This window comes from Astatotilapia calliptera, chromosome 7, assembly GCF_900246225.1.
Source record: "Astatotilapia calliptera chromosome 7, fAstCal1.2, whole genome shotgun sequence".
NCBI classification, from domain to species: Eukaryota; Metazoa; Chordata; class Actinopteri; order Cichliformes; family Cichlidae; genus Astatotilapia; species Astatotilapia calliptera.
The window spans coordinates 52,306,695-52,448,068 of NC_039308.1; the positions used below are offsets into that span (position 1 = coordinate 52,306,695).

Here is a 141,374-nt window from a genome sequence, read left to right on the forward strand (position 1 = left end):
TTTTCCAGATTGTCCGGGTAGAGACCTTTAACCATATAGTCCTGAAAACCTTGATTGCAAATCTGTGGAAGACTGCCAACAGGGTGCTGACAGGGTGAGGAAACAGTCTTCTTATGTTCTTGGGAAGCCCACTTCCAGCTTGTCACATTCCCTATTATATAGAACTGGGTCATAAATTTGAAGGGCTCACTCCAAATAATGGTGCAACTTGTTTTTGTGGAACACCGGCTTGAAATTGTCCAGTGGCACGGGCGCTATGCACATCAGTCAATCATGGCGCTTTGGGAGTGAGAACGGGTTGGTACCAGAAGCTCAAAACAAGAGTCAATAGCAGAATAAGCTGTTTGGCATAGGCAGAGAAGATGTGGCAAGTTTTTCGTGGGCACAACCCACACATTCAACTCTGCTGCTCAACCCGCAAATACAAATCTGGCAATAAACAGGCTTCCCAATGATATAAGATTTATTGACAAGAAGCAGAATTGTAACAACAAAGAAATAATTGACCAAACACAAATTTCCCTACTTTTTGTGCAAAGTTTAGTTCAAAAACTCCTTTGCAAAAATTCAGCTACTCCAACACACTTGGAAACTGTAAAGTGAGAAGACTAGAAAGGCTCTTGTAAGTTAATGTAAAACTCGCTAGCGGTTCACTTAGCTTCACACTGATGGTGGAAACGAGAAAAGGGAAGCCTTTACTTTGACAAAATGAAATAAAATCCTACCAGCCCCTCAAAAGCTCATCAGTCAACATGATACAACATGTTTAACTAATCTATCAAATTAAAGTGCACACCCTTTTTTCTCAGAAGCTCAAAAAACCCTTCTCTACCACTTCTTAGTGAAATTGTCATGCAGTTTCACTCATCTTTTCATCCTGCGTTCCATGCTTCTCATGAGCAAGACTTGTGACATCTATAGAGGGATAAAGGGATTAACCATGGCATATTAAAAAAGGCTGACTTCGTAAAAGCTACTTTCAGTTGCTCCCTTATTCACAAGGGGTCACAGCAGCAGGTAGCTCTACATATTTGATTTGGCAGCATTTTAATGTCTGATGTCCTTCCTGACCCACCCCAAAGGGATTTGCGTCTCCGCCCAGGATCGAGCACTTGCCAAGTGAAACTACAAACCTCTAAACTTGATAAAGTTTCAAATGATGCCTTTTTGCGTGCGTCTACTTCAAACACACCTTGTCTTGGCCTGCCCGTCTTACCCAACAGCTGAAGACTTCATTTCCCAACTTTGACATTCTTCTCATGGCTCATACATAAACACAATGCATTAAGGGTCATTAATATGTCTGGTCACCCTTTCTAATCAGTCTCGATGTGAAAAATGTTGACTCTCAAACAAGAGCCGGTGTATTTCCCGCAAATGCTGAGATCATTTATCAGAGCATTTTAACTTTTCACACAAAGCCGCTCCCGAAAGAGCATGTACGCTGACAGATCTGCTGTTTCCAAACAAGGTTAAAACATTGTTGAATTATGCATAACGCACCCGCACAGAGCTGCAAAAGGATAGAGCATCTACCACGACAGCTGGGATCATCCTGCTATCACTTACTATGATACTTAATTATTAAGGGAGGCCACTATTGTTCAAACCATTTGGTCTGCTTAAGCATATAATTAGGGAAATATTTCAATTTTATTTTCAGGGAATTTCAGTGGACTTAAAGAGAGATGCAAGTCTGAACAGCTTACAGTGAAATGATTCAGGAAATATTTCAGGTAGTCAGTCACTCTGAGGACTCTAACAGTAATACGGGAAGCATTAAGATGAGCTGTCTCGCTAGCAATGCCACATCTTTCTTCCTAAAAGGATAATTACACCTATTGTTGAGGAATTGAAATCCCATCTAAAGTGCAAGGAGCATAAGGTCACCTTGCGTTATGTGTGTAATGTTGCGCTCAAGGATGCCGCAGATGACAAACATGCAATCTGCATACACAGAGCACATGAAGAGCACAGATAACGTAGGCGCACACCAGCACAGAGAAAGAGACAAGTTATATTAAAGTGCACACTCTTTTTTTCCTCAGATTTCATCTTTCCCATCTTTCCAAAGCAGCACTGCACCATAGAGAACATCTGCGAAGTGAGGAAGGCACAAGCTCCGCCTTCTGCTTTTAAAAGTAAAAAAAACAACAACACTTATGTGAAAAAAAAAATATGTGCAACTCGCCTGCCTGAAACCTCACAGTTTAACTGCATTTTTGTCCTACTTTTAAGACATCCTCACTGTGGAATGTATTGTAATGTTGTTATAAAGAAATCAATTACAACTACAAATCAGTCTTACCAACATGAGGTTTTCTTCTCCAGAATGTCTCCATCTTCTCCTGGGACCTCCCGAGGATTTCCCTGAAAGGCAGATGGAGGACCCAGGCTTAACAAACAATAAACCCTGCACTGGCAGAGGTGTAGGAAAGAGCAATAAATGCACCATAATGGCATTACATGTGACTGTTTATCAAGGCGCTTTTAAACTGCAGGTGCAAGCAGCAGAAGGCAAATCCTCAGTGGACTGTGTCTCCTTGGGGTTTCCAGGTGAGGTGTAACCCCTGGCTGAAGTGCACATCTAGGCTCTTTGTTTTCAAAAGAAGGGGCCTGTCTTTATGGAAGTTTTCTCTATCTGTGCGTAGAATAAAACACAAACGGTGAAGTGTGACCGCATTTATCCACTTCTTACCTTGCACAGGTTTCTCACAGGCGCAGACTTGTGTTATCTCCATGTATCCTGTTATTTACCCGCGACCATTTATTTCAAGTAGCGCCTTCCGCTGATTTTTTCGAAGCAGACCCTATCGCCTCTTCCTGAACAGAAATCATCAGAGATAAAAACACACACAAAAAAAAGCAGTTCAGCTGTGGTGATGGTGCTGATGTCGCTGTTGCGGTTAGAAGCTTGCTAATAATAATAAAGAAAACAGGACGTGGGCTGTGAGGATGGTGCAGGCAGGCAACCATCAGCAGCCCCGCTCTTCTGAAACAAATGAGCGGAGAAATAACGAGGCAGCAGGAATCAGCCGACGATCACTCACCAAGAACCGCGACATGGTGATGAAGCTGCAGCCCTCTTCTTCTGGGAGAAGTAGAAGTGAGTGAGTGTGCGCTGCAATGAACACCTCTTTCTCTCCCCCTCTCTCTTACTCAGCCCAGTCTCTTGGCAAATAGAAAAAAAGAAGTATGTTTACTGTGTGGCGCAGGTACGCTTTTCAGACGTGCCACCTTGGCAACCAAGTGAAAAAGAGCTAAACAGGAAGGTAACAACCTTTTTCCAAACTTAGCCAACAATAATAAGTGCTATTGTTGTTTAACACTAGCCTCGTTTTAATTATCTAAATCTAATCTAAGATGCTTTTATTGCCTTTACCACCTTTGCATTTTTTCCAGTAGTTAGTAGTACGAAGGAAAGCACTTACACAGAGCACTTAAAAGAAACAACATAGTTGACAAAAGTGCTTTCCAGTTAAAGGACAGTAATAACACACAGAAAATACACGTTAAACGAGAAGAAATACCAGTTTTTAAAAGGTCAGTAAAATACATAAAAAAGATGAATACAATGGACAATAAATAAACCTAGCAATAAAGAAATGAAAAAAGATTAAAAGTGACTGTTTAAAAAAAATCTCAAGTCATACTTTGCATTATATTTTTAGTTTATTGTCCAACTTCATCTCATTGTTTTTAATACCTAATTATTTTTAAGACCTAACATTACAGTTGCATTTAAAAAAAAATCAGTTTCTTTCTTCTTTTTATTGTAATAATAAAATTTAGCAGGTTTTAGTAAACAGGCTTTGTGTCAAGTTTATTTCCTGTTTTGTAAGTATCTTTCTGACTCTGTGTTATTGTATCTTCTCTGGGATCTAAAGTACCGTTTTTCTCAATCACTTTGATGCAATCCTCACAGCAGAAATGTCATTCTCACCACTCTTTATGCAGTTCTCAGCACAGAAGTCCCCCACCTACGTTAGCCGTTCTCATTGTTTTTAAAAACACGCTGTTTTCAATAAAAATACCTCAAACATTTTTCATATATGTAAGAACAATACACTTTAATGCTCTGTCAGAGGCACCAGTGAAACTGTCCTTCAGCTGAAATATAGCAAATATAGATACGTTCTCAGATGAGGGTTAGTTGCAACAAACAGAGTTCAGTACTACCAGTCTTATGTCACAGGTGCGTGTCATGGCATGTCATGCTAGTACAAGGTTGAATCCCCTATTTCCTTCAGAGTTGCCTTAGATTCAACAAGATGCTGGAAACATTCCCCAGACATCACACGGTTGCTGCAGATTTGTCAGCTCTGCTGAGATCTGTTGACTGTGGAAGCCATTGAAGCTCTTCTGCATACCTTGTTTGTAACGAGCGCTTGACTGAATTACTTTTGCCTTCCTATCATCAGCTTAAAGTAGGTTGGCCATTATCATCTGACCTCTGACATTAAGAGGCAGAGATAATTGTGCTGGATACTTCCCCCAAAGGTCAACAGTTTGTAAAATACTCAAACCAGTCTGTCTGGCATCAAAACGATGCCACGTTGAGTCACCTTTCTTTCTTCTGACGCTCTGTCTTTACCGTATTATATGAAGCGCCTTGAGGCGACTTTTGTTGTGATTTGGCACTATATAAATGAAATTGAATTGAATACCGTATCCGTGTGCCTAAACCCCAACCTAACCTTTTGAGTTGCTGACATATGTGCATAACTGAGCAGTTGAACAGGTGTACCTAATAAAGTGGCCACTGAATGTTTGTCGTTGGATTTTACTGGACTATGTCCTCAGATTGTATGTATATTTTCTTTGTCAGTTTTCTGATGCGTATACATTCATATACACATTTTTGCTTTTCTTAATTTCAACAGTTCTGTAAAGTTTCAATAAATCCTTCACATTTTAATTTTTAGTGTCTGAACACTTTTTACTCCAACAGGGAGAAAGTCAGTAATGTTGTGATAAAAGTGAAATGGTTGTGAGCTTTATTCATTGCTCACAGAGATGAAGTGACTGACTTGTGTTCTGACAAATGTCAGAAGCTCTGTATCCTGATAGAACTGTTATCTTATATTTGTCTCAATATCCGTTGCTGTCTTAGCCAGATCTCAGTTGGAAAAAGACTTAATCTCAGAGAGACTTTTTAACTGGTAAAATAAAAGACATGTAAAAGTGAATTTGCCAAAACTGATTTCAGCTTCTACCTCATGACAGGAATGTTCTTTCTAACTCACAATGACTTCATTTCTTCTACATGAACTCGAGTCATTAAATATGAAATGTTGTGTGCAGCAAGACAAAGAAATTTGTAACCAGAATCACAAATCAATAGTTTAAAAGTTGTGACTTTAAGACAGTTATTCAATTATTCATTCATGGGTGAATGAACTATACAGATAAAAACACACACACACACACACACAATAGAAAATATGGAGGACTAAGTGAAATTGATGCTTTAGTTAAGCTTTTAGTCATACGAGTTCATATATTAGGCAGCACGGTGGCACGGTGGTTAGCACTGCTGATGCACAGCAAAAAGGTCCTGAGTTCAATTCCACCATCAGGCCGGGGTCTTTCTGTGTGGAGTTTGCATGTTCTCCCCGTGTTTGCGTGGGTTCTCTCCGGGTACTCTGGCTTCCTCCCACCGTCCAAAGACATGCAGCTTGTGGGGATAGATTAATTGGATAATCTAGGTGTGAATGTGCGAGTGAATGTGAGTGTGAATGGTTGTCTGTCCCTGTGTGTTGGCCCTGCGACGGACTGGCAGCCTGTCCAGGGTGTACCCTGCCTCTCGCCCTATGACAGCTGGGATAGGCTCCAGCGCCCCCCGCGACCCTGAAAAGGAGAAGCGGAAGCGAATGGATGGAATTCATATATTATAATAATTAAATCAGTTTAATTCAGACTTTAGTTTGCTGGAGAGGTTGCAGTTGTTTACAGAGTGTATTCTTTGTTGGAGTGCCCCTCTCTGGTGCGTTGGTAAAAGCTCCTGCACTAAGCTGATGTCATTTCTTATTGTCAGGGTTTCTGTGAGTCAGCTTTGATACTGGTTGGTGCTGTTGGGCTGATTGTGCTGCGGCTGCCATCTGGAGCAAAGAAAGCGAAATTCAAGCTCAAAACAAACAAGCCATAAAAAATAAATTATACAGAGAGGTGGCACTATTGCACCTGCTTCATCCTCTAAATGGCATCTAGTAGTCCAGTATGTTTGCCATACTGACGGTTATCTTACCTGAAAGATAAAATAACTGTTAGCCATCTTTCAATTTGTCTGCTAATGTAGCACATACATGTTATGTTTACACTGTTACCATAAATCTCTAAAATTACTGTAAAAGACATAATTACATACAAAGCTCAAAGGACATTGTCACAGTCTGGGGTTGCAGACCGTGGGGATATGGGAAAGTAGAACCCAAAATGCAGGACTAGTGCGATGCAAAGGTGTCTTTATTTACAGTTAAGTAAAAAATAAAAGGCAAACAAAAAATCCCCTTGTGCTCCCGACTCCCGTTTCGTGTCTTCTCCCTGCGCCCGTGCTCCGTGTCTCTGTTCCCTGTGTACAATCTGTTCGCTGCTTCCTCCTTTCCGATAATCCTCCTGGGAAACGCACACAAAGGCACCCGTGAGTACTGGTGTTCTGGGAATCCATTCTACCTGACAAACCATCCTACCCCTTGTTTCTACACATACAACACGAAATTCAGTGGCGAACCGACCTTTGTAAATATAAGCTACAAACATACTCTGACGGGTAAAATTAAGTGCCAAACCATCCTACCTTTGTAAATGTGACCTACAAGCATACTTTAACGGGTAAAATGAAGTGGCAAACCGTCCTGGCTTTATGAATGTGAGCTACAAGCATACTCACTCTGATGGGCAAAGTTACGTGGCAAACCGTCATACCTAGTTACATTTGTGCTGGAATTACTCTGTGACAGCAGAAATGTGCATAAACTACTTACGATAGGACGTTTTGTCAGAACACCGTTACACAGCAGCAGAGTAGAATAGAATAGAATAGAATAGAATAGAATAGAATAGAATAGAATAGAATGCCTTTATTGTCACTATACAGTTGTACAATGAGATACAGAGCATCTCCTACTCAGTGTAAACATGCTGGGGGGGGGGTACAGTTCTGCAGCGCTATGTACATATGGACAGTATTAACATAGGGAAAAACATATATATATATATATATATATATAATGTACAATATACAAGACGTAAGTAACATGTAATAAATAGTGTTATGTATATACAGTTGAGTTATTGCACATAGAATTGGTATTGCACAGTGGTGGTCCATAGAGGAAGTGGGAAGTGGGGGGCTGTGTTATCTGTGCATGTGTGAGTTCAGGGTGGTTATCGCTTTGGGGAAGAAACTGTTTTTGAGTCTGTGGGTTTTTGTGTTGATGCACCTGTAGCGCTTCCCTGAGGGAAGCAGGCTGAACATGTTGAAGCCAGGGTGGGAGCTGTCCTTGATAATGTTTGCTGCTCTGCTGAGGCAGCGGGAGGAATAAATGTCCATCAGGGAGGGGAGAGGGCAGCCAATGATCTTTTGTGCTGTCTTGACCACACTCTGAAGCCTCACTCTATCTGCTTTGGTGCAGCTGCCATACCATACCGTGATGCAGTAGGTTAGCAGGCTCTCAATGGACGAGCGGTAGAAGGTCAGCAGCAGGTTGGAGTTCAGCTTGTACTTCCTGAGGACTCTCAGGAAGTGCAGCCGCTGTTGGGCCTTCTTGATGACCGCTGAGATGTTTCCTGTCCAGGAGATGTCAGCAGAGATGAGGACACCAAGGAACCGGAAAGTGTGGACCCTCTCCACACACTCCCCATTGATGTAGAGGGGGGCCAAGTCGGTGTTGTGTCTCCTGAAGTCAACAATGAGCTCTTTGGTTTTCTTAGTGTTCAGTGCCAGGTTGTTTTCTGAACACCATGCTGCCAGCTTGAGGACTTCCTCTCTGTACTCTGCCTCGTCTCCCTTCGAGATGAGTCCGACTACCGTGGTGTCATCAGCAAACTTGATGATGAGAGTGTTGTTGTGGGTCGAACTGCAGTCGTGGGTGTAGAGAGAATACAAGAGGGGGCTCAGCACACAGCCCTGTGGGGAGCCGGTGCTCAGTGTGCGAGTGGAGGAGAGATGAGGGCCGAGTCTTACAGTCTGGGGCCGGTTTGTGAGGAAATCCTTTATCCAGGCACATGTGAGAGGAGGGAGGCCAAGAGTGACCAGTTTGGTGATGAGGATGTCCGGGATGATTGTATTAAAGGCTGAGCTGTAGTCCACAAAGAGCATTCGGACGTAGCTTTGCCGCTGCTCTAGGTGACTCAGCACAGCGTGGAGAGCTGTGGCGATGGCGTCTTCTGTGGATCTGTTTGCACGGTATGCAAACTGGTGGGGGTCGAATTCTGGGGGGAGGTAATCCTTGATGTGCTGAAGGACTAGTCTCTCAAAGCATTTCATGACTAACGGTGTGAGGGCCACAGGTAGTACTTACTTCACACAGTAGCTGAGAAACTGACGGGAAGTCACGCAACAATCCACCATCGAGCGCTCAGCCACACTGCTATGTAGTGCCCCCGACGATCCAGATCAGCTGCAGGTGTGTCATCCTCCTCCTTGGGTGTGGCCAGCCTTCCAACAGGAACAACCCTCCAGGCCTGGTGTGCCAGGAAAACCAGGACACCCCCAACACACACACACACACACACACACACACACACACACACACCAGTACACAGGGAAACAAGGGACAGCAGCACCAAACACACACCGTCAAACATTAACAAGTCCATAGACTGCTCACGAACCCTGGGTCTGACAGGTATAAATTCATGAAAACACAATAATAATAATAGAAAATTTATAAATTTGAGCTTTTCACCTTTCGGTTTCAAAATAAAATATTAGCTGACAAAATAATTATGTCTAAATACTGATTGTTTTTAAGTATTTGGTATAGGCCATGAAAATACCATATGCACTTGGCACTCAGCTAAAGTAATTATTTTGATCATCATGAAAACAAATAGGGTGGCCAAAATATTAGGAAAACCTCTCAACATTACGGACTGCAGCCATTTCAAAACAATTAAACATGGCAAATTTGTAATACTGTATTAATTTAGCAATGCCTACATGTGAGCAGTGAGTGACTACTGATAAACTACCGAGTGTCTGATGTCTGTGAGCAACACTTTTAAAACAGAATAACAGCCAAATCCACCAATAAACACTAAAAAAAATGTGTCTTCATAATGAAATGCCAAGGTAACTGTATGGGAAAGTATGTTTTTATAGGATAAAGTTCCAGCGGCAGGAAACATTATACAATGCATTCAAAGGACTTTTAAAAAGTAATGTTAATGCAACTGTAATCCTTTTTTTTCTTCACACATTACACAGAAAGATTTTAAATTGGGCATGCGTGCTGTTGTGGATATAAACTTTGTAAACTGATCCCCCACAACCACGTAGTTAATCCCATATTAAGATGGAGGGGAAGAGGACGAAGGTCAGAACGACTTTTTTAAGAGCACAGTCCAGATGAATTGCAGGAAATAAAAAAATAAATGTCCTTTACAGTTAACACAGACAACTGGGAGGACAGTAGTGTTTTCTAATCATGTGGGTTAATGCTGAGTTGTGTAGGTCAGGTGACTATTTATCTGTTGGATTGTTAGTTTAGGCAGACCAACTATAACCACTCTAGATTAGATTTAAACATTTGTGACATTGCTGATTAGTAGGGATGGGTAATGGACATAAACGGTAGTAACCAGACCGAAAAGCAGCGCACATTTCGGTGCTTTTTTTTCCTAAAACGTCATACACTTTGGATTCTAGCCAATCATTTCACCTTTGCAAGCGCAGGCGGGCCCAAGTAGGTACGTACGTTCTTTTAGAGCAGAGCTACAGATTAAAAATGCCCAAGGTAAAGCGGTCAAAGTCTGGCTGTACTTCACAGCAAAAGATGCAAACTCAGCAGCCTGCAACAAGTGCTTTAAGGTGATACTGTGCAAAGGAGGTAACTCCTCGAAACTGATGAAACACCTGGCGACGTATAGCATTTTGTTAAAAGTCGCTTGCTGCGAGACCTCACACCGAGCACATCTACTGCGGGTGTGGTGCCTGTTATCGGACCCGGAGTTAGCAGCATCCCCCAAAAACCCGAAGAGGAGAGTCCTGGCCCCTAGCCCTGCCAGTGTAGCAGGGCTAGGGGCGTAGTTACATGGCTGTCTTCTTGTTTGATGGCAGATACTTCCTTCACCCTGGCCAAAAAGGCTAAAATGACGAAAGAAAATCATCCCTACTGATTAGGAAATAATGGGTTTTTTTGTCATTTAGAGAACAGGGTTGGGCAGTTTAAGAGTCACACCATTATCACAACATTAGACTTTCTACACTAACGCAAGCCGTGAGCTTCCAGACACCACTCCTGTTTTAATCAAGCAATATTTCTAAAGGTGTAAACTGAAGTGCCACTTGGCACCTCGCCCAAATGCTGTCTCGTTTACTGAGGACTTCTTTATTAGAACATGAATGCATGGCAAACTACAGCACAATGAGTGCAACACAGAGGTGCACCCTCTGTTGCATCAACCTTTCAAATAAAGCAAAACAGACTAAATGCTAGAAAGCACAAGCTCCGGTTAAATAATACTCTACGTAAGTAATGTGAAACTGTTTTAACAGTCATTGTCTTCACCGCTGAACATCTTTAGTTTTTAAAACGATATCACACCATATGTGCACTGCTTAAAACACAGTGTTCCTGTACTGCATAACACAAAACAGGTGTGCAGAAGGCGAGGTCGACCCTACAGGAACTAAAAGCACCTGATGCTCTCATTAGAAAGGGATCAAGGAGCTCGGAGAGACATAACCAAGGTTATTACAGTGGCAAATTTTGCGTAGTGTAGGTTGAATGTATGTCAGTCATGTAAATTTCCTTTATCCAGATTCCATTAAATGTATGTTTCTTTTATATTGTACTTATTTAACAAAATTACTTGTAATAAAATTACTTACAGTCAGCATTCGGGTCATAAATATTTGTTTGAGTGAAGGGTGACACAGTGGTGTGGTGTTTAGCACTCACAGCAAGATGTTCCTGGGTTAGAATCCAGGCTGGGGCCTTTCTGTGTTTAGTTTGCATGTTCTCCCCGTGTCTGCGTGGGTTCAAGTTCTCTGGCTTCCTACCACAGTTCAAAGGGAGTGCATGGGAGTTAGGTTAATTGGGGATTCTAAAAACTGACTGTAGGTATGAACGCTAGCGCGAATGGTTGTCTGTCTATGTGTTGGCACTGCACCAGACAAGCGACCTGTCCAGGGTGTACTCTGTCTCTCACAATATAACAGTCGGGATAGGCTCCAGCCTGCGAGGTGACTGTGTGGTGATAAAAACTCAACTAAAGCGAAACATTTTCAGACAACTAAAGCATTTTAGTCAAGTAGAATACAAATGAAAACTAAAGTTTGGAAAAAATATATTATATTATGTAATATACAGTATGTTTCAAACTAAGCAGCTCAATCTCTTCCGCTTGATAACGTTTTCTTTAAAGATTTAACAATTTGGGATCAACTTTAAAGAAAGGCAGGTGTGAAACATAAAAGTGAGGTCAGAGGTCAAATGTTACGTGATATTTAGAATCTCCATATATATCATTTCTTATATGCTTGTTGTCAATACAAACAATGGCAGTAAGAAAATTTAATTGAAGTTGCTCTATAGCATTATTATCACTTTGACCTTCAGACCAGTCGACTGACCTTGAAGGAGAGGTCAGAGGTAAAATGTGACATGATCATTTAGATCTTTATATGGTACTCTCTAGGTTACACTCATTGTTGATTCCAAAAACTGACTATAGGTGTGAATGTCAGCGTGTCTCTCTGTTTGTGCTGGCCCTGTACCAGACTGGTCACCTGTCCAGGGTGTACTCTGTCTCTTGCCCCATGACAGCTGAGATTGGCTCCAGCCCCATACCCCATCCTGAATTGGAGAATGGATGGATGGATGAAAAACCTTAGTTATAGCATTTGTTAAATGTGTAAAAATCTATTATTCTTGCTTGAAGAGGCTTTGATGGATGTGTTTACTGAGACTCTGGATGTCTGCTAAGACTATGTGTCAACTGCTTTCAAAAAGTTTGTTTTTATTGCAATATCTGTACTGACACGTCTAAATCCCACCTGTAGCATATGAACTCCATACAACACTCCTTAAAAGAGTGCAGCGAACGCTGAAAATTACAAGTGAACTTTCATCATTTAAACTTTGGACTGGTTTATAGACACATGGTCCAAAAGCAGATGGTACATGGGGGTGACATCTGAAGCAGTAAAACCAGTTTGATGAATACAAAACAAGCACAGTCATGATGATAATGCTGAAAACTTTTCGTTGTAGGCTTTTTGCACCAAATTTAACCTTTATATAAACATAACCCTCCAGCGTATACGTTTTATCTGCTGAGCAGTTTACGTGATAAGAATCTGCGGGCGTGCACACAGGAAAATGACCAGCCATAAACAACAAACCTACAGCATGTTGATGGTTTAAAGGGCAAACTCGTATAGTACTACTAGAAGCCTACAGTAACAGAGATGTCACAGATGACTTTATTAATAATAAAAGCATTCTCGCACATCACGTAACAAATACATTGCTGGTCCATCACCGGCTCAACGGGTAGCACGTACAAGTCACAGTTTGTACCGTAAATAGTGCTTTCCCGGCCGACTACGTGCAGGCGGGGCGGGCATGTCCCCAACCCGCCCACACTGAGGTGCTTTCAGGCCAAAGTTAGTAAAGTAGAGTGTCAGATTTCGACAGCACAGGAAAACAATGTAACACTTAAAAAAAGTCTAAACTTTTGGGATATACGTTACCCCGTTTGCCAAAATACCCACAATAATCTATTCTGATGCATTTAGTTTAATTAGGCTACAGTGGCTGTAGAAGCTAACACTAGAGTTTTAAACTGACGGTTAAAAAAAGTCGATTGTGATTGGTGACTCGCCTGGAGTGGGCGGGACCGGAGGTGCCAACTGCAATTGGGCAGCGGGTAGGGCTTGAAAGCGGCACTGGTACCTTCTTCACTGAGAGGAAATTAGAAATTAGGTCAGACGGACTTGTTCCCAGCCTAAGAGCATTCCGCCTAAACGGACATTAACACGGGAGGTTGACAGCGCTCCTGCTGAGGTAGGCCTGTGCTTATTGACGTACTTGTGTACCTGAGCACCACGTTATCAGCTCTCTGTCTGTGTTGGTATGATTGTGCGGGTGCCAGCTTGTTACGCAGCATGCAACAGCAGCATGCAACAGCAGCAGCAGCACTGCCTTGAGTTCAGACTGTGCTTGGACCCGGATAGATGAGACCTGTGTTCACGTTTGTTTTGGCGTAACAGCTCTGAGGTGGTGGTGCAGTGTACAGCTTCTTTGGACCTGTTACTTTAAAGCACCGTTAAATGTTATGGTATCGCACACTGTGTGGGGTTTTTTGTTTGTTTGTTTGTTTATGTTTGTTTGTGTGGCCTGGTGGGCGCCTGTGTTACAATACTTGTGGGTAGAACCACAGATAAAACCCACAAAATCAAAATCATGACCTCACACTAGATATTTGGGCTGATTAGCAAATAACAAATAATGATCAGACATGTGATGAGAGTTTGAAATCCTGCTTGTTTTATTTCCACCAGCCATTCCTGTATCCGGCTAAGCTCTTTACTTTCTAGCTAATGGGAAACAGCAAAGCAGAAAGTAGAGATTGTCATGTTTTTGCACTAACCCCAGACAGTGTAGCTGAGGCTGATCTAAAACGACCTGTCAGACACAGGATGGCTGCACTGCGTCATCTCAAGCAGTGCCACCCGAGGGGCATTGCTATCTCTCAGTTTCACACAAGCAGCCCTGCCTCTGCCAAACAGCATTACAAAATGCTTGTGCTGGGAGGAGGAACTGGCGGTATCGCAATGAGCTCCCGGATGAAGAGGCTGGTGGGAGCAGAGAATGTAGCTTTGGTGGAGCCCAGCGAGGTAAGGACACACTAGAGGATCACAGTAACCCAGCACCCACTGCAGATTTAGGCTTTCATTCATTTCATCCGTGACTTCCTGTTTACATTTCTGTGCTTCAAACCTTGAAAGGAAACTTGCACGCAAGCTTGTGTCAACAAAGTTTTTTTCATTAAAAAAAAAAAGTGTTTTTCAGATCCACTACTATCAGCCAATATGGACCCTGGTTGGTGCTGGTGCAAAGACTGTAGCGTCCTCAAGCCGTCCCACTGCGAGTCTTATGCCATCTGGAGTGAAATGGGTGAAATCTAAGGTTCAGGAAATTAACCCAGAGACAAATACTGTACGCACAGCTGACGGGACTGAAGTAAGTTTGCAACAGGAAACTGTAAAGTTATAAAATGGCTTAAAAACACGTGATCTGTCTCTGTGTGTGTAAGAGAGAGAGAAGCTGAATATTATTTTAAAGACCTGACATAAACTCGTTTTCTCCCTACAGATCTCGTATGAATATTTGATTGTGGCGCTTGGTTTAGAGCTCCATTATGAGAAGGTGAAATCACAGGGTTTTTTTTCCCATTTGTTTAATCAGCCTCTGCCAATTTACATCTTAAGAGATTTATACTCATACTTTTTTGCTGTTGTTTTTACTTGTAGATCAAAGGACTCCCAGAGGGGTTTGAGCACCCAAAAATTGGCTCTAACTACTCTGTCCAAACTGTGGAGAAAACGTGGAAAGCATTGCAGGATTTCAAAGAGGGCAATGCTGTGTTCACTTTCCCAAATACTCCTGTGAAATGTGCTGGAGCGCCACAAAAGATCATGTACCTGTCAGACGCCTACCTCAGGAAGGTACTTGAATCTTTGAGATCTATTCAAGAGACAGAAAATCAAATGTGATTTTTTTTTTTTTTTTTTTTTTTTTTTTTTCCAAATTTGATGAGTGGTTTTTGTTTTGTTTTTTCTGCTTCAACTGAAGACGGGCAAAAGGGCAAAAGCCAATGTGATCTATAACACATCATTGCCTGTGATCTTTGGGGTAAAGAAATACGCTGACTCACTGTGGGAGATTGTGAAAAAGCGTGACCTACAGATTAACCTGAGGCACAACCTGATTGAAGTGCGCGCAGATAAGCAAGAAGCTGTGTTTGAAAATCTTGACAAACCAGGGGAAACCAAAGTTATCGAGGTAACTGTAACAGCAACTTTCACTTTTGTTTCATGTATAAATGTTCTTTTTAAGTACTGATAAAAAGGGTGTTTGTTTGGGGGGGTTACAACCTTTTAGGCTACACATTTTCTCTTTTTGCATCTTAATATATAAAATATTTGGAAAAAGAAACCCCAGAATAACCAGAATTTTTTTTAATTAATTTTTTTTTAAGTATGAAATGCTTCATGTTACACCACCAATGGGACCCAGCTCGGTGATTAAAGGCAGTCCGCTGGCCGACGAGATCGGCTGGTTGGATCTGAACAAAGAAACTCTCCAACATACCAAGTATCCAAACGTGTTTGGGATCGGAGACTGCACCAACCTTCCCACATCTAAAACCGGAGCGGCTGTCGGTAAGTGTGTTGTGCACTTAGGTTGATCGTTGCGCCGAGTGAAGTCTGGAAAACTCTGCTCATTCATTCCACAGCTTCCTCTTGTGTGACCTGCTTGGACTTTTGGTTGGGTTTTTGCATTTTTTTTTTTTTTTTTAAAGCTACTATCTGCTGTATTACACAATCATTTGTTGGAACAAGACTATAAAACACCACCACACCCAGTGAATTTGTTTCTGTGGGGACATTGCTTGTTTTAGTAGGTTGGTCAGTGTGTCAGGTATCGTTTTGTGAGTTTGATTGGATCCTTACATTTCACAAAGAAGGTTTTCTTTTTTGTTTTGTTTTTTGGTTGTATTTGGCATGAACAGATAGTACAAGCTTTAATCCTGCACACTTGGCTAATTTTGGATTTCCTGTGTCGTTGCAGCCAGTGCAATCATTGTTAATAATAAACTACATTTCAAGCAATTCAGCGCAGACTTTAGATTTAACATATCGTGTCTCATCACTTAAGGAAAATACCCACACTTTGTGGTGCAGTAGTTTCATTTTTCAGTGTGGAGACAGATTTCCAGGTTAGCTATTCTTCCTGGATCATCCTGCCACGGTCACACGCGATAAAAGGATTACGTGAACAGATGTTCTCGGGTGTTTTAAGCCCACGTTTGGACTGGACTAATCAGGCAGAGTCGGACATGTCCTGAAGCCACTCCAGATTTGTCTTGTTTGTATCATTCAGGGCATTGTCGTGCAGAAACTTGACTCTTCATCTTAGTGTTCGGTTGCTGTGCTCTGGAACTGGTTTTGGCTGCTTTCCTTCCTTCAGCTCCAACCAGGCTGAGACGTGCTGGCATTAAGGCTGATATGAGTCGGTGATGAGCAGCGGCCGAGTGTTAAATACATGGTCTGTTCACTTCTGACTGGATAGTTCAGTTTGGAGTTCTTTAAAAGCTCTATGGCATACTTTACAAAGCTGTCTAATGGCTTTTTACTGAGAGTCACTTCTGTGTAGCTGGGGTACTATACTGTTGTCCTTCTGGAAGGTTTTCCTGTGAAGAGCATTTCTGTTAAAGTGATGTTTGAATCCATAACAGAGGAGTGTCCTGCTTTGTTGCTCAGCCAACTTTACCAATAGAGTTCTACAAAGAGTTCCTCTGTTTTTGTCCTGAATTTGTGTGTGTGTGTGTGTGTGTGTGTGTGTGTGTGTGTGTGTGTGTGTGTGTGTGTAAAACATGTTTTTGCTTAGTCATGGTGGGGTATGCAGCCTGAAGCGAGTGTATACCTTTGTAAATGTATCGCTCACTGCTTTTCTTTTTTCAGTCTAGAGGATGTGGCTGTTTTTAGCCCCTCTAACAGTTGTAGTGTTGACATTATCTGCCGGTCAGTCCATCTGTCTGTCCTTGGGTGAAGTTTGATCTGGAGGGAAGTGTGTCGGTAAAATGCTACACAAGGTGAACAAGTTTCATATTTATAGTTAAATCTTAGGTTCAGAGCCACTGCGTTTCTGGGAACGTGATCTAGTGAATATGAATCTACTCTATGCTGTCTTCTGGGTGTACAGGTCGAAGGCATACACAATGGACGCACTTGAACAACAGATCACTAACTATAAATGCTTCAGATTTTGCTGTAGTCTTCTTTAGGATAAGAGCTCAAAACTTTCATCGCTGTTTGCTTAATTTGGAACAGTAACTGCTGTAAGCATCTCTGGCTTCTGATTGGTTCAGATGTTTTAACAAGCTGCCTGAACTTGTTAAATTTAGTTGAGGCTAATGAAGTCAGAGAGCACAGTAGCCTTACATGCTGCTTGCTATGTTTGAAGTCTTTTATTCTTCTGCCACATTTCTTATTTTGTAACAAAGACCTCCGAACGCCTCAGAGTTGAGACTTTGACTCGTGGCCTGCCCACTTTGCATCGCCACAGGTCATTATGCCTTGATGTCAACTAAATGTTCTTGACTCTCTGATGTAATCACTTCCTGTGTGTACTTCACTTCAGGCTTTAATTCCCATTTAAGAAATGGACCCACCCTCAAGTTGCTTAATAGCTGAATAGTCCCCGTATATCGTTCCCTATAAGCTTCTATGGCAGTAAGAAACATAGTTTTAAATGGTTCTTTGTAGTATTATCACTTTGACTTTCAGATCAAACTATTAAGGAGAGGTCAAAAGTGACATATTTTAAGTCTTTATACAGTAGGGTTCTATATATCAATAATGCACACCAAATTGTAAGAATCATAGATTCTAGATTTTAAGGCATTTTATCAATTTTCAACCAATAAATCACTGAGAACCTTCACAGACAATAAATCATTAAGTTGACCTTAGTGGATGGAAGCAAAATTTTAATGGTTTGTTAACATGACCCCACTCTACACCCCTACAAAGTTTTATCAGAATACATTCAAAACCTTTCTGAGCTAATGTGTTTACAGACAGACTGATAACACGCAAAGGTTCTACCGAGAAAAATAACCTCATTGATGAAGGTAAAAACCAAGAGTAAAACTCACAGCTATGTTTAACAGTCAGGGTAAAAGCATTTCCACACACAAAGTGTAACGCAAAATCAAGCGATTCTGACTAAATGGCTGTGTAGCTTTAAGAAAACCACGTATGACTGGGGGACCTTCAGTTTGCAAATCAGAATAGAGGTTGGACTCTAGAGCAATGGGCAAGGCCCAGGTGGTCTGAACTGGATTTGCCCTGATCCAGAGCAACAGGTATGACAGGGTAAGAAGATCGGTGGATGAAGTGATTCACTTATCTTGTTTGGTGCCTGCTGTAAAAGTCCGTGGGGGCAGTGTGGTGATCTGGGGTTGCTTCAGTTGGTCAGTTTCAGCAACATTGTGTGTCCAAAAGTAAAGACTGAATGACCAGGCTTTTCCATCAATGGCATATTTTCTTCTACATACTTAAAAATGGAAACAATTTATTTGGCTCAAATTGTAGAACAGTGGTTGAGGGAGCATGAGACATTGTTTGCCCTGGATTGGCCACAACAAAGTCTAGATGTTCAGGATGTGCTGGAGAACAGTTTAATCCCATCATCAATGGAAGCTCTTTACAAAAAAAGGAATGTAACTCTGGATGGAAATGAATGTTGTGGTGTTGCACAAGCTTATCAGAGCTAAAGATAGTCCAACAAAATGTGACTTTTGTTTTTGGTTGAGCTTTGTATTTGTCAGTATGTGCAGGTCACCTCAATGATGGTGTGCATTTTAGGACCTACAACAGCTTCCAGCAAACTTGACCAAGATAAACATGCTGGTGTAATTCAGTTTATCGAATAAGGACCTGTTGGATATAAGCAGAATTTAAACTCTTTTTGTTTGTTTGTTTTTAGCGGCACAGTCTGCCGTCTTGAGCCGAACTATCAGCAAAATATTGAAAAAAGAAAAACCAGATAAGAAGGTAAGTGTGACAGCTATGATTCATGTGTTTAATTTTCTATATGGTAAAGCTGCTTCTTAGGAAATACGTCTACTGAAAAACACACAAACTGATAATCTGTCCTTTTCTTGTTTATTTAGTATGATGGGTATACTTCATGTCCCTTGGTCACAAGCTACAACACAGTAATCCTGGCAGAGTTCGACTACAACGGACAACCGCTGGAAACGTTCCCCTTCAACCAAGCCAAGGAGAGGCGATTAATGTACCACATGAAAACAGATGTGATGCCTCACCTCTATTGGCATGGGCTTCTTAGGTATGTTTACAGTTAATTAACAGCAGTTAATTAGCAGCAGTTAAGCCGCTACAACAACAGCTTTGTCTTTATTTGTCTCACGACAGGGGGCTGTGGGGCGGACCGGGACCTTACAGGAAAATCATGCATCTTGGGATGAAATGAAACCTCATCTTCAGTTTGAATCTGAAAGGAAATTCATTGTGTAATCATCTACCCAAGGGTGCACACGCATATGGATAAAGGAGTAATGTGAATGTTTTGAACATCATGATTAATCGGTCTCACAGAAAAGCTCATTTAAGTAGCGTTTTTGATATTACTGTGGAATTAAACGACTGGAATGATGGAGTGGGTCTAAACTGCTCATAGATCAGCTGTTTTTTTTTTTTTTTTTGTGGGTTTTTTTTGTTTGTTTTTTGGGTTTTTTTTGTTTTGGGGTTTGTTTGTTTTTTTTGTTTATTGGTACTTTTGACAGCCCAATGAATGGCCGGTCGAGATGCTTTCATAAGCCAGAGATGGGGCTTTTATAGGGACCGAGAACAAAAGTTTGTAGAACACTCTTACTCCACACCTCTGGTGTTTTGTTTTGTTGTTGTTTTGTTTTTTTCAGTTATAGTTGGTCGGCATTGGCAAATTTTATATAGTGACATTAAAAAACCAACTCTAAATTCAGATTATTTCAGGGTAGCCTTTAAGCACAGCATATAAATATTACTCTTTCCTAGATTGCTACATTTAAAACCGTGCACATGTGTACAGTTTAGTCATTGTGCGTGAGATGTGTTCAAGTCTTTGGCTTTATTTAGAGTTTTAAACTAATCAAGCTACCACACATTGTGTAGGATTTGCCATTTGGGGTGTTTGAACATTAACATGCAGGCTACAACAAGTGCTTTTTCTTGCATTTAGACGTCAGTGTCTGAAGTAGAGTTTTGTACATGATGATGATTTTTTTTTTTTTTTTTTTTTTTTTTAATTAGTTCTCAACTGAGGCGAAAACATCTTGGTGGCTGTACAGTCAACGCTAGCTTCATTGTATTAAAACAAACAAAAAAAAAATAATCATTAAAATGACTGAAGCTTATGAAACCTCATGTCAGACTGTTATTGCAGGATAATATGAAACAAATGAATTGTTTTGTTATTGCATTAATTATTACTTTATAAAATTACAGTATTGGACTTTAATGAGCAGCTTTGATTTGAAATGGTTAAATCTGAAAAGCGGTTTTCAGACACGGGAGGGAGGCCAAAATTTAATTGCACACTTGTGTAAAATTGCCCGTATGTCCTCTGAAATAAGAATATGATAGGCTCTCAGAGGAAGACACTTTCGATAGCACTTTTGCATAATCTGAATCATCTGTTTTACCTGATCACTATCAATAGACTTTGATGTGTACTTGTATAAAAGTTGGATTTAATTTGCAAAATCCAGAGACCTGGGTCACTGGATTCAAACAGACTACTCTTTATTCTTCTCTCTGCATATTAAAGGTCATCAGCAGGACTACACTTCTTATTGCAAACGGGCAGAATATGTCTTCAGTTCGTGATCACCTTTCCAGCAGCAGTTTAATGTCAACGTTAAAAACATCAATAAATGTCGGAAACCTGCAGGGATATTTAAATGACTGTCTCGGATTTGGTTAAATGCTAAGTTTAATTCACTTTCATCCCCCCCCCAACAAGAGATGATCTAAATTTGACTAAAAGCTGAGCCTGCTTTTAGTCCAATTATACAGTATAATGTGGAGAAGCTGCTTTTGTTTTGGGATTTTGTTTTTTGCTTGCAAGATTTTTGAAAGTCTTAAAACGTCTGAACCATCCTGGCCACTGTCCTACAAAAAATGCCAATTTGCAGTCCAAACGTTCAGATTCGGCTTAATTAATACAGGATTCTTGCAGTCGCACAACAGCACCAGCAGGGATAAAATGTGACGGAGAGCCCGGGTCCAGCTGCGCACATACTAAAGCCATTTTCCTGTTGACTGCGCTCGCCACGTTGGTTCACCTACGTGTGTGTCACATTCTTCTGCGCACCGCAACGTTATGTTTGTGATGAGGCGGGAAATGGCGTCCGCAGACATGGTCGATCTGTGACTAGCTACTGAGCGACGGACACAGCTGGCGGCAACAACCACGGCCCGATCTTTGTCCGTGGCCGCCACGGTCGTGGCCGAGAGCTGACAACGCTGCGGGACGTTTTGAAGAGCTTCCTAGATCATCGGTAAGCATCGAACAACGTCAACATGTAAACAAAAAGGCTTGTCCCCCCCCGTGAAAGCCCGACTCCTGCTAGCTAGCAGCTAACGTTGGCTACCGAAGGGGGCGTAGTCTCAATTGCTAAAGATGGTTACGGGAGCGAACAAAATGACGCGTTAGCCACAGCGAAGTTTGCTTTAATTACCTTTATTTCACTGAAGGATTAAAGAGTAATTTCCATATTACCTATAGATATGCTGTCGGAAGACACACTAGAGGAGTTTTTTGAAGCGGAGGGAGTAATGTCACGAAATGGCTTTTGCTGCCTTTGGCGTTTTGTTAGCTTGCAAGCTAACTATAGTTTGGTTAACGTTAGCCACAGAACCCACTGACAGACAGCGCCTGTTTTATGCTAGCATTAACAACAGTTCTGTTAAGCCTACAGGTGTCAGTTCTGACTACGTAAAGTCGGCGGTGGGCCAAATAATGCGGGGCATCAGCGTCAGAGCGGTGTTGTCTGTGTAGTATTGATGCTAAATGTCAGCGGTTGGCTAACGTTAGCGGTAGCTGACGTCGTTGGCGTTAAGGCAGCCCGTCTGATGTTACATAACGTTAGACAGCGGTGCTGTTTGCTGTCAGATCTCATTCAGCAACAACTTAGCAAACATATATAAACACAAAGCCTATCCTCTAAGCAGCAGCTAACCTCGGATAACTCGAAAGCTTCATATTTTTGCTAACTTCTGCTGTTTACCACCCACTCCGCTGACCGGTCCGGCTTACACGAATTTTTTGTTTTCATAACTTTTCTTTCATTATACCGGAGTCGAGTGGCCGTGACAGCTAAAAAAAAGGCAAAGGTATGCGTTTCATCTGAACTAATTTGATGAGCTTCCTTAAGTTACTCAATTGTCTGCACACATTTTGACTAGATTGGTGGTGAAGTGTCCATAAATCGTGGGTTTTCGTTGCACAGCTTTAGCACGCCAATAAAAATGCATTTGACTGTATCTGCGAAGGGAGACAGAATGAGGATGTGAAAACTGTAAACATAAATAAATACAACTTTAGGAACTTGCTTCTTTGCTATAGTAAACTAGAACCACACACAGTCATGTCAACGTATGTGACCTGTATTTACACGTATTTCATAAAACAAGAATTTGCGTTGGAAACTGAGGGGAATTTAGAAGCTGCATCAGTGTTTTTCGTGCATTTAAAAAAAAAAACCAAAAAAAAAAACTGAAACACATTAAAGAGGTTTTTGGGTAGAGCTTAAAGATGGTTAGCTTTGTGGTGTATTTTTATTTTTTTAGTATTATTTTGTTTAGAAAATAAGCAAGAAAGAACATAGATGAAGTAACTCAGTCTTAGCCCTTGCTGTACTTGCATAGTAACGCCCAAAGGCCAATTTTTTTTTTTTTTTTTTTTTTAATTTTTAAGCCAGGAAAAACCCTGACACAGTTTGTCTGCCGAAGAGAGAAGTTGCTATATCCTGCTCAGCACAAGTCCTTGTCAGGATAAGAAATGTTTGCTTTGTGTTTATGTAAAAAGTCTTGTCTTGTATGATATTGGCTGGGCAGCAGATCTGAAAACCTATCAGGATTTTTAGGCACATGGTTGGAGAGGAACTTGTGCAATTTCCTGCTGTTTCTGACCTTTTGGTAAACAAAAGCCCTTTTGATACTCAAGTAAATTAAAACACCTTTTTTACAAATTAAAAAAACAATTTAAAATAGTGATAATTTTTATGTTTTTATCACAGTCTAGGTTTTTTGAGGGGGTTTTCTTGGGGGGGTAGAGTTTCATGTACTTGAGTGTAACTTGCATTTTTGGTCATAAGTAATGGGGACATGCACGATTCCTGTCAGAGCGGCAAAGCACACTTTTTTTTTTTCTTTTTTTTTTTTTACCATTTATGGATGGATTGTGTTTACTGTTATAACACAAAGGATTGAGTGTCTACCCTTTGTGTTTGAAGTGCAGTGTCAAAACCGCTCAGTCGACTTAACTCCATCTTTTCCTTCCTTGTCAGATTTTTCTATGTGACGTTGGTACATGATGAAGCTGAGAGTGCGTAAAGCTCCTCAGCAGCCGAGCGTAGGCCATCAAACCCACCCGTCCCAGGCCAAAAGGAAACACTGTGAAGTGGAGCCATCGCCGGTGAGAGGTCGAGGCAAAATGCAGAAGAATGAGACAGGCCTGTTCTCCACTATCAAGAAATTCATTCGTGGAAATGCAGTCAAGGTAAGCACAGCTTTTCTTTTTTTTTTGTTTTATGTGCTTCATTCTGTGCTTCATAGTACGGCGCAAGAACACACACAGCTACTTAAAAAAACAAACCAAAAAGCTGATAAAGGGAAGCTGTGTCACGCATGTAACTGTTAGTAGTGTTTTTAGCCATCGAAACAGCAGGTTTACAATTATTTTAAGTCTGACTCAAATTACTGATGTCCACACAAAAGTTAGATATTTTTGTCTTAGACTGCCGAAACCTCCTATAGGCTTCAGTGGGTTCGTTAATTTTTTTCCACGTTGTTTAGTTTTACAGTTTCCACATAGTGCTAGTTTGCTTGGTTTTTATTTGTTTTTTTTAGTTTTCATTGTAAATTTTTGTTAATATAACACAGGTGATGAATGTCAGGGGCAAGATCTAAAAAGTTCAGAATAGGGATTATAATACAAGCACAGCGTTCATGCTATGCAGGCATGTCAGCCTTAATAAACACATACACTAATGCATCCTAAGGTGTATATTAGTTCTACACAGCCAGGTTTTCTTTGTGTCTGCTGGCTTAACAATACCTTAAACCCCAATCAGAGATAAACTTAAGCTTTCTGCTTGCACGCTCACGTAAAAGGGGCGGCGTTTGCCCACATCGTTTGACTCTTCTGCACAAAAATGGTTCGATTTAGCACCACTCATTCCAATCAGAGACATTTTACTCTGTAAAAAAACATGACAATATCACAGTAAAATGCAACACTGCTGCTTACAGGAATACAAGAAAATGCAATGCTGCAGAAAATCCCCAGATCTACTGAGTTCATGATCATTATTAGCATACTGTGGAGTAAAGTAAACATGTTAATATCTTTGCTGTTTTTTTTATTTCCGACCAAGCAGCCACACATTAGAGCTTGAAACCTTTAAAATGCATCTATTAAAGCATCAGAGGTTACTCTGTGTGTTTGACTCTGACTCTGTCTCACAACCTAATAAATTAGACTTGGAAATCAGTTTAGTTTGCCACCAGATTAAAGTGAAATCAATTTTATTGATTGAATAGATATCCTGTTTGATAAACGGCCTAATAATGTAACCATAATCAGTTTTCTGGTCTGTGTTCTAGTAACTGAAGTTCCAGCAGTGTAAAACAGGTAGAACAGAATGTAAAAAAAAAAACATGTAGACATTTTCTGCATCACCAGCTGCATGCAAATGCAGTGACAATGTCACACATTCATTTCAAAGGAGGGCTTCATTTAGTGGTGTTGGGACAGTTTGACTTAACAAGTTGCATTGAGTTGAGTGTTCTCCTTTTTCCTGTCAGTCAAAGCACTTTGCACACTCTGTTTTTACCCCTCAGCCATAAAAAGGTCCATGGGGTTTTGTTGTCTCCCTACTTGGCAGACAAAACTCTGTGTGTGGCATGTGCTCACGCAGGTTTGCGAAAGTGATAACTTGATAATGTGCCATTCATACCATAGGTGCATCTACTATGTTTGAATTTCAGTGATCTCAACCTCAAGGTCAGAGGTCACTGGGAGTTTGATTTATAAGTGCATCTACTAGGAAGCTGAGGGGTAGCACTGGCAGCTGCCAGTATTGTTATCATTGTTATGTCCTTAGAGGGGTACTACAAAGCAAGTTTAGTGGGTTAGTGAGGTATGTCAGTGCACTGACTTTTAACAGATCATCCTTCAGTTTTCTTCCATTTATTTGATTCATAGTGGTGAGGCAGACTTGAGGCTATCGTAGAGGTCATGGGGTAGAGATGGAGTGTACTCTCGACAGGTTGCCTGTCTATTGCAGGGTTGACCCACACAACCATTGACAGTCACACTCAAACCTGCAGCCAATTTGGAATCACCATTTAACCTAACATGAATGTTTTTGGATTGTGGGGGGAGGCTAGAGTACCCCGAGAGAGCCCACGCAGACACAGAAAAGGCCCCGGGCGGCCAGTGGATTCAAATCTAGAACCTTCTTGTTACGAGGTGGCAGTGCTAACCACTGAGCACCGTTCCGCCCCAGAACAGAAGTCACATTTTTAATCAAATGTCATCACATGCTTGTAAAACATCCACATTGAGAAATTAAAGATGCGCTTTCTGTGGTAATGTCATGGCAACTGCTTTCAGTGCTGCTAAATATATTTTGCATTGCAACATGTTAGCGATTTGCACACTGAAGAAGTTAAAGCTGTGGAAAAATGTCAATTATGTACATTTGTAACTGTGTGTGTCGTTTCTTTTTAGGTGGAGCAGGATATTCCTGCCAAGCGGAGTCGTATTGATTGTAATCCCGACGGTGATCTCATTACTTCAACACCACAGACTAGAGGCCTCTCTAATAAATCCGTATCCAGAGTTTGCCGGAAAAGTCCAAATAAAGGTATGACAGACCAGTCTATAGAAGCTGACCATAACAATTCGCATATCTTTCATGTATATTCTGCAGTTTTATAGCTCTGTCTTAAGAACCCTAAAAATTTTACAATAGTGTCAACAAACTAAAACCATGTCCTTTTTCCCCCTCCTTTTTTTCTTCTTCTTTTCTTCAAAAGACACCATGACCTGCCATAGTAAACCAATTAAACCAAACGGTAAACTGGAGGCCCCCGTCGACTCAACGAGCAGCCCACCACGCACCACCCTCCTTGGAACCATCTTCTCCCCAGTCTTCAACTTTTTCTCACCAGCAACTAAAACTGGTAAGAAAGTCCACAAGTATTCTGTAGCCGATCCACAGGTAATTTAGGCTGAATTAATAAATAATAAATAAATGATAACAAACAATCATGCTGAAATATCATAAACTGAATGGTTTTAGGGGTTTTTTCTGAAGAACCAGCGATATATGACTGAAAGCCACATCTTATTTGTATTCCCTCTGTTAAGCCACTCCTGGCTCTGATTCTCCCGGCCAAGCCATGGAGGCAGAGGAAATCATGAAACAGCTGGACATCGAGCAGGCTGAAGAGATGCCGAGCAGCACTCTCACATCCACCCTCACATCCACCGAGGGCATCGCTCCGTGTCACACTGCTCCGATTTTACCACAGAGGCTCCACATTACCTCCGATACAACCATAGAAGAAGGAGAGATCGTCACTGAAACTGACATGCCCCCGTTAACAGGTACGACCACGCACGTTAGGCCTAATCCTCCTTGAATTTAAAACTTAATTCACATAAACAAGGACAACTTCACAGTAGAGGCTTGTTATTTCTCAGAATCATTGCATTTGAATTTCTCTTAAATCTTATGTGTCTCTGTCAGCTCCTGGGTGTATGCCAGATGGCAGCTATCCACACTCATTACCTGCAGTTCCAGCAGAACCCTCATACGATGAGGACTGGGAAGTTTTCGACCCGTAAGTTAATCAATTTTTTTTTTCTTTTTTTAAAACAAACTCTAAATTTAATATAAATCCTTTCAGTGTTAATTAAGTAAACATTAATAGACTTGGTGCTAATAGAATAAGTGCTGCATTGTTGTTGAATTTGAGCTTGCACTTTGCGCAGCAAACCCTGTCTTTGTTGAGTTTTGTGGTGTGATTCCACTTGAAATCACATTCAAGGTGACTTTGTATGCTGGTGTTGAGCTTGTTGTGAAACTTTCAGCCACCAGGTGGCAGCAAAACCACACTTTTAAGTCTGTGCATCGCTCTGCGTTTACTTCACTGGAGGATACTGTTTGCTCATCCCCGATTCCCCCAGTGAAGATTAAATATTCTCTTTGTTTTCCTTTATTTTTTTTATCCAACATCTATAAAAGAAACAGTAAATAAGTTATATTACTATCAAAGGTTCAACTGGGACATTTAAATACTTGTGATTTTTGACTGTTGATATATTTCCTTTTGGTTTCTTTAAATTCGAGGTACTTCTTCATCAAGCACGTGCCTCCGCTGACAGAAGAGCAGTTAACACGCAAACCGGCGCTGCCTTTAAAAACACGCAGCACACCAGAGTTTTCTCTTGTCCTTGATCTGGTAAGCAGCAAAATGTCCCTTATGCTTTCATCTCAAAATAAAATAAAAAAAAAGACTCAAATTAAAGACAACAATAAAATAAAAATAATTTGTTTTTTTCTTCTCTTGCTTCCAGGATGAAACTCTGGTTCATTGTAGTTTGAATGAGCTCGAAGATGCAGCTCTGACATTCCCCGTGCTTTTTCAAGATGTAATATACCAGGTACAGGTTCAGCATCATTCCCCAGTTTAAGAGACTCACTTTTTATGGCTGTTCCTAAACCTTCTGTCTCTTGATCTATTTTTTCTTTTTTTCTTTTTTTTTAAACCTGCAGGTGTATGTTCGGTTGAGGCCCTTTTTCAGAGAGTTTCTCGAGCGCATGTCTCAGTTGTACGAGGTAAGAGGCATCTTTTGTTAGAGTGCATACGTTTGTTTAGTCTGGCCTCCTCTCAGATTCAGTATTAGTCATTTATTGCTGTCCATTAAAATTTCAGATTATTCTCTTCACTGCTTCAAAGAAGGTCTATGCTGACAAGTTGCTCAACATCCTGGATCCGAAAAAACAGTTAGTAAGGTCAGTGGGAACGTGCATCCAAAGATGAACTCTGCCTGCTTTGTAAGATGTCTGGTAGCTGTAGAGTAAGAGAGGAAATGAACAGGATACAAACCTGTATTCATTCCATCAGAGTTCACCAGCTTTATTCTGTAGTCATCCTTAGGAGAAGATCCAAGATGAACATTTAAAATATCGCTCTTGACACAGGAAAAAAAAAAGGAACTTCCTTGATTTTTATACCAGGTGTACTATCCAGTATTCAAGTTCTTCGTGTTTCCTTTTCCAGTAAAACTAACAGCAGGTTTTCTTTACTGGAAAAGCCATAAAGCTCCTCCCCCTTCCTGATTGTGTTGATTTTGTAAACAAATCCTTTGAAGATTTGTGTTTGGACTTCTCAGCAAGCTCCGTTGTTGTTTAGAAGAGGTTCAGTTTATCAGGCAACCAGCTTGGTTGTGTGTCGCTCCTAAGCAGAGCCTATGCACAGCTCTGGAGAGTCATGAGGGGGAAAAAATCAGTATTCCCCAACTAGTAAGGCTTCTGGCTGTTTCGTGTATCTGAACGGCAGCAAAACTTTGAGCTCCGATCTTTACATCCTCTAATTGCACCTACACCGCAGCTAAAGCCACTCTTTTATTAGCACTTGCTCCGACCCAGCCAGTCAGGATGCTGATTAAACAAGGACCTAAACCTAAAAAAGCCAGAAAGGATGTATCAGATGACGATGTTAGCAACGAACTCCAAACCGAGAAGATGGAAGAAGCTAGCGCCCAACAGACCAAGACTAGTGTTCTGACTGCAATTGAGTTGCAAGTGATTATTGGGGTTGCTGGTAGTCGCTGGAAAAACAGTTGCTTAAGGTCCAGTCACACAGGTTTGCAGAGTGGTTAGTAACTCCCTGGCAACAACCTGTTGCTAGCATAAATGTGCATTCCCCAACTGATTGGCAAAACCCTCTTTGTGATTGCTTTGGCAGCTGCAGTTGTAGTTTGCATGGAAGTTATGGACCTCTCTACAAATGCTGTTCAGCAGCTCTGCTGGCTGTAGTGAAGCTGTGAAAAGTGTAACACAAACCAGAAATTGAGATCATGTTGCCTTCAAAATAAAAGTTTGAAGGCAATGTTGCCTGTAGCACTGAGCCACAAATCATATTTTAAAGACTTTCTCCAATTCTAGTTAGTGTTGCACTTTTCACCATTTTGCTATTGCTGGACTTGCTTGGACTAAATCTCTTCTTTGCAAATATTATGTATCAAAATAGTGTCTTGTCAATCACAAGTTGTTAGCCAGTAAGCATGCAGTTTCCCAGTCATACCCACCTTGCATTGGTATTTTGGCAAACTGATGGTGGGTGTCATTCATTTATTTATTTATGATTAATATTTGAAGGTCATCACTTGCACATAAACATGCAGCTTATATCATTTTTCTCACTCATTCAAGCACAACCAGCATTACTGATCTGGTCCTCTCAGCGTGTCCAGTGTTTCATGAATATATTATTCTGAAAGCACCATTCACTCCCTTTTCATTGTTTCAAACAAACCAATCTGAAATGCCTGTCGGGACGCTTGCATTTGTTTTTGGGGTTTTTTGGGGGTTTTTTTTTTTTTCATGAAACATTTATTAATTTCTTTTCCTTCTGTCACCTTACCGCCAACCTCGGGACAAATGCACAGTGTAAATCATTTGACCCTTTGAATTTTTCTGTAAGCATCATTAACTTCACCAGAGCTCTTCTTCCTTTGGTGTTATTTTCTCGGAATAAATCTGTCATGCTGCATTTTTCTTTTTTGCTTTCTTTCTTTTAGACATAGACTATTTCGTGAGCACTGTGTGTGCGTTCAAGGAAATTACATTAAAGACCTAAACATTCTCGGGCGGGATCTTTCCAAAACTGTAATAATCGACAACTCACCCCAAGCCTTTGCTTATCAGGTAAAGTTCTTACACCAGAAATTATTTTATTATTAGTTGTTTATTTGTTTTTTGTTTTTTTTAAATGAATGAATTCATTTTAAACTGCACTTTTATCCATGATTTTGTGTCACATTGATCTAAACACGCGTTTTTGTTTCTTTCAGCTTTCCAATGGAATCCCCATTGAGAGCTGGTTTGTGGATAGAAATGATAACGAGCTTCTAAAGCTTATTCCTTTCCTCGAGAAACTTGTGGAGCTGGTATGTACTTGGACTTGTAAATATTTGCATCTGTGCATTCACACCAGTGGAAAATAACCACAGCTGGCAGTCTGCTGTCACTGTTCCACCCACTCTTCACCACACGCAGAGTTAGCTGTGTAATAAACTTACCAGTTTTATATTTAGTGTTGCTAATAGAGAACATATAAACAAATATGTGTAAATTATTTAAACAAACCAGTTAAGTTTCTTACTTTGCTACTGATTCATTTAACTGAGTTTCAGTCTGTATATCTGCATTGGTTCATGGTTTGAAAACCACTGCACTGTACCAACAAAATGCTGCGTATGGCTGCTGAAATCGCAAATTTTGATTGGCTAGAAAGCTGTAGTCTAACTCTTGGTTAGATAACAGCTGTCAGTCAGCTGTCAATGGCTTAATTTGGTGCCAGGTTTAGTTTTGTGACCAATGCATTTAACCACAAAAAAGGGAAGTGTCAACTCAGTCAACAACGCTCACATTTTAATATTAGATTTTTTTTTTCAAAGCTTTGTAAGTGTATAAACCCAGTCAGCAAAGAGAAGGTGGTCTGAGAGGAAGTGCAACCAAAAAAGAGCAGAAAGTAAAATGGTGCAGAGAAGTTTTAGGTAATGTGAGTAAAGCAGAGGAAGACGGACGTGAGAGGCAAACATTGCTATTAACACAGCACTGTGTAACATTAACTCTGCTGGATTGACATGCTCAGTAATATCATGATTAGAGCTGGGCAATAAAACGATAACATTATCATGCAAAAGGTTTACTCAATAGTGATATCAAACATGGTCGGTATAAAATCGATAGAGCTCACTCCATCCATGTTTTGACGGACAACACAAAAGGCCATTGACAATAAGTAGTGCCAAGACAGTCATGTGGGTAGAATAACATCAAAGCCACACAGGTTGGGTTGACGTACACGGGGTAGGAGAGACAGCCGGCAGCAGCACATGAGCTTATATTTGGGCTGCTACACGCATTGCGCTAAAAGCTCGGGCAAGGTAAAAGACGACATGGCAACAGAAAATGAAAACTCAGAACAGAGTAGTGTACGCTCCAACACTGCAAACTGTGTTGAAAGCAGGTTTCCACAAAGGCCAGGTGACAAGGCATGATGCCAGTAAGCAGAGTCGAAAATGTCAGATTTAAGAAGCTGATTAGAGAAACTGAGCCTGTTACCAACTTCGTGGCTATAAACGTTTCTCTCAGACGACTTTATCCTGCTACATGTGGAGAGAAGAGGGAGAGATGAACAGCTTTTTACTACCACAGCGGATTAGTGGTGGAACGAGTCACACATCTGATCCATGACTGAGGTCTAAGGAGCTTGGAAAGAAAAAAGTGTCTGGACTTCTTTAAGTTGCTTGAAGACGTTTCACCTAGCCCCACCTTATCCTGTAATTTACTGAGGTCAGATGGCCCAGGCTGTGAGTGGGCATTAAAGCGTCTGGCGTCTCATTAGGGGGTCCATTGTCCCTCTTCAGGGGGACACTCCCACAGGGCTTAAATCTGGGACTCTCCACCATTTGACCCTAGAACTGAAGAAGCTTCTTGGATGAGAGGTGAAACGTCTTCAAGCAACTTAAAGAACTCCAGACGCTTTTTTCTTTCCAAGCTCCTTAGACTACAATGACCTGGATGACTGAGAAGCTTCACAGACATCCATGACTGAGACTCCCATTGATACAAAAGTAGAACACAATTGAGTGTTAGTTTTGCTTATGTTCTCCTTTTATGTATATTTGAAAGTTTTTAAAAATTTGTACTGATATGTTTAGTATTTTCTGTTTGTGGAGTTAAAATGCTTTACCTCTATACTGTATTTATTAAATTTTTTGTTGTAATAGCTGCTTTATTTTTTTGGACCTGACCAAAGAATTTAGTGTTGCAGTTCGTTTTTGTTCTTCTGTAACACTTGAAGGTTTTTCCTTGTCAGAAAACCCATGTCACATATTTAAAATACAATTGCACAATGTAGCAGCGCATTTATCATGTTCAACGGCTCAACCGTAAATTTTAACATCTCATTTTGGTGTAAAAGGGAACCTTTGAACTTTACGGAAGTAGGGATTTTAATTTTAACGTGATATCAGTATCAACTGAAAATATTAGCAGCCCAGCTCTAAACACATTGCATTTAGTGAAAGTTTGTCTTTACTTGTTTCTCGTGCAGAGAAGAAGACATCCTGAATGTGTGATCAAAATGAAATTTTAATAATTTACAGTTTTTAAATCAGTCTCACCTTGTCTGTCTCGTCCCAGAATGAAGACGTCAGACCGCACATCCGAGAGCGGTTTCGTTTGCACGACCTCCTCCCTCCAGACTGAGGTGCTAATGTTCATTTACAAGATCGCAGTGGAAGAAGGAAAAAAAACAAACGGACTCATAGAAGGATGTCTTCAGTGGATTCAGCTCTGAATGGCAGTGTTACATACACAACATTGCCATTATTATAATTTTTTTAAGTCGTACAAAAAAAAAAGAAAAAATGAAAATTATGCTCGAGTCCACAAAAAAAGTCCTGGATGTTTCTCCACACACACGCGCACACACACACACACACACACACACGCACACACAGTGAAGGCAGACTCAGAGCAGAGGTTTCTTAGCTCACTTGTTTTCAGTGCGACCTTGCAGACGGCCTCCTGGAAGGTATTTTGTCATTTGACAAAACTGAATGTCACAGTGTTGGATTACAAGGACATTGTTGGTTTCCTCCTGACCTCCAGTGGCCAGTCAAACCTGTAAAATATTCACTCTATTTGCCTGTAAATATATGTACATAATTGTTTTGTTTTTTTGTTTGTTTGTTTTTCTCTGAGGTTTTTAAGTCCTTTTAGTTTCACTTCAGATTTTAGTATGTACTCTGACTCGGTTGCTTTTTTCTTTTTTAACTGATAAAATGTTGTTTTGTTTGAACTTGTTGATAAGCAGCTGCTTTTCTGTTGTATGCCTGCATAATTCCTGTGATGCTTTACTCCATTACATGCAGTCGTCTCTTATAAGGTGCAGTTTAAAAAAAAAAAAGAAGAAGAAGAAAAGAAATGAGTGTCTTTGGGAGGAAAAATTTTTCTGAAATAATATTTTAAAGCTATGAAATGTAAGATAGACTAGGGTCTCAAATGAATACCAACCCATAATGGCAGAATCTTAATTTTGGAGATTTTTATTTAAGAGTCCGCTTCTGGTTGCGACATTTTGATCGTCCTCTTTGACAGGAGGGGTGGGTGGGAGGGTGGGGTTCAGGCATCTTGCACTTTGACATCCAGCCCTTTGTAAGTTGATGTAAACTCTTGTCACTTTTCTACACAGATGTGTATCGCCTAAATTTGTTATGTGGGGGAAAAATGAAATTGTAGCACCAGCAAATTGCCAACATGTTTGCTTTGAATCTTCTTTTCCAAGACGTCTTGTATGTGGGATCTTTGATGTAGGAGTCACGAGTTTTATTGACTTATTGAATGATCACTCCTGGTGTATTCAGTGTTACTCAATGGTTTCCTTGAAAATAAATACATTTTTATACGACACAAGGCTTCCTAGCAGTAACTGAGATTTTTTTTTTAAAGATTTATTTTTAAAGTGAAGACAGCTTGCAGGATTATGCAAATTGATACAGAGGTGGACGAGTGAATGTGGAGATGCTCCTCTGGGATCAGTGCAACAGGAAAGAGGAGCAGGAGTTCTTTGGTTTGCTTTTTCTGATCAAAGCATCATTTTGATACTTAAAACGTTTTTCTTTTTTTAATTTAAACTTTATTTTGTTTCCTAGACCTCATCAGATGACATAACCTTCAATGTTTTTGAAGGTTATGGGGACTAGACGGGGCATATTTATCCTATATGGGCTTCTCTCCTTTGGCTATGTCAACGACTAAGCAGTAGGACATGAGGACTAATGTGTAAAAAGATTTAATTGAATAATTAAAATTAAGTGAGAGAATAGCAGCTAACGTTAGCTAGCTGGCGTATTATTTAAAGAGGAAGAATAAAATTATTAGTATTATTAAAAATAATAAACCTGTGGCTCTCTTTCACTTTTGTCCTGTCTTCCTCCCCTCGTCCCCAACTGGTCTCTCAGATGGCCACCCCTCCCCGATCCTGGTTCTGGCAGAGGTTTCTTATTGTTAGAAGGGATTTTTTTTTTTCCTTCCCACTGTCTCCAAATGCTTGCTCATAGGGGGGTCATCTGATTGCTGGGGTTTTATCTGCATTACTGTAGGGTCTTTACCTTCCTTTTGTAATGCACCTTGTGTGCATTATGTCTAGCCTCTTCATATTTTTTTTTAATTGTAGTTTTATCTTCCTTTATTAAATTGTTTCTCTGCACTCAGTAAACCTGGACGTGTTTCCAATTCGCTATGTTTCTCGTTTGTGGACCATCATACTAACAGTTCGTATGGATCCAAATGAACATAGAGCATATTAAGAGCCAAAGCTAAAGAAATCCTTTTCTGTCCTCCAGGATTTTACACAGAACATTTCCTCAAAGTAAAGTCATTAAATATCTCTTGTGGCTGGGGTTATTGTGGGCCTTTTTTTCATTCAAAAATTGAATAAAAAGTAATGCAAAACGGGTTTAATATCCAAAGCGGCTAATTTTAATATGTTAACTGCAGCATAAACTACAATAACACAAAACAATTTACCTTTTTGTGACTTGCCGAGGACTAAGTATGTTTCTGCAGCAGTTTGTCCTACTTTTAAGCAGATGTTTCCCTCTTCAAAAGGAAAGAAATGACATACAGCAGCTGCAATGTCAACTGACAGACACCCAGTGAGTGCGGCCATATTTTACTGGCATGCACACAACCTGCGAGATTTTTCATTCAGCCAAGAACCTTGTGAGGCGTCCGGATGAGATAACCTGCTGATTTGTTAAACCTTTTGTTCTTTTGGGAAATGGGACATTATCTGATTACAGGTGCACACCGAATTGCCCCTTTCAGAGGTCATGTGACTCCGAATTCACCTTCATCCGAGTTTATCTAACAATGTTCGGACGGAAGACTTGTTTCAAAACAAAATCGCACTGTTGATAGCGTGGAGATAAGACGTGGGGATAATTAACCGTATATTTTAGACTAAATCCATCCATCTATTGGCTGGTGGTGGTGGGAGGAGGTTGTGGCTCATAAACTACGAAGCATGTGGTGTGACAATGCCGGGGTGCCCGGGGATATAAAAGGTGCAGACAGGCGCTCTCCCCTCAGGATAACGTCAGGTCTATCAACGATGCGGATGCTGCTATTTCTCAGTGCGCTGTTGGGGGTGTTCGGGTTGGAGAAAGCGTCCCCCGTGGACACCCAGCAGCTTCGGGCCCTTCAGTGCCCGCCCTGCGAGCGGATACACTGCTCTTCCCGGCGGGCGCTGAAGCTCCAGTGTAAAGGGGGCGTGACGACGGGTGTCTGCGGATGCTGCCCCGTGTGCGCCAAGACGGAGGGGGAGACCTGCGGGGGCACGTGGGACTACCTGGGGAAGTGCGACGAGGGGCTGGTGTGCGTTTTTCAGGACTCGGCAGCTGCCAAACCAGACGCAGAACGCAAAGGGATCTGCAAAGCAGGTGAGATTGTAACCATTACTCTAAAATGATGACAAGCAGCCACTGCGCATCAGATCCACGGGTGATGCTTTAATCACTCGTGAAATGCAATAGTGGGGAAATGAAAAGTTTTACAGCAGCACAAAAAAGTTATCGAGTTGTTCTGATTTATTCACATGTACAGAAACCATCATGCTAATTAAAAGAAGGCTCTGTAAGCAAGAATGCAATATTTAACTCTTCCTTCTGGAAATAAAGTTGGCGGGAACTACAAAGGCGCTAAAATCTTCTCTAAACGCGTAAAATGCACTTGGTGAGATTCTTTGACTGTAAGTCTGTGTAGTGGGAATGGTGCTGGTGCGGTAAAATCTGGTTTATGAGCTGTGAAGACTGATAGTGTGGTCAAGGCTTCCTTTGAATCAAAGGTTCCTCAGCCATAATTACTCATCTTATCTGTCCCCGATGAAAAGAAGTGTCACCGTTATCAATACGATATCAGACCTTTTACAGTTTTCCTGTCTTTTTTTAAAGTCTGACTCCACAATGCGGGACTCTCATTCGTAATTTCTTTAAATCTGTGCAGTGATTGAACAGCTGGATGCAGAGAGCTGCCAACCAGAGTGCACCAAGGAGTACTGCCAGGCCAACCCCTCTGCAATCTGCTCTGCCAGGTGAGCCCCCTCTCCATCCTCTTAATGCCACGTTGTTTTTGTTGTTTTTAGCAATAATCAGAATTTCCTCGTCTGTAGGTCTACATCTCTGCAGAATAAAGAGTGCCAGGGCTCCTGCCAGCACACGTCCTGCTCCAGCTGTCTGCTGCTGAAGCGTCCATCGTGCTCTCAGACCTGCGCCCCGTCCGATTCCACCTGTCTGCAACACTTTGGGAAGTGTGTGCACAATCACCTGACTGCACCTCACAGTCCCATATGCCACAACAACCTCCAGGTAAGGAAAAACAATAATAATAAAAACCAAACTTTTCCCTGTTTTTTCTTTTTTTTTCTTCATTGCGCTCTGAATCCAACACGGTCTTTTTTCCCTTTGCAGAGTAACTGCGAGGGGCATTTTGTGTGCTTGATCCCGGACTGTCCGAGCTCATCCAGCTAAGAAGAAACCAAGAGGAACACTTGTAGCAAAATGTGAAGAAAGGCAGCTATGTTTAAACCCTGTGAATATCTCAAAACTACTTAATCAACAATTACTTTTCGCCCCCTGCAATTTAAATCAAGATTAAAACCTTCTACTTTTTTAAATTCTATACCATCATGTATTGACTTTGCTCTATTTATTTATGGGGATTACCAGGCTGGATCTGCACTACTCTAGCTGTTAATTAATGCTGTCCAGTGATGTGCATTGCTTTATATTACGTTAGACAGTTGGCATAATCACTGTTTGTTTTTACGTGTTTTCTTGTATCTTATATGAACTTGTGTGTCACCATAAGTGTTTAATTCATGTACCACAACATGAAAACCTACCTGCTAAGTAAACATATGTCAGATTCTCTCTGTCACCTGTGTGTCAATTATTTAATTAGATCTCAAATTACTGGATATCATTACCAGTGATTGAATATTCTAATCCATATTCTTACAGTTTCAGCTATAAAATACAAATGCAGTAAACACATTATTTATAAAACACAAACTAACACAATACTTTACAAACAACCTGCAGTTTTTGGCCAGACCAGTAAATCCACTGCATAAAAAGAGCCCACAAACATGTGATAGATCTGTATCAGTCAGTCTACTGCCATAAAATATACTGACCAGCCACTTTATTAGGTACACTATACTAATACTGCTTTGGACCCACTTTTAGTTAATACCAATTTAATTCTTTATAGCACAGATTTGACAAGATGCTGCAATTATTCCTGAACTCATTGTCATGCTCTTAAGCAGTTTGAGATGATGTGAGGTTTCTGAAATGGAGCTTTATTATGTTGGAAAGAGCCATCAGGAGATTGGTGCACTGTGATTATAAAGGGATGGACATGAGCAGCAGGAGTACCTGGTACGCTATGGCATTTAAAAATGCTCAAAGTGTGCTGAGAAAACATCAAATCACCACCAGCTTCAACTGTTGATCCAACTCAGGATGGATTCATGATTCATTTGTGCAGTTTATGCCAAATTTTGACCCCACCATATGAGCGCTGAGATACTCAGAGCAAATTCACTTCCTCCTTCTAACGCTTGATTTGAACTTTAGCAGGTCATCTTGACCAAGCAGGGTAAAGACAACCTGCTCCATGTGGTTGGTGTCATGTGATTGGCTGATTAGATATTGGTGTTAACGAGCAGCCGAACAAGTATACCTAATGAAGTAGGCAATGAATGTACATTGCAATCAACAGATAAAAGCAAAAATAACAACAAAAAGAGATTTTACTTCTTTATCAAACAAGTTTCTGAGGTGTTTGAATGCTTTCCACACCTTTTCACTTGTGTGTAGCAATGCTTGCAGCAAGGCATCATGTATAGCAAAACATTTTATATAAGACATCATTATTTTCCTGCTTTGCAAAACCATCCAGTGGACTGTGTTGAACGTTTAAATCACGCTTAAAAACTCGCCTGTTCCATCTAGCTTTTGAAGCAAATTAGTTTGGACTTCCACCTGGTCTGCATTTGTGCTATGTAACTGTAACTGTCACTGTAACTATAATTGTTTTAACTGTTTTTGTTGCCTTTTGTTGTAATCTGCTTGGCTACCTTGTAGGAAGCACTTTGATGGACACTGACCTTTTTAAATGTGCTATAGAAATATAATATTGATTGATTGATTGTACTCTCTGACAGGTCTGCTCTGGCCTCGATCTGTAAGTGAGGGTTTTGGAGTTTTGGAGCAAATGTTGGCAAAGATAACAAACATCATACCTGACTGCAGACCTGCCTCAAGTTCAGTCCTGCACAATACACGTCTTTTACAGGGAAATATTAAATTGTTAATGCATGAATTTTTTTTATGAAGAAAACAAAGTGTGAGGCATAAACATTTAGTGGAATAATACAGATTCCCTTTCTTCTGATTGCTTCTCATTTTGGGAGTTTTTTCCTGATAAACAAGTTGAGCTCCCTCTACGGCTGCCGCCCCCCTCACAGTTGATGGTTATTGAATAACAGACAGTTTATGAGGCAGCAATAATGAAGCCTGTACATAAAGGGAATAAAGTGTGGACCAACAATGGGCAGTTTGTTCTGTGGCCTTCAAATGTGAGCCATTTCTGATGAACAGAAGCAGTTTATCTGAAGGATTTCGCAAGACGGGAATGGTTTTTAAACCAAAACAATGGCCTGCAATGTCTTTCATCTTCTTTCAAACTTGTTAGTAAGCTGCATCCGTGACGTAACGAGACATCGGAATAATATCTGATGTTTAATTAAAGTACAGAGATTTGTGCAGCATAACAAGTACACCTGAGGAAACGAAAACTAAGACTGAAAGCACTGTGCCATCGGTTATTTATGAGTAAATGAAATTATTTATTGACACAAAGTGTTCTCCTGGTTGTCTTCATTTCTTAATGAGAACCCTGATTTAAGCTAAAGTCTTGCTTTACATCGTTGCTCCACAAAACCAAACAAAAAAATTCTCTTTTGCGCGTTTCTCGGGCTGTTAATACACACACATCAGCACATCGGGTATCTATTAGGAAAACAGGATCGGTCACCAAAGCAGGCCGCCTGTGTTATCAAACCCATATATCACTCTCACTTTTTTCTTACTGATAAAGTACCACAGTTAAAAGAGGACTGTCTGTGTGCCAGCAGTAATAAATTTGCCCCTGTTAGAGGTAACCCATGTTTGAATGCAACACGAAAAGCTGAGAACAATAGAAACGACGCACTGTTCGAAAGAGGTGCCTCGCACTGTAAACACTGTTTACATTAGAGATGTTAGTATTTCAAATTCATTTTAACCTGATGCTTTAACACTTTTTTTATGCTGTATGGAAAAAAAAGCATGTGCACTGTGAAAGATTTTGAGCCACCCCTCACTTTTTTATATTTTGTTATCAATATGGGACATAAGTGCAATCATTTATCAAAATGTGCAAAAATACATAGATGTACAGCACCAAGACACAGGGAATAAAAGTCATTATTTCCTGGGCCACCTTTATAGTTAGCTCAGTCCATGACTGATAGTGCTTTATTGTACGTTTTTCTATCCAGGTGCGCTGTTACTGCAGTGGCACTGCGTTTGTGATCGATGTCATGCTGAAGAAATGAGACACACTCCAGATGGTGGATCAAATCTGGTTTCAATTTAGAAATTTTAACAAGACCTCCAACAACACTGGCTGAAATGCAGCCGTGACAGAGCCGCTGCCGTGTCTTACAGATAGCTGAAACTCACGGTTGTACCTTTCTACTGACCTCCATACATACTGACAATGATTTGAACCAAGCCGCTGATTTTCAGTCCACCTCTTGTGTAATTTAACGTCCCCATTTTCCTTCCTTCAGAATGGCCTCATGACAGCCAACCTTCCACTGAGAGTATTTCTGATCAGGCTTCAATGAACAGTAGATGGATCAGCTGAAGGGCCAGTTGCATCTCTCAGATCCTGTGTCTGGTCTTTGCTGGAATTGTTTCATATTTCTTAAGGACATGACTCTCAGATACTGTTCATCTGCATTAGAGGGTTTGTTTGTTTGTTTTTTAGGTCTGCCACTTCTTCTTTTGTCATCCACATCTCCAGTTTCCTCAAATTTTTAAGAACATATATCGAAAGATTCCAAGTTTTTAGCTACTGTAGACATGAAACTGTCATTCCACGAGTTAGGTACCTTTTTTTTTATGTTTTGATGATTCAGAGATCAGTGGTTTTAGATGACAACCCTGAATATCTACTGATCCATACTACAACGCCGCAGTCCCCAAAACCGAATGTATACATTAAAATAAAAACCACTATATTTGATCTACACTTAAAAACAAAAGATTTAAAAACATCCCAATTTATTAATTTCCAAAATACAGACAATGACAATCTTAAGAATTTAAAAGTGGAATTTGAGTTTATCATTAAGGCCAGAAAAACTGATTAGTGATAATAATGGCTCAGTTAACGAGGAGTTCGCTGCACATCAAACCAGAGAGAGAAAATCAAAACACACTGATTATTTAAACAGGATGATCTCCATCGTTGTGTCCTCGGAGGACTGAAACAACACAGTAACAGAGATTAACTATAAAACTGATTATTTACTGAATCATTCAAACTCAAGGAGCAACACTGCAATTGTCTTAAAATCAACAAAGATCTTCATACAGATTTCATTAAAATCAATATATAACAAGATTCCCATCTGAAACGATATGTTATCTTGCACTTACAGTAATGATGACTATATTACATTACATATTGCAAACAAAGCAAAGAACTATAAGAGAAAACAGTAGAAAGGTGCATAAAACTCTTCTTCTCATGCCTTCAGCCAACATCTTGGCAGGAAGGCACTGTGGATTAGAAACATCCATGCCATGTGTCCTGTTGTCGTTTCACCTGAATAGTCTGTTCCAAAAGGATACAAAGGTGTTGGAGTTTAAGGCACCGATGAATACAAGCAGCAGAAGGTAGAGACTCATCATGATGGCAAAATGGTGTCTGAGGAGCCACGAGCGGCTGCGGGAATGTCTGAGGAAGAAAAACAGAAAAGCACGGTGACCATCAGCACAGAAGAGCGAGCTATCAAACCTCGGGATGAAAACAAGTAAACATTTTCATTTTCTTTCATGCTATTGATTATTTATCTGTCAGTTCTCTTAACCACTCATTAAATGAGGGTCACAGCGGAGCTGGAGCCAATCTGACATTGGGCAAGAGGTAAAGTACACCTTGGATCTGGACCCTGTTTTATTTTATTTTATTTTATTTCAAGTGGCTACTCGCGTCCATCCAGCTCTGGGTTTAAGAAGAGATGCCTACACCACTCCTGGTCCAGCCACCTCCTCTAGCTCTGTGGCATTCCCAAGACAGCCAATAGAAAAAATACTGCCAGAATGTCCTGGGTCCATCCTGGGATCGCCTCCTGGGTAGACATGCCTGAAACACCTCACATAGGAGGCACCCAGGAAGCATCCACCACATCAACTGGAGGAGTAGCAGCTCTACACTGAAGTTCACTCTAAGGCCAAGCCCAGATACTCTTCAAAGGAAAGTTATCTCTACTCAACACTATACTCTCTTTTATTTAATCTGAATTAGTAAATGAATGAGTAAAATAGATAAAAACAAGTTTAAAAAATTGTATTCTGCTTCTCTTCTTTGCTCTTAGTGGGCTGTAATCAGATTACTGAGACTGCGTGCTGGAGGACATTCAAATAAATGTGACCTTTCCACAACTTTCACATTGAATTTCTGATTTGTCAGCCAATCCTGTTCTGTATGAAAGCATTTTTAGGTCTAATGTTGCCTATTCACCAGTACACAAAAGCAAACTGCATCATTTGTCCCAGAAAAGTCTTACCTGGACAGGTGCCTCTGCTGAGAGTAAACAAGCAGGTACTTGACTCGTAAAAGCTGATTATTGGTGACTACAAAGTATTTATGTGGTACATCCCCTCCTTCACTGTTCTTTGCCCTCGAGCGCTGGCGGTCTACAACTTCAGAATCTGAAATGAAAAATGAGCGGAAGGCTTTAATAGGTTCTGATTTAAAGAGCAATAAGCAGGTAGAACATTCCTGGAAAGATTTATGCAGTTACTGAGTGTTTTGAGAGGCATAAAGGTCCGAAATAAATTCAAGACAAAGTGTAGGCCACTTTGTTTTTACCCACAACGTGTCATATTACATCATATAAGAGCATTATCGCTGCCACGAGTACTCTCTGCAGTACTTTGTGACTCCCTGAATTGGTATTTTTGGCAACAGTGAATTTTTCTGTTTCCCTAACTCTAGCCTGTCTGGACATTAAGTCCTCACTCTTCCTGATAAGTGGAGGTCAGCTGTGAATCAGGAGAGCAGATTGCATGCATACTCCAGTGGGCTGGTCCAAGTGTCCCTGTCCAAGATATTGGACAAAGTGCATCCACGTGAGTGTTTGTAAGAGGTAAAAAGTGCTTAAAAGACAAGAGAATAAAGCAGTGCATTAATGTGTGTGTGAATGAATGAAAGTGACTTGTGAGTGTTTTGAGGGCTAAGTTAGAGTAAATGGAAAAAGTGTACTCCGGGTCAGGGACAGGTTCCTGCCCCAAGTTGGAGGAGTTTGGTCTTGTTCATGAGTGACGGGAGAAGGAAGCGGTAGATCGACAGACGGATTGGTGCAGTGTACTGGTCTGTTGTGGTGAAGAGAGAGCTGAGTGTAAAAGCGAAGCTCTCAATTTACCAGTTGATCTACGTCCCTACCCTCACCTATGGTCACGAGCTGTGGGTAGTGACCGAAAGAACGAGATCGCGAATACAAGAGGTGGATATGGGCTTCCTCTGAAGGGTGGCTGGCCTCTCCCTTAGACATAGGTTGATAAGTTCAGCCATTCGGGAGGGGCTTAGAGTAGAGCCGCTGCTCCTCCACATTGAAAGGAGCCAGTTGAGGTGGTTCGGGCATCTGACAAGGATGCCTCCTGGGCGCCTCCTAGGTGAGGTGTCCTGGGCATGTCCCACTGGGAAGAGGCCCCAGGGCAGACCCAGGACACACTGGAGAGATTATATCCCTCGGCTGGCCTGGGAACGCCTTGGTGTTCCTCTGGACAAGCTGGAGGAGGTGGCTGGGGAGAGGGAGGTCTGGGCTTCTCTGCTTGGGCTGCCGCCTCCACGACCCGACCCCAGATAAGCGGAAGAAAATGGATGGATGGATGGATGGATGGAAGTGTATATAGGTATTTAAGCAATAAAAGTACCTTGTTTTAACCAAGTTAGCACAGGAGCCTTGGTGGATCTTATGCAAGCAAAGAGACTTAAAAACATCACTGTGCATCGTCTACATGATCATTAGTGCAGGCTTGGTACCCACAGCTGTTTTGGTCCCATCAGCACCACCCAGATCCCCATCACCTTTCTCTTTCTCCATCTTATGCTGGCTGATCGTTAGGTATTATTATCTGCTATGTGAAGTATCACGACTCAAGTATCAAACAACAAATACTAATTCTGTTACAGCCTTGTTACATGACGTGTCATTCGAAGTTATCCCTATCTAACATCACTCACCCATCAAGTCCCTCGCCCATTTCTGCTCTGGTTCTGCTCACTCCACCGAATTATGTCTCCCATTATTTGCTCTGTTCCTTTTCTCTTCCCAGTCTCTCTGATTCACTCTTATTTAAAAACTGTGACCCGTCATATATGTACAAATGCACACATTTTTGACCTCTTTACTCCATATGTCTTATTGCTAATTGTTGACAGCTCAGGTGTTTTCATAAACTGTCACTTTTTTGTTGCCTCCTCATAGCTTTGGAATCCATGTTGAAGACATACTGCTTTTACCCGACTGTTAAACATACCTTTTTTCTTCACCTGGCATTTAACATCTGGATGATCAATGACTTCACACAAGGCGACACAGCTCAGCAGTGGACCTAGAATGCTTTCTCTCCAGCCGCTGCTGTGGGGACTGTAGAGGACAGCCATACTGAGGTCACTAGTGAGGTAGGTCCCCTCTCCAAACACCGAGTTCTGCAATGAAAAATGTCCATGTAAGCCCAATGTATCACTCTGATTTACACTCCAGCCCTTCAGCATCCTCTTAAACTTGCCTTGCTCCTCATGATCTGTAAAAAAACAATTTTTTAAATAAGGTTTCGGTACACTGACCTTGTTGAGGTGACAGTGTAGGCCGTTGTGAATAATCGAATGAAAGTTCTCCAAGCGGCTCCCGTGGAAAGCATAGAAAACATCTCGTCCTTCCCTCGTCCTCTCAAACCTCGCGTTCATCTGATCAGAGTACTCCAGCTCAAAGAGGAAGTCTGGCACGGGTGCAGACATCCCTTCATTTTCCGTCAGGCTGCAGAGTTTGGCGTACTAGTGAAGATCGGAGAAACACGCTTGAGCAAAGAAGAAAGCTGTGCAAGTTTGTGGTTTATCTCTCTATGCCTGTAACATACCTCTTCCTTCTGTAGTGTCTTTACAGCAAAGCTCTTTGAAGACAGAATCCAGTGTGCGAGGGCCAAATGATGATCTGCTTCTCCAGGTCGTAGTCTCACCAGCTCTCTCACACCAGGCAACGAGTTCACATCTGCCAGCTGGAGAAGGAAAAACTCCTTTCTTTTATCATATTACCACAAACAGATTCAAATGTCTCTTTTACACACGTCTCTCAAAGTGAGAAGACACCAAAGACATGAAATGATCACAAATTCATCTATGAGTAATAATTGGCATGAAGCTACCATTAACAGCACATCACTGCCACCGAGTGGATATATATCATGTTACATTTGATCAGTTCTCTCAATTATCTTAGCAGACCATATCGCAACTGAAAATAAACAATTCTTGTTTCTTCCCACTCATTCAACACAGGATCATAGGTCAGCCTATATGGGTGGTAGTGGATTTGAGAGTTGATACCGATTACTTGCTGGGAATTTTTCTGAAGTAGCTACATTTTATGTTCTACTGTTGAGTCTGCCATCCCTCTGTCTTCCCCTTTTGTGTAGATGTGTGCATGTATGTTATTTTTTCTAGTTGCCATGTAAAGCTCTGTATCACTTTTCATGTTAATGAGTGTCCTTGTGCTAGGATACCTCTGTCCATAGGCTTGGTGATCATTCTGATCAGTCACCTGAGTGAATGAATATATGGCTGAACTACAGAGGCGCTGCTGCTGTTGGTTTGGTGATCTTGACCCTACCCCTGAGGCTGGTTAAAGCTTGTATGATTAAACTGAGGAGCACTTAGGCAAGCATAGGCTACCAGTGACTATAATCTAGGATCTTCAAGAGGTTTTGACAATCACTTTAGCACTCACCAACTCCTCAAACTCCTTATTGTCACCACTTAAGTAACGAGGAGGGAATGGTCTAAGCAAAGAGTCTCTCTTGTAGTTCTGAGTGGCAGCAACGAAGAGGCTGCATCGCAGGTCTGCTGCTACGGGGTCTCTTTGCAGGCAAGAGCACACCAGCTCTCTGACTGCTTCAGGTGGCAGCGGTGGCTGCATTCCCAGCACTGTGTACAAAGAGATAAGATAGCACACGGCCAAGGTCTAGGTTTCCGCTTTATGCAAGTCTGCAGTCAATAATGACTAAGTTTTTAATCCTCACACATTGAAATATTTCAACTATCAAGGCTCTTGTAGTTTATTTCACTCAAATCCTCACATCAAAGAGGATGCTATAATTTAACATTTAGCTTTTTGGTGAGTATTGTGGCAGTGTGGCATCTCGCTGCCTTTTTTCTTTTACTTTGAAAGATGTTCTGCTTGGGATGCAAACGCTGACATTACACCTCACCCTTGGTTTGCTAAACTAGGACACTAGCTAAATTCAGCTCATCTACTGGAACAATTACATACTTTAGCTTTTGCTAAGTTAGATTGTTTTGGTTTAATACAATCTTTATAAAGTTAATATTAGGACAAAAATGACAGTTCAATTATAGTTACTAATGCTGATTTGTAATGTTAGTCTTACCTTTCTGTATTTGGTTACTAATATTATGCAAAGAAAGCGACGTCTGAGTAGCTAACATTAGCTGAGCCACTACAAGAGAGCATAACTGCCGCTCTTCACTAAATAAAGCCTTGTCGGACTACTGCAGGTCCCCGTATGTATTGGGAATACATCACTGTGGCACTCGTATGAGTTAAATTTGACAGACCTTGTTTAGAAATATAATTTTTGCCCTTACCTTCAGTCTTGCTTAACTCATAGCACTGAATGGAAAGCTAGCGTTAGCTTCAGGCACTGCTGCGTTCAAGCACAGTTCTGCCTTTTGGAAACCGTATACGAAACACATCAGACAGATGTGCAGCTGAGAAAGCGTGTGAGCCGTGCTATCGAGGCAGTCTGAGACAAAGACGGAGCACAAAATTAATTTCCGCATAAACGCCAATGTGTATTCGGTCTGCTGTTTTAAAACGTTTATTCTACCTGGAGTCTAACATTGCACAGGGCACGCGAAGGCAGGATTCATGAGACCAACTGTACCGATGTTTCAGAGAGCCATCTAATGTTTGACAGTAGCAACTAAACAGTGCTTCAGCTGCTGGGGTGGCACGATAGACAGTCTTAGGCCATTCATATCTTTGTATTTTATTAGGCACACCGATTTAGTGAGATATATGCAAACATACAGTACATTGAAGTACAGAAAAAAAAAGATTTTGGACCATTCTAATACGTTTGAAAGTCAATATTTGATATAAACATATCAGTTTTTCACCACACCCTGAACGCTCTTTGATAAGCTTTCTTATCATTTCTTTAAGCAGACTTCAGAAATAGTTCTCCAGGTTTCTTGAAGGGCATTCAGAGGTCTTTTTTGAATGTTCGCTGCCTTTTGTTCCACTCTTTCTCAAGATCTTCCCACACTGCTTCAGTAATGATGAGGTCCAGGCGCTGGGAAGGCCAGTCTATGACTAATAGTGATCCACTGTTTGATTTGAATCACATGTTTTCCAGATGGTAATATGTGGTGGATCAAAATCTGATGGTATTTTTTGTGTTCATTATTCCATCAATTTGCGAAGATCCCAAACACCACTGTGTTTTCCAGGTGGCTGTCTGCTATACCTCTCTCTCCTGACCTGTTGCCACTGTTCTACAGTCCAGTTCTTGTGTAGTTGGGCATACCTCAGCCTTTTCTTTCTGTTTCCCTTCCTTCAAATCTGTTTTCAAAGACATGTTATATCCATCAATTACTCTTAAATAGAATTAAATAATCTACCAGACCAATTCCTTCAAGAAAACCAAACATTTCCTGTGGAATAGACTACTGTCTTTTGGTCTTTCCGTAGATTTTTATACAACAAACACTAAACTCAGAAATATTTGTGGGTGTTTTCTTGTTTGTTTGTTTTTTGTACTACTTGAACACTAAAATGGTCCTCACATGAGATGACAGTGCCAGCAGTGGCCCACAGCGCATTTAAGTTTGAAACCCCTGTTCAAGTTAGCAGAATATGTACTTTGAATAAAAGAAATCCCTTGGTTGCTTATGGTTTCCCAGTTTCTAATAATACTAATCAAGTCACATGAGGGAATTGTTTCGCAGCCTGGTATAAAAGTGATCAATAAGTCATTTATAAATAATTTACTACTCCTTAGTATCTTTTCAGCTTGATAAGTATTTTAATTGCACACAGCAATTTCAGCCATGCTGATTATGTGGTTTCTTTGGAATAAACTTAACTTACTGTGAAGCAAATTTGTAGTCAAGCATAGGAGAAAAGCACAAGAGAATTGATCCAGTCCATATTAACTTGTTGTACCTCAGGTAAAGGTACTATAATACTATTGTTTTTGGATGAAAATATTTTGCAGCTGGTGCCCGAAGTCTAGAATTTATAACCAAATGCTGCACTTCCTCCCTTGAGAGGATTTGCCAGCTGTTTAATGAGTGTCTCCTTTGCTTGCAGCGACATCTTTTTAGACTTCGTATTGAGCATGTCAGTGCACTGCTACTAAATGCACGGAATAACGAGGGAACAGACCTCATCTAATCATCAAATAACTTGTTGTATAATTGTACATGTTTCGACCCTCTGAAAATAGGGGGTACATATAAAAAGTTCCTGAATCAATTGAATTGAAATCCATTATCTTGGTGTACAGATGCAAAATTACAAAAAAAGTAATTCTACTTATCAAGTGTGTTTTTATTTATTTTGTTTTGTTTTATTTTGTTTTATTTTATTGCACTTGTATATATATTAAAAACTACTACTACTACTACTACCACTACTGGGAAAAGAGTTGTACATTGAAATGTATTTATACTACTAGTAAAGCGGTATCTTTATTATGGAAGTAGCTGATAACAGGCAGCCAATCAGGTCAGGTTGTGTAATGCCTCCTCTGATTTTTAACACTGTCAACCTATTGGTTAAGAGCTAAAATATTTCTCCTTTGTGATTGGTCAGGTCAGGTCAGCAACAAATCCATTGTTTTTCCAGGGCCCTGGTCCTACCCGGCCGGGCACAACCCAGCGTCGAGGAGGGGGCCGGTATGTACGTAATGAAAAGACCATACGTCACGTGCCCGCCTCTTACTCCCAACCCCATCATTTAAGGAAATACGCGACATTTTCGTGTGATTAGCGCCAGATCTAGCTGTTTCGGCCACTGTATTTTAATACAGATGAAATCGTAGGATGCAATTTAAACGGACGGAGGTATTCTAGCGACATTCACGGACTGAACCGGAGGTAGGACATCGCATTTTCATTCATTGGTCTCCAGCTAGAGAGGGAGGGAAAATATTGGATTTTTTTATTTTATTTTATTTTATTTTAGCGGATTCTAGCTTCGGTAAAACCTCGAAATTTGTAGGCCGGGCTGTTTACTGCGAGGAGTTTGTGCTCGACTTGCTCGACGTCCGGATGATGAACAAGAGCCCCGATGCAGCAGCCTGTCGCGCAGGCTGAAGGACGCTTCTCCATCGCCTGTAATCTCAATGCACTACCCCACTGCAGCATCACTGCCGCCAGCCGAACGAAATACACGTCTAAGACAGCCGGCGATTCACAATGAATAAAAGCAACTTCAGCCAGACAGCATTTTCGTGGCATAGATTGGTTTATCTGTGCCAGAAAGATGCCCTTCAATACACCATGCGTCCACCATGACGTGCGCTACAAATATGATTTTCTAACACAGTTAAATATGGAAGGTAGTTGATTATGGCCTGCTTAGCAAGGAGAACGCGATAAACAGAGAGTAACGTCTATATAATCCAGCCTTTAAGCTCAATAGGCCTTTCAAACGCCTATTTTGAATCCCAAAGGATATGCATTCGAGATCACGACAAGGCCACACTGTGTCCTGGAGCGCGCATTACACCGCTAAAATATGTGACCAAGAAAACTGGTTCATCTCAGTCTATCTGATGCTCCTCTGGAGGCTGGGTACCAGCATGGGTACCTCCTCTCTCCAAATCGTGTCAGGATGTCAAAGACTCCTATTGCAGTGATTGTGGCCTGTTGCTTACAAGCAGGGCCGGGATAGTAAGTGATGTTGCACTTAATCATGCACTTCTCTCCTTTTCTGCAGTTTGCTTTTCAAGGGAGCTGAGATTGAAGAACTCTGTGTGCCTGGTTTACAAGTGGCGGAAAGCAGTGAATCATGGCAGGTGAGCTTCCCCCTTTTATAAAGGTTGAATAAAAGCTCATGCACCTCTTTTGACTTGATTTCTTCTTGATGTGAAGCACTGAATCATGTCTCTGTGTCCTAGAAAACAACTTCCCTCCCCTTCCTCGCTTCATCCCCCTTAAGCCATGTTTTTACCAAGACTTCAACGAGATCCCAGACCAACACCGCACTATGTGCAAGAGGCTCTACTACCTCTGGATCTGTGAGTGTACCTGCAGGAAATGCTTTTTATTTTCTTTGCATTTGGAAGCAGTCGGTATTTGCATGCATCTAGCTGTAACCCGCTAACCTGTCTACTTCTCTTCCTCCTCATGCCGGGCTGCTTTGTTTTACCCAAAATATTATGAGAACTAAAGAGTGCAAACACTCCGTGCAGCTGGGAAACTAGATTGGCCGGTCTCACATTATGTCACAGAGCCAGATAACCACCGTTTTCATTTTACCGTGGTTTTTATTTTGAGGGGTAAAGTTCGAAAATGATTTAGCTCACAGATTTACTTTGTGGTTTGTGATTTGACTGACAAACTGTTTACAAATCTGAAGCCCAATTGAGGTCCCACGGGCAGAAAATGAGGACTTCAGCTATATTTTTTTAATTTCCCAAGAAAATAATTTATTTACACAAATCAGTGGGGTACAAAATGAAAAATGGTACATCGTGAAACAAAGTTACAATCCAATACCAATATTTGATAGTATTGATACTTGGATTGTTCCATTCACCTCTAATGTATGCTATAACTCTTAGAATATAATACAGAAGTATGTGTGTGCAATCTTAGGCTTGACAGGTGTCACCTGTCACAGAAAGAGGAGTTATTGTACAGTTTTATAGTGAACGATAGGAATAATTTCCAAAAACATTTATGCTCTTTGTTTATTCCCCACTATTATCTGAGATCCACTAACTCTTAACTCATTAATGAAGAACATAATTTGTACATAATTACAGTCACATGAGTATTATGGTATGTTTTTCATTATCACATAGGTGCTGCTATTTAAAGCAAAAATGTAAGTCTGGTGAAAAGAGTTTAGAGTATATGTTATGTTGGGTGGAAATGGTGTGCTGAATAAAATGCCCCTCTATATCATATTTTATTATTGTAGTTTAAGTCTTGAATGTAGAACTGGAAATATGGCAGTGTGTAGTTGTTGGTCTTCATAGTGATTAAATCCTGCTGAGTTATGAGTAATGATGGAGCCTGCGGGGTGTTTGCTGTAGCGTTTTTTTTTGTTTGTTTGTTTGTTTCCTCACTCTTTTATGTTTTTGTCATTCTTCCTCTCTGTGACGCTGATAGTGCATAGTGCCACGCTAGCTGTTAATCTGATTGGTTGCCTGGCATGGATGTGTGGAGGCGGTGGAGCTACCAACTTTGGCATGGCTATCCTGTGGCTCATCCTCTTCACCCCTTGTTCCTACGTGTGCTGGTTCAGGCCCATCTACAAGGCCTTGAAGTAAGCGTGTTTCCCTCTGAGTTACACTTCTTCCTGCTGTTCCGCTGAATCAGATCGTTTCTGACGATTAGTCTCTCCACGCAGGACAGACAGCTCATTCAACTTCATGGCTTTCTTCTTCGTCTTCATGGCCCAGGTGGTGATCAGTATTATCCAGACTGTTGGCATTCCAGGCTGGGGAGTGTGGTAAGAGTTTGTACTGGTTTATTAAAAGTAATGTGTACAGATGAAATGGAAATTAACTGGCATGTATAGAGTTTATTTCTTGTCTTATATTGTTGTTAAAGATGATTCTAGAAGCACCTGAATCAAGGGGTATACTTTGTAATCTAATCTAAAGCATACACTTTCATTCAAAAAATAATTTTTTTCTAAACCAATGAGGCTTTAAAGAGGTTCATTATCCTTCTGAGGTCTAAGCCATCAAACTTTAACTCCTAATTCTTAAATAATTTTTTTGGTGATAAAATATGATTAACTTTGATGCATGGTTGTTTTCTTTGTTCCCTGATTGCCAAGATATGGGAAAATAATTTAATAAATGAAATAACTATATTCCCATCACCTAGGTTTAGAGTTAGTGTTTGGATTTTCCACCACCACATAAGTATACTGTAATATACTCAACCTCTCTTTAACGTTAATGTACTGAAGAGAAATGGGAAATATTAAAAAGCAGGTATACAAGCAGTTTTTTACCCCTTGTAAATCCTTTTTGTTCGAACCACCATTAGCAGACGGCCTGCTATACCTCCTGAGCTACAGCAACCCCAGGAGACACCCTTTAGGAAAACACAGAGTTTGTCCAGCACAAGGCTCTCTACAACTTCCATTTTGATCAGGCTGTTTTGAACTCCACAAACACAACAACCAGCTGATCCGAACAGAATCATGCCTGAATTATTCTTCGGCAGGAAATCTATGCTGTAGCTTTCGTTGTAACTGAAAACTCTTTTTAACTCTACACTGTAACCTGACATTCAGCTTTTAAGAAATGTATCTATATGCTGGCTCAATGGCATGGAGGGTTGCGATGTAGGGTTAAGAGGGGTTTCTGGTTGTAAAGTTAGGATGTAGATTTTCTGCAGAAGTCTACATCAGGCTTTAGGCACAGCATAGATTAGTAATTCACAGCTTCTAACAATAGTCTCTAAATATTTTGGTATCAATCTTAAAAATCCAATATCAGAATTATCTAGAATTATCAAGCTTAATGTATTATTTAAATATGGCGTATTGTGAGCATATGATGATTCTTCTGTGCTTCTTCTTCAGCGGTTGGCTGGCCACCATCACCTTCTTCAGCACCAACATTGGCTCAGCTGTGGTCATGCTGATTCCCACCATCATGTTCACTGCAGTGGCTGTTTTATCCTTCATCGCCCTCTCAAAGGTGAGTGACAGATTTCTACCTGGTCACAGAAATTATTAGATCAATCAGTGCTGGTATTATCAAGTGAAAGATAGCAATCCAGTCCAAGTAGCATTGAATAATTAGCTTGTATTATAATGCCAGCGCCGTTTCCCACTTAAAGGGAAGCAGTGATAACATGACATTTGATCCATTTGCACTAGCAACAGAAATTTTTGGAGGTGATATTTATTTATTTCAGGCTGTTTTTAAATCCCTTTTTGGTGAATGCAAGGAATCCATGAGGGGCCCAAGTACTTATTAGAACTTGGTGATCAGAGGTTATTGTGGCTGTTTTTTTTGTTTTTGTTTTGTTTGGGGGGGGGTTTCTATAACTCTGTATTTGACAACATATTACAGTAAGGTTTAATAGGATAACATTATGACGTTTTCTATACAAAATGTCGAAGGTTGACTTCACTATGACATCAGAGTGTTCTGCAAAAACATTTGAAGCCACAACTCTTGAAAAGAAGAGGGGATTGTGACCATATTTCATGATTGGTGGCATCTAAGTTGATGATGCTAATCCCGAGTTCTAACGTTAAAGCTTTGGTCAAGGTGTGACTGTTTTGTGCTGCAGGATTAAAGATGTGTGTGAAGCATCCACCTTTTAGAATCTGTTGTTTCTTTAAGGCTATTATTCTAGTGTTTTAACTATACCTGCTAAGTCATTGTGGCAATTTCTTACCATGGGAATGCTGTCCATCTATCACCACACCCTCATATATCAATCAGCGGTATTCTTTGCTCTCATTGGTAGTTGCTTCACTTTGTGGATCCCAAGTTAACGGGTCCCAAAATAGCAACACCAGGAGTTATTTTGTCTTGATGTCACTTATTGTCATTGAGGGTCCGATGCCCCTTTGGCTGTGCCTGCCCACATGGACATTACATAAATCAATCGGTAGTCATGACTAGATGGCATAAACACACAGCTCTGGATCTGCACTCAGCTCTTTTGTCCAATAAACTGTGACAAAAAACTAGATGATTGTGAAAACTATCTTTTTGATTTTAGTAAAGCACAGCAAAGCAAAGATATTACAAGAGGGGCCTCAGGAACGACAGAAATTCAGTTTGAAATTACTTGCAAGTATGTACCATTACATATTTATATAAATTTATTATTCATATAAAAAGTGAAGTAAAAACGGTAATAACAGTTGGTTATGTTGTGATAGTGCTCATTACTCTGACCTGAATTTACCGCTCCTGTATTAAAGTTTGTGTCCCAGGCAGGCGGGTCACAGATTGGCCTTAACACTTTGCTTAAGACTGGGTAGGATTAGCAATGAATAGCCAACAGCCTGTGTTTATGTTTTTAATACATTTTTCAGAGAAATACATCAGTTTGCCTTGTGTTTCGATCAGAAGATCTAAGATCGGGTGGGCTTCATGGGATTTTCTGGTTTTTAAGTGGGCCGCAGCATAGTGATGATTTTTCATCCACTTCATTATTGTTTTTTCATATTGGTATAAATTCAACAAAAACAAGATATTAGTGTATTTAAAATGCAACATTAAAGTAGTAAATAATCATAAATATCCCACTGCAGAATTGTCACATACTTAACAAGGTGCGTCAACTTCATTAAGAACGTCATTAAGATATAGGATGATATCATTTAGTATTATAAGCTGGGAATTTCTTGCGTTACAGCAGGTATAACATTATTTAAACATGACAAGCATTGGGAGTGTAAGTCTCAAATATATCTTTTTCGGTCTAGAATTGCTTAGGAACAGCTCTTTGGAAAGTAAATGTTGCCAATAATGTGGTCATGACACAAAAAAATGAGGTGCCACTACAGACAAATAATAAAATTCACCTTTTCTTTATGGTAATTTGGTCAATTTTACAAATTTAAAAAAGTAAAAGTCATACTTGATAGAGAGTAAAATTCATGTTGAATCCCATTTCTCCTTTCTGTCTTTTTTTAGGTGCATAACTTCTACCGCGGCAGTGGTGGCAGCCTGGGTAAAGCCCAGGAGGAGTGGGCTACGGGTGCCTGGAAGAACCCCCATGTCCAGCAGGCAGCCCAGCAGGCCGCCATGGGGGCTGCTCAAGGCGCCATGCAGCAGAATCAGTACTCAGCAGCTCCCACCTACAACTACGACGAACCCATGTAGGACAGAGGAGTAGGCCAGGCGGCTGAGTGGGAGAACTAAAAAGGGATCAATTAAGAACACAATTCAGAATTAGGTGTCCGTCATTATAACACTGTAATGCTGAACTCAAACAGAACAATGTAAAAGTCATGTTTTTGGTGCAAATGTACTGGGATTTCATTATTTTACTCGGTTCACATTTAAATCAACAGTTATTTTAAAAAGCAAAAAATGTTGCTGTTGTTTTATGCTGCTCAGTTGTAGCTGGTCGGTGTTGTTTTCCAACAGAGACACATAGCCTAAAATAGGTAGACCCAGTCCCCTGAGCATCTTCAGTTTATTTGAGTAGGTGGTCTCCAATGTCACTCTGTAAATTTTCTAATGATCTTTAATGTGATATTTAAGGGACTGAAACAGCTATATTGTTAAGGGTCTTTACTTTTATTAGCCTTGAAGATCACCAATGCTGAAACAGTTATTTCTCAGCTGATGTAATGGACTAGCTGTTTGGCTAAATTCTTATATACAAATGTCAAGAATTTTTTATTTCCCATTAAAGGAATAGTTTGACCATCTTGGGAAACACCTTAATTCACTCTCTTGCTTCAGGGTTATATATAGGGTATTATAAAATTAATCTTTGCTAGCAGCCAGTTAGCTTGAATTAGCAAAAAGACCAGAAACTAAAGCTGAAACAGATAGTTTGGCTTTATCCAAGGATATTAAAATCTTCTTAGCAATTATAGCTAGCAGTATAGCTCTAATAATCTGACTAGCTCGTTATATGTCACTTAAGAGCTCTTAGAGGCAGATTTTATTTCATTTTGACAAAGTCATGCAAGCTGTTTCTCACAGATGTGAAAGATCCACAGATCGCAAGGGGAAAATATGTACTCTCCAACGGGCTAGCAAGTGGTTCCTGGATATTGCCAATAGTCACCAGGTGAAATCACTCAAAAAAAAAAGGGTGCAACACCAAAAACCTCCCTTGTGGTTGCTTTGGTTGCTAGCAGGTCAAATTTAGTTTGCATTGAAGATGCTGACTTGTATGCAAATGCTCGCTAACTATTGACCTAGCAGCAGTAAAACTTGAAAAAGTGCAACTTAACCAGGAACGTTCTGCCTTTTGAAACATGTTGGCTGCACCGCTGAGGCACAACTTTTATTTTAAAGGCTAACGTTTTCCGTTTCACCACAGCTCAGATAGCAGTTAGACAGTTTTTGTAGACAAGTTAGCATCTTCCTTGCAAACTACTAGCAACCGCAGCAATCTGTTAGCGACCAAAGCTATTTCATATTTACATACAGATGTGACAGGGGTTGCTTTTTAACTTACAGCAAGAAATTAACTGGATCAAACTACCTATTTCTTAAAGGTTATGGTACATTTTAAGTAACCTTTTGAGTTGTTGTTTTTTTTTTTTAAATTATGCTTAAATACCAGTAAAGAAACTCATCATCTTTCTCTGCTTTTTTTCTTTCCTTTTTTTTGATTGAAAAAGAAAGTTAAACCGACTAAAATGAATATTCTAAAAAACAGAAATATGGAGTTTTTGTTTTGGTGATCTTTTTGACAGTATAAGTCGATTTATTTACATTCTCAGGAAAAGTCTAATAGCTGTTTTTAAATTCTACCTGTAAAGCCTGTAGAGCTTCAACATGTCGGGCTTTTGTCTCCTTATATCGCCCCTATTGACCATGTTTGGTTTTGTCGTTACATACTAGTTTTATGTTGAGCAGGCTGAGTTTAGTTCAAGTATTTCATTTTTTTTTTCATGTTAAAGTGAAGCACACGCAGTATTTAAAGATTGGAGTTTATTGGTCAGACATTCCAAATCGATGTTAGTATAAAGGTCAAAGTGAAAGAAAACCAAAACACTTGCAGGTTATGGTAAGTAATAGTAATAATTGTTGTAAGGTGGTCATAACATTGTATGGAGTGATGGATGTTTACTCTCCCTTTGACAAACTCTCCCGCTTACCCCTACGTGTAAATGCTTCAGTGACTCCTTGTTTCTGAAATTCGGGATTTCAGGCCTTAGTGTGTTATTTCGTGGATGTTGGTGTTATTCCATGAGTTGGTGTAATAAGAAATCTACATAAAAGAAAAAAAAAGAATATTAAATTCAATCCAGCTATTTCTTTATGGAGTAAAATATCACAAAAAGACATTCGTGCGTAGCCCCGGTGAGGCCTGATGTGTTCAGTCAGAGACGGTGTCGTTCTGGTTTCTTCGAGTCTTTGAAAGCTTCAGCATACAGTAGATGGTTCGTACAGTCGAACACTATTAGATTTAAAACAGTGAAGTTATCTGAATCCTCGTTACTTTAAAATCTGTGAGTCGTCTTGTCTGATTGTGATGACGTGGTTTCCAGTAGGCTGTTTGTTGTGCTACCTTTTAGTTGTTTTGTTTATCTCTCTTTTTTCCTGTGTATTTGAATGACGTGTGGATGCTTGTGAAGCACATGATTTGTTGTGTCTTTCTGTTTTTTGTTTTTTTACTATACTTTTTGTTTTTGGAAAAAAAAGTAAGTAATATTTGCGCTGGTTTTCCTCTTGGCATCGGTGCAAACTTCATTCAGAGTGGAGCAATACTAACAGTAGAGTTATTACAATCAGCTGGGGTCCTGTTGTGCAGCCTTTAAATACAGGAAGAAAAATGTTACCAACCCCAACCTAAAGTGTCATAAAATGAATAGCTAGCCTGTTTTTGAGTTGGACACCACTTGTATGATTTTACAGTTTCATAGCATTTTCACCAGCACATGCACACACAGAAGTAAGGAGGTGTAACCCTGTAAAAAGTACCATACATCCGCTCATCTGTTAGTAAATGCACAGCTGGCCATTTCTATAACATAAATGTGAATTTTTTTGCACAAAGTTGAACAAATAAGCTACTTTCCCTGTGTATGTAGTAAGTTGGTGAACTTTGGATCAGTCCAAACTTTCCGCCATATGTACATACGGCACAATTCATGTGTTTATGGAAATTGCAGCTGTGTAGTTATTGTGTAGCAGGAGCCGCTTATACACTTAATGCCACTGTATCAAAGCTTCTGAAAGCCATTTTCCATCTTATTCCCACATGTACTGTATGTTGTGTAAAATGTATTAACATGTACTATATCATAAGTATATATGAATATATAATTACTTGAGGTGCAGTAAATATTTGCCATGGATCAAACAAATTGAGTAGGCCCTAAATAGTCGAATAAGTCGTTTGAGGGGGCTGCGTCTCCACGAGTGAACGAGGAAAACATTTTGTGTATTACTTTTGTATTATTTGGTCTTACCCTAATAGATATTAAATAGTTCTTGTTGCATCCTGTTTTGTTATGTGATGAGTTTGCATACGGGTACTATACAGTTGTAGATATGGAAAATGTAACTTTTTTTTAAATGAACTATTGACTTTTAGGTGTAAATAGCTGTGTCGAGTAGCTGACCTTCAATTTCTTCTGTCCAAATACAAACCTTAAATATTCTAATATTCATCTCACCTCCGACATAATTGAATTTTGATTCTTTTCTAGGTTAAAACTCGCTAAAAAAAAAAAAAAAATCCAATTTAGCCTAAACATGGTGATGAACAGTGATGTGGTTTCTTTTTACATCATAAATTACAATTCATAAACACTTTTATGGATGCTTCATTTTTAAGGAAGGTTGATGATTTGAATACTCCAAATGAATCAGGGGCATTTGTATATATCATTAATTTCATACCTCAGCACACTGTATCCGATTATTACAACTGGAAATGATGTGGTAGTGGAGTAGTAACTAAGTAACCTATAATAAATTACAGAGTTATAAAATATAACAAAATGGTTCTAATAGATACAAATAGCTCTAATTATAAATATTCCAGATGCTGATCACTATGCTAGACAATCTCCCAGTTTATATTTGTTATATTTGTTCAACCTGCCATCAGCAGCCAATCAGCAACTAAGTTTAAATCAGAGAGGGAATAGAGCAGGTTAATGAGGGTGGCAATAAAAGAAAAACACAAGAGGAAGCCCATTGCTTTCTCCATATCCCCCCTGACTCGTATTTCTGTAGCTTTGCTCTTTGCTAGTGCCATCGTCCCTGCTGGTAGCATGAGATGGTACTTGCAGCCTATTCAGGTTGCATATCCATGCATGCTGTCACAAGAAAATTTACTGGGTCTTCCTGCACAGTCCAGCACAGAAATGGAGAAGGGCATCAACCAGGCAGCAGGACCAGCCCCTTTGTGCGAGGAGGAACAGGAGGAGCTCTCCAAAGTGACCTGCAGCAGGCTACTCGTGTAAATGTTTTGTCAGAAACAATGAGATCTGCCAGTGAAGCGCCATGTGAGCCCTGAGCACATGTGACAGATGTGAAAGGGTCTGGACACAGCGTGTTCAAAATTACGCTACCAGCAACATCATCCAGCATGATCCTTCAAGGCATATTCTTGAAGGATACCATAAACCTCCATGTTCCAGCCAGCAGTACCAGGCTAAAACCCTCGGATCTGATGGTGGCCTCACCCATCATGTTCCCCAGGCACATCCATGACTTTATCCAAGTCTGGGGGAAGATTCCCAGCACACCATCCACCATCACTTCACGAGTGTTCCCAGATGTTGGGAGTGCACATGCAAGTGGGGGCTGTAAACAGTAATGAGTACTAAATGAGCTGCATCAGCCTGTAATTTGAATTTTTAACTCTGCTTTTTGTGGTTTTGAATCCAGCCCTCAACAAGCTGCTGAAAGGGTTTACACTGACCGTTATATCATTTCATTCTCAACAATTTATACTGCATCCATGCTTACCAGTAAAGATTTTCATCTTGAATATTTCATTCATCAAGAGCCAATGTATATTTTAAGTGTTTCCTTAATTTCCTGGAGGTGTAAAAAGAATTTATGGATTCCTAAACACAGCTCTAAGAGATTAAGTATTTACCCAATTATTCCAATAAACTACAGACTTAAAGGATATCAATCGTTTGTAGTAATGTTTGTAAACTCACTTGAGTACAAATATTTGCTAAATAAGCAACAGAAACAATTTCCCAAAGGTTTTGTATTTATGTAGTTATTTACACCTTTGCCAAATTTTGAGTCAAATATTCAATTTGTACAATTTTAGTTATATTTAAGTATTTGAATACATTTTCCACGCTTGGCAATAAGAATAATGTAAAACCAGGGAACTCTGAAACTAAACTTTAACATCACCACTAATTATTGCACTTGAGATAAAACCAGATAAGAGTTACCTTACTCTGAATGTGCCGGTAGATTTTACCTCATTTTAACTATTTTTCTTTTAAGTACATAAATTATTACACTACATTGTAAATATGCAACTACATAATAAAATTGTGTAAATTACTTAATACACATTACAACTGCCACCTAATCATCAACTTTAAATTATGGAGAAATATATTTGATATTCAAGAGAAACAAAAACTAAAAAATTTGCTACTGAATAAAATGTAAATTAAAACAATTGAAAAACTTTACAACTCCAATGCTACACACGAATACCAGTGATAATCTTAAAATTCTTTATTCATAAACTTGATGCAAGTTTACAAATTACTGTACATGGTCAAAATTTCTTCAAATGGAAAAAAAACCAAAAACAAGAAACCCAAAATGAGCCAAGAGTGTCAGACTTGTTGGTGCCAGAAAATGAATTGAGATAAATGATACACAGTCCAGTTAGAGAAGCGCCCAATTACCATTGCATGACCGTCAAACTTGAATCGTCTCAGTATCTGCTGTGACCCAAGCTTTTGCATTTTGAAGGGAGGCAGTCACACATGTGGATAAAGGGTCTGTAACAGAGGGTTTAATGTGCACCTCCTCTCTACACCTGACCACACGGGTCCCCATCATTGGTGAAAGTGTCTTGATAAAAGATATTAATAACCTCCACCCTCAGATACATCCTGTTGTCACAGGTCTGATGTAAGCAGTGTGCTGAGAACAAAAGAAATTCTGATCAGAAATTATTCACGATATGACACCTCTCTGGGGATAAGGGGGGTGGGGGTGAAAAAAAAAAAAAAAAAAAAAAAAAAATCAGTGAGAGCAATTACACAGACTGGTCAACATGCTCCTTGCAATCCAGCACTCGCTATGTAAATTGCTTTATTACAAAGTCATGCGACCTGTGTTTTAAAGTTCAGTTCATCAGTGGGCAAGTATGTCAAAACATTACTGAAACTGTGCACTAATTAAACCCAGAAAGTCACCCGCAGCTCAACATGGACATGTACCGATCCCCCTCCTAAGTATTGTTTGTTACCTGAGTTGCCATTCAAATGTACTTTTGCAGACAGTGTTAGCAAATAAACTGCAAAAGAGCCAACAGATTGATAGATACAACGTGTGTCCTGTAATTTGGGGAACAGCAGCACTCTGTGTGTACTACAGGATATTTCAAGGTCAAAGTTCGAATGTACAGTTTTATAATCACACTACTAAATCATCCTTTTCCACAAGCAACACTGAGACACACCTGTGCTATATTGTAATGGCAGAGGAAGCCCTACAGATAATGGACATTTAGCTCCAAGTCATGTCGAGTGACAGGGCGGCAAACTTTAAATGGGCAGGGAGGGGAACGAAAAACAAAACAAAAACAAACAAACAAAACACTACAACAAATTTATGCGAGGATGATATGACAAGTTTGCTTTAAAATTAAATTAAAAAAAAAAAAAAAAAAAATGAACAGAGGAACATCCAAAAAAAACCTTAATTTATTTCCTCAATAAAGTCCACTCCAGCAGATATGCTGGATGAAATGACTGCAATCAAATCAAACCCAGCTTTTTAGATCAGCGGCTGAATAGGGGGCTTCTGTACAACGTGCTGTTAACTTTACACACAGATGGCTTCATTGTCAGCATCCAACTAGCCATCAACCTCTACAGCTATTTAAAAAAAAAAAAAAAAAAAAAAAAAAAAAAAAAAAGCACTTGCAGCCTTTGACATAAATAAGGCAAGAGGACCCAAGAGGGGTTAGAACTTCCAATCTTATGTATCCTCTCACTATAAGATATACAATATGAAAATTCAGATTTATTTCATACCTATCGGCCTTATTTTCTAATTAACTGCAAGTTGACTTGTTCACAACACTGCAGCATTTTGTTTCTGCTTGACCCGATGTTCTTCACACATTATAAAAAGCAAGTGCCAAAAAAAAACAAAAAAAACAAACAAAACAAAAAACAGTGAGTAGGTAATCTCAAATTTAAGATAAGCTTACAAAATATGGAATCGTATCATTTGTTGTCTAGGATACCCAAATAATTTAAAAAAAAAAAAAAGCCAAATAATATTTCTAGAACAATGTTTGCATCTATGTACCAGTTAATTTCCAAAAAAGAGAAAAAAAGAAAGAAAGAAAGAAAAAAAAAAAAAAAGCAGTTGTGAGGAGGTTCTGCTTCTGTATCAATCTTCCTTTAAAATTCCCACTAAATGAGGGGTAATGGACTGTGAAGCCCGCTTTGTCAAAGCAGCTGAAGAAAAAGCATTTCCCCAAATTTCAAGGGAGAAAAATTTTTTTTTGTTTGTTTTTTTTTGTTTGTTTTCAAAAGACAAATGAGCATATTTAGAAAACAGAACTAGTGATAACCTCACATAATCCTCCTCACTAAAACACTGAGGGGGAAAAGCAAAGTGAGACCGGAATAAAGTCTTTCCTGGAGCGAGGTGACGGGAATACTTGTCAAATGAGCCACGAGATGGTTTCTGTGAGAACGATGATATATTCCCAGTAAGTCAGAGAGGGAAAATATTCCAAAGAAAGCAAGACGACTCAAAGACATGTTCCCGGTGCATAGTGGTAGAAGCTCCTTATCCATCCTCTTTAGGTGGTGTGTACCAACCTGAAGGAACAGAAAGACAAACGCAGTTATTTAAAGAAGCCTTGTTAAAGTGGAATTCATTGACAGTGCATATTGTACACGAACACACAAAAGCCTGATATAAATGCAGTTTCAAACAACTAGAACTGTAACACAGATGTGGTGAAAGAAGAGTGCACAGTTCATCCTGCATGTGGGTCATTGATGTGACCCATTTCTGTGCACCAGCGCATCATTTCTGTTAAATGAATTCGTTTATTTTATAAAACTTAGTTTGAATACATTTGTAGTGCCTTCAAATATGAATTTTTAAAAGTTATCTAAAACCTGTAAATGTCACATGGTCCAACTGTTCGTTTAAATGAACAGAAGACCATCTCTTTAAATGGTAAAATATTTAAAATAAAATATATCTAGGCTGGTACACTTTTCATGGCAGGTGGTATGACCAGTGTATGTCATAAAAAAGTGATATGTTTATACTATTGCTACCAAAAACAAAGGTCAACATTGGTGTCCAAGTAAAACCCTATTTAAACTGGTAATAGTTGTGAAAGTAAGGAGTGCAATCTCAGATCTTTCTTATCTAATAGCTTTTATTATTTAATAGTTTTACTTAAAATATTTGAGAGACTCAGCTTTTGTCATGAACTGAATAAATTGTTTTATACAGAAATTTAGGCACAAAATATGATTCAGAGACACAAATTTATAAAACATTCATACATAAATGCGTTCATGCATGAATACCAAATACTACGTCACATCGATGACCCACAAATGACTGCAGTACCCAAAAAAAGGCCATTTTAAACCAAGAGAAACAGGGTGTGTGTATATACATGCAAATGAAACGTGCACTTATAACCTTTAAGGAAGTACAGTACAAAAATGCAGTGGTATTTTACATATGTGGAAGTATGCTTAAAGCTAATGGAAATGCCATTAGTAAAAACATAATACTCAAATTGTAATTTGTGTGAAAAAAACAGTGGGACTAGTATGGATTTTGTTTGTAAAAAGGTTAATTTTTTTTTTTTTTTTTAAACACTTGCCTATAAATTTTAATTTCCCAGTAAGAAAAGCTTGCTCATGTTTACATTTATATGAAAGTAGACTGTATACATGCATCAGTGAATGGGGACCATTAGCTAAGGATCATGATGTTCCCATTGTGTGTTTATTGAGTGTCAGTAATTCATAACTCTTTCCTTACCATTCTTTTCATGAATCTGAACCAGGGATTTGTATGACTGTTGTGCTCTGGCAAGATTGTACTGGTTCTGAAAGACAAAAGGCAACATGTCAATACGCAGAAGCAGGATGATCCATTTATTTTACTTGTTTTCATTACTGAAACAAAGTTCATTTGAAAACAAAAGCAAACATCACACCAGTTCATGATATGTGTTACCTTATTGGCTCCAAACTGCACCCTGGCTTTTCCTTTAACCAGAGTTGCATTTATCTGCATAATGACAGATTCTATGGAATAGGCACTGCTCCAGCCCTAACAAACGCAAATAGAAATGAATCAGTTCCTGTTGTTAGTCCTAATTATTATTTTATTTATCCCATTTGCATACCTGTTTTGTGAGAAGTTCCATGCACAATGCTCCTCCCCCTAAAACATAACTGAAAAAAAAAAAAAAAAAGATTCACAAATGTGTCATTGAGTGAGAGTATTAATCTTTTCAAAAAAAAAAAAAAAAAAAAAGTATTTTTCTTGCTCTCCAGAATTTTCTTTCTTAAATTTGCTAAAATTATCAGAAGCCTTGAAAGTATGTATAGCACAGTGATGTATGGCAATGGCGTGTGCTTTATAATTCCTTTTAAATTAAATTTTAACTGCTTCACCTCTACTGCCATAAGCATAGATACAGTGAATCTTCACAAGTCATACCATATTTATTTACAACAGGACTTCTCTAGCAGAGGATCTCCTGTTATTTCTACCCTGTACCGAGCACAATGCAACATAAGCCACTGTATCTTTTAAAAAATAAATAAATGAAAAAAAAATCCTAAGCCACTTAATTTCATGTAACATTTGCTTTATTGAACCACTTGACACACACTTTTTTTATTTTTACTTAACTCTTTAGAGTATTATATATATATTATATCATCAAACTCCTTATTAAGCACCTGTAATTCAACTTTTGTTTTAAATTTTTTTATTTCCGACTTCCTTTGTTTTATCCTGTTTAAGTTCGGTCTTCCCATTTTCATCTTCGTAATATTAACTGCCTTCACTCACTCCACGCCATACTTGTCAATGCTCTTGTCACATCTCGTTTAGATTTTTGTAATTCTCTTCTCTGTGGTCCACCTCAAATCTCTCCATAAATTGCAGTTAGTTCAAAACAAAGCCGCTCGTATTATATTCTGAATTAGATCTACTGAACATAGAACACCTGTTCTTAAACCGCTCCGTTGGTTTCCAGTTCACCTCCGTGTCCATTTCAAGATCCTGCTTCTTACTTTCAAAGCGCTTCTTAACCTTGCTCCCCCATATTTATTTGATCCTTTCCATACGTACTCACCCCCTAGTACACCTTGCTTTTCTTCAGTTTCCCTTCTGTCTGTTCCACCTGCTCGCCTGACTTTCATGGGACTCAGACCCTTTAGTTGTTTTGCCCAGAGACTTCACAGTTCGGAGATGTGGTAGAAGTGCATTCCAAACTCTCTCCACTTTTAAATCGCGTCTTAAAACCCATCTATTCAAAATTTCATACCCTTCATCATGATTCCGTCATAGTCCATTTGTACCTTGTTTAGCTTTTATACTTTATTTTTCATTTACCTTATGTTTTATGGGTTTTTTGTACTAATGTAAAGTGACCTTGAGCGTCTTTAAAGGCACGATAAATAAAATGTATTATTATTATTAGTTTTTTTTAAGTTATTTCTTTAAACACCACCTATAAAATGGCTTAAACAATCTTAAGGCTGCAATACAGCAGGAATTTACATATTTGTTTAGTCTAAACAGTGGGGTGTTATTTTTTAATAACAGAAGAAACCATTTGAAGTTGTCAAGCAAATCATAAAGCATATTCTGGGCAGTAACATTCATAAGATGCATATGATGTATGTAATTTGGGCTGGGAACACTACTGCACACTCACCCTCCAGAGAGCACAGGCGAGACAACCCGTACAAAAGGTGGGTCAAAGGGAAAATTATCCTGTTGTAGAGAAGAAGAAAAACTGCCTTAAGACAGCCCTATACTACAAAAAAAATAAAATAAATCTGTTGACAATTACTTCCATAGGACTCACTTTATAAGAGAAATTGAGCAAAATGTAATCCACTCCTTCCTTTTCTTTTAAGACCTGCAAGTCACTATGTAATGGACTATCTGGGTCTACCCTGTAACAAACAGCAACAGAAAAGGTCAAATAAAAGCATAATTTTCAAAGTTGGAAATATAAATAGAATAAAAATACACTCAGAATAAGAACTTACGTCCTTAACTTCACATGCCATTCATAAAGGCTGTCATTGACTAGTTCGACTGAATAAATACCTGTGAAATGAGTCACAAACGCACAAAGAGCTTCACTTAAAGCTTCTGGAAAAAAAACATTAAATACAATGCAAGCCACAAGCATTGAGTAATGGTTCCTTGTATTCACCTGTCTTGTAACTCTGTGACCTGTAGATCTCCCTGAGTTCCTTCATTAGGCGGTCTGAGGCTTGCACTGAGCCAGAGACTGCACCCTGCAACATAAAACAACTGACGGTTAAACAACTGGACAAACAGGAAGCATACCAGAGGTTTTCAGATTTTGCACAATTTTCTTGGACTGCTGCATTTTTGCACTGAGTGTTGGAGGTTGCTGTTAAACTGGTAGGTTGCATGAGAATGTACAACTTCTTCCCTTTATAATTGACAGACTCATTGAGTCTGTCAATTATACCGCGCCGAAAAAAATAAACAAATCATAATTAAAATTATTTTCTAGTAGAAATTCATACAAAAGACTAATTATCTCATCGTGATTGTGCATTCATAATCTCCAAAAGCCAAAAATATTAACTGAGATTAAGGTTTGATTAAAAATGTGACAGATGGAAATCTTACATTCAAGTGATCTTGTCTCTGATTTTTACGGATTTTCTCCAAGATAGCCAGATTTTCTTTTTCTATCCCTTCATCTTCTGACTTTTTTCCATCCACCGGCTCCTCTTCTTTCATTTCGTAATGGTCCAGGTCTTGGTCCAGATCAATATCCTGCTGGCAGAACACATACATTTGTTCAGAAAAGAGAAAAAAAACCCCCAAAGATATTAAACAAATTGACGATCAATCAATGGATCATATTTGAATACCTCTCCCATTTCGTCTTCTTCTTCCTCTTCAGATGTCACGTCACCTGATAACCCGTGCTGTGAAAGGTTGGAAATTGAAAAACAGTGAGTAGCTAAGGTCAACGAAAGACTCTTGAGCTTTACTCTTATTTACTGAGCTTACTTTTCTGTCTTGGGTGATCGGGCCAGCTGGTAGAGGCTGGTCCAGCATTTCTACATCTGGATGTTGTGGCAGGTTGTAAAGACGACAGAGATCACAAATAAGGCGCTTCAACTGCTGTAGAAGCTATAAGAAACATCGAGAAGATCAACTGTCAATAATAATATTAAATTACATTTTCCTAATGTAGCAAAGCATCCTATGTGGAGCAAGAGCCATATTAACCATCTTACCAATGTGCTGCCTTTCCTCACATCCTCTAGGCGCTCCAACACTTCAGCCAGACTGGGATCATCAGAGTCGACAAACCATATTGGTGGCGTTGAGGGATAGGATTCCTGCAACAGCAGCAATAAGAATCATGCTCAAGTGCTGATGGCTTTACAGTCAACAGAATGCACTTGAATTGTACAGAGAAAACCACTGCTTTTAAGAAACAAAAATGTCACCCTGGGTTAGAAATCTGATTAACATAAAGGGTAATAAAGTTCGTTTCAGAGTTACAAGTGACTTCAAACCAAAAGCCTTAGCCCACACAGCCACCCACTGCACAAAATTAGCCTCCTACAAGCTGAAGAGCGAAAGCAACTCGAGCACGAGAGAGAAGTGGTTAAGTGCTCCTTTGACATTTCAATTAGGTCTTAATACAGCTTTTGAAGTCATGAGTAAAAATCCAGTTTTCAACTGCTGTGCCTAGCAGCAAACGTATTCAAACAAGCATTTAGACACATATGGTAGTACTATGTAAAGTTTGTAAAGCCCAAGAGAAGAAAATACTGCACACAGAAGAAGAGAGAACCGTGTATATATTAATAAGAGATGTTTTATTTTTGATTAGGTTTTTCAGAAAGTTAAGAAAGATGTTGAGAGAAAACATGCTGTATAAAATATGCAGTAATGACTGTGCAGTATTCATGTTAAAATGACTGCACTGAAGTCTGAGAAAACTTCCCTACTTTTCAACTGATTCAAGATCCCAATTTAAAAAAAAAAAAGAAAAAAAAAAAAAAAGAAGTTTGTCTCGATTGGTAGTTTTAGTTAAAGTTCAAGACCAATTTTTCTTCTCGTTTTAAAGGTTAATAAATCTGCTGGTTTTCCAGAGTCTGAGTAATCATGCTGATTAACTGAGTCAGAAACATCCCTCAATCATAATGCCTGCTTTCAAACAATAAAGATGGTGATGACCAAAAAGCCAAACTCGTGTTTAAAATAGGATCTGACTGAGTGCCTGATACATGCATGCGCCACAGATGAAAAATATTATAGTATTTACAACCTCCAATCAAACCTGGCATAAGATCTCTCATCCACTGTGGGGAGGAGTTAAACACACGGTGCCACAATGTAAACTACACTGTGTAAACTGGGCATCTAATTGTAACCATGACTTGGATGCTGACGTGAATGCTCTTTACAAGTCAGAAACTGGTGAACTGGTAATTACGATGCCTTTATTATCAGCACAGTGCAGTGTTAGTGTAACTCAATAATATGTGCCTTTCAACTTCTTACTAATCTCCATACTAGAGTTCAGCTGATAAACTGATCTTTTACACAAAATGTCATCAATTTCCGAGTTCCTGCTTCTATTTTACGCCTTCGATAACTAAGTGTCATGAGATTTGGGCTGTTGTTACACATTTTAACATTTATTCTTCTGTCTAACTGAACTCCGACTCTCATTCAAGAAAAATGCTGTAAAGTTTATTTTATACTTGCACACAGTGGCCCCCTTTTTGAAAGCTGGAGTGTGTGGTACATAATGGGCGAGCTAGAGGGTCAGTCTCTGCAGGTATTTAAACAATTTATCAAGGACAGAGTACAATGGCAAGGAATTTTTGGAAAAAGACTGCTGAAACAAGTGGAAAATAAAATACTTTTTGCAGAGAAGTCTAGAAAAAACACCTTTGTGTTTGTAAGACACTTCCTACTTCCTATAAATCATTGCCTACAACTCCAACAGTCAAGTGTACCCGTATGTGTGACTGTCTAGGATAAAGCCATCTATAATTTCATCCATCTAATTTCAAGCTTATCTAAGGTCAGGTCACAGAAGCTGTAACCCTTAACATTATATTTCAAACATCTTTTTACTCCAGTTACTCCTTGAGGACACCCACTCCATCCCAGTACCCAGGGATAAATAACCTGAGTGTTCTGGTTTTGACCCAGGGTCTCCTCCTAGTTGCCAGTGCCCAGAAAACCTCCAAAGGTAGGTGTTAAGGAGGTATTCTGGCCAGATAACAGAACCATCTCAGTTAGCTCCTTTAAAAGTGAAGCAAGAGGGACTCTACTCTGTGCTCCCACTGGATATCTGACTGTCTTACCCAGTCTATAACACTGAGCTCAGCCACCATATGATGGAAACCGATCAACCCCTTTTATTTGTGACCTTGTTCTCCCAGTCGCAACCCAAAACTCATGACAACAGGAGAGGGCTGGAACTACAGACAGTACAAAAGATGATCCAGGCATCTGATTTGGGTCTGAAAAGTGAAGTCTATTTGTCTAAATCTGTTACGTTCACATGACGGCTCTACGTGTACATGGTAAATAATGTGCACTTGTCTTTAAATAATACCAGCGAGAATAACAGCATCAGTGGGTGCTCTCCTATGTTTCACGAGACAGAACATTTGGTTTATGCTTTGACCCGTCTTCCTCCCTTCATACCAACCATTTGTGGAAGATGGCCACCCCTCCCTGAACCTGGTTCAGCTGGAGGTTTCTTCCTGTTAAAACAAACTTTTTCGTTCCCACTGTCGCCAAACACTTTCTCATAGGAAGTCATACGTTGGGTTTCTCGGTGTATGTATTATTGTAGGGTCTACCTTAAAATATACAGTCCCTTGAGGTGACTGTTGTCGTGATTTGAATTAAATGTCTCTTTGCTTTTCTAATCCTTGGAAGACTTGGTTTAAATATCTTTTAAGTATCAGCCGTGCCAGTTTTTCCAACTATTTTAATCAGATATTTTGTGGCTGTCTGCCAACTTAGATGCTAGCATAACACTGTGAATGTGCTGCTTACGTAGCCTTAAGCTTTATTTGTGCTCACCACATTGGTAGCCGTGTGCACCTACTGTGATGTCATTGCAGTACATCAGACTAGAAATCTTCTCCTGATTGATGGAGGTCACCACTCAGACAAAACCTCTGCATCAATGCTTGCATAGAAGGAGGATGCAAAGGAAACAGTTTTATGTTATTTTCCTTCAAAGTCTCATCTTTCTGAAGCAAACTTAAGTGGTGAAAACTGGGCCCTAGACTGCAGTCTAAAGGGGCAATTATAATTTGTATTGTCACCGTTGCAAACAGTGGTGCCTCAAGCCATGCTTGGTCATTTAGGCTGCTTGTACATCTACATTGGTGGCAAAGCTGGTAGACATGAATGTATGGCTGTGACAACTTGCACCACCTTTTCAATGATATAGCAGTATAGGAGCTCAGTGATTCACAAATTATAGAGAGGGAGATGCCTCCAGTTTTGATTTCTTCTACTCCTAAACCAGCACTAATGTGGAGGTTTCTGTCTGAGCAGAGAAGAATGCAGTTCAGGAGAAGAATGAAGCACTGGTATAAATGCTGACCAGTTTGTAGTGACATTACTGTTTGTGCACAACATGATCAATGCAGTAAACCTAATGGGCTTTGGCATAATCCTAGCTATGTAAAAATAAATAAATTTAAAAAAAAAAAAAAAAAATCACTCTGTAGCTCTGATGTCTTCGTGGCAATCTGCTTCAAATCATACCCAATGATATCCAACATGACCATGTTCACAGCATGGGGCCACATTTAACTCACAGCTACCCCTCTGAACAGGAAGAATGCAATATACCTGAGTGTAATCTAGTTTTCCTTTAGCATGAGCTGACTCAAAAGGACACAGACAGTGAGGTTTAATCTCAATATGGCAGGGTATTCGGAACGTTTCAACAAGCACTCGCGCGTCCTCAAAATGCGCATAAGTGTAACTCTGTGTGTGCATGCTTTTGCTGAGAGGAGGAGGATGTGGTCAGGTTGTCAGGAAGATTCATCATCTGCTTACCTGAACCAAGCAAAACAAGTGCCAAGCGAAAAGAAAGAACCTCAGTTGTTAATAGATTACACCTACCTTCATCCACATTTTGTGATGGCTGGGAATGTCTGCTTTGCGCAAGTTTGAATTTGATTTTAATCGCTAATGTATTGGAGCGGGCTGTGAAACGCGTATAAATACTAGGCCCCTGTTTCGTTTCTTTTTGGTGGTGGGGGGGGGCTGCGTTACTAAAAAATATACAGTTCCGCTGACGTTAACAGCTGGTCAAAAAAGCAATATTGTCACGTACATTTCACATGTACATTGCGTCGCTTTCGTCAGGTTTTAGTGTCGAGATAAAGAAGACACTAACGTAACCGCTTTAATGTATGCCAGTAAGTTCGTCAGAGGGATCAGTCTACTTACTGAAAAAGGCAGAAAGGACGACCGAACAGCATTCCATTAAACCGCTTCTATTTCACGTCAATTAAAGCCGTGTACGGGACCTCGACGCTATGTCTGTTTAAAAAACACACGTACACAGTAATATACTGCTTGAAAGCAGCTGGGGTGTAGTGAAAGCCCTCGTATGACCGAACTAAATTAAGTTTAAATTGAACTAGATATAGGCCATAAGTGATAAAGTTAGCCGTTGTACTACTTTCAACAGTAACGCAGTTAATTTGGCAAACAAAAACAAGCTAGCATTAATGTTAGTTTCAGTTAACAAGCTAGCAAAAGCAACCGCAGCGTCGTTACTAATCGACGTTTTATTGTATAATTTTTCAAAGTGAACATAACACTGTTCGTGTGTCGTCCACTTTAATCCACGGGGTTACTCGGATTTTAATGGCCTGACACAGTTTATAAATGAAAGCGAAGACTTTATTCGTAGTTAATTTGTAAACACGGTGCCTTCCGCGGACCGATTTGGTTTCAGTCGATAGTCAGACGCTGGGTTAGCTTGTGCGCAGAGCTGGCCTGGACTCACCGTGATGTTGCAGTGAATGATCAGCAGCTTCTCCCCTGTTACGTTGAATTGGCAACTGAGTTCATCGGGTTTCCAGTCTATTATTCTGAATCGTTCGTGGTTTGGGTCAAAGATTGACTCCAAAAACTTCAGTTCGGCCTTCAGCCCCGAAACCGACATCTTCTACTCATCTCAAACCACCAGGCCGCTGGCAGAGGGGAAGTCGGGGCGGAATGCGACCGCGCAGTCGAATCGGCTGTACGGATCTCGCATATTAGCGTGAGAACAACAACAAAGGGCTGGAGAGTTAGCTTTATATAAACCTGTGTAGCGCACATAGACTCTTAGCAGCGTTTTGACAGCTGTGACACCACATACGTACATAAATATATTTACATTATTTTATATTTATTTTCGCACCACTACAGATGGAGTCATAGTTGTGACTTTTGCTTAAACGAACCATTTAACAGCATGAAAAGGTTCAGTGTTATACAAGATAATTAGTGCCCCCCATCCCCTTGTTTTTTTTTTTTTTTTTTTTTTTTTGTTGTTGTTGTTTTTGTTTTTAAAAAAAGAGTATTTCCTATATGCTGTTAAACAAAGCAAAGAATCTTAAACACGGACAACCTAGTTTTATTTTGGATGGTTACTACTTCACACATAGAAATAAAATTATTTAGGAAAAAACGAAACTACCATGGTCAAAATTATTAGCTTCCCTATTGCCAACAGTCAGTTGTGTATCCTTTTTGCTGGATAACAGCCTAGAGTCAGTTGTTGTAGTTTTCACCAAGTCCCACAAGCAAATCTTGAGCAATCAATTCTTTTTTGGCAAATCTCTCAAGCTCCTTCAGATGTGATGGTCTTCTGTCTGGCAGGGACTCTGGTCTTCAGTTCACCCCACAGATTTTCAGTGGGATACAATTCAGGGCTTTGTGTGGGCCAGTCAGCAACGTTCACTTTGGTCTTCTGTAGGTAGTTCTTCACCAGGAGCGACCTATGCTCAAGGTCGTTGTTGTGTTGGAAGGTAAAGTGATGACACAGACACAATTTTCCTGTTTGAGGTTTTTTAAAATAAAAATCTTCACACACCATTCTTTCTTAATTATTGCTTCTGCTTTGATAAGATTTCCAGTTCTTGATGCACTGAAGTCTCCCCATAGTATAATACTCCCACCACCGTGTTTACCCTGGGGATGATGTTCTTTGGGTTGTATGCCTCTCACTTTATTCTGTAAACATAAGCAACATCTCTTTGGCCAAAGAGCTCTAGTTTTAGGCACACTGCCAGTATAATCTTTCTCCAGGTTGTCCTGGGAATACTCCAGTCTAGCATGAAGGTGTCTGTTTTGCAAAAGCAGAGTTTTTCTTGGTCTGAAACCTTGGGGTCTATTCCTGAGCATTGATTTAGTTATTTTCTTCTTTAAGACTACAATTGTCTTCCTTCTCATATCCCAACTAGTGGCAGCAGATGGCTGCCCCTCCCTGAGCCTGGTACTGCTGGAGGTTTCTTCCTGTTAAAAGGGAGTTTTTCCTTCCCACTATCGCCAAAGTGCTTGCTCACAGGGGATCGTTTGACTGTTGGGTTTTTTTGTGTATGTATTATTGTAGGGTCTACTTTACAATATAAAGCACCTTGAGGTGACTGATGTTCTGATTTGGTGCTGTATAAATAAAATTGAATTGAACTGAATTACAATTGCAGGCTCAGCTAAAGTATTTACTAGAATCTTAGCAGTTGGTTTGGGGCCTTTAGACACATGTTTCACCAGTTTTACTTTCGTTTATCTAAATTTATCTAAATCTTTCAAGTTTTGAGCATCACAAAGTTAAAACACATCATCGTACAGCAGTGGTTTGTACCATGGCTAAATAAAACGGTCAGTTTCTCAGGAGAATAATAATATTGACCCTGGTCAATTTTGTTTTTCTGAATTAATACTGTTATTGTGTTCAAACAGAAATAATTTGTGCAGTCTAATGAAAAATAGTATGTTCAGGAAGTGCTATGTTGACAGTCTCTTGCGCTATTAAAAAAAGCACAGGCCAATTTCGACAAAAACTTTAAATTTCATGGGGGGTAATAATTTTGTCCTGATATGCATATACATGTATTGATACTATTTATCAATCAGATGTATAATTAGTCAGTGTATAATACCAGTCAGACATGTAGCTACATCAGCTGTTTGGGAATTGTGAATGTTTGTGGCACAACAGCACATATTAACTGTCACGCAAAGCAAAACTGTGAATCATGAAAAGACCACAAACTAATTGACATACTCAAGCCTGTGGTCTTATGAGTGTTGCCTGGCTTCTACAAGATAAGATAATATAAGAGAAAAGACGACTACATAGTTTAATGTAGAATAGTTAAATAAAATAACAACAATATGACAAAACAAAGTATAGAAATGCACAAAAGCCAATACTTAAAACGTATTGTCAAATGAAGTGGTAAAGATTTTCTGTATCTGTCCTGTGTCAAACAGAGTAAAAGAACCGATTAACAAATTTTGAGCCTATAGTCACTGTGTCAACAGTTTGGCCCATATATTTTTATTTCTTTTGTTTTTGTCGTTATTTATTCCCTCCTTTATTTCCTAAAAAACATGTAAATCTTCAGTGAAAGTAAATATATTTTAGTAAAGTCTTCTAGGTCTTGAATATCATCACACTGTCTTTAAACATGTAGCTAGTGTAACTTATGTGACACCGTTGATAAACCACTACTTATTGTAAATGTTATCTCATTGGCTGATAAGCTGATATCATTTAATATAGCCAATGCTGGATGATAACAATGTTTGGTGTTAATGAAAATAACAATGGTGCACTAGAGGGGCATCAGTGAGACAAATGACAAGACGTGAATGGTTTTACAGGTGGAGGCCAGTGACATTTTTTCCTCCTCATATTTCTAGACTGTTTTTTCACTACTTTTGCATTTAACTATAGGGTCAAGGTCACTACTGGTAGCACAAGGCGATACCTGGACCCTACAGAGGTTTCACAGGTAGTCCCACTCCTCCAGTATGGCATATGTGCCACTGGAGTTTGTTCTGTCTTCCAGCAAAGTCTCAAGAGCATGGAGGAGATTCCGGGAGACAAGCAGTTACACTTGGAGAGCTGGGCACAGCTGTGGAAGGTCCGTAACCCATCAGCCACCAAGGACAGGATAAGGACTGCCAGAGCCCTACAAAATGACTTCCAGCAGCAGGACACTGGTGTGAGTGTCTCTGACCAAGCAATCAGACAGTGACTTCACAAGGGCCTGGCATCCTCAAGTGGGACTGTGCTCACGGCTCAGCACTGTGGAACCAGATTGGAATTTGTCATAGAATTACAGGTCCAGCATTGGCACCCTGTGCTTTTCACAGATGAGAGCAAGTTCACCCTGTGCATATGTGACAGACGCATGTGAAAAAGAATGTTTTGCTGCCTTTAACATTGTTACATTGAAGGCATATAATAACGTAGGGAGGGACAGACCTCTACAGGCTAGCCAACTGTGCTATGGCTGCCATTCACTACTATGCTGGTGGAGTGGGTGCTGGGTTCCTCCTGATGCACAACAATGCTTGGCCTCATGTGGTGAGAGTCTGCAGGCATTTCCTGGAGGAATAAGAAACTGAACCATAGACCGGACCCTACGTTAAAACCTATAGAGCACCTCTGGGACCTTACATTTTGGTCCACCGAGTTGCACGTCAGCCTGTGCAGGATCTAAGTGCTTCCCTGGTCTAGATATGGAAAGAGATCACCCAGGACATCATGTCTTCTCATTAGGAGTGTGCACCAATGATGTCAGACATTCATAGTCAGAATCTATACAAACTACTGATTATCGTTCTGAGTGACATGTTAGCATTTCCAGTGAGATGCTCTGCAGCCACTTACAGTTGCTGCTTGTTTATGGGTGTTTCTGCATTCAGTCTTGTATTTAGTAGTGGAAAAACACCCGATTTAAGCTCAAGAGCTTTGATCGGGTGACTGACGTGGTCACTGGAGAATATCCCATTTCTTTGCCTTTGGGAAACTCTTGCAGTTTGCTTTGGGTCATCACCATTATCACTACGAAGCACTGTCCAGTTTGGAGCATTTGGCTATTTTCATTCTGTCATAATGCCGTGTGTGAGCCAGGAAGGATCAGGACCTAAAATACAGAACTCAGAAGTAGGACTAAGTTATAAGTGCATATAAACCAAGTTATTCCATTGATATGAGTTACAGCTGCTTTTTAAACATTCAGAACTTTTACTTCTATACATCTATAAACCATCTCAACATAATATGACTGCATTAATAAGCACATTTCTAACTGATCTCATAGAGATAATCGTTTCTGGTAATTTTAGGCTGTGGAAACACTTTTTTGCATGCACCCATGCAGTTTAATGCTCTGGCCTAGGTAAACAATCAAGCAGTACAGAGTAATGCACTGATTGGACACTAGATGGCAGAAAACATGCATCTGTTCTGTTTACAAGCTAACATGAACTCTGGCAGTAGTAGTTCAAAGCCCAGTACACACACCTTGTATAACACAAATCAGTACACCGTGTAAAAGGTGGATTTAACACAGCACCAAACATTGCATAACCGTGATAGCGAACTTGAACCTGGGGTTCACGGCTCGAAGCATTTGGGTAAGTATTACTATAGCTTAAAACGTAAATATGTTTGGAGAAACATCCCGCACTTTGTGATAAAACACTTTATGATAAAAATGTGAGTCTAACTATTTTAATTTTGGATGATTAAACGTCTATAATTAGATATTATGGAGTGGTACGCCTAGATTGTGATCTTAAAGGCAGATTTAGCTAGCTTTGTTGGATTTGATTTTATTAAACAGTGTGGTCTTTCGCAAGCAAACTGCAGTTGGAGTTGTATTATATATAGGCTGTGGACCAAAATGACGCAGAGCCGGTTTTTCATTAGAACTTAATTCAATTATTACAGTTTAAATTTCTAGAATGTTTTCAATTTTTCCCTCGTGTGGCTATGAAGAGTGAGGCTGGTGCAAGATTTTATTTGTGAAATTGAGCGTGGGTGTGGATAATTACAATTATACTGTTTGATTTGAGTTTTGTGTCTGGATCCCTTTCTTTATTTTTTTAAATATCTGAGAATTATGAAGACCCGGGCTGGTATAAAAGTTTTTTTTTATTTTTCACTGTAAGGGAGTGGGAATGTGGACTAGCAGTCCAGCGCTGGTTGTGTGGCACATCCCCGCATGGAAGCTGTGGGTCCAGCTGTGGGGAATGACCAGTTAATGCCCAGCTGCACGTGTGAGCTGCACATCCCCAAAGCACAGAGTTTCCCAAACCCTGGCTTGGTCCATAACATGGACATATGTGTCCAGCTTCTCACAGAACACAAAGACTATCAGCAAATATATTCAAAGTATCCAAAGTTAAAATGCCTACATAAAAATTCTTTTAATGTCTAATGTTATAATACTGTTAGTACTGATGCAGTGAAGTATAAGAAGCCCTGTTTTATGAGTTTAAACTGAGCTGCTTTTTAAAAACTGCTTTAAATACAACAAAATATCTTAATCCATAGATTTCTAAGGTTTGGGTGCTCCAACAATAAATAAAAAAGCAAAAACAAAAAAAGACAATACACATATGTTTATTTTTGCCATATTTGCCATGTTTTTTTAGTCTTTTAGAGGACGTTTGAGTTTTATGAAGTACTAAATAATTTGAACTCTTCTGATCTACATAAATTATTTCAGTGAATCCCTGTGAGAAGATTAGTAGAGGAATCCCCACACAGCTCTTAAACATGAGAAACACGACAGGGAGCCCCAATAGGGCACAGCATGCTTCTATAATCTCTGATAGGTAAAAAGAAACTTTGGGTTTCAAATATTGCAATGAAGTAAACACTATTTGTCTCTTTATTGCAGTGGAGTAGACATATATAGTCAAGATATCAAGTGGAAATATCAAATTATACAAAAATGATCAGGCAGTACTGTGTTACCGACTTGTTTTTGTGTATTTTTAAGGTATCTGAGGGACGTCATGAAGATGCTTTATTTACCTTTGATCCTCTTTACGCTACTCTCATTCCAACCACCCGGTTCATTTGGGGGCAAAATTCTGGTGTTCCCACTGGATGGAAGCCATTGGATAAACATGAAAGTGCTCATAGAGGAACTGCATGCCAAAGGTCATGAGATCACTGTCATTCGGCCATCTGATAGCTGGTACATCAGTGAGAAATCTCCACTCTATACCTCTGTCACACTTCCCTACTCTAGTGGATTTGAGGAAAACTTTGAAACATATTTGTTTCAACAGCTGGAAATCCGGCTTCAGGGAAAACCTACGTCCTCTTGGTCCCACATCTGGACTCAAATTCAGATCCGGAATGTGGTTGTAGAACAGTTCACTCAGTTTCACAAAGGGATGAGAGAAACAATCGTTCAGATGTTTGAAGACAAAGAGCTGATGCAGTCTTTACATGCTGCTAAATACGATGTGCTTTTGACTGACCCTGGCATCGGTTGCGGGGCCATGCTGGCACGCCGACTTCAGCTTCCTCTGGTTTTCAATGTAAGATGGACCATTCAAGGCGAGGCTCACTTCCTTATTGCTCCCTCACCTCTGGCATACATTCCTTTTACTGGAACAGAGTTAACAGATAAGATGACCTTCTCTGAGAGAATAAAGAATATGTTGAGTTACATTATTGGCATGTACACATTGTTTCACATGGCAGAAACAAACTACAAACCGGTTGTTATGAAGTACTTTGGGCCTGATGTGGATTACTCAACGTTTTTCCTGGACGCTGATATATGGCTTATGAGAAATGATTTTGTCTTTGAATTCCCACGTCCAACATTGCCAAATATTGTCTACATGGGTGGATTTCAATGTAAACCCTCAAAAGCGCTTCCTGATGACCTGGAGACATTTGTCCAGAGCTCTGGAGACCACGGAGTCATTGTGATGACCCTCGGGACTTTAGTTGCAAAGCTTCCTCAACATGTTACTGAGGAAATTGCTGCAGCCTTTGCCCGACTTCCTCAGAAGGTTATATGGAGGTATATTGGACAAAGGCCAACCAACCTGGGAAACAACACGTTACTAGTTAACTGGCTGCCACAAAATGATCTCTTAGGACATCCCAAAACTAGAGTGTTTGTGACCCATGGAGGCACCAATGGAGTTCAGGAAGCAATTTACCACGGGGTGCCTATAGTTGGACTGCCCTTATTCTTTGATCAGCCCGATAATCTCTTCAGGATCAAAGCAAAAGGAGGAGCTGTGATTGTGGATATCGCTATGCTCAAAAGAGATAGCTTTGCAGAGGCACTGATGACAGCTCTTTACAATTCCACTTACAGGGAAAACATGCAGATGCTCTCCAGGCTGCACAGAGATCAGCCTATGAAACCTCTGGATCAGGCAGTGTTTTGGATAGAATATGTTATAAGACATAAAGGGACCCGTCATCTGCAGACACAGTCGTACAAAATGTCGTGGTTTGTGTACAAGTCTCTTGATGTCATTGCTTTTTTGTTGACCGTCGTTTTGCTTATGATGCTCATTTGTGTGTCATGTCTAAGGCTAGTGTGGAGAATGATCTTTTCTGGAAAAAAAGTTAAACGTGAATGATCAGAAAAACAAAAGCGATCCAATCTGAAAAACGTTCTCTGCACCAGCCATGTGCTAATTACCTGAAAGCATTTTACTTTGCCATATTTATCTTGAGAAAATCAAGAGCATAACCCTGAATGTTTCTGATTTCAGTCGAGGTTTTTATTTGTGAAGCTATGATATCTGGTGGTGAAGAATCATTAAAAAAAAAAAAAAAATCAACCAATCCACACATGGATCAACTCTAGAAGCGAATCACTTTAAAGCTGGGCAAGCCCCACCTTGTTTTTCACCAAATTGTTTTTTGAAAAGTGCTTTGTGAATAAAGATGATTCTAGTATTTTCTATTTCATAATTTCTCTTGTATTTTCATTGTTTCCTGCTTACATTTTTAAAGAATTATGTCAGTGATGTGTACTGCTCTTAAGCCATTTACTGACCAGGCACTAGATGGCAATACAAGACACGCTGCACCTATCTGTCCCGTACTGTTTTCCTGACAGTGAAGTTAAGCTGATTTTTATTTATAATGGCTCAGTCCAGTCCTGCATTAGTAGACGTGCCATTCTGTAACAATTTGTAAGAAATTCAATTTATGTCCTTTTGTGTTTGAAAAATGAAGAAAATGGATTCTGCAGGATTTTAATGAAAGCCCCTGGGCTCAGGAAGTAGAGCAGGTCATCTGCTACAGAAGGTTGGTTGCTCAATCCCTGGCTGCTCCAGTCTGCATGCCAAAGTATCCTTAGGCAAGATACTGAACTCAGAGTTTCACCTGATGCGTTTTTTCAGACAGTGAATATGTGAAGGTTAGACAAAAAGCATTTACACATTCAAAAACAAAAACAGTTTTTAGGACTATGTGTGTGAATGAGGCTTATATAAACTGCTTTGAGTGTTCAAATAGAGTAGAAAAGCACTCTACCAGTTCATTTACTATTTATTTACTCTGTTTGTCAGATCTGTGGGCTTTATGAAGACATAAATGATTTAAAAACGCTCACAGTCAGCAAACAGATGTAATTGCTTGTCCTGTGTGCATGCTACTGCACATTGGCAACAGACGTCATGTCTTACTTTTTTTGTTTGTGGCTCTCATAGTCAGTGAATTTCCAGGTGGACTCGGGATGAGGGACAGATTCAGTAGCAGTGGGTTAATTACAGTGAAGCAAATTTCAAAGTGACCACTAAAGGAATTGTGAATAGCGTGTCCAGAGGTCTAATATATACAAATCCACAGGGTCTCTTCCTCACAGGGAAAAACACTCTGTCTTGGAAAATCACTCAGAGAAGAGAAAATGGTGAGACATTTATTTTATCCTAGTCTACACTTAAATGAAAGCAGATGTCCTCTTAGCACTGTGAGGTGCAAACTACATCATCAGTTTATCCATCCGTTCTCTTCCGCTTTCTCCCGATCAGGGTCGCAGGGAGGCTGGAGCCTATGCTACCTTGGGGCGAGAGGCAGGGTACACCCTGGAGAGATTGCCAGTCTGACACAGGACTCAAACTACATTATGTATTTGCTTAACTATTACTCACCTCTCATTGAAAGTTAACAACCACTAAGATTATTGTACATTCACAGATGCCTGCTAATTACTGCAGCTGAAATTTCATTCACAAAAACTGGAGCACATTTGTACGGTCTGTTAGTACAATTAACTGCACATGAGTCACATTGTTTGACAAATAACTGAAGAAAAAGGAACTGACAAAGACCAGTGATTGTATAACAGGGTCCAGTTCAGTGACCCCATACTGCGTTGTTACAAAAGGGAGGAAATGAGCTTCGAGCCATTCCTAAATGCAACGGAAGGTTTTCTTGCAATTCAGCTAGTGCTTTATTTTTCAGCCTTTCGGGTTGTTTTTTGCAAATCATCCCTTCACAGAAAGCCACAGGGAAACTTAATTAAATGTCATATATGTGTGCCCATTTGTTTACCTCTTTTGCTGTGATGCACCTGCGTGTAGTACTCCTAAACACCAATGATGTGTTGATGTGGATATTTTCTCTTTTTTTGACCGTTCTCTATAACTCTGGGAAAATCCAGTTCAGCAGTTTCTGAAATACTCAGACCAGCTAATCTGGTATCAACAATCACGCCACATTCAAAGTCACTTAAATCACCTTTTATCCCCATTCTGTTGCTCGGTTTCAGCCCATTGATAAACAACAACAAATCCTGGTCTGAGTGTGGGGGATTGTCACATTTTCTCTATCTAGTTTCCAGCTCCACAAAAAAGTGGTTTTTTTCTTAAAAATATAAATAAAAATTTTCAATCAGTTAAGCATATTAGAAAATTGACAAGACATGCCCTAATGTAAAAAGAATGGTGATAATTATTGTATCAAGAAACAATAAACCTTTCATCTAATTAGAAATCCCAGTCTTCAATTAATTCAATACAAAATATTACATAGAGTGCACTATACAGGTCATCGGATGTTCAAGATGGGCTTTACGTCTACCAACAACTGCTCACACTGCCAAACCAATTCACCGGACAATTATATCCACGCTCTTTGGTTCTGTCCACCAGTTCAGAAGTTTTGGCGCGAGATATGTGAAGACTTATCGAAGTGTCTGAAATGTAACATTCCAACTTCCCCCTTAGTGTGTTTGTTGGGCAGCTTAGATAATGTCACTTCAGAAAAGAATATCGCCCATATGGTTTTCACTGCCCTATGCATAGCCAAGAAAACAGTCCTCATGAACTGGAAAAATAAAAATAATCTTAATTCTAACCAATATAGAAATTATCTATTAGATTACATTAGTCTTGATACAGCCTCGGCCACCACATCAGATCAATTGCTCTGGGCTCCTTTGATCAGCTCCATCACCTAGTGGGGGTGGGGGGTCATAGTTTGGTCCCGCCTTCACTGTTGTGATTGGTGTGGGGGTAGGGACAGGCTTAGGGCGTCGGGGGGGTTCCCCGGAGGCATCTTCCTTGGGGGGCTCAACCCGGGGTAGCGGTCATGTCCGGTTAGGGGCTCTGTTGGCTCTCCGGTGACTGTTTCCTCGCGGCTGCGTGCAGCGGGGCTAGGGGAGGGTCTGTGCTGACGGACGTGGGTTACTGACCTGGTAGCCTGGCTGCCCCAGGGTGGGTCCGGGATGGGCGTGAGGTTCTGGGGGCGCTGGGACCCGGACCGGGCCTCGGGGGCTTGGGTCCTGGTTGGTGTGTTGCCGGGGTTGTGGGCGGGTGGGTGCATGGGGGCCCAGCCCTGGAGCAGGGTGCCGCCGGTGCGTCGAGCCACCTGGGGGGCTCTTCAACTGGTGGGGGAGATTGTCACATCTTGCAGGAGCTTTCCTCTCCTCAGGAGCTGCCTCTGCAGGAGGGGGAGATACAGGAGAGGTGGAGGAAGATCTCAGCCTGGGTGTTTATTGTCTTATGTAGTTTGGAAGATGAGTGGATGGTGGGGTGGGTGCAGTTTTCTCTGTGGTGGGGTTGGGTGGACTGTCCCGGGCTCTGTGGGGCCGGGCGGCGCTGCTGCACTGGCCCGGTCTGGATGGGCCTGGGCCCCCTTTCCCTGGCGGGTCGCGGAGTATGGGGGTGCCTACTGGGGTCAGCGGGGGAGCTGGCCCCAGGGAGGGGTCACCTGCCCCTCCCTTCCTTCCCTCCCCATCTCCAGCTGCCTCCCTCTTCCCGCTCCACCACAACCACCCACACATGCAGGGCCTTGGAGTAGGGGTATGTCACCAGGGTGCAGAGGAGGCTACCCCCCCTGTCCCCTTCTGGCTGCCTCTGCCTCAATTTTATCCCACAACTTAGACATTCACATTACTCACACTCTCATTACACATACATATAGGATCTTGGGGGTGGGCACGATACACGGAGTCCAAAGTACCATCAGGGTGTACACCCCACCCCTGGCATCGTTGCCCACCTCTCAATTTTAAATACACGTAGACATTGAGGGCTAGCAGGAGGGACCATGCGCTTACCTGCTGCTCTCTGGCAGGTAGCTCCAAGCCCTCCTGGGTTTTAAATGCACCTTAGAACACACATGCATCAACATTACAATGAGCGGGTGGAGGGAGGTTCGGAGTCTTCTCTCACCCCCGTTCTCTGCGACCTGCTGGAGCAGGGGGGCTAGGACTAGGAGGAGGAGTTGGCCGTCCGACTGCGGTCTGGAGTGTGGAGCCTTCCTGCTGCTGCGGAGTCGGGGCGGTCTGCCTCCCCCCACCGCAGGGAAAAGGGAAACACCACCTGGGTCTGGGTGCAGTTCCCCCCTCCAGGGGCGGGGGCACCTAGACCCGGTTTGTAGAGTACGCTTGGGGAGTGTGATCGTGTGTACAACGTCTCTTTATGTCTGTCTCCACGTTGGTTGAGTGTGGAGTAAGTGCATATGAAAGCATGAGGGTGGGAATGGATGTTTGTATCTGTGTGTGCCTGTATGTCTGTGTCTATATGTCAGGTTGGGTGTCAGGCGCCACCTCTCTGGGGACATCTCAGGCCCTCCAAGGTTTGGAGGCCTATCTCCCCCTACCACCACTTCCCCTGCCAGTGGCGGACCCCCTCAGACATCGGTGCGTTGGTGGTTCTTTGTGTCCGGGGATGGGCGTCCAGGTACACACCGGCTCACTCCTTGGCGGCCGCTTATCGGGGCCTGGAGCCTGGGGCTCGCTCGGGCCACTTCGGAGGTGGGGTGCCCCCGGCCTCTCGGCCTGGGGCTCGGTCACTCAGGCGCAGCTGGCTGCCGGCGGAGCTCACGGGCGCGTCACTGCAACTCCCCCTGGCTTCTGCTCCGCGGCTGCTGAGTGAGCCCTCATCTGGGACTCTCCTCAGCTCTTTCCGGGACAGTGGCGCAGCTGCCCCTCTGTTGGTCTTCCTTGGTCTCTTGTGTTCTGGGGGCCTCTGGATGTCTGGAGTTTTGATCTCCTCCACACCTGCTTCACGCCCTGGAGGACGGGGCTGTGGCCCCCCCACACCCTCTAGCAGATTATTACATGAAGGAACCTTTTAAAAAACAAAAAACAAGCGCGTCCATGCTCACAGGTGTACACACGGGTGATCACACCCACAAACTACACCCTTTTTGGCTCCTACCTCAAAGCACACTGTGTTCTGTTGATCTTATGTGCTGCACAATAATGTTTAACATTTAGTATTTACTGTCATATTCCCATATATCATTGTGATGTTGTTTATTCTATTACTCTTGTTCTCTTCTGCTTGCTTTCTTTTTTCTTTCTCAGCAGGTGATCCAGGTGATTGATATATGCATTTTTTTTTCTCTGCCCGTTCTGTTGGTTTTTGTCTTTTGCCCTTCTCCCCTGTCCCTCTTCTCAGCTGTTTCTCTTTCCCTCTTTCTTTCTCCCCTTCTTTCCCCCAGTCAAGTCTGTCCCGTATTCAGTAAGTGAAAATAAAATAAACAATAAAAGGTGAATCAAATGGACCATTACGGCAAGGCTGGGATGGTCAGTTTGGTAAAGTAAATCCGTTGGGCATCTTTCTTTGCCTTTAGACAACAATTCTGATGGCAAAAGAGCCAAACGGGACAGGCCAAAAAAAAAAAAAAAAAAAAAAAAAAAGGGTTGTCTGGTTCTGTGGCGTATGAGCCAACATAACTCTGTGATGATTAAATGACAACAAATAACCGCAAAGTTGTTTTTATAAATACTTTTAATTACATTATACATGTTTGGACAGCTATTTTCAAGGGGTAACTATCTGCAGTACAGACTTTGATGGAGTGGAAATATTCTCACACTTTCAGTCCAAGCTTCTTCTCTTTTTTTTTACATGCTTGTATTTATTAGCCTCTTTAGTTGACACAGAGACATATGCAGTTTTCACCTTCACTTTTTCCATCCAAACTTCAGCTGAAAACGTGCTGTAATTGGTTTGCCTCAATGCTATGTTGTTCACTTGCACACAGATTTTCCATACGCATGCCTAGTTATTCGTGAATATCTGACCTATAACAAACAGCTGTTGGCTGGCTGCTTAGTTCTGCCTCAGATGAGAGCAACCTCTTTGCCACAGTCGACATACAAATAAATAAACCGTTTATTTATCAGGCTTTTAAACAACATCGAGCTCGTTATACAGTCGTTAGGATGACTTGCGTCATGCATCAGTTTGAAATGTCATCTTGTGACCTTATTATCCCCCGTTGTTGTGATTAAACCTGTATTTGTGACTCTCTTTGCTTGTGTGTGCGCTTGTCTGCAACAGGTGTTGATACATATATATAAAAAAAAAAAAAAAAAAAAAAAAAAAGGTATCGCACACCACAGCCGCTCTATCACGTGACCACACTGATCCAACGTGCTACGGTTATAAGCCGAGTTATGCAATGTCGCAAGTTTTGTGAGGTGCTTTTTTGATATTTAATGGATCGATTACATTTTTTATTTCTCTCCGATATCCGATCCAGTAATTTAGGTCAGTATCGGACCGATACCGATACGTAATATCGGATCGGTCCATCTCTAGTGTGTAGTGAGGGGTTTCATAGCCTTAAAACATCTATAATAAAAAAAAAAAAAAAAAAAAAAAAAAAAAAGAAACAGTGGATCATCTTTTTTACTGCATACTTCTTATCTTCTGCGGCTTCCCCAAAAAATACTGACATTGTCAGCGCCACCCCCGCATTCACCGTGAATGAAAGCGGACTTTTATAATGCATAACAAAAATAGTGGTTAAATACACCCATAAGCGTGTCGGGCACTGAATGTGGGAATACCGGTAGTTATGATGATGAACGAGCACAAATTTGCCTTTTTTAATAAAAAGAAAAGAGAAGAATCACTCGAGGCAAGTAGTAACTTTCTTTTGCAAAAGAGTAATTTCTGAAAATACAGTTTCAACTCAAAATGACATTATACTGATTAACATTAGATTTTCCTGCTAGTCTTGGCTGATAGGAAGTGTTCTTATTGCATAGTAAATAATAACAAGAGTCCAAACAACTGATTACATCATGTTATAAGGATGAAAGAAAATGAGAAACAGTATCGTGTTTAGTGTATTATACTAACGTCTGATGGGGTAAGGTAACACTCCAGATGTCCTGTCCAATATATATTACAATTATTACATTCTCACATGCACCTCTGTTTAGGGATGTCTATTAATATTCAGCGTTTCAGTGCATGCTTGAAAACAGCTTAAGCAAAGTGTTGGACCACCAGAACAGCATCACTGTCTCTCTGCAGTGATTCTCCAGACGTCTGAAACTTTACTGGAGGAATGGAACATTATTATTTTAACAGATGTCTTCTGTTTTGGTATTTTGATGGTGATGGTGGAGAGTGCTGTGTATTCAGCTCAGTTGACTGACAAATTGTACTGTTGCAGTCTTACAGGTTCCAGGGTTGCATAAGTTTTGGTTCTTGTTTTGAATTTATAGTTGTTTTTTAGGTGTTCGCGTTAATCAGTGTAGTCTAAGGATAGTTGTCCGTGCCTATGTGTTTATGTAAACACCTGCCTTTGCCCTCACTTTTGTCTGTTTACTTTCCCTCCTGTATATTTGCTGCTGTTCCTGTGAACTTTCTGTTATCTGGGTTTTGTATTTTGCCTACCTTTGCATGCTGCTTTTGGGTCATCTCTTCACTTACTGGCCAAAATGAGTCACACTATTTTCATACTCAGGCTTTCTGACTGATGATCCTGCCACTTATGCCCCAACAACGAACCCTGTTTTAAAGTCACTGTGAGAAATCGTCCATTTTTTAAAAGTCAGAACCAACTGAACCAGCTCAGCAGTTTTATACAGCAGGCTGAGAAAACCTGGATATAAACTGATTATTGTGCTAGTGCATTCCTTGTATTTCTTGACCTATATATTCAGGTTTTTAAATCTGTTATCCATCTGTGATATCTGGGAGTCCAGATGACCCACTTTATGTGGGACTGTGCACCGTTTTTCCTGTCCCCTCATCCCACACTGAAATGCCGATGAAGGCAAAATGACAGATATGAATTCAAAAAGAAATGTACTGATCTAAACAGGCATACCTCATGAATACCAAAGGTGATTATCACAAAGAAAAGCTGCTGAAATAACTCTAAGGTTTTACTTTTCTCTTTTATTAATACAGGAATTTAATTACTGACTGAAGAAGTGGTGAAACAAATCTTTAATTTACAATATAGAGTGTTGGCAACAGTTGTTGTCATTGGTTGCGATATAAATAAAGCTGAATTGAATTGTTTCTTTTTATTTGATATGTAGATGCTTTTTTTCACTTACATATAATTATGCAAACGATGCAAGTATGGTGATATGAGTACAAACTCTTGGTTAATACGTTGTTCAATACACTGGTTCAATCTCACATTAATGCAAATATGTGATCAGCCAATCAAATGGCAGCATCTCAGTGCATCTAGGCACGATCAGGACAACCTGCTGGAGTTCAAACTGAGCATCAGAACGGAGAAGGAAGATGGACTACAACAGCAGAGGACCACACCAAATGCCACTCCTCTCAGCTGAAAACAGGAAACTGATACTACAATAATGCCTGGTCTGGTAGAGACAGAATTGAGTGTTAACAACATAAATGCATTCATTCTTCTTGACTTGTATCAGTTGTTCAGGCGGTTGCTGGTGGTAAAGTGACGTATTTGCATCCCTTTGTCCATCCCTTTAAAACCACAGAATACTCATTTTCTAATGGATGCTTCCAGTAGGATAACACACCATGTCACGAAGCTCAGATCCCCTTGAACTGGTTTCTTGAACGTGAAAATGAGTTAACTGTACTCACATGGCGTCCACAGTCACAAGATCTCAATCCAACAGAGCACCTTTGAGGTGTAGTGCTACGGAACATTGGCATCATGGATGTACAGGTGATAAATCTGCAGCAACTGTGTGATGCTGTCATGTCAGCGTGGATCAAAAATAATGTTTCCAGCACCTCATTGAACCCATAGCACAATTAACGCAGTTCTGCAGGCAAAAGACACCATACTCTTTGCCCCACATTCATGATGTAGAAGACCAAGTGACTTGTGCTTCTGTGCTGTAGGTGTCAGCCTGCCATTAACCTATATTTGCTCAAAGAGAAATTGGATTAAAAGTTTGCGTAAAGCCACAGGTGCTGTTGGGTTCAAGGCTTAGTCAGCCCGAGTGAGAACCTGCTTGACACAGGACACGGCTGCTCAGCGAGTAGCTACTGAAGGATGAAGTGTCAAAGAAACACTCGCTTCTGATTGGTTTGCAGACACTGTAGGCGACAACGGCTTAATTTGACTACAAGAAAGAAACAATCGCAACTATATTCTAATTCTTAAGGGGCTTCGTACAAAACAGGTCTAGCAGTATACATATAAAGACCATGGTTATTATCTTATTTCAACAAAAATCGATTTGTGCTTCACTTTTGCCATTGGACGCACCGTCTTGTCTCTGCGCTCCTCCAAGATCTCGCGGGATTAAAGATGTAACGGGTGGTTAAGAAAAAAAAAAAAAGGAAAAAAAGGTGGTTCGGTATCTGCACCGGGTTGTCAGCAGAGCGGCACAGGTAGCCAGCTGCACCTCTGTGGGCTCACGCTCGTCTACCTAGCGACGCTTGACTCAGTACGTGACACGACTGGGGAGTATCTGGAGGTGCGAGCCTCGGCGAACCAGCCCGCTCCATCATAACCGGCGCAGGTCACCTTAGCGCTCTCCTACCGGCATTTTCCGTCCACCGTCTCCGAAGATGATACCTGGCAAACGCAGAGCTGCAGTCATGATCTTCTCGGTGGCGATATTTGGAGCTCTGATGCTGCAGTCCGTCTCATCTCAGAACGGTAGGAAAGCTCTCCCTATAGAAAAACGCAGCGTGTTACACATCATGGTGAGAATGCGGTTTTAAGGGAGGCACTGGCATTGGCTGACTTTGATGCATTAAAAAAAATGTTACTTTAAATGAATTACTGCAAGATTCCTCCAGCCTCATTAGATAATCCTCTGTTTCTGACAGAAACACACACCAGAGCGGATCGATTGGCGTCTTGTTGGCCCAGCGTTAGAAAAGAAGGGTTAATAAATCATTAATGGGCTACAATCTGTACTGCTGTAGTGAGCCATAAGGAGGCCTGTGCAGTGTCCCTAAAATGTCCTTTGAAGTGTGGAGCTGAATACTGAGCCGATACATGAGCGGTTCAGGCAGCAAGGACAAGTTCTGTCCACGGGTAGGATCGTGCCACACTGAAGTTTAAAACCTGTGATGCCAGCACACAAACACTCTCTCACATGTCCAGTCAACATGCTGTCACGCGTGGGTCTGCTCAGAAATGGCAGGATAGGGATCAGGAATTCAGAAAAATAAAATCCTCTGCTACAGAGTGAAATAATTGTATGCATCAGTGCAGGTCCTTGTAACATAGGCCCATGTAATTATGTAGGACCTTAGAAGCGCAGCTCTGTAAATAGCATCAGTCCATTTTGCTGCATGTTCCTATTTTTAGAGCAGAGATGCTGCACTGGGAACTATGGCTTTAATGTCCTCTTGCAACAGTGAATCTGTTAACTCTTTGCTGAGACGTGCTGCACTGCAGAATGGCATTGATTTCCCAGCGCAGCTCCACTTGCCCAATTCACCCTCAGCTCGTAAACCTCATCCCCCCCCCAAACTGATTAGGGCTGTGTAACCCCCCTCTCAGTCCACTATCTGTTTGTGTATACTGTAAGCGTGCAGTGCTTCTTGCATTCCTTTGCGAGCTCTGTGTGCGGACGAGTGAGAATGGATTGAGCTCCGGCCTTCCCCGGAGTGGTCCATGTGTAGGATTGCATTACACATCTCCTCCTATACTGTGCGCCCACTCACAACATCTCTTCTCCAATCAGAGCTGACAAAGCTCAGACTTCTGATTAGAAATACTGGCTTTACATCCGACAGGAGGAGGTAGAGATCAATCTTCTTTATTGCCTTTCAAATATTGTAGTTTTCTCTCTTCTTCTTTTTTCTTCTTCCTTTCTTCAGAATATTAGCAAACACTGCTGCCAGTCACGTCCCAGAATCCATTTGGCTGCTTATATGTGAAGCTATATCTCAAAAGATTAATACAACAGTATATCATGTTGCTTCCTGTCGAGATGCGTTATCCCCCCTCTGACACCAAATATCAATGTTTTTTCACAACATACAGATGCTCTAAATCACAGGTGTCGAACTCCAGGCCTCGAGGGTCGGTGTCCTGCAGGTTTTAGATGTGTCCTTGATCCAACAAAGCTGATTTAAATGGCTAAATGACCTCCTCAACATGTCCTAAAGTTCTCCAGAAGCCTGGTAATGAACTGATCATTTGATTCAGATGTGTTGACCCAGGGTGTTATCTAAACCCTGCAGGACACCGAGGCCTGGAGTTCGACACCCCTGCTCTAAATAGATATCAATCCAGTTTGATTTACCAGACTCACTTCTTCATTTCTCTTTGAGCTAATGTTTTAAATGAAGTGAAGAAGGAGAAGAAACTGACTCACATGGGGGAAAAATCAGACTGCCAGTTAATTGAATTGGTATTTAATGCAATAGTAATCTGTAACACAACAGTGCACAGATGAAATAAATGATTCTTTTCCCAATGTATCAAGATCGTATCTTGTGATTCCCAGCCCTACTCTCTGTGGACGTATGAGTCTAAAGTGAAGTTAACATAACAGACTGTTTAAACAGTCTGAAAAACAAAGTAATGTTTTATTTTCAGAAGCTAAAAAATGATATTTTGTGAGCTATTTCAGTTTGAGTTGTAGATTTTATTGTTTCAGTACCTGATGAATTGGCCAAATTACAAATAATTTGCATTACATTTGTAGATGTTTCCAGAGACTGAAAATGATTGTGTTTAAGGAAAAGATTTAAACATGTAAAACTAAAAGATGTAACAATGTATTGTATTATAATAGAGCAAATTAACAAAAGCATATAAAGCACGATAATTGCCGGGGATATTAAATATCAGTTGTTTTCATTGCCCAGCAATCCATTGATTATTACTCTCACTTGGCTAAAAGATTATTTGGTCAACATATGGACGAAGAAGGGAAAAAGCGGGGAACAAATCTCATCACAGTTTTCCGAAACATAAGACGATGCTGACATGTTTCTCATGAAAATTTAAACCCCGAGCAGCTGAGGAGCACACAGGAGAGAGAAAAAAGCTAAATCCTGCAATTAAAAGGTTGGAACCAGTGAACGGTTTGTATTTTTGACTGGTAAATGACAGAAACCATTACTGATCACGACTAACCACAATTGCCCACATTTATTCTTTTTTTCTGATAATTATTGGATGGATGCATTGTTTCATCTCTAATGTGCATTTCTGCTATATCTAACATCAAAGGCAATCCCTACAGGGAAATGTAAGAGAAGTAGTGCCGTTTTCTGAAGCCCCACGATGCATATAAAACATTAACATGCTTGAACAACACAGTTGTCAAATTCAGTTTAATCTGATTGCATGTAAGTATAATTATTGTTACTATAACACATCAGCTCCCTTATGTTGCATTTCAGTGCTTCGAAATGTTTATTAAACTATATCAAAACATTTAAGACATATATATTAGAACCATTTTCACTGTGCAGTTAATGCCGTCCAGCATGTGAATGTATGTAATTGCTGTTTTCTTCAGTATGTGTTGGAACATAAACTGGGACTGTGGCCAGAATTTCTTCATTTTAGATACATTTAAATTGGATTCGTCAGACGATTCGAGGTCGTCTGCTGTCAGTTTGTGCTCTTGGATTTGCAGTTTGAATAATAAAACTGAAATTGGCACACAGTGTCATAGTGTGGATCTGGACAGGAACAAACACTCTGATAAAGGACAAAAGAAAGTTAGGACTATTTATATACTGGACTGATGGGCAGGTGGAAACAGGTGAGGAACGAGACACAGCTTAACCTAATCAACACAGTTTATTGCAAGCTGAAAGTAAAACTAGAGTGAGGAACGGCAGAAAGGTAACCTTCAAAGCAAAAGAGGGAACAGTTCAGAAGACAAAGGGTAAATGCAGCGGCTAACAAGAATAACAAACAGTGGAACAGACGCTAGTAGAAAGACAAGAAAGAGGAACAGATGGGGAAAAACAGAGGAAACTAAAACTGCTGCAAAGAATAAAAATAAACACCTGAACTTGAACTGAAACCAAACTGAAAGGCTAAAGGTTTTAAAAATAACAGCAACAACAACAAAAAAAACACGAGTCAAAAAGTGAAAAAGTGCAAAAATATAAAAAATACAAGGACCAATAATGCACAGATCTTACCAGAAAAAGCATATAAACACAACATCTAAAGACCAAACAATTATTTCATTGAGAGAACAAAAGACACACACACACAGGTGCTTTATGCACATTAAAATTCAGAAAGAATTTAGAAGCAAATTGGGAACACAGACAATGAAAACGTTAGATGGCAATAACAGATTTTTGGACTGTCACGCTGATATAGCGTATATGAATAGATCTCTTGATAATAAATGTGATGTGATTTGCTACAACAAGTACAATTTTACAATGTTGCATTGGGTTTTTATACGTTTAAGTGTGAAATAGGCAAATTATTTCCTTTAACATGTCAATATGAACTAAATGTTCTTTGCACAATGTTATGGCTGTTGAGTTTAGCACCATTTGTTTTTAGATTGGTTGCCTCCCATCATCAAAGGTTTATGATGTAATTCTGTCTTGCACCAGATACAAAATCTCTCAGGAAAATCACTAAAAAATGAGAAGACGATAGCAATTTTATTTTCCCTGGCATTCATCGGTGGCGTTCCCTAAGCGATGGAAATAGCGCAGCAGCAACAAGCGCAGTAACTGTGGAAAGTAACAAATTAAAGAAAAAATTAATTGGAGGGGATAAAGGAGGTGAAAAAATAAAAGTGAACCTCAGTCTTTGTGACAGCAGTACAGGAAACACATCTCACTGTGAGTAAAAACAGATTCATTGCTAACAGAAGGAGCTTTGATTTGTGGCTCAAATAGGGACTGTGTAGTTAATTTAGGCCTTAATGAAAAGGACAAACATTACAATTCTCCACAGTTTGGTGAGCTGTCCTCGCCCAGCTCATGTGAAAAGAAGCACATTTTGAAATCCAGCTGGAGTAGCATAGTTTTCCACCCCTCGAAATCCCGGGCCCGCGTCAGTCATGAACGTTCTCGCTGAGTTGCACCAGGAATGTGACCTTAAGTTGCATTCAAACTTTGAAGTGCTGTGTGAGAACTTTATCTGTGGACATCATGTTTAATTTAAGATATTAAGCTAGCTTATTATTCACTAATGGAAAAAAAACATCCCACACATTAGACGCACACAAAACTAAACCGAAATCCTCTTGACGCGAGTGGCGTCATTCGGACATGTGCTGTACAGTGGTGTGCGAAGACGTGGCTACTGGCTCAGCACTTTTAACATGTCTACTCTGTCGGAGTTGACAGGGTCTGTCTCTCAGCATTTCTGCGATAAGAGCTGAGGGGCTGGCTTTAGGTTTCAGTCATGTTATTTGCTGGTTTGCATGTATGAAGGAATCTTTATGTGCACACTGTATATGGTCTGGTCTTCAGGAGCCCGTTGCAGGCTGTGCAGCAGAGTCTTGTGATGTCAGCAGCTTGACACAGAAACCAGGTGATGGTCTGTCTCATCTGGTTGGCTGTCTCTTCTTCCTACTTTGTTGCCGTAGAGTGCTTCTATGGAAACGCAGGGGGTCTATCACCATGTGCCCACACACTCCCCAGAGACCCAGAGCTGAGGCTTCTATAAATCTCTTGTCTCTCTGCAGAGCCTATAGAGCGTGCATATAACTTCCACCTCCATGATTAAAAGCATTTACATTTAAAAGGGAGACATTTCAATCCAGTCAAATTATAAGCAGCTTGTTGTATCAGTGTCCTTGTTATTCAGTAATTACATAAACACGATTTTCTGAGCACTGAGATATTTTTATTATACAGCCAAGAAAATGACAAGGTCGTGTGGAGGACTTCTTGATGTGAGCGCTGTGCGAGCCAGGCGCAGTTTTATATGATGCCATTAATTGCACAGAACCAAGTGAGAGCAGCCTCGCAGGGCCGTCCCAGAAGAACTGAATTAAAGCTTCCCAGGAATAGCAGCAATAATAGTTTAGACAGATCTGGGGTTGTCTCTTTTTCCCAGAGCAAAAATTGTCAGTGTGATGACTGATGGCTCATCAGAGGTGAAACTGTTTGTCAATGAACTGATTTGTGACTTTGCATCAGACGCCATCACATTGCGCTGGGCTCTGGTTGAGAGCGAATGGTCGCATCTGATTTGTTTTTTCATATTTTGTGTAATATATACTGTATATATACAGTGGGTGCTTGTTGTGAACATGGTGAAGTTGGCTTAAGGTGAGAGGATTTAAAACGTCTTGAGCTGACAGACCCAAGATGAGATGTATAAAAGGATTATTTTAAATTTGGTGTAAGATTTGTGCAAAAATGTTTTTTGTAGCGGTTCACACCAACCGCTAAATTTTGCAGGAGAAATTTTCAGCATTTATTTTTTGGACTAAAAACTCGATTTTTCACCGATTTGTTGAAATATGTGCAAAAGAGACGGTAATACAGATTCAACTTCTTGATCAAACCAACTTCCTGATGTTGTTTCCTAGTTAGAATAGGATGAACCCAAAATCTCAATCTCTTTCTTCTTTGATTTAGATTCAGAACGCACTGTGGATAAAAAATAATGCTTAACTGAAATCTGTGGGGTGATTGTGTAACAGCAAAGTTGGTAGTAGAAGAATTACTTACAAACCAGGAACCTTTCTTTAGTCAGATTTGACTGGTGTCCTTATTCATCCCTGGGACTACTGAAATTAAAGTTGTGCCTTGAGGTGGCTACAAGTGGTGAGACTAGCTTCAAGGATCCTCTGATAACAAGTCCCTTTTCAATTGGGAAAAACTAATGAGTGCCAGATTAATTAATGAAGGGAAATGATGATATTTGCAACTTTAATCTGAATTTATCAACATGGCTAGACATTTTATAAACCAGGAAATGATTAGATTAATTGGGGAGTTAAGCAGCTGTCATTTATTCATTTATTTATTTCTAATTTTAACATAATTTGTCTGTTCTGTTCATTATTTTGCATTTGTTGCTGTTCTTTTCATTTGGTCATGTCCTTTGTCTGGCTCCTGTTTTAATTTAACCTGTTACTTTCTCACCTGCACCTGTTTCTCCTCTTTTGTTTTGCCTCTGGACACGCTGCCCCCGTAAACGACCACCACCAGCACCGGCGGGCTTTGTGAAATCACCTCTTTCTGAGACTAAGCTCACAGGTGACACCTTTGAGCTGTACTGTGACGTGGTAGGTAACCCCACCCCCGAAATCCAGTGGTGGTACTCTGAGATCAACCGAGCCGACTCTTTCAGGCAGCTGTGGGATGGTGCCCGGAAGCGGCGGGTGTCCATCAGCACCGCCTACGGCATCAATGCTGTGAGCGTGTTGGGGGTATCGCATCTCACACTAGACGATTCTGGGACATACGAGTGCAGAGCCAGCAATGACCCACGGCGTAATGACCTCCACCAAAATCCAGCCACCACCTGGATCCGTGCTCAGGCCACTATAACAGTGCTGCAGAGTGAGTGGTCAGTGTAGAGCAATCCTCCCCCAGTTCCTGTGTGATTCAGCCTCCATCATACCTCTCCAGAGGAGCAGTAGCTTCCTAAGTAGGTGCCACCCTCCCCCACAGACCTGAGAAATGAGGAAAAAACACCATCCTCTCATCTTCTTGTTATCTTTAGTAAGCAGAGCTGAGTAGTATTCTTTTAATGCTCATCGCACATTTCAACTCTTACTTTAAATAGAGCTCACAGAGCCCAGTTTTTTCCTTCTTTTCCTCCCTTTTCTCCTCTTTTCTTCTAATTTCCCAGAATTATTCATTATAATTGTGGTTTTTCTCTCATTGTTGTAACCTGCTTGGTATTTGGCATTTGGTATCACCTTCATCACAGCCATGTTTTATTTGGAGAGTGATAGCACGTCTCATTTCTGACTCATATTAGCGCTAACAGTAGTTTCTTGTTTGCTCACCAGAATCACAGTGCTTTTTCTAGAGACGTGTATCTTCTTCAGCCTTATAAAAGGACAAAATGGGGGCCAAATCTCCATACAGTTTTTTTTTCTTTTTTTTTTGGGAGGGGGGCTGAGTACCTGCCAGCACAAACCTGCAGGTGCTTTGTTGCAGACGGTGTTTTAGGCCATGACTAAAGATTAAGAGCTTCACTGGTGTCTAACTGTGCAAACAAGACATAGATGATCAGGATTAAGCAGAATACTAACTCTCCAATTAAGATCTTCATTGTTTAAAAGCCAACTGAAGCGAGCAGCTTCGGCAGGTTACATTTCTACGGGATGCAAACGAGGAGGCAGATTTTAATTGTTGTAAGAGGTTCATTTTAAGGTAATAAATCTAATCTCTAAATTAAGTGGAGGGATATTTTCATGAAGCTAAATAAGTTGTGGTAAGTCCAAAGAATTGGTATAAATAACATTAGTGTGCTTCATAAAAAATGTTCTGGAGTCACTGTAATGTGAAACCTGTTTTTATCCACCTGCATTGTAACAGATGTATACTTATCATCATGCCTCACACAAAACACATCCAGCTGCTATAATTAAACCAAGTGCTTCTCCAAAGCTAGCCTGTAATCCAAAAGCTACATTTTGTTCTGTAAAGTTATATTTGGTAATGTAGTTGCTCGAATGGGTGTATTTCATGTCCAGCTACCCAGAAAGTGAATGGACCTTTACTTCAGCAGGCTGGGATGCCCAGAATAATTCCTCCCACTTTAAACTATTCCTGAGCATTATTGAAAAACGACTAGTCGTCTGTAGTGTCTGAACTCTACATCTTCCAGCGCGCCTTCACCCACTACTTCTGCTGTGGCTGAGCTACGCTTCTCTTGCAGAGCCGTCCATTGCTGCCTCTGAACACGTCACGCTTCCAGTGGAAGGAGAAAGCCTCACACTGCAGTGCAACCTGACCAGCCCCCACAGCACCGTCCAGGAAAGCTTCTGGATGAAGAACGGCGAGGAGATCCCAGAAACGCGTGACTCAAGCAAGAACACTGAGTACAGGTCAGCTTTTTTCACGAGTCTGAGAGGAAGAGGTGTTTAGCAGCCTGGCGTGCGTTCACGTGAGATGTATTTCTGCTCCGCAGGCTGAAAAGACCAAGAGCAGATGACGCTGGAGTGTACATGTGTGTCTACAACTTCAGCACGACTCCTTCGGCCAACGCCACCATCGAAGTTAAATGTAGGTGTTGACTGGCGAGCTAAAGCCGTCTTTGCAATTTTGAGGCCACATTAGAGATGCCACCAATAAAAATGGCCTTGAGCACTTGTATCGCTGTCATGTGAGGACCTGTGATCTCAAACGGCTCTGCTGGCTGCTCAGGGGCAGCCGGTGCCCTTGACACCTCCATCAAGCCAGTGCCCGGCTCAGTGGCAGCAGATGGTGTCTTGTTTGTCTGATGGAAAGGGATTATGTAAAATCTGGTCAGCCTTTTCTGCTGTTGCATTGCAATGGAGGTAAATTGGATTTCAGGGGCAGTTTTCTTGATATTATATGGGGCATTTCTATTATTGCAGTCCGTTTTATAATATACTGAGTAATGCACACAGTTTATGGTTACATTGGCTCAAATACTCTTGCTAGATTAAATGTAATGCTTTATGTTTGAAGTTCACTTTCATACACACAAGTGTTCGTCTCTGCAGTGTAAAAAGACTATTGGAATGACTCCTGCTTTGCGCTTCAGTGCTTTATTCTTAAAAAAGAAAAACAAACTGCTGTGCGTGATTTACCTCATGTGACTGTTTTTTAGCTTTTACTCAGATTACTTCATAAATGTGCAATGTGGTTAAATGCAATACAGCGATCAGTGAGAGCATTACTATCAGTTTCAACTTGGAAAAATAACAAAAATTATATTATTATTGTTATTTTTAAAAAATTAATTTCTCAAATGTGTTTTGTGTTTTAGCTGCTCCTGAGATTGTAGGCCACAAACGTAGTGAGAATAAGAACGAGGGCGATCACGCTATACTCCACTGTAAGTCTGTGGGTTATCCTCACCCTGTGTGGTCCTGGCGCAGGAACGACAAGGTATGTCATATGAATTTAAATGATACTGCTTAGATATCATTTGTGATGTTTAGATTTTATGATTTTAAAAAGATTCTAAGTCTCATATGTACAGCAACTGGTTTCAGTGGTAAAGTAAATCTCCTGTTAGTAATTGAGACTAGCTACCTAAGCAGAAGGTCACCATTAAGAACACTTAAGGTTAAGAGGTCCCCAAATCCCACAGCTGCAGTCTAAGGATTTTATGTGTTTGACTTACTCTAAATATTAAAGCTCAACAAGAACATTTACGATTAACAGAAACAACAAATGGAAAATATTGTAGATCGATTCTTTAATTGATCTACAATAAATGGAAAAATGAAAACGTATCCAGAATAAATATAAACCCACCGGTATAACAGTTTCACCTGAAAAGTATCACACTCAGGCACGACTGTTGTTTTTCAGTCTGATTTTATGTTTTTTTTAAAAAGCCCATGGTCATAGAAAGTTGATTAAAAAACAATAGCTAACCTTTCAAAATAAAAGTGAAAATACTCTTTTCAGTTTATTTTTACTTTAGTATAACTACATTCATATACAGGGTGGGGCATTTATATGGATACACCGTAATAACATGGGAATGCTACAGTTAGCAAACTGTTTGCCCCCTCACATATACTAATGTGCCACAAACAGGACTTTAATATCACCAACCATTCCCATGTTATTACGGTGTATCCATATAAATAGCCCACCCTGTAGTTAAAGCTAAGTTTTATTGGTAAAAATCTATTTAAAAGATGCTATTGAACTCCAAAATGAAGTAGAAAAATGGATGTTTTTACTCTCCAGCTCCTTGGTTTAACTAGTGTTGATCTGGAGGTAGTTCTGCTGGCACCAGTCTACAAAGCCTTGGGTCAGTTCTCTGTACTCCTTGTCGTCCCCATCAGTGATAGCATAGATAAAACCAGGTGCTTGAAATAATCCTCATCTCAAAGGTGCTCCATTGGATTGAGATCTGGTGAATGTGTAGGTCATTTTAGAAACAGTGTACTCATTGACATGTTTAAGAAACCAGTTTGAAAATATCTTAGCTTTATAACATGGTATATTATCCTGCTGTAAGGAGCCATCAGAAGACGCATACACTGTGTGGATCGGCAACAATACTCACGTAGGTGGGTGGTGAGTCAGTGATGCTCTGGGCCAAGAAAATATCCCCCACACCATAGACCACCACAACAGCCTGAAATGTTGATAAAGGGCAGCATGGACTCAAGCCTTAATGTTGTTTATGCCAAATCCTACCATCCAAATATTCAGGTAGAAATTTAGTCTCATCACACCAAGCAACATTTTTTCAACCCTCTATCATCCAATTTTGGTGAGCCCATGCGAACTGGAGCCTCCGTTTCCTGTTCTTAGATGACAAAAAGCAGCACGTGATCTTCTGCTGCTGTCGTCCATCTGCTTCAAGGTTGGACATGCTGTGCGTTCAGAGATGCTCTTTTGCATACCTTGATTGTAATAAGTGGTTATCTGAGTTACTTTTTATCAACTCTAAGCAGTCTGGGCATTCTTCTCTGACCTCTGACATCAACACTGCATTGTCACCCAGACAACTGCAGCTCATCCTTTTCAGATGATTCAGAGATGGTTGTGTGGGAAAACCCAGTAAATCAGCAGGTTCTGAAATGCAAGTGGCTTAAATCACCTTTCTTTTCTGTTCTGATACTCAATTTGAACTTCAGCAGGTCGTTTTGACCATGTCTACAAGCCTAAATGCACTGAGTTGCTGCAATGTGATTGGCTTATTAGACTTTTGTGTTAATAAGCAGCTGAACAGGTGTACCTAATAACATGTCTGGTGAATTTATAATACTCCATGATCTAAACTAAGGCACAAAAAACTGTCCATGTAAAAAAAAAAAAAACTCTCACTGCCAAATCACCAGGATGATTCTCTTCATTCCCTCTTCGTAGGACTTTGAAAACTCAACACGCATCTACATCGTCAGCAAAGACAACTACACAGAGCTCCACATTCTGAATCTGGACATTGATGAAGATCCAGGGGTGTACGTCTGCAACGCCACCAACATGATTGGCCACACTACTGAGAAATCTGTGCTGAGGGTTCGCAGCCACTTGGCCCCCTTATGGCCTCTCCTGGGGGTTTTGGCTGAGATCATCATCCTGGTCGTCATCATCGTTGTTTATGAGAAGCGCAAGAAGCCAGAAGATTTACAAGACGGTGAGTCACCGCTGATAATGCTTAGGAATGTTTTATTAGTCCATCGTTTAAATATAACTGGGGATAGATTAGCTGCCTTCAGCATACAAATGAAATACCTAATGGGTCTGTCATGTGAAAAGGCTCTGGTGTGAGCTTGAAGGCATTTCTTCCCCAGGTGCACCGGCAGAGTTGCCTGACACTGTGCCCATCGCTGTGCCCGCATTCAATAATTCAGGCAGCGAGGCTGACCCAGAACGCAGACACTGTTGCACCTTGTCAGGACAATATCATGCCTTTAATATTCATGAGAAATATGATACTGCAGTGTTGAGGAGGTGGGCGGTTTCAATTATTAATACCTTTCCAGGGACCTTGTAGTGTCCTCAATGCAATGTCCCTAATGCAAACTTAACAATGATGCTCGTAATTTAGCTGTGAAACCTGGGTATGCCATCCTGCAATTTTCTGATAGCGCTGAGCACTTCATTTGAGAGTCTAGCTACGTCATATATTATGCATTAATGGTATTTGGGCAACCTTTTCCTCTCAAACAGAATTTTGATGTTGTCACCTGCTGATTAGCTGTAGCACCGAGGGAATGACTGACACCTAAGAGCTGTCGGTGGTATTCACTAACGCCTACAGTCATTGCACTTGAACGTTTTCTCAGTACGGTTTATTATTTTATCAGAATAGATTGCAGAATATGGGAGCGATATAGTCCCCTCGAGAATCCGTACAGCCTTTAAGCAGCAAATCAAGACGGATGCAGATTGCTTGCTTTCGTGAATTGTTTTACTTGAAACTCTCGGACCTGGTTTCTCTTCTCTCCGCTTGTTGCATATATTTTAAAAGATTGTTTTAATATCTCCCATCCTCCCCTTTTTCCAAATTGCCTAACGTAAACTGTGTTTGTGGTAAGTGAGAGACTTTGCATGCCTCGTGAATTTCAATAAGCATTCAGCCTCGTCATCCTCCCGTCTGCGGCACATTATAATCAGCACTTTTAAACGTTTCAGTTCCAAATTTTAGGTTTTTATTTGTTTTGATGAAATGATTATGCCATGTCTTTGCATCACACTCATAAACATAATCACCGCAGCAGAGAAATGGCATGTAGCACTCTAAGGAATTTGAAGTGTTTCGTCACTGTTTGAAAATGCTGCGCTGAGTTATCACCGCAGGGCTGATAATCATGGACCTGCTTCTCGCTAATCTCCTTGAGTGAGCAGATGTTCTTTGTGAGCGCTGCTTGTCTGTGCATGACTACAGTATTTTTTTTCCCCAGTTTGAATTCTGCCTGTTGTTCTCAGTTGCTCGTGCATTTTATTGTGATGTTTAATTACACTCTGTGTTTTGTGAGTGTTCTCATGAGCTACTTTTCATTCTGCATCGCAGCCATTTTTATATATATATATATATATATATATATATATATATATATATATATATATATATATATATATATATATATATATATATATATATATATATATATATATATATATATATACATATATATATATATATATATATATACACACACATACACACACAGTTTGCTCCTGTGTTACTTCACCTAGGCTATGTTTTTATTTGGTAACAGTCTGTACTTGGAAACCACAGACGTAGAGATTTTTAGGGCACTAAATGTCAGCTTTAAGCAAAACACCTCATCAGCGTGTGCAGCTTCTTTGCGATTATTTTATTTTTTTTGGTGTTCATTTCTCCATATTTTCCTCTTGCTGCCACAGATGATGATCTAGCTGGACCAATGTAAGTATAAACATTTCACCTCTTACCACCTTATCTCTGTTTAGCTTGGTAAAGTAATGTGTGTTTTGTTGTAGATTATCATGATGTATCTACTCCAGACAGTCTGTAGAGCTCACTGTGAAGTAGTTCCTAAAACTGGGTCACAAATAACGGTGAGCATCATGTCCTAGTATTTCAGATAAATCACCGGATGGTATTTTAAGGTCAAGTTTGGCCACTGTTGCTGTGACTGACAAGTTGTCTGGATTAGGAAAGTCCTGCTTAATCCGCCCATGTTTGGCAGTGAGAAGCAGTATGCATTGTTTATTAAATGTTTTTTTTAACACGCTACAACGTAGTTTTAGGCAGATGTGTGATTTAAGGCATAGTTTTGTTCTTCCTGTTTCCCCTCCTGGCTTCAGTAATCTATTGATAGGTGTCCTGGTAACCTAAATTTTAGTTACCTAGTATCTTTTTTAAGAGGAAAAAACTTAGCTCACTGAAATGCACACAAAAAAAGAACAGAAAAAACTCTCAGCAGGTAAAAAATTATGTTTAAAAATGTTTTAAAAATATTTACATAACTGGTCCTGGGTCTGGTTTTGTCCTTGCTGCAGTCAAAGACTGAATGTAAAAGATGGAGGTAGCCTCAGATCTAAAAACTAATCTAATGCGAGAGTGCTATATACCTGCATTCTCTTTAATGGCCAGCAGGGGGAAACAAAATGTCTATAGAAGAAAAAACTAATATGCTTCTTACATGACTTAATACCTCAGTAAACATTTTCCTTGTGTGTTTATGGTCTCATTCACTAGTTTTAAGTCGTGTTAAAGAAAATGTGATGTTAATTTTATAACTTATTGTCCCATTTAGTATAAAATACATTATAGCATGGGCGTCAAACATAAGGCTAGGGGGCCAGAAGTGACCCAGCAAAATATATATAGGAAAGGCTAAGAAGTGATCTGCAAGACTTTTCTGTACTTTTACATTTCTAATGTAAAAAACTGACATGTGCTGTTGAAATTGTACTTCTTTATATTATATTAAGATATCTCAGGGATTAAATGTGTAGTTAAATGTCTTTAGACTGACAGAAATTGGAGTTTCACTCATTTGGCCCACATAACTGGGCCAGACTCGGCCCTCGGTGTAGAATTAGTTTGACATCCCAGCATTATATAGACTTAAAGGTTTAGAGACTAGACATGACAAAAGGACTAAATGACAATCCTCTGGCTATGTCCATCTTTGATATACAGTTTATGGCTGCAAACAGTAGTAGTAGATGTTTTCATCAGTGGTTGCATTAATAACCCTGAGCCATCATCAAGGCATCAGTCAACTGTCAACATCAGTCAGTTTCATCTATAAATAAAATGATGGTAAATTTCTACCACAAGCTTGCAGATGTTAAAATTGGTTAATTAGCAGCCTGCAGCGTTTATTTTATGTCATGAAACAGAAAGCGGAGCATTAGCTATTTTTATTTCATACACGACAACAATCATTTTACAGTTGTTAGGACTGAGATCACTAGTTTCTGTGTATGACATGTGTTCAAAAGTTTATTTAAATTAGGCTCATCTCTGTTCAAGATCAGCTTCTTGATCATGTCCAAAAATTTTTTGCCAAGAGACCAAATATCAAGCGAGCTGATTTATATTTTTCCCCCTATGAAGGATTTGTGCCAGAGTGCCATCTTGTGTCATTGTGAGCGTAGGTAGCTTCATGAAAAATGATGGGTCACCACCCAGACCGGTTGATATTTGATATTTGAAGTGTCCAATCATGTGTTTTAAGACAAAAAGCAGCAGCCTTGCTGAATAAACTGTAAAGGTGCATGAGAAGATAACCTTGAATTTGAGATTTGCCATTTACACCACAAGGCGGTTTTTTTGGAGGTTTTTTTAGGGATTTGATCACAGAACTGCTTGATAACACCTCATATACGCTTTGTTTGAGATGAGAGCTGATTGTGTGTTTTACTTCTTTGTAAAGGAAAACTAACTCGACCAACAACCACAAAGACAAGAATCTCCGCCAGAGGAATACAAACTGAGCAGCCTGTCTGCTGAGTAAGTATTAAATTATTAAGAGAAGCCCTGATAATAAAGACCTGTGGCCACAAACCCAAGATGACTGATTTGATTTAATTTAATTTAATTAAGTGTAATTACATAAAACCAAATGAGAACAACAGTTGCCTCAAGGTGCTTTATATTAAAAGGTAAAGACCCTCCAAGAATACAAGTTGACTATACGAAACAATAACTGAATGCTTTTGTCACGCAGGATAACTCATATATACTAATAGATCGCATTTACACTGGGCTAACAAGCTGAATCTTCTCTTTTCTGCAGGTCTCATTACACATGTATTGACCATATGAAGGTAAACAAGAATGGACTCCATACCCGTTGTTTATAGGACACATCTGCCATTAAAAGTATGGTTGTGGAGGAATTAAATGAGGCATGCCTTATGATTTTATTGTGTGAGGGTGTGAGGTCAGGAGGTACCCAAACCATTATAGAATTGTTAACATTATAACCATTGTGACTGCATGCGGTTGTTGACGTTTATTATTTTTCCCCATGCTCTTAACCACTAATTTAACATTTTTACTACTTCTAAAAATAATGCATGCAAGACGTTGACCTTCTGTTTGCTACAGAAATGGCTTTTTTTTGGTTTTATTTTGTTTTTTCTCTGAGAGTGGCTTCATTTTAATAATCTGTACTGTGTGTTTTAGAGGAAAAACGACACTCAGCAAAAGAAAATACCACCGTAATCTGGTATGACAGATGTGTACAGTTTTATCATCCTGCTGCATACCATTGGTTCATTTTATCCGACAGTATCTATTACATTTAAGGGCTTTGCAATGTCCCTCTAAATTTGATTAAGATCTACTGTATGTATGTACTGTATGTATTAAATCATAATAACTATGTATCAGATCACCGTTAATATAAAGACTATCCATATTATATGATGCACTTAAATGTTGAAAAGTATGAAAAAAACCTGTATAAAAGCCTACTTTAGGAAATCTGTACTAATCATTCTAACGTATTATTTTATAATTATGTGTATTGTACAGCATGGCTATTATCCTATGCAATTATCATCCATATCAGTATATGGCAAATCATTGCAGCTTTTGATTTCTCTGTGACAAAGCTTTAATCTAGTAGGATCACCGTAGAGCGTCGATGGCACACAACACAGCTGCATGAATTCTCGACAGCTTACGTGGGGCAGAAAGGAAAGCCCGCGTCCGAGCTGACACATGTGAAGCAATTCCAAGATCCCGAGTCATTTTTAAAAATAAATATCTTTAAAAAATCAGACATGTCTGGCAAATCAGTTTCTTTGCAAAACACAGAGTTGTACTCTTAGTCACATGGACTCTCAAAAGTGGAGAACAGCTCCATCTAGTGAGATTTCAGGAGGTCGAAATGGGGAATGTAGTGATGAACATCAGAGCAATAAAGACCTGCAAACCGTGAGGAAAGTGTTCGGGGGTACGTTTAAGTCTTACGCTGTGAAAATCAAGGATCAGATTAGATATGAAAAGACAGAAAGTAGTACACGGTGAAAGGACTTTGAGTGACAGCCGAGGGATGAAGCTGCCTTTCTTTTTAGGATTAATGGAGGATGCCACTGAGGTCACGTCTTGAAATGAAGGAAGGGAAATGAGTTTTAAACAGCAGATTCAAATATTCAGAGGGCTCGATGTTTAGAGTTCTGTTTTATGGTGCAATGTCAAATACTTTGACTTTGTAGTTCTGCCACTGTTGAGGGAGCTTTTTATAAGTTGTCAGGTAGTGAAACAGGCAAACCTACATGTCAAGTCAGCCATTAAAAGCTTTGCATTCATGATTTTAGTGCACATCATTGGAATATGCATGCATACATACATCTCAGTTCACTTACTGAGACTGATCTGTGTTCTTGTTGTACATTAGATACCAGTTCTTTTTGCTTAGTATAAAAAATCAATGTGCAAATTTAACCTGAGTCACATGAGACATCCTTAGTCTTTGAAGCCTTTTCTTTTTGTTAAACTTTATTCAACACTTTGCATAGTACAAAACTGCAAACATAACAGATAACAGAGCAGTCACAGACATTTATGTAATCCCAAAAAAGATTACTTTCACATCAGTCCATATCTGGACTTGAAACTGTTCCTCTTAAACACTGTCCTCTGCTGCTCCGTCTTCTTCTTTTTCTTCTTTAAAAAAACAGACATCAATTTATCTTGTAAAGCTTTAAAAAAAAAAAAAGAAGTATGATATCTCACTAGATTTAAAATAAATACAGCATATATTCTTTCTCCTGTGTTATCCTCGAGCTGTAGTGGGAAGCACTTTCATCACAAAATGTGGGAAACTGCTGCAGCCCAACAAAGGCGGGCACTATTTTGTCATTCCTTCTGGAAGGTAGCATCGGTTTCTTCCCTGATGGACTTTCAGGAATATTTTAAAAAACTATTACCAGCCAGAGAATAATAAACTATTGTTCTTTGACCTTTTTTTTTTTGTGTCTTTTTTAACTGTTTTATTAATTGTTTGGGTCTAATTCCTGTGATGTAATGCTGCACCCTGGATTAATATGTCAGCAGGATTCAAACAGTAATAAAATCAGTCCATTTCTAGAGCAGAGAGACATCTGTGACTTTGTGAACCCGGAAAAAAAAGGAGGGAACACAACTCCTGACAAAAATGATTTGTTGTTCTCTCGGGGCGGATTAATCTCTCGGATGTCAGGTGAACTTTAAACCGGTGTGATGGACTACTTCTTAAACAAGCCAGCGGATTGTTTTAATAGCAAATCTAAAGAGTTCTCCAAACTTAATGGAGAGATTAATGTTTTATTTATTTATTTATGGGACTTTATTTACATCTGCTGCCACAGTTGTCAACATCATGTGTCACAAATGGCATATAATTAGTTGTCTTAAATAAAGACTTTTTGTGGTAAGTGAAACAAAGCAGTGATTAGTGCAAAATAGCATCATACAGTGTGACGTACCATTTAAATGGAAGTTTTGGGTAATACATGATTTTATTAATTGTTTGACACCTAAATGAAATGGTATTTTGTCAAAATGAATCTTTTTTTTTTAACTTAAACAAAAAATGTTTCCAATGTGAAAAGATACTCGATGTTACTCAAATGTGGAAGCGTTAACTCACAGCGGTAACTTTCAGTATTTCAGGGGTTGTTTAAATCTCTCTATTCTTATTGCAAACTAGTCAAGCTTTGTATGAGTCTCAGCACCCTAGACTTATGTAACGGCACTGATACAAGCTACTTTGGCTTCTGTCTCTTTAAAACCCCTCTCCCATTTTCTTCTGATTATGTCCATCTTGCCTGGCTTTTGCAAAAAGAACCTCGAGTTTGTGAGCCTCACGTCCTCTGCTTGCCAGTTCAGAGGTTCAGAAAAACAAACAAAAAAAAACGCAGTAAACCTATCATTTCTTGTTCTTGATCGGAAATGGCAGCTCCGCACCTCCATCTGCATGTGTTAGCACCAGAATCCATGGCCAGCACAAACATCTTAAGCAACAACGATTACAACAGAGCATGTCTATTCTGTGAATTTTGAGCTCATTGCGTGCTAACTGCGTATATAATCTATATAAAAAGTATCTGTTCTTGGCTGACAGGAGCGGCACCTGACCGTCTTCTGCTGCTGTAGCCCATCTGATGGGGTGCTCAGGAGGTAGAGCAGGTCTACTAATGGGAAGGCTGGTGGTTTGATCTCCGGCTGCCCAAGTCTCCAGTTTACATGCCTAAGTACACCTTGGCAAGATACTGAACCCCAAGTTGCTCTTGAATGTGTTCATCGGAGTATAAATGTATGTTAATATTAGATAGAGAGCACTTAGGTGTAGAAAAAGTAGGAATGTATGAATGAGTGAAAGAGGCATGGGGTATAAAGCGCCCTGAGTGTTCAAGTAGTGTAGAAAAGTGCTATGCAAGAACCAGTCCATTTACCATCTGCTTCAAGCCTGGACACGTTGCATGCTCATAGATGCTTTTCTGCATACCTTGGGTGGTTATTTGAGTTACTTCTCCATCAGCTCACAGTAGTCTAGCAATTCTCTTCTGACCTCTGCTATCAACAAATCATTTTCACCTAGAGATCTGCCACTGAGTGGATATTTTCTCTCTTTTGGACCATTCTCTCTAAACCCTGAAGATGCTTGTGTGGGAAAATCCCAGCGGATGAGCAGTTTCGGAAACACTCCGACCAGTCTGTCTGGCACCAACAACCACACCATCTTCAAATTCACCTAAATCACCTTTCCTCCTCATTCTAGTGCTCGGTTTAAACTTCAGCAGGTCATCTTGATCATGTCTTCATGCCTAAATACACTGAATTGCTGCCAGGTGATTGGCTGAGTAGATATTTATTAGATTGTTTATATTTATTGATATATTGATATAACGATTTGATATATTGATTTGATATTAACACATTAATGCGCAATTAAAGAAAACATGTACCTAAGAAAATGGCTGGTGAGGAGTATGACTCTATTGTTTTCTCTAACATGTTTTCTCATTTTGACTTGGGTGTAAAATTATTATTATTATTTTTAACATTTGATGAGCTTCTTGTATTTTGGGATAAGATGGGATCTATTGTGATGTCACAGGTCAGAAAATTAAGCAAGTAGTCAAATGTAAATCAGCCAAAGCCACCTATACAGTGCACTAGGGGTACGAATAAGGATGACACTGCATGGAAATTCAGATTTGCAGCCCAGTGAAGACACACCGACCTGATTTCCAGCAGGCTGGGATGTTTACATTTGCAGGTACCAGAAAGGGCTGGAAATAAAACTCTGACAATTTAGCTTTACTGCCTACCAAACATCACTAAGCTTGATGATTGTGGTGTAAAACAAAAAGTGTTAAGTCCTTATCTGGGCATCCCTTTAGGAGACTAACAAGCAGCAAATAAATAAAAGAGAATAACCTGTTTCCCTGTGTGCTACTTTATATCCGCGTATTATGTGGCCGCTGATGGCGGGGAATTAAAATAAATAATTTAAGTGGAGGAAGAGTTCTCTTAGTTGTGCAAGCGGCACACAAATGATGATTTTAATTAGTTTACCACTGTGTCGTGGGGAAACATTTCGAGGGAAACAAACTGTTCAGCCCTTCTTGTTGGTTGGCAGTGAGCCAGATGAGATTGCTGTATGGTTTAAATCACTTTAGTGACATTTGGATTGAATCATACAACCTTAATGCAGCCAGCTGTCAACAACCTTTCATCAAATTAATTTGCCACATTGGCCAGAAGTATTTCATCGCTTCTCCCTTTAACTAAAATTGTCTTGTTGAGCTAATAAAACTGAAACACTGATGCCAAAAACACAGGTGATATGTGACCAAACAGCTTTGTGCACTATTTTAGTTTTAATTAACCCCCAACTGATGATTTTCAATGAAGCATTCAGCGTTATTTATACAGTGGGGATCATGCCAGTGTTTATGGGACAAAATAAAATTCAATACTATCATTACCCGGTGGTCAATTTGAGATATTTTAACCCTGGGTGAGAAATCTGGGCAGTTAAGAGAATAATTTGGGTTGGTTTATGGATTACAGGTGCCATTCCTTAGATTTTTCCACGTGGACTGTTTTTATTTTTATTTTTTTCATAGCCAGGTGAACCTGCGAAACCCAGATAATGCAGTAGAGCCATACACATCATATAGACGCACATTCTGCCTGCCGTACATGTGCTGCCAAGGACGTACTATCCACGTTGCCCACCAGAAATGACCAAGATGGGCACAAGATTTGCGCATCCTGAGCATCACAAACAACCACGCATGCTTAAACACAGGATGCAGCTCGTGTAAAACTCGTGTCAATCAGACTTAAGTGTCAGTTTTGTGCCCAACATCATTCACCGGGTTGGGCAAATATCAGAATTGTTTGTTGCAGTGTAAGGCCCGATGCCACAAACACCAAACCTTAAGATTACATTCTCTCAACTATTTAACTACCAACTCCAATGCTAGATCGCATCCTTGAATCATCCTCTCCAGTTTGTCCTGCCTGGGCGGGGTGAGCGCGTGTGCCATCCTGGCTCCTATGGCAACCCGATAGATTAGCTCCATCAATATTCACGTTATTAGAAAGCGCGAGGCTTATGGATTAGTGATGTCAGCGCTCAGTGAAAGCCAGGGGCAGCTGCGTGCATGTGTGTATTCACCTTGCGCCGTGAGAGGGCTCAGATAGGCTTTCGGGGGAGGTGGGGATCATGCTTTGTCATTGAGGAGCTCAGCAGCAGCAGCAGCATTCTCCCACTCCGGCACGTCCGACGCTCAGCATGCTGCATCCTGATGCGCTCCCGTCTGCACTCAACGAGCTTACCTGGATTTACATGCATTTGTCGTTTGGCGCTTTTACATGAGCGTCTGATCGCAGCCGCCGCGTATTCGTTGACGCATCTCAATGTTTGAACCGGAGGAGAGCGGCACGTCCCAAGAGTCAGATAAGATACGACCCGTCCTGCGGACCTCCCCCGTCACTGTTTTTGCCTCCAGCGGCACCCCGAGTGTGTGAGATTCATGATTCATCCCCCCGCTTTCACGGGCTGTCCTTAGAGCGCAACCTCTTCTGGTTCTTCCAAATGGAGAGATTCCAGTCCTCCATGCGCAAACGGCTCTACAGCTTGCCGCAAAACATTGGGCAAAAGCCCTTTGTGACTGACGAAGGGGAGAACGGCGACAAGGACACTAAAAGGAAAAGTATCGGGCTCAAACATTTGTCCTCTCTGTCTCCCGCGAGCAGTTGTAAGAGCATTGGGGAGGCCGGGGTCGAAGACTTTGAAAGGGACGTCACCGTGAAGACCAACTTGAATGGGGACTGCCGCTTTTTTAGGGGCAGCATCTCTTCCATCTCCGGACGGCATCCCCCCGGGTCAGATTTGGCGGAGCAGAGGCGCCTCATTCCCGAGGCTGATGCTGGAGTCAACGAGAGTTTCCCCGGTGAGCACGGCCCCGGGGCCCTACAGCGGGCAACGGGTGGGCTGACCGGCATAGTCGGGCAACCGTCACTGTTTGACCAGTCAACTTTCATCAAGTTGGAGGGCTCTGAGCAAATAATACCCGAAGATGAGCGTCTCTACCAGGCTGGCTTCATGCACCGGCAGTTTGGGGCGATGCTCCAGCCGGGAGTCAACAAGTTCTCCCTGCGGATGTTGGGCAGTGAGAGGGCCGTGGAACACGAAAGGGAACGCGTGAAGTCTGCAGGCTTCTGGATAATCCATCCCTACAGTGATTTTAGGTAATTTCTGTGCAGAAATCCTTTTTCTTTTTTTAAAATCGCAAATAGTTGTGTCCTACAAAGAAGTGCTGCAGTGATCCTATCACACATTAAAGGCTCATTTGGCCTGCGCATGCGTTAAAACTAATAATTTAAAAACTGCCTGGAATGAATGAGCCATAAAATGTGTTAAGGGTATAAACTATAATCCCCGTGCATGCCTTTCTGTAACTACAGTGGCCATATTAGCAGCACGATAATCAGGAGTGTAAGCCTCTGCAGAACAGGTAGATCATTAGCTAAATGTGCCTCAGTAGCCCACCTTGAGCAGATAAATGGCTTAACGTGTGCAAATGGACATTTTTAAAAGCGTTGTCTACATTTTTTTTGCAGGGAAACGTGGTTATGTCATGCATATCCAGGATATAAGTCCTTTTGCTTTGGTTGGCCCAGTTTGTGCATTTGTGTGTCCATGGTGTCATCAGGTTATGTAGAACTTAATTAACTCTTTGCAGCTCTTTGCATGTATGTGCAACAAACTAAGCCAACCACAGTTAACAAATTTCCCAGCCATGCTGCACTATTTCATTGCACACCAGTATTCTGGATACGTCCACCACCAAAAGATTTTCCCGGCATTTAACCTTAATGCTCACTGTCATCATATTTTTCATCAGTCAGCTGTATGCCGATGTGTGCCACTGCAGTTTTTTCCACTCATCTGAATTACACTTTTTTTGTCATCATTTAGCCAGGGCAATGGATTACAGAGTGCAGCAGGGGCTTGGAAATGGGGTAATCAAAATAGGGTAACATGACCATTCAAGATATTAGAAGCACACATCAGTGGGAGATTATTACAGCACAATTAGTCTAATGGAGCAGAGATGGTGTGGACGGGGAGGGGACATGCCACAAAAACGCAGAGAGAGAGCGCACGACACACACACACACACACACACACACACACACACACACACACACACACACACACACACACACACACACACACACACACACACACACACACAGAAAGAGAGATTGAAATGAAAATGGTGTGTTGTGAGGAATCAGGACGGCCAGCTGTTAACTCCGTGTGTGAGGTACGAGGTGTTGTTACTTTATGCTCACTTTGGGTCGCAGTGCGAGCAGGAGGGGCATTTTTAGTGCTTGCCATGGGTCTCATAAGGTGAATGCTTTATCCCGCAGATCCCATTTTAAGTTACAGATGCCTTTTGCAGCACCAGAGATTATTCTGAGATTTTGTGGCAATCCAGCAAAGAGGCAGCTCCGTGCCCTGCTTGTGAGCTGACATACCGTGCGCATCCATGACAGTCAGCAAGGCATTGTATAACCGATGTACGGTTTCCTGTTATCTTCCTATAGACACACACAATCTGATGTTTTTATCAAGTAACTGCTGTTTTTTTTTTTTTTCATTCTAAAGCTTTCTAAGGATACAGCAGCAGACACACTGAACTGGCACACTGCGTAAATATGGTTAATATGATTGCTGGTGGGCCTGAGCCACAGTACAGGTGTGTGTTAAGCCACTGAGCTGCATGCAGGCTGTTGTGTTTCAGCTGCACTCTGGCAGCAAGAGATAAGTATCTCTAGTACAAATGTGATCCCTTTTTCAGCTGTCCTGATTGATCTAAGCTCCTTTCACCATTTTAAGCCTTTTTGTGTTCACTTTGCTTGTAACTCCCCTCTCTTTTTTGCTCTCATGCTCTTTAACGTAGTTGCACTCTGACCTCAATAGTGCAAGATTTTGTCTCTGGACCAGTCGAGGTCCACAGACCGTACAAGCAGCAGCTTTGTTTCGATGGTAACATCAGATTACACCAGCCAGTTGTCTGTTTTGTGGTCTGAATTCTGCGCGCACAGGCAGCCGATGTTCCAGCAGGGTGGTCAGCAATGTACCGTCCTCTGCAGACCTTTTTTTAAAAAAATAAATAAATAAATGAATAAAATTATCCAGCTGTTCCAGCGCTCTGCAGCACAGTGACGTTTGCAGAGCAGTAATGCTAACTACTCAACATCTGGCTGATGGGTGCTGACTTCTGGAGATGACATGGATTCACAGGAGATAACGGTGGATTTAGCCAGAGAGAGGAAGCGCAATTAGGACCAGTGTGTCACTGCAGAGACAACGGGCAGATGTCGAGAGAAATGCAAATTCTTTGTTTGGCAAAGAACAACAGAAAGCTGATTAGAACAAATGGCCACCGTGCCCTCACTGGTTTCTACATTTTGTCACATGTGACTGTGAACGTTTTGGGTGTAAGTAAACTAGAAGAGGTAGAAGTGCATTCACCAGATTCCTCTGCCTCTTTCCACCGTGTTGTCCTCATTCGACTCTAGAATGTTTTCCATCACCAGTAACACAATGCAGCACCTGTAACTCATCACAACAGCAACCCACTGGGAGGTATCACCTGAAAAAGCAAATATTACATCTAATATTGTGGTGAACCTGGCATGGATCAAACAGTGACACTCTGAATGACTGCTGCATCCTTTGCACACAAAAAAATGTATAAAGAAAAAGCATAATTAAGTCTTAAGAAAATGCAATTCAGTTTACCTTTGAAAACAAATGTATCGCTTAAAAGAAAAAATTAACTAAGAAAATAAATAAATACATAAGCTAATTAAAAGCTCAGATCCTGTATATTTTAATATTTATGAATGTATACCAATAACTTTACACTTTTTAAAAGAAAGAAATATTTTGGCACGCTTGAGCCTCCATATAGTTTTCTTCCCCCCCATTCATGGAGAAAACGCTAAAGTTTTAAATATACCTGCTGATGAGATGATGAGATATTTGGTTTCTTAACCTCCAGCTGGCGTGCAGTTTTTGCTGACCCTGCATGTTTGTCCTGTTGAGATCATTTGTTTTTGTTTTGTTTTTTGACACGACTCACTCATGAAATCGCACATGTATGGTTTCTCATCTTACACGCTCTTTGTGTGGATGCGTTGTACATTACTGTGTGACTCTGACAAATGTAGAACGCTAGATTAAAAAGAATGAGTATAGCAAATAGCTGGGAAACATCAATCAAGAGTCAGAATAGCTTACAGTGAACTCCAATTAGCCATATTTCTAAATTTCATAAGAACATTTGCTAAATAAATGTGTTCTGTTTTGTGTGTAAATGACTAGTAACAGGCAGTTTTCGATGAAACTGAACACACTCCTGCTGATACTTTTGAAAATCAATATGTATTCATGATTAATTCAAATGAATTCCCAATAACCGGTGTCACTCTTTTCCCATTTGGCCCACTCTTTAACTGAATCAGAGAATAATTCTTTGCTTGTTTACATTGTTTCTGCTCACTCGGACAGAACTCTGCTGGGTTTTCAGACCGTGTGAAACAGCGAGGTTCATTTCTATAAGTAGCCAGAATCACTTTGAATTTGGAGCACATACTCACACATACTTGTATTAAGTGTTTTGTGTAAACTAAGCAGCATACACTGATTGGCTTTGTATTGATGAAATGTTCCCATCAATACGTCCCTGTTTGTTGTTGTTTTAATACAAAGTTCAAACAGATGCGTTTTTATTACCAGTTATTCTGTCCAATTTTTTTCTTAAGTGAAGGCAAAAAATGCTCATTTTGAATTTTCAGATCCACAAGCAGGAATTTCCTATTTCTCTGGTCACCCAGAAACATTTCATTTACATCAGTTTTGCGTTTGTTTAGCTCGGCTCTTATGACAAAGGTATGACATTTGCAATCAGGTTTTCTGCCGTGCTGAGATTTAATACCAGCATGTGTTTATTTAGATTCTGTTTTTAAACTAAATTAGTAACCAAATTGCATTGCATTTATGAGCTCCTACTATAATTGCTTTTCTTGGCCTGTTGTCATTGTTAGTGCAAGTTTACTTTTCGAATGAAACTAGGTCATTTAGCATAGACCACAACTAACACCTGCAACCTAATATCATATGATAAATTAAATTAAATTTGATCAAAAGAACAGAGGAAAGTCAACACATGAATTTGTTCCTTTCACCAAAATGTTGTCGCCTCTAAATCTTTATTTTTCTGTGTATTATATCAACAACGTCACTTTGGCGACCCCAAAGAAGTTTTAGCCAGACCTAGAGGAGACTATACCCTCTGTTTACATCAAATAAGAAGAAATTAGCCGTTTCTGTGCCTTAATGACGCTGGCCTGCTGTGGTTTATGGTGTGAGTCACATCCAACTGTCCATCTTTCAGGTTCTACTGGGATCTGACAATGCTGCTGTTGATGGTGGGAAACCTCATCATCATCCCCGTGGGCATCACCTTCTTTAAGGACGAGCACACGCCGCCCTGGATAGTCTTTAACGTCGTGTCGGACACCTTCTTCCTCATGGACCTGGTCCTCAACTTCCGCACGGGCATCGTCAAGGAGGACAACACGGAGATCATCCTGGACCCGCATCAGATCAAGATCAAGTACCTGAAGAGCTGGTTCGTGGTGGACTTCGTCTCCTCCATACCCGTGGACTACATCTTTCTTATCGTGGAGACGCGCATCGACTCAGACTTTTACAAGACGGCCCGAGCTCTGAGGATCGTCCGCTTCACAAAGATCCTCAGTCTGCTACGGCTGCTGCGCCTCTCCAGACTCATTCGCTATATCCACCAGTGGGAAGAGGTAGATGAAGATAGCCCCATACTGGCTAGCTTCAACTGACTGGTTGGATATTTAAAAGATTTTGTTACAGTCTTAAAAATATTAGTCGATAAAAATGAACAAATTCACAGCTTCTAGCTTTTTAAGTGGGAATATTTTTTAAGTCTTTTAAGTAGTGTGGCTGATATTTAGAGAATTTCTTACACTATTTTCCAGATTAATACCTGCAGCATGCTCTCAGATGCTTCTCTCATTTCAAAGGGGACGTCTTGTGCTCATTTCCACCTTCATCCTTATGTTCCAGGACTCTACTGGAGTAGCTTTGCATGGTTCACAGTTCAAAAGTAATCATTGTTTACCAGTCAGCCAGTTTATCAGTTCATCCTCTTCCTGACAAACTATTTCACATTCTCTCCCTTTAGGCCAGCTTTCCTCTCATTGGCTGTGTCTTGCAAATAGAAGGTTTGAAGAGCTGCAGAATGAAGGAGGAGTGCAGAAAAAAACTCAATCTGAAACCAAGCATTTGCAGCTGCCTGAAGCCTGATCTCATTTTTTTAAACTTTCTCCATGTTAAATGTGCACATCCATCTTTTTAACAGTACAGGTTTCCCTTTAGGCACCGTGCATACTAAGGTTTCTCTCTCATTTTAAAACCCGCCACCAGCCAAATGGCTGGTAGGCTTTTAGCTAAGCTTTAGCTTCAGGCAAGTGGAAGCTAAATTGGCTAGTCATTCATATGTAAATTGGGTTGTTACCTGGGAATTCTGGAGGGAGGGGAGTGGGGGTGTGTGGATGAGGGGGTGGGGGAGCTGCTAAAAGCGGTGAGCTTCCTTTTGTTTCATCTTGATGCATTCTCAATCATCCAGGGAAACAAATCTCCAAAAGTCACCAACTTGGAGTGTTTCAGTTTGCCATCTTAGGGAGAAATCAACACACATGGGTGTAGGTCCTTTGTTGCTGAGATTTATTGATAAAAACAGTACAAAAAATCAACCATTTGTACACATTTTTACAAATAATTATAAAAAGTGAGTGAGTACATTTCAACATTTTCAGCAATCACTCACAATCCTGGCACTGCCATGGTATCTGTAGTCTGCATTTACCACATGTGTATCTGTTGCAGTGAACACATCGCACAGTGGCATGATTGTTCTTGCAATTGTGTTTGACCTGACACATGGCTCTTTTTCCAGGGCTCGGTGTGGAGGGTTGTGTCAAAGGCAACTGTTCTTTTCTTGCCTTCTTCGCAGCTACATGAGAGTGAGCTAACTCCCTTGCAAGCTCCACCAGGAAGTCCACCCGTCTTTCCTTCGTCCCGGAGCATGCTTGATACAGCACATGTGCATTCAGTGCTGCCATGTCAATCATGTTATAAAACACGGCAACTGGCCAGCGCCGTGTTCCTCTGCGGACAGTGTACTCCCGAACCATCTGGTCCATCTGGACCATCTGGGTTTTGTGCCTCGCCCCGCGCTGAAACACAAAAACGTGCTCCCCAGGATGGAAGCTGGCTCCAGCAGGTTTGTGAGGACCTCAGAGCTCAGCTTCAGGGCCTGCAGGGGGATGTCTGATCACAGCTACAGCTGCAGTTATTATATGATATAGCTGTTTACAACTAACATTTAAACTCTCCATTCCTTCAACCTCTGCTGCCACGCTGACGGCGTATGCGGCCAAACGGAAGAAGACAGTCTATATTCTTAGCAGCATGCACGGCGTGGTTCAGACTGATAACACTACCAAAAGGAAGCCAAACACTGTCACCCTTTACAACAAAACAAAGTGTGGCGTGGATGTGATGGACCAGATGGTTCGGGAGTACACTGTCCGCAGAGGAACACGGCGCTGGCCAGTTGCCGTGTTTTATAACATGATTGACATGGCAGCACTGAATGCACATGTGCTGTATCAAGCATGCTCCGGGACGAAGGAAAGACGGGTGGACTTCCTGGTGGAGCTTGCAAGGGAGTTAGCTCACTCTCATGTAGCTGCGAAGAAGGCAAGAAAAGAACAGTTGCCTTTGACACAACCCTCCACACCGAGCCCTGGAAAAAGAGCCATGTGTCAGGTCAAACACAATTGCAAGAACAATCATGCCACTGTGCGATGTGTTCACTGCAACAGATACACATGTGGTAAATGCAGACTACAGATACCATGGCAGTGCCAGGATTGTGAGTGATTGCTGAAAATGTTGAAATGTACTCACTCACTTTTTATAATTATTTGTAAAAATGTGTACAAATGGTTGATTTTTTGTACTGTTTTTATCAATAAATCTCAGCAACAAAGGACATACACCCATGTGTGTTGATTTCTCCCTAAGATGGCAAACTGAAACACTCCAAGTTGGTGACTTTTGGAGATTTGTTTCCCTGGATGATTGAGAATGCATCAAGATGAAACAAAAGGAAGCTCACCGCTTTTAGCAGCTCCCCCACCCCCTCATCCACACACCCCCACTCCCCTCCCTCCAGAATTCCCAGGTAACAACCCAATTTACATATGAATGACTAGCCAATTTAGCTTCCACTTGCCTGAAGCTAAAGCTTAGCTAAAAGCCTACCAGCCATTTGGCTGCTCTCCGGGTTTTAAAGGTAGAAAAGCCAAATGGCTGGGCTCTGGGCCTTCCTAGTGTTAACAGATTTCTTACACTTTCGCTCTGTATGTGGGGAAAAAAAGTGCTGCTGCAGAGTTAATTTGTTGGCTCTGCATTTAAACACACTTACACACAGTCAGCTTACTCAATAAGAGATATTATCCCGCGTTATTATTTTTTATATGTTCCATCCCCATCAGCCATTAACGTTACAGATGGTTGCTCTGAAATAGCCTCTGGTAGTCTATAGAAGATTAAGTGTGGTTCGGTATAGTTCGCTTGCATCCATCAACACCATCATCGCGGTTCCTCCTGTTTATTTCAAATCCTCTGTTTGCGTGCATGGGTGTTAACATTTTATAGAAGAGATATGAGTGTTTTATTATCTCTCTTTTTTCTCTCTCTCTCCCCCTAATTCTGAAAATCTGTGTCACAGGTTTTCCACATGACATACGACCTTGCCAGCGCCATGGTGCGTATCATGAACCTGATTGGTATGATGCTGCTGCTGTGTCACTGGGATGGCTGTCTGCAGTTTCTGGTTCCCATGCTGCAAGACTTCCCCCCAGACTGCTGGGTCACCAGGAACAAGATGGTGGTAAGTGGATTATTTATGAGTCAGACAGCCTCCAAAATGTGTTCCTCCCCAAAACACGACGAACCACATGCAGACATTTATCTCTAAGCGTCATTAGTTATCGGTTTGAGAGCACAGATTAAATTAACGTCAACAGGTAGCGTGTTTAATCTTTATATCCAGTTTTCAGTCACACATGTTTTTCAATAAACATTTTGCAGAAATAGGGTGGTTTTTGTTTATTTGCAAAGCTGTTAATACCTCCTGAAGAAGATAGAATAGAATAGAATTAGAATTCAACTTTATTGTCATTGCACATGCACATGAAACAGACCTACCCATAAATGATGTTTTGTAACAGTTGGGACATACATCTGTGTTCACGTCCATAAGCTCAGATTAAGCTGATTTAGATGTGATGTACGATGGCTCCGTAATGTAGTGGTTTACACATTCAGGAGAGGCATCCGGTGTAAAAATCTAACAAATCAAATATTTCCTGAGCCGCTGGTCGTAGATAGCCGTACGCGTTATCTCTCCTCCTCTGCATCCCTTTCAGAATGACACCTGGGGTCAGCAGTACTCCTACGCCCTGTTCAAGGCCATGAGTCACATGCTGTGTATCGGGTATGGCCTGTACCCTCCTATCGGCATGGCTGACGTGTGGCTCACTATCCTCAGCATGATCGTGGGTGCCACCTGCTTTGCCATGTTTGTGGGGCATGCGACTGCACTCATTCAGTCTCTGGACTCCTCCAGGAGGCAGTACCAAGAAAAGGTGGGTGTTTGCTGAAAAATCATCCACAGTTTTACTTCTGATATAACACTTCTGTTCCACTACATTTCATAAGGTAATATTATTTAACTGTTTCACTTATTACATTATCAAATTATGAAGTGTATCAAATTCGGTTCTTTTCTGAATTCTTTTGCCAACAGAGAAAGAAAAAAATAAAATTGTCATCAGTTCATAAAATGTGCTTTTTTAGGTTAAACTGCCAGCTATATATATATTTAAGTTCCAGCTTAAATAGGGCCTTTATTTACTTATACCTCATTTATAATGAGCGGCTACAGCAGTCTGAAGCCTGCGATTTTGAGTCAGAGGGATTACTTGCACATATGCTGACCTCATTACTTCAAACTGTGGCCACATTTAATATGAGCATTTTGCATATATATATATATATATATATATATATATATATATATATATATATATATATATGAACAACAATAAGCTTAAGCTTAAAAGGCAGATTACAACGATAAGATGTGCTTCATCTTAAAAAATAAAAAATATGAATACTATCCCTTAATATTATTATTATTTGATATCATATATTATTAGGTACAGGAGAGGAGCTTTTTTTCTGTGTGATGTATTTTAATCTGGACACCTACATAAGTGCAATTTTTAATGCAGGATTTCTGTTTTATATTTCAATATTGCTACTTTTCACTAAGTGACAGATCTTGAAGGGGAGTGTAAACCCACTTTTTTGTTTGCAAAAACATGTTTTATACATCCACGTATAGCTGCCGTTAACTTTTCATTTGGGGAATATGGGAAAGGACAGACGAACTGCAACATGACACAAAAAAAGACAGACATGGCAGTGCATTATGAAAAGCAGAGCTGACACTTACAGCTGGATTTACCATGCATAGACAGGGTGCATGGACCATATTTGGTGCTTTGCTGCTAGAGTACACTGCTGAAGGACACAGTAGTTAATGTTATTAGCTGCAGCCTGCAGAGCACAACTGTAATTGTCAGATGGGGCAGAGTCACAACATTGCACTGTGGGCAGGTTTCACAGATGGCCTGACAGTTGACTGTTAAAATAATGAGACACATTATATTCCTACCTCTGAGCCAACACATCAATCAGTGTAATATATTCATTTTGACATGACTTTGCATTTTGTCTCACGGTTATGTTACGTTACATTTGCAGCCTTCTGCTACTCTAATCAACAGGAATATATCTATATATATATAGATATAGCTATAGATATAGATATATAGTTTTTTTTAATCATGTTAATAAGTGTGCTCTTTGTGCTTTTCATAGTACAAACAAGTGGAGCAGTACATGTCCTTCCACAAGCTTCCTGCAGACATGCGTCAGAGGATCCACGACTACTACGAACACCGGTATCAGGGCAAGATGTTTGACGAGGAGAGCATACTGGAGGAACTGAATGAGCCGCTGAGAGAGGTCAGCCATCAACAGATGATTTTTAGATAACATACATTATGCAAACAATGTGTAAATGCTTAAAGACAACATAAAGTTGTTATTTGCTCTCTTAATCATTTACTGTCCGTTTAATATAACCCTTAAGTAAAGTCTGGTGTTTAAAAAAAAACAGATGCTTTTTGACAAATACATTTTTTATTCTTATATAAGCTTTCAGCTACATTATTCTGACCTGTAGGCTATTTGTTTAGCATTTCTTTAATTCTTCTAAATAGTAAAATGTTAACAAAATTATTCATTGTCCTTATTTTATTTTGCAAACATTTTATTGTCGTCAGCAGCACATGTATAAATGCATGACATGAGCCACGTTGTTCTTAATGGTGAACAGTTAATTATGTAATCTAATATGGCTGTGTTACTTTGACAATGTTAATAGTCATGTAATCTGATAAGTAATGGCTTGAAGAGGACGGGGGACCTCATTAAAAGAGCATTAAGAGCATTAAGCTGTTAGCCCCCCTGCTTTTATCATGACTGAAATTTGTTTTTGAAGGCATTGCATTAGCAAAAAGAAAAAAATGTAAAAGGTGAACTTTTTTTTCTCTTTCCTGCAGGAGATCATCAACTTTAACTGTCGCAAACTGGTCGCCTCCATGCCCCTGTTCGCCAACGCTGATCCCAACTTCGTCACCTCCATGCTAACCAAACTACGCTTTGAGGTCTTCCAGCCGGGCGACTACATCATCAGGGAGGGGACCATCGGCAAGAAGATGTACTTCATCCAGCACGGCGTTGTCAGCGTCCTGACCAAGAACAGCAAAGACACCAAGTTGTCCGATGGCTCTTATTTTGGAGGTGAAGTCGGCTGCTCTGCATGCTAATATGTTCTGTAGTGGACAGTGGGTCAGTTTGAATGCATGTGAAGGAGTGGTGATTGTATGATTTGTTTTGATTTATTTGGCTCAGGCACTCGGCAGATTATCTTCCCCGACTATTACAGCTGGGAAAAATCGTCCACATCATCTCCTTAAAAGCGCTGGGAACTAAGAGGGGCAGAGCTTTGCGATCTTTGATTCCATCTGTGGGGTTTTCCCCTTTTTGTTACACCATATTTAAAGCTGAAATCCAGAATTTTTCCTCTCGGTTATGTTTTCTCAACCTGCTGTTGTCTGTTCCATCTGTGCACCAAAGTGAAATGTCATCATTAAATGTCAACTACGAAGCATAAAACTCTTAATTCTTTTCAGATTTGTTTCGGCAGAAGTATTAAACGAGGAAAGGGGGAAAAAAAGCAGCTAAATTAAACCTTTCATAGTCACGCATTTATTTGGAGTAAAACAGTCAGGGCAAAAACAATTTGGCTTCAAGTTATTCTCCTACATCTAAAAACACGAAGAAATGTTAAAATAATAAACTAGGACAGAAAACATCTAAAACCAACACAAGATAAAAAGAAATCCCATGATGTAAAGTGTAATAAATTCAAGAAAGTGACAGAATAGGGCGGAGAGAGATGGAGAGAGACAGAGTATGCGTGTGTGTGTGTATTTGTGCGTCTATATCCTCAATATGTCTGTCCTGAAAAATATGCCTCATTTTTTTCCCTCCTGTTTTCTTTTAATGGCGCATTATTTTATTTTTCTGATCTGGCACGACAGATGAGGTCAGAACAAACTGTAAGCTGCAGAAATTGCATTAAGTGCTCCATCTGTGGAGTTCAGAGGCATCAGCCTTTTTCATGCTTTATCATCTCATACTAATAATACTATTTTGGACTTTTCTTTTGTGAATGGATCTAAGAAGATAGGAATTCTGTTGCGGCTTGTCACACAACTTCTGAAAGGAGGAGGAGGGTGGGTGGTGGTGGTGGTGGGGGACTCATTATATAACACTTCATAGTAATGCGTTGTTTTTAATCCTTGCTGTTAATACCTGTCTTGCACTCTGCAGGAAGTCTTTTAAAGCGGTGAAACAAATAATTGAAGGGTTTTTTTTCTCATCTCTTTCCCTGCAGAGATCTGCCTGCTGACCCGAGGGAGGAGGACTGCCAGCGTGCGGGCAGATAACTACTGTCGACTGTACTCTCTGTCTGTAGACCACTTCAATGAGGTGCTGGAGGAGTATCCCATGATGAGGAGGGCGTTTGAGACTGTGGCGCTCGATCGCCTGGATCGCATAGGTTAGTCCTTAAAGATAAGATAAAACCTATTTACTGGCACCAATTTTATATTATTATCAATCATTCATTTGTTCATTTTAGTGTTGCACTAAAATTAACATCAGTTGGACTTTATATCTGTTATTAGTGGTGGCGTGGATGTAGGCACGTATTTAAGCACAGCGGCTAACAAAAGCCAAGAATAGAAAACAGTGTATAATAATAATATTTAAATGTAAGCGTGCCACATTAATCCATGGTCTTTAGACTTTACTAATTAATCTTATATGAATGGAAAACAGTTTAAAGTCATTTTCCTGGGTACACCTTGCTAAGGACCCCCTTGTCCTTTGGAAGTCTTAATTCTTTGTAGCACAGATTCAACAAGGTGCTGGAAACATTCCTCAGAGGTTTTGGTCCATATTAACGTCACAGCATCACACAATTGCTGCTGATTTATAAGCTGCACATCCATGATTCGAGTCTCTGGTTCCACCGTGTCACAAAGGTGCTCTGTACTAAAGAGCCTGAAGTGTGCCAAGAAAATATCCCACTCACCGGCATCCGGAACTGATCATACAATGCAGGATGGAGCCAGGCTTTCATGCTGTTTACACCTACCATTCCAGTGTCATAGCAGAAATTGACAGTCATCTGACCAGACAACTTTTCTCCAGTCTTCCACTGTCCAATTTTGGTGTGAACTGTAACCTCAGCTTCCTGTTTTTAATTAACAAAGACCTAAGCCATCTGCTTCAAGGTCCAAAGTGTTATGCATTCAGAGATGCTCTTTGGTTGTGACACGTGGTTATTATCAGCTTGAAGCAGTCTGGCTATTCTCCTCTGACCTCTGGCATCAACAAGAACTCCTTCTCACTGGACAATTATTCTTTTTCGGCCCATTTTCTATAAACCCTAGAGATGGTTGTGTGGGAAAATCCCAGTAGATCAGCAGTTTCTGAAACACTGAGACCGGCTTAGGCAACAACAACCATGCAAGATTAAAAGTCAGCTTTCTTCCCCCATTTTGATGCTCAATTTGAACTTCAGCAGGCCGTCTTTACAAGGCCTCTGTGCCTAAATGCACTGAGTTGCAGCCATGTGATTGGTTAATTAGATATTTGCATTTTTAAGCAGCTATTCAGGTATACCCAGTAAAGTGACCAGTGAATTATACTATAAGCAAGTATTTACTAAGTAAACTAAACTCAAACAGAGTATTTTTTGTGCAGTCTGCAGTTGGATTGGAACCTAAAAGAGACAGTTAGGTCTAAAGGGTGGCATTTTTCTAACTTTTTGATTGCTTCCAGTCTAATCTGGAGACATAATATACCCACATAGCAAAATTGGTATGGATCTGGCCCACAAAATGTGCTTACACATGGCCCCACATACCGCAAAGAATGACGGCCCTTTGGCGGCCCAGATATGGTTTGTGAGATGTGGCCCACACATGGGCCAGCACAAGGCCAGTTGCAGACACACTGCTGGCCCACAACAGTTTCAACCCTGGCCCCAGATGTCAGCCCAATGTGTACCTTAATCAAGCCATGTAATTACAACATGTTCTATATAAGAATCAGTGAATGGACTGATTCTTATATAGCGCTTTGCTACTCTCCCAGATTACTCAAAGTGCTCTATACAACATGCCATATTCACCCAATCACACACTTCCGCTAAACTGAGTGCTTCCTAACTACAGCCACACACATTCTCAGTTTTGCCATGCAGACTGGAATAACCAGGGATCGAACCACTAACCTTCCGATCAATGGGTGACCTGCTCTTCCTCCTGAGCTACAGCCACCCACTGGAAAAAAATGAGTAAACCGACTTTGGATAAAGTGTACACTCACAAACCTGTCAAACCTGCATTTGAAACGTTAGCTACCATAGCAGTATAGTATTGCAACATGGCATTTGGTCTTCTAACTAAAATAGAAGACCAAACAGTGCCATCATTTGCAGACCTGCCCCACATCTGGTTGACATACACCCTGCCATGACACCTTGATGCCAGATCCAGGCTAGACCTGTTTTCTATGGGCTTGGGCCACATAAACCAAACCACAATCGGGCCAGATATGGCATCCCATCACATAAATAGTGCCATCTATGCCAGGCCTGGCCCAAATCTGGATGACATACATCTTAGAGAACCAATATAGTAGTGATACATATGCTGTATAACATTGCAATGTCTTTATATACTGTGTATTTATGCAGTATGTTGGTATGTTAGTTAGAAGAAAATGAAAATCTCTGGATCATTATAGATTAACTTCACATAAGCATATTTCAAAAACTAGTTTGCAACTTAGTGACTGACTTTACTCCACTGTTTACTCAGCAGTGGTGCTCCTCCGCTACATGTGCTACAAACAGTGCTGGGTTATTGTAAACGATGAGACTACATTGTTTTAAGACCCACTGTGCCAGAGTGTGAGATTGTAAAGCATGGAAATATATATGACAAAATTTGCACTGTTGAACTTGTAAGCCAATATTGTCAGATAATATCTGTCAAATTGTGAGTGTATTTTTTGTAGTGTTTTAACAGCAGGCTGCATTTTCTAGAGGTATCATTTGCCTTTTTACTCCCATATACGAGAGGAGTTGTGGGCGCTTTTGTGTGCAGAATAAGAAATACATAATTTAAAAGTGTTTGCATTGCATGGACGCACTATTGACGAATATATTTTTGAGTTATACAATTATATTTAATTCTTCCTCTTCAGCGTGTGGTATGATGTGTTGTCTAAGGATGTCATTTGTGAAAAAAGGGGAGGGGCTAAAAGTGCATCACGGCCTTATTTCTCTTTTCTTAACAGGGAAGAGGAACTCTGTTCTTCAACACAAAGTTCAGCATCACCAAAGTTCTGGCACACTAAACCTTCATGAGAGTGAGATCATCCAAAGAATAGTGCAACACGACCGCGACATGGCCCAGTGCACTCAGCTGAACCAAACCAGCACTGTGCCGAGTATAAACCGTCCGCCTGCTCCTCCGTCACCCACCCCGGTCATCTGGGCCCCGCTGGTTCAGGCTCCGCTCCAGGCTGCGGCTGCCACCACCCCGCTTGCTATGGCCTTGGCCCACCAGTCCCAGCTTCCTCCAATCCTCTTCCACCATCCTCTGGTGCCACGTCCCGGCTCTGTGAAGGACCCGTCCAGCTATTCAAAGAGAGTACATGTTGGAGCGAGTGCCTCCAGTAGCTGTGGTTCAGGGCCCAATTCTCCCACTAGCTCTGCCAACCTTAGATCTGAGGTTGAGACTGCCACACTAGTATTCCCCAGGACACAGCTACTCTCCAGTGGGCCGTTGTCACCCATACTGACGTCTCAGCCCATCTTCACCAGCAGCCTGCAGCCCCTCGCCCCTCTGCACACACACCAGCCTCTGCTCCATCCTCCCCACTCTGGCATGGCGTCGGTGTTTCCCATCAGCCAGGCCACCGTCTCTTACACCTGCTCCGCTCAGCTCCACTCCCAGCCGTTTCACGGTGCTATGACCACCCCACCACGACCGATAGGTTTACTCCAACAGGGGGCACCAGGGAGGCTAGCAGGGAGATTCCCGGCCCCCTCAGCCACCACATTAACCCCTCTTATTTCAAGCTCAGTCGGCCCCATACTGAGCCAATTGCAGCAAACCTCCCATATCACCTCACAGCAGGTGGGGTCCAGCAGTGACAGAGCAAGCAGGAGAACCAGTGGCCTGAACCTCCCACATTTTCCCTTCATCACCAACACCCAGTCCTCCGCTGGATTTAATCAGCCAGTGTCTGCAGTCGGAGCCGGGGCCGCAGCCTCTCTGGCCCAGCACAGCCTGGCAGGACTCCAGTCTGTTTTTCTCCCGCAGGTTCTCCCAGAGCACTCAGCCCTTGCCTCCCTGGCCCAGTATGGCTCTGCAGAGGCCTCGCCTTGCTACACGCCTCCTGTCCACAGTCCCAGCATCCAGAGCCCTGTGAGGGGAAGGACAGTATGCCACAGTGAGCTCCCCAGCACTGCAGACTCTCATAGTCCTCTAACCCTTCAGACCTCATGCCCTGCCAGGGTGGCCTGTACCCTCAGACAGAGGGCAGAGTCCTCGGTGGATCTCTTTTCCCAGGAAATAAAGACTATCTCAGGCTCTCACAGCTCTATACACCAGGAAAGGCCTTTGGCCATAAGCGGCTCCTCTGAGGGTGTAGCAGGGGCGCCCAGCCCCTTCTCCTCACCGATGGCTGTCAGTAAACCCTACACCCCGATCCCGGGTCAAGCCACTCCTGTCAGTCGGACACATTCAGGGCCTGAGCCTCAGCACCAGTCCGTTGGTTTTCACTCTTCTCCCATTAGATCTCCCGCTAAAATGTTAGAGAAGGAACACAAACAGTCCAAACTCCCGTCCAATTTGTGAGATTTAGACACACCCTCCTTTAATGCCTGAGTGAAGGGAAGATCACTTGGCATCATTTTAACCACTATGTCAAATTTTGAAGTAGGAGGGTGTGCTATAGCTCAGTGGTTTTGTTTTTAACCAGAGTGAACGGATCGAGTTTGATAATGGACAGTGACAGATATATATTTTTTACAGGATACTGCGTCTTTAAAAATGCTAATAACATCCAAACTGTATTGATGGGTATATGTAACACCTCATGAAAGTATCAATTGTTCCGTGTATTATATTCTAACCGCACTCTGTGATTTGTATTTGTTTAAAACCCCATCGTCCAGGCAATTTGTGTAACCTTTTAGCCACATCCTATTTAGTTGGAACGTCGTCCACAACTGTATCCAGTTATGATCAAAACCAAAAAAAACCTGCTGTCCTCTGTTCACATCCTTTCCCACTGCTGAGAGCGTCGTGTGAACGCACGGTTACTCCGTAAGAGATGTGAGGAGAGACAGACTGTGCACTTTGCTCGTTTCAGAAATAACCTGAAGGCTTGACGATGGCACGTCTTCCAAGATAGCTTTCCAGCAATATTGCACACCCAAATGGGTCACACAGATCAGATAGTATTTAAAAATAAATCTAAGTAATGAATGTAATGAAAATGTGTGAGTGGGAGGAGCGGGATTCATTTTGAATGTGTTTAAACATGAAGGTGATGACAGATTTCACAATAGATGCCAACTTATTTCAGTCTGGCAATAACTTTGGTACAAAACATCCACCTGAGCCGAGGTTTGTGTGCCATTAGCATAGTATGCAATAATCTGTGTGTTCTTTTGTCTTGTTTTTTTACTGGTATGCAAAGGTACTGTGAATCGAAGCACTGATTTGAGATCAGACTCATTAAAACAAGGGAACTGAATTTTAAAAAAAAAGAAAGAAGCAATTGTCGATAATCAAAACATCCTGAAACCAGCGATGCACTGAGATTGCTCTGAATGTTTCTTGCACCAGTCAAAGGGCTAAAAGCAGTTTCCTGGACTCAAGATCAACGAGAACCCCTGATGGGTCATATTGCTGCATATTTACCTCTTTCATTGTACAATATTTGAAAGATTTGACATGTATTGTTGAACAATTGCTGCTTTGTGATGCTATGCTGAATCAATAACGTGTATATCAACTGACTTACTTTTAAAAACCAGACTCTTAAATCCTTCTACTTGTTAATAAGTTCACGTGTTTAGATGATGCGTCTACCTTTGTGGACCTGCAGCCGGTGACAAACTGTGAGCTGGTCGGCAGGTCGGATCATCAGAGGATCCTGTCCAGTGGCTTTAGCTGCCCGGTTGGTGAGCCTGAGGTCTGCAATGACTCTGAGTTCCACAAGAAAGAGATACCATCAGACACTAGCCAGCCTCTGCCAATGGGCTCGATCAATCCTTCATTACTATTCTCCTCCAACCGCCTGCCACAGGCATTTGCTTAGAGGTTATTTTGAGTGCATTCAACTTAAAAGTGTCATTCGTTCATCCATCCATTCATATATTTATTTATCATTTTGCTGCCTTTTAGCCATCGAATCTCATTCTTTTGTCACCTGTATGTTACAGACATTTTATTTAAGCCTCCAAATTCAATGCAATAAAATGACATATGGTTAATTACCCTCACCTCAACCGTTTAATTCCTTCCAGGAGGAGAGTGTGCGAGAATCTGATAATAAATTATGGCAAAGTTCTAGACTTTAAGCCGGATTAGAAATTGAGAACTGAATGGTGTTGTCTGGTGCCAACAATGAAAATAACCAGGATTATAATCTGCCAGATACTCAATACAAAGAAATTATCTACCACGTTCATGGAGCGATAACTGCTGGTTTAGTGAGTAAACAGATTTTAAATGCAGGGCTACTGCAAAGTTTTATTAACAGACCTGACAGACCTGATCCTCCATATCCTTAAATAACTTCACTAGATCAGCTGGTTTTGGAAGATTGCTTTATCATATAATGATCTACCTAATTTTTCCTGTCCTTTTATGTAACTCTAAATTTATAAATATTTCTCTTTATATCAACCCTTTGCAGTATTCAGGGATTAAAAATCATGAAACACCAGTCATTGGAGATTTCTGGATATCTGATTTCCTCAGTTAATGCTTAAAGATTGGCATTAATTTAATCACAAATCTGAAAAAAAAAAGTCTAATAGTTTTGGATATTTAATTCTAGCAGCTTCCTATTCATCCTCACAACTAATACAACCAATCACAATGGCTCTAACCCAGCAGCCCACCACAAGCAGTCCAATCGCCTTGATGGCTTTGGGAAGTATGGAAATTTCAAAGGAGGGCATCAACTTTGAAACTAACAGTAATTTCATGTTTTCCAAACACACAATACGCATATATATATATATATATATATATATATATATATATATATATATATATATATATATATATATATATATATATATACACACACACACACACACACACACACATTATTAGAAATAATAAATAAGCACAGACTAAGATTTGAAGAAGCAACAAAGACAGCAATTAATTTACATTTCTTTGTAGTTGCTATTGTGTTTGCCATTTCTAGGTGCAGTAGTTCACTTATTACACATTTAAAACAGGTAGCATTTGAAATTGTTGTTCTTAACTGTCAACTTTTAAAGCTCACATCCTAAAAACAATTTATCAAGTTATTTGTCACTCTAGTGCAAAGGACACCATCCTGTGCTTTCCTTTCGATGACTGCTTTCCAGGAAGTGGCCTGTTTACAGTGGGAGGTTTAAATGGAAGTATGTTTTGTTATTGCAGTTCTGTTTAACACAGCTAGTAAATGTTTGCCAAAGTGTGTTTTTTAGTAGTTTATTTTTACTTTATCTGCTTTTTCAGATTTGACAACATGTTTTCTTATTTGTTATAATTTTGCTGACTCAGTGACAGTGATTACAAGAGTCAAAGTTGATCACATAGTTCCTTTTAATGGATGTAAACCCAGTCATACCAGTTCACTTCACAATGATACATTTGCACTAGCCATGAACAAAGGAAAAAAATTGCTTGAAATGAGGCTAAAGTGTGCACTGAGAAGCAATGTTGTTCACTTTGTTCACCAGAAGGGTTGCCACTAAAAAGTTTAGTCTCCAGCAGCAGGATTTAGACAGTGAATGAGACATTTATTCATGGAGTCTGTAGACATCAACAGAAGAGCTTTCTGAAAGCAGTAACAAAGTTCAATATGGAGGGAAGGTGGGCTGCAGACGAGTAGTAAGTGATATTTTTCGATGAAGTTCAAGGCACCAGCACAACCCTCATGGTGTTGGTGTAACCAGACCCTGGGCGCCACCCGGTCACAACAATGGCCATGTCTCCAGTTTTGAAGAATTTGCGGTGCTTGCCTACAAAAAGAGGTTTTTTAAAAAGGGAAAAAAAGATTAAGTTAACAAGCAAAAATCTCTTGCTCAGCTTTACTGAACTACCAGAACATCCTCTTAACTCTGACACTCACCAACTTCCATAGCAAAGTTCACACGCAGGTCCACGTCCTCAGCCCAGACGTCGTTGGCAGTCTTGGTGTAGAGCACAGGGTAGATACCGCGATACAGGTGAGCCTGGCGGGCGGCCTGACCGCAGCGGGTCAGAGCAATGATGGGGGCACGGGGCCTGTACCTCGACAGCATGTGAGCAGACCTGCAGGTGACAGGCATAAGTCACTGCACTCTGACATAACTTGGAGCAGTTATAAAATAGCTGGCTATTTATTTTAGAAGTTAGGGAACAAAATATTAATTCGTTTGAAGTTTAAATTAGTGTTATTAGTGCAAGTCTAATATTTATTCTCAATCTGTCTTTTAGTTCAACTGCTGATTAAAATGCTTGGCTTTCTAGCAGCTAAATGCTTTATTTAGTTTACCTGCCTGTTGCTAACTATGTGCTGTTTCACACTATGTAGGTAGCATGCTGTGAACACACCTACTGTGGCAGAAAGAGCCCACCAATAAGAGCAGAGCAAAGCAAAAAGGTGTGAGACAACCAACACTGAGCTGAAAGATGCTACACATCTCCACAGAGCTGATCTGAACAGCAAAGTCAGGAGATAATTTAGTTCCGTCATATAAATCACTATTTAAAAGTATTAAGTATAGCCCACGTTATTTCATAGGATTATCATTATGAAATCAGCCCAGTTGACTATATGTATGTGCTGAGTGCCATGTGCTGGGAGGATGAACTCTAAAGTGGAGAAGAACGATTAGGGAGTTATAATTAACTTGTAAAATGTCAGGGTTCAGATCTCAAAAAGGTCACGGGCAGAGCACAGATTGTGATTGCAGTGAAACTTGGCACACTTCAAACGAGCTGGGGGCTTGCGTTCAAGAAGAAGCGGAGGCAGCAGGATAGAAAAATATTATAATGCCCCAGTTTCTTCTCTGAGAGTGGGCGCCGGGAGGATATTATGACTCAGCTTTACAGAGATTTACTGGGTGGAAATGTTCCCGGAGTCTCACCTGCCAGTCTTGGTTAGCACAATGATTGCACTGGCGCAGCACTTGAAAGAAGCCTCGACGGCACCAATAGCGACGGACTCTGTGGGGTCACGGGTCAAATGAGTGAGGCGACGCAGCTCCTCGAACACCTGCCTGTGGAACATGGCTGCCTCAGCTTCACGGGCGATCTGAATAAGTGAAAACAGATTACAGTGGCTGTCAGACTGCAGATACACAACTAGTCTGAGCTGTGGGAGCAAAGACCAAAGTTAGGCTTAGTGCAGAGTTCCTCATACCTGAAAGCAAAGTGAAACATCAAGCTACACAACAGCCATGGCTGCGACGTCCAGAGACCGTTGCTGTGCACTGCAGACACATGCAAGCTGAGCTCTATCACACCACGCAGAAGACAAGAGGAGATGCTGTTGGTAGCAGATGGAGTGCAGGAGCAGTGATGGGCAAAGAAGGTTGAAGAAATGGGAAACAAGCTGTTAGTAAAACCCAATGTGATGGCAGAGATGTCATGCCACCTTTGACCTCTGACCTTTCCTTAAAGGCCAACAGATTGAGCTGAAGGTTGAAGTGATAATAATGCGATGCAGAACAATTTATAACTACGTTTCTTACTGCCATTGTTTTTATTTACAACATATACGCATATAGGGAATCAGATATGTGGATTCTAAATATCAGGTTACTTTGACCTTTTTTGACCTTGAAGAAGAGGTCAGAGGTCCAAACTTTCATTAGATGGTCTTTATCTTTATAACTATGCTTAAAATTCTAGTGCTTTTGTTTATATTAGTAGCATTTGAGAAATGATGCTGGTACATGGGGTCTAAACTGAGTTTTTCCTTCCCATTGTCCCCAAAGTGCTTGCTCAAAGGGGATCATATGATTGTTGGGGTTTTCTGTTTTCTTCGTATTATTGAAAAAAAATTAATTGAACTGAATTATACCTGTTCTAAAAAACGTAACGTACGTGACATGGCAGACTTGATTTTTGTAAGAAACGCTTATGTTTACGGTCTTTTTTTAATTTCTCTGGATTTGAGCGTGGATAACATTCATGGCCTTGATCATTATCATCAAACTTTACTGATATGCCCTCATGGAACCTGTGAACAAAACGATGTTACATATTCTGAGCATAAATTTTCTGGACGCAAGGCACACAGTTCGCGATTAGTAAGCAAGACACGACAATAACGAGTGCAAAAGTGAAACAAGTAGCTTCAGATAAAAGGAACGCACAAAGGAGCAAGTCTAATCTGAATCATGTGAACCTTCTGTTGCTGAAAAACTATCTGTTTGGCAGCAAACGCTCAAGATTCACATGTAAGATAAACCACACACTTTATACTTATAATGAAAGCTTCCTCACAGGCTCAAAACACAACAATTTGACTGAGTGTGACTGCCGCGGCAGCGGCAAACTTCACAGGAGGAGTTCTCACATCAGACATTCAAAAACCTTCAGGTGTTCTTTTGATATTGGTATTAAAGATGGTTACACTGAGCACATTCACACTGAAGCCATCTTACCAAATGCTGTGTGCGCACTGCCTCCAGAGGGTAGTCTCCCTTGGCTGTCTCACCGCTCAGCATGATACAGTCGTTGCCATCCAGCACAGCATTGGCAACATCACTGGCCTCAGCGCGAGTAGGGCGAGGCTTCTTGGTCATGCTTTCAAGCATCTTAATGTGAACAAAGAGGCAGACTGCATCATTTCACGTCTGCAGAAAAGCACTTATTTGGACTCCACTAATCCGTGCTCCCATCACAGACCTGTGTGGCACAGACGATTGGCTTGCCAATCCTGTTGCATTTGCCGGTCATCATTTTCTGGGCGATGAAGACCTTCTCGGTTGGGATTTCAATTCCCAGATCTCCACGGGCCACCATGATGCCATCACTAGCTTCCAGGATCTCATCAAATCTTTTAGAAAGAAAAAAAAAGGGGGGGGGGATGAAGAAAAAAAGTTCAACCATCAAAAAGACAGACTTGTGCTGTGATCGTTTGCACACTACACCACCCACCTGCGCACGCCCTCATGGTTCTCCAGCTTGCTGATGATCTTGATGTCCTTGCCCTTCTCACCCAGCACTTTCCTGACAGCATGAACGTCAGCGGCCTTACGGATGAAAGAGGCGAAGACCATGTCAACACCCTGTTCCACGCCAAACTGCAGGTCCTGAATGTCCTTCTCAGACACTGCAGGCAGGTCAACAGCAGCTCCGGGCAGGTTGACGCCCTTCTTGCTGCCCAGCGTGCCGCCGTTCTCAATGTCACAAATCAAGTAATTGCTGCCTTCGGTTACAAGGAAGCACAGAAAAAATATTTCAGCTACTGGAGGCAGAACGAAAGGAGGACGGACAAATTGTTCGTGCTCTTACCGACTTCTTTAACCTTGAGGGAAATCAGACCGTCATCAACATAAATGTGGCTTCCAACCTGCACAACCTTAGTGATGTTTTTGTAGTCCAGCCACAGAATTTTCTCATCACAGTTGTCTGTGTACTGGTCATCGAGCGTGATCTTGATGGTTTCACCCTTTTTCAGCTCAACCTCAGCAGTGCCACTCTGAAAACAATGAGAAGTGACTTGAGGAGAGAGTTGCTCACACTGGCTTCATTAGAGCTGCGGTAATCTGGCAAGAACTCACGCCTTTGATAAGTCCAGTCCTGATTTCTGGTCCCTTGGTGTCCAGAGCGATGGCCACTGGTCTGTAGTCAACAGATCCAGGTACAAAGCTCTCAGTTGCGTCGCGGACATTCTTGATGGTCTCGGCATGGTACTGCATGAAAACAGATGTTATATTAAAAAGATCTTGCAATGGTTTAACCCTTTAAAGCCGGTCGGAGGTTTTGCGTAACTATTTTTAAATCCCCATAGAACCGGAACCACGTAAGCTAGCGCGATAATTTTTTTTGCATATGAAACCGGAGGAGTTGTACTTACATCTTATGCCATCAGCTTGTCCTAGGTCACGGTTTCCTTCCACATATAGTTTTGCAAAAATTGCATAAAAAGCAGTATATAAAAATTATATCTCTCAAAAATAAAACAAAAATAACACTCAAAATAAATTTCCTGTTGTTGTAAACTATTTTTTGCAACTTTTTTGTATTTAACGTTTTGAGGGATAAACTTCTTAAATTTCTCCAAGTAGAAGTATATGTAAAAAAACAAAACAATTTTCAATTTTTTTTGTAGTTTATTGCACTTTTTTGCAATTTATGTAGTTACTATGGACTTAATGCATACATATTATTAAAATTTGGGCTATAACAGTTGTATTGATGTATAGCAACTTGAAATGCTCCCAAAGATGGTACTACAGCATGTAAAAATATAAAGTCAGCTCTGGCGGACTTGGTTCTATGGTAGGTCTTAAAGGGTTAAAAAGCAAATAAATTAAAAACGTTACAAAAATATTAAAGGTGGATATTTATACATTTTTTAAACCCTTTGTTTAAAAACAGCTAAATTCAGTTAGTAGAGCAACAGGTGACGCCTCAGTGCTGGTTATGTAACTATATATTTATTTATAAGTGCAACATATTTTGAAAGGAAGACATTGTTCAGCTGAACTGTACATAAACAGCTGCCGCATACGTCGGTACATGACAGGTATGAATGTATTTTTCACTTAAACAAAAACAGTGATGTGAATTCTGACTACTGTCCTTGGTCACTGGCTTCTCTACATGCCTTCTCCTCATACTGTTGCTGTGGGGGGGTGACTCCTATTTATAGCTGTACTGGCAACTGTGACACCAATAACACAGAGGTCAAATGTATTTTCCCCTCCTCAGAAGAAATCATACATTCACTTTGCTGTACAGATAAAACTGAGGTCTTTTTATTTGACTGCTGTTGAGCCACTTTGAGTCAAGTTAAATTGGAGAGAATTTTTTTTTAACATACTTAATCTTTCAAGATCCAAAAATTAACTGTGGGTGTTCATTGCTACAGCTGATGACATTTGACGGCTCATCCACTCAGGTGACAGTGAAAAAGGGAAAGAGGCTTGACTTTTAAAGGCAAGGGGTCAACAGTGTAATGTCGGCTGAAGAGCTGGCCACGATACAGTGGGTTCACAAGCTACCAGACAGACCGAGCGCCAAAGGGGCGAGAGGAGGCTCAAAGATCACATTACAGATGGTCACCAGGCCACAGGAGTAATGGCACTCTGACTGCTGCTGCAGTAAAGGGTAAATCCTCACCGACTCACTTCTAAAGGGCAAAGAAACTGACTTGACGATCTGGGTTTGTACTGTCAAGCATGTGGCTTTACTGGAATCTGTGACGTCACAGTGTGTGATTGTGAAATCAGGGCTTTAGCAGGTTAGAACATTTAATGTAAAACAAATAAGGAACTGAGGTTGGCAGAAAGTATTTCTGACCCTTCACTCACTTCATGTGTGCCATGGGAGAAGTTCATTCTTGCAATGTTCATCCCAGCCTTGATCATTTCCTTGGCCATCTCCACAGATCGGGTGGCAGGTCCTGCATCGAGACAGTTAATGAACACAGTGAGACACGGGCCCAAGATGATCACATTTTTGCACCAAGGTCGTGTTTCTTTTTCGATGCAGATACATGAAGAAAATAATCAGATTGTACACATAATAAGCACAAATCAATGGGCCTTGGTAATGCGCCTGACCAATTGTGCAGATGATGCCAGTGTTGCGAGCCACAGCCGGCTCAGAGTCGATATCCAGCAGGCACATGTGCTCAATAAAGGTGTCTGCCATAGCAGCTTGTAGCTGCTGGGTGTGGATGATAGAGGAGCCTGTATCCTTTGGCTTCGACATGGCTGGATCTGTGTCTGCAGGAAGAGACCTTGGAGAGAGAGAAAGAAACATGAAAGATAATCGACCGGGGCCCTGGTGACTCTGGTGTATGGCACCAACCACAGGTTATGTAGAAAATCTCCTGTTTTTTTCATGGGCATCTAATATTTTTACTCGTGACACAATGGAATTTGCACTTACAACCAATAAGTTGAAGAAGAATTTATATAGACAATAAAAAATCAAAAAGAGCGTACAAACAAAAAAAGAGACCGAAAATATGTAATAGGAAAAGAAGAGTGCCAACACAAACTAAATGTTCCACTTCTCTGTGGATGACTTTCAACCCTCTCACAGTCCAGTTTTGGCTAACTGGAGAACAGCCGACACAAAAAGCAAGGACAACAGTATGGGGCTGAATGACTGCACTCTCCCACATTCCAGCATGAGTGTATGTTAAAGAAGAGGAGCTGATCACTTCTGACAGCGACTAAAGCTGATTCACATACACAAAAAAACCCGCACAAACTTGAGGAGGAGGCTGAAAAAAATAATGTTTCATGCCTGAAGTGTAATGCTGGTCCACAAGCCCACATTATAGAGACAAGTAAAACTTATATGATTCAGCTTGCACTTGTTTAGCCTGGAGGAGTGCAGCATGCTTGATAAAAGTGTGTTGTCGGGCAGTGCATGGATTTGTGGTGGGTGGGCTGAGACCATATGTCTGCCCTTTGTATTCACCTAAAATAACAGTCAGCTGAGGCTATTTGTGGACTGTAGAAACATCAACGTCATAATCAAACAGCAACAGACATTTTTATTAACTCATTATTTAAGTAAATCAAAGTCTTTATTGATCCCTTTGCTGTCTGCAAAACCAGCAAAAAATAAAATAAAATAAATAAGTGTAACAGCTACTTCCTAACCCAAATCACTGACTGAAAGGTGATACATTTGAACGTTAATAAATGTTATTGCGAGATTACGGTTTCTTTAAACGTGCAGTTCAGTAAGAACACATTTGGTTTTTAGCTGCTTAATTAACAGGTAACGTGCTACATATATACATAATTACCAGATAAATCTAAAGGATTGCATGTGCAAAACCAACATTAACGATTCTGATCTTCCACACAGCTAATATACTACATTTCTACACTTTTAAACCTTTCCTCCATCTCGAAGACACAAACTCTGCTGCTGTTACTCACCTACTAAGTGAACTTTGCAGGGACCAAAGCGCCACAAGTCCTGTCGCAGCGACCGGTTTTATGCCTGTAACTGACCGGGACTACTTTCCTTTGAGTGACATAGGATATAGGGCGGTGAGGGCAATAATGGTGAGTGAAGAGATGCTTGAATTAAATGTTTATTTTGACAGTTGTTTCAGATTCAGGGGGAAATATTCAGATAAAAAGACGGAGGTTTGCCAGATTTTGAGTTATACAAAGTTTACGCTTTAAAGCACAGGTGCAAGTTTAGTTCACAGTTTAATCACAGAGCTTCCGCCGAGTCCTCAAACATGACACCATCATCTGTTTGGCCCGGAGACAGCTCAAATTCAGTGCAAAATACCGATGATGTCGTATCTGGAAAACAGTAACAAATGGAAAGCAATCCTGTTCATGTATTAATCACCAGGAGATGTCATATAAAAAGAGATGAGATGTGCCAAATCCAGGGGTTAAAGTGGGCCGGTGTTTTATTTTGTTTTTGTATTTTTTAAATATTGATATGTTCCCTCCTTTTAAATCCCGTTTGTCATTTTTAACCCTGATAAATCCCTCTGAGCTGATTGGTGGTGTCATGAGAAAAATGGCGCCTCGTTATTTGTGTTACAGAGACACTGAGGCACGAGACCAGACAGAAGAGTTTTTTTAAAATTTCTTTTTTGTGTAACTAAAATAATTGTGTAACTAAGATAATAGTGACACATGTATGGATTTGCACAAACTGGAGATGGAGACCTTGTTTGCTGAGGTCTTTAATCTTGTCAAACTGACAGACAGAGAAGACCATTCAGAAAATGACGATTCTGCGAATGCAAGATCTGGAACACCGGGAATGAAATAGTCACTGTCTGAGGCCTGTTGGTGAGGAAATCTGTGATCCAGGACCAGGTGGGCGGGGGGATCTGAAGATGGTCCATACTTATGATATTGCTTTGTAATGTGTGTTATTGTGCTGTAAAATAGATGTAGTCTCATCATCTAAGGTCACACTTGAATGCTTTCTGTTCTTTGATGCTTAGTTTTTAATCAGGTTCAACCCCCAAATTCAGGAGTCAAAAACCTACCATATCACACAGTTTTTCAACTTGACGTTTAATAACAGTCAGAACATTGGCTTCCGCAGACTCTCATTTATTGCCCTTACTTTGTTTTCCAACTTAGTTTAACTTTTGATGTTTCCCTTCTTTCCAGTGGCTTCATATTAAGAACCACCAACTTGCATTTAAGACTCACAGAAAAATCTCTTTTCCCCCCCTGATGCCAGTGCTGTCTTCCACACTGACACATGAGCTCCATCCAGGACATGAAAGGTTACCAAATGGTTAATGAGTATGTGAGTCATATATATAGTATATAGTATTTTATTTTATTCTATTCTGTACAGTTGTGTACTGTATTTATTCTTATTGTATTCTAATTTTTGCCTCATAACTTTTGCACTGTCCACTCCTGCTGTGACAAAACAAATTTCCCACGTGTGGGACTAATAAAGGTTATCTTATCTTATCTTATCTTATCTTATATACTATGGCCTTCACATTCAAGAGCTCTTAACCCAGTCGAGACTCCCTTTCCATTGCCAGAGCAAATAATCAAAACACCCAATAGGGAAATGCCTTTTGAAAGAACGCTTTTCCATCCTAGAGACATGTAAAAGCAATAAGCTGTCCTGGCAGCATGTGGTAGCTCATCACCTTGTCC

General features: G+C 40.6%; 10 protein-coding genes and 1 long non-coding RNA gene across 20 annotated transcripts in view; 7 read left to right on the forward strand and 4 right to left on the reverse strand.

Moving 5' to 3' along the window:
- Positions 1-3,150, reverse strand: part of LOC113024955 (probable phospholipid-transporting ATPase IM) — a 7,645-nt gene extending 4,495 nt beyond the window's left edge. The window contains exons 1-3 of the mRNA XM_026172258.1: positions 3,051-3,150; positions 2,699-2,823; positions 2,309-2,370 (exon numbers count right to left, since the gene is read on the reverse strand). Coding sequence (XP_026028043.1) covers positions 2,309-2,342 — 34 coding nt within the window. The 5' untranslated portion in view covers positions 2,343-2,370; positions 2,699-2,823; positions 3,051-3,150. The remainder of the gene's footprint in view (positions 1-2,308; positions 2,371-2,698; positions 2,824-3,050) is intronic.
- Positions 3,151-13,058: 9,908 nt separating this feature from the next.
- On the forward strand, positions 13,059-19,643 carry LOC113026591 (sulfide:quinone oxidoreductase, mitochondrial-like). 3 transcript variants are annotated; one of them, XM_026175542.1, is made up of 10 exons: positions 13,059-13,235; positions 13,827-14,068; positions 14,244-14,414; positions 14,547-14,600; positions 14,705-14,899; positions 15,027-15,236; positions 15,433-15,616; positions 18,948-19,015; positions 19,135-19,313; positions 19,400-19,643. In XM_026175542.1, the coding sequence occupies exons 2-10, from the start codon at positions 13,871-13,873 to the stop codon at positions 19,455-19,457; spliced, it is 1,317 nt and encodes a 438-aa protein (XP_026031327.1). In that variant the 5' UTR covers positions 13,059-13,235; positions 13,827-13,870; the 3' UTR covers positions 19,458-19,643. The 3 variants fall into 3 exon arrangements, with proteins under 3 accessions (XP_026031327.1, XP_026031328.1, XP_026031326.1); XM_026175543.1 differs by having other exon boundaries at positions 13,864-14,068; XM_026175541.1 differs by lacking the exon at positions 13,059-13,235 and having other exon boundaries at positions 13,733-14,068.
- Positions 19,644-21,162: 1,519 nt separating this feature from the next.
- ctdspl2a (CTD (carboxy-terminal domain, RNA polymerase II, polypeptide A) small phosphatase like 2a) lies at positions 21,163-33,969 on the forward strand. Of its 2 annotated transcripts, none has more exons than XM_026175539.1 (13): positions 21,163-21,525; positions 23,536-23,747; positions 25,983-26,118; positions 26,291-26,437; positions 26,625-26,864; positions 27,007-27,100; positions 27,610-27,721; positions 27,837-27,923; positions 28,036-28,098; positions 28,196-28,275; positions 30,066-30,192; positions 30,339-30,434; positions 32,698-33,969. In XM_026175539.1, exons 2-13 carry the CDS (start codon positions 23,559-23,561, stop codon positions 32,761-32,763), a joined length of 1,437 nt encoding a protein of 478 aa, XP_026031324.1. In that variant the 5' UTR covers positions 21,163-21,525; positions 23,536-23,558; the 3' UTR covers positions 32,764-33,969. The 2 variants fall into 2 exon arrangements, with proteins under 2 accessions (XP_026031324.1, XP_026031325.1); XM_026175540.1 differs by lacking the exon at positions 21,163-21,525 and adding an exon at positions 21,611-22,360.
- Positions 33,970-36,570: 2,601 nt separating this feature from the next.
- On the forward strand, positions 36,571-37,499 carry LOC113024936 (uncharacterized). Its single transcript, XR_003272747.1, has 3 exons — positions 36,571-36,652; positions 36,731-36,926; positions 37,029-37,499. It is a non-coding gene; the product is annotated as an uncharacterized LOC113024936 (long non-coding RNA).
- Positions 37,500-40,941: 3,442 nt separating this feature from the next.
- On the reverse strand, positions 40,942-47,098 carry parp16 (poly (ADP-ribose) polymerase family, member 16). Its single transcript, XM_026175545.1, has 7 exons — positions 46,789-47,098; positions 45,911-46,107; positions 45,045-45,182; positions 44,755-44,961; positions 44,445-44,616; positions 42,470-42,614; positions 40,942-41,637 (listed from the first exon to the last, which is right to left on the reverse strand). Exons 2-7 carry the CDS (start codon positions 46,097-46,099, stop codon positions 41,502-41,504), a joined length of 987 nt encoding a protein of 328 aa, XP_026031330.1. The 5' UTR covers positions 46,100-46,107; positions 46,789-47,098; the 3' UTR covers positions 40,942-41,501.
- Positions 46,126-58,559, forward strand: scamp5a (secretory carrier membrane protein 5a). Of its 3 annotated transcripts, none has more exons than XM_026175547.1 (7): positions 46,126-46,297; positions 50,150-50,228; positions 50,331-50,450; positions 51,550-51,706; positions 51,791-51,892; positions 52,982-53,099; positions 55,062-58,559. In XM_026175547.1, exons 2-7 carry the CDS (start codon positions 50,222-50,224, stop codon positions 55,248-55,250), a joined length of 693 nt encoding a protein of 230 aa, XP_026031332.1. In that variant the 5' UTR covers positions 46,126-46,297; positions 50,150-50,221; the 3' UTR covers positions 55,251-58,559. The 3 variants fall into 3 exon arrangements, with proteins under 3 accessions (XP_026031332.1, XP_026031333.1, XP_026031331.1); XM_026175548.1 differs by lacking the exon at positions 46,126-46,297 and adding an exon at positions 49,022-49,104; XM_026175546.1 differs by lacking the exon at positions 46,126-46,297 and adding an exon at positions 49,111-49,305.
- Positions 58,560-60,767: 2,208 nt separating this feature from the next.
- Positions 60,768-72,872, reverse strand: LOC113026594 (ubiquitin-conjugating enzyme E2 Q2-like). Of its 2 annotated transcripts, none has more exons than XM_026175550.1 (13): positions 72,586-72,872; positions 67,808-67,912; positions 67,578-67,700; positions 67,436-67,492; positions 67,188-67,337; positions 66,739-66,823; positions 66,569-66,629; positions 66,382-66,472; positions 66,229-66,287; positions 64,684-64,732; positions 64,512-64,607; positions 64,314-64,380; positions 60,768-63,118 (listed from the first exon to the last, which is right to left on the reverse strand). In XM_026175550.1, exons 1-13 carry the CDS (start codon positions 72,742-72,744, stop codon positions 63,087-63,089), a joined length of 1,134 nt encoding a protein of 377 aa, XP_026031335.1. In that variant the 5' UTR covers positions 72,745-72,872; the 3' UTR covers positions 60,768-63,086. The 2 variants fall into 2 exon arrangements, with proteins under 2 accessions (XP_026031335.1, XP_026031334.1); XM_026175549.1 differs by having other exon boundaries at positions 67,188-67,340.
- Positions 72,873-77,121: 4,249 nt separating this feature from the next.
- Positions 77,122-80,410, forward strand: LOC113026595 (UDP-glucuronosyltransferase 2C1-like). 2 transcript variants are annotated; one of them, XM_026175551.1, is made up of 4 exons: positions 77,122-77,219; positions 77,757-77,864; positions 78,317-78,425; positions 78,593-80,410. In XM_026175551.1, exons 2-4 carry the CDS (start codon positions 77,810-77,812, stop codon positions 80,208-80,210), a joined length of 1,782 nt encoding a protein of 593 aa, XP_026031336.1. In that variant the 5' UTR covers positions 77,122-77,219; positions 77,757-77,809; the 3' UTR covers positions 80,211-80,410. The 2 variants fall into 2 exon arrangements, with proteins under 2 accessions (XP_026031336.1, XP_026031337.1); XM_026175552.1 differs by lacking the exons at positions 77,757-77,864; positions 78,317-78,425.
- Positions 80,411-89,301: 8,891 nt separating this feature from the next.
- Positions 89,302-106,604, forward strand: LOC113026596 (neuroplastin-like). 3 transcript variants are annotated; one of them, XM_026175554.1, is made up of 9 exons: positions 89,302-89,949; positions 96,411-96,764; positions 98,095-98,263; positions 98,347-98,441; positions 99,172-99,293; positions 101,241-101,511; positions 103,248-103,269; positions 105,251-105,327; positions 105,614-106,604. In XM_026175554.1, exons 1-8 carry the CDS (start codon positions 89,859-89,861, stop codon positions 105,309-105,311), a joined length of 1,185 nt encoding a protein of 394 aa, XP_026031339.1. In that variant the 5' UTR covers positions 89,302-89,858; the 3' UTR covers positions 105,312-105,327; positions 105,614-106,604. The 3 variants fall into 3 exon arrangements, with proteins under 3 accessions (XP_026031339.1, XP_026031340.1, XP_026031341.1); XM_026175555.1 differs by having other exon boundaries at positions 89,359-89,949; positions 103,260-103,269; XM_026175556.1 differs by lacking the exon at positions 96,411-96,764 and having other exon boundaries at positions 89,395-89,949.
- Positions 106,605-109,723: 3,119 nt separating this feature from the next.
- LOC113026606 (potassium/sodium hyperpolarization-activated cyclic nucleotide-gated channel 3-like) lies at positions 109,724-130,805 on the forward strand. The gene is made up of 8 exons (XM_026175581.1): positions 109,724-112,575; positions 116,799-117,222; positions 120,240-120,401; positions 120,940-121,158; positions 122,459-122,605; positions 123,205-123,445; positions 124,605-124,769; positions 127,583-130,805. Exons 1-8 carry the CDS (start codon positions 111,920-111,922, stop codon positions 129,148-129,150), a joined length of 3,582 nt encoding a protein of 1,193 aa, XP_026031366.1. The 5' UTR covers positions 109,724-111,919; the 3' UTR covers positions 129,151-130,805.
- A 1,306-nt stretch (positions 130,806-132,111) lies between these two features.
- On the reverse strand, positions 132,112-139,727 carry pkmb (pyruvate kinase M1/2b). The gene is made up of 11 exons (XM_026175679.1): positions 139,653-139,727; positions 138,312-138,490; positions 138,060-138,151; positions 136,305-136,436; positions 136,036-136,222; positions 135,679-135,949; positions 135,427-135,577; positions 135,183-135,335; positions 133,659-133,825; positions 132,659-132,840; positions 132,112-132,548 (listed from the first exon to the last, which is right to left on the reverse strand). The coding sequence occupies exons 2-11, from the start codon at positions 138,460-138,462 to the stop codon at positions 132,442-132,444; spliced, it is 1,593 nt and encodes a 530-aa protein (XP_026031464.1). The 5' UTR covers positions 138,463-138,490; positions 139,653-139,727; the 3' UTR covers positions 132,112-132,441.
- Positions 139,728-141,374: the final 1,647 nt, after the last annotated feature.

Coding starts and splice junctions, on each gene's coding strand:
- LOC113026596 (XM_026175554.1), top strand. CDS start 89,859: ATGATACCTGGCAAACGCAGAGCTGCAGTCATGATCTTCTCGGTGGCG. Junction 96,765..98,094: donor CACTATAACAGTGCTGCAGA/GTGAGTGGTCAG, acceptor CTTCTCTTGCAG/AGCCGTCCATTGCTGCCTCT. Junction 101,512..103,247: donor GCCAGAAGATTTACAAGACG/GTGAGTCACCGC, acceptor TTGCTGCCACAG/ATGATGATCTAGCTGGACCA.
- pkmb (XM_026175679.1), bottom strand. CDS start 138,462: ATGTCGAAGCCAAAGGATACAGGCTCCTCTATCATCCACACCCAGCAG. Junction 136,437..138,059: donor TCTCCCATGGCACACATGAA/GTGAGTGAAGGG, acceptor GTTTTCATGCAG/TACCATGCCGAGACCATCAA. Junction 133,826..135,182: donor CAGTGCGCACACAGCATTTG/GTAAGATGGCTT, acceptor TCACTTATTCAG/ATCGCCCGTGAAGCTGAGGC.
- LOC113026606 (XM_026175581.1), top strand. CDS start 111,920: ATGGAGAGATTCCAGTCCTCCATGCGCAAACGGCTCTACAGCTTGCCG. Junction 121,159..122,458: donor GGAGGCAGTACCAAGAAAAG/GTGGGTGTTTGC, acceptor TGCTTTTCATAG/TACAAACAAGTGGAGCAGTA. Junction 124,770..127,582: donor CGATCGCCTGGATCGCATAG/GTTAGTCCTTAA, acceptor TTTTCTTAACAG/GGAAGAGGAACTCTGTTCTT.
- parp16 (XM_026175545.1), bottom strand. CDS start 46,099: ATGCAGCCACCGCTGCCACCTGAAGCAGTCAGAGAGCTGGTGTGCTCT. Junction 45,183..45,910: donor ATAAGGAGTTTGAGGAGTTG/GTGAGTGCTAAA, acceptor TTCCTTCTCCAG/CTGGCAGATGTGAACTCGTT. Junction 41,638..42,469: donor CAGCAGAGGCACCTGTCCAG/GTAAGACTTTTC, acceptor TTTCTTCCTCAG/ACATTCCCGCAGCCGCTCGT.
- LOC113026594 (XM_026175549.1), bottom strand. CDS start 72,744: ATGTCGGTTTCGGGGCTGAAGGCCGAACTGAAGTTTTTGGAGTCAATC. Junction 66,288..66,381: donor TGCTCAATTTCTCTTATAAA/GTGAGTCCTATG, acceptor TCTCTACAACAG/GATAATTTTCCCTTTGACCC. Junction 64,608..64,683: donor TGGAACTTCTCACAAAACAG/GTATGCAAATGG, acceptor TGCGTTTGTTAG/GGCTGGAGCAGTGCCTATTC.
- ctdspl2a (XM_026175539.1), top strand. CDS start 23,559: ATGATGAAGCTGAGAGTGCGTAAAGCTCCTCAGCAGCCGAGCGTAGGC. Junction 26,438..26,624: donor CTCACCAGCAACTAAAACTG/GTAAGAAAGTCC, acceptor CCCTCTGTTAAG/CCACTCCTGGCTCTGATTCT. Junction 26,865..27,006: donor TGACATGCCCCCGTTAACAG/GTACGACCACGC, acceptor TGTCTCTGTCAG/CTCCTGGGTGTATGCCAGAT.
- LOC113026595 (XM_026175551.1), top strand. CDS start 77,810: ATGGAAGCTGTGGGTCCAGCTGTGGGGAATGACCAGTTAATGCCCAGC. Junction 77,865..78,316: donor GTTAATGCCCAGCTGCACGT/GTGAGCTGCACA, acceptor AAATTATTTCAG/TGAATCCCTGTGAGAAGATT. Junction 78,426..78,592: donor GCTTCTATAATCTCTGATAG/GTAAAAAGAAAC, acceptor TGTATTTTTAAG/GTATCTGAGGGACGTCATGA.
- scamp5a (XM_026175547.1), top strand. Junction 51,893..52,981: donor ATTCCAGGCTGGGGAGTGTG/GTAAGAGTTTGT, acceptor CTTCTTCTTCAG/CGGTTGGCTGGCCACCATCA. Junction 53,100..55,061: donor CCTTCATCGCCCTCTCAAAG/GTGAGTGACAGA, acceptor GTCTTTTTTTAG/GTGCATAACTTCTACCGCGG.
- LOC113026591 (XM_026175541.1), top strand. CDS start 13,772: ATGGGAAACAGCAAAGCAGAAAGTAGAGATTGTCATGTTTTTGCACTA. Junction 14,601..14,704: donor TAGAGCTCCATTATGAGAAG/GTGAAATCACAG, acceptor TTTTACTTGTAG/ATCAAAGGACTCCCAGAGGG. Junction 19,314..19,399: donor TATTGGCATGGGCTTCTTAG/GTATGTTTACAG, acceptor GTCTCACGACAG/GGGGCTGTGGGGCGGACCGG.